General features: G+C 33.0%; 1 protein-coding gene across 1 annotated transcript; it reads left to right on the forward strand.

Moving 5' to 3' along the window:
* Positions 1 to 21,184: 21,184 nt before the first annotated feature.
* On the forward strand, positions 21,185 to 98,384 carry LOC126892300 (caspase-1-like). Its single transcript, XM_050661809.1, has 5 exons — positions 21,185 to 21,452; positions 53,596 to 53,846; positions 77,487 to 77,636; positions 83,439 to 83,591; positions 97,500 to 98,384. The coding sequence occupies exons 1-5, from the start codon at positions 21,307 to 21,309 to the stop codon at positions 97,736 to 97,738; spliced, it is 939 nt and encodes a 312-aa protein (XP_050517766.1). The 5' UTR covers positions 21,185 to 21,306; the 3' UTR covers positions 97,739 to 98,384.
* Positions 98,385 to 144,179: the final 45,795 nt, after the last annotated feature.

The following is a 144,179-nucleotide window of genomic DNA, read 5'->3' on the forward strand; positions in this document are numbered from 1 at the left end:
TGCGGTTTGGTGGTACCCATTGCATAATTATTTTAGGGAGTCTTGAGTTATCCATCCTCTGGACGTGTCCGTACCATATCAGCTGTTTTCTTTCTATGTCTGTTGTTAGAGAGCCGTCAACCCCCATTCGCTGTCTTATCTCATCATTACGTATTCTCTCTCTGCGTGACACTCCTACTGATCTTCTAAAAGCGTCCATTTCTACTGCCTCCAGTTTTCTTCTGTTGTTTTCGGTTATCCGCCAAGTTTCTGCTCCGTACAATAGACTGCTTTTAATAAGAGATTCGTAGATATTGTGTTTTCTTCTTTTTCCTATTTCATGATTCCACAGTACGCTGTTTAGACAACCTATTGTTTTTCTGGATTGTGTTATTCTTCTCTTTATTTCTTCATCATCTTTCCCCGTTGTGTCAAAAACGATTCCTAGATATGTGTAATGGTCGCAGGGCATGATGATTTCATTATTTTCTAATGTGATGTTCGATAGTTCGGTACCTATTGGCAGGTATTTTGTTTTTTCTGTATTAATTTCTAGTCCCCACTTTCTATATTCTTCTTGTAATTTCCTTGCCATGTACTCTAAATCATCTTTATCGTTTGCTATAACAACCTGGTCATCAGCAAACTGCAATGTATATAAGCAAATCTCTCCAAGGTCTACGCCCATGCCTCTGCATTTTCGTTTCCACTCTTTCAATGCTTTTGCAACATATATTTTAAATAAGGTCGGTGATACACAACACCCCTGACGTAGACCTTTATTAACCAGGAAGCTTTGCGATAATCTGTTTCCAGTTTTTATTTGTGATGTTGACCCTTCATACAAATTTCTTAAGGCTTTTATTAAGGTGACACTAATATTCGTCTGTCGTAACACGTTCCAGAGTTTGTTTACAGGAACTGTATCGTACGCCTTATGCAAGTCAATAAACATGAGGGCTTCTTGATTTGTGCTTAATTTTTTTTCTATTAGTTGTTTGAGGCAGAAGATATTATCAGTACAGCTTCTTCCTGTTCGAAAACCGGATTGTTCTTCTTCCTCTTGGTCTTTGTACTCCTTCTCAATGCGGTCTCTAATTATTCGTCCATACAAACGGCTGAATGTACTAGTCACTGATATCCCTCTATAGTTTTCACATTTAAGCTTATCTCCTTTCTTATGGATCGACGAAATATAAGCAATTTTCCACTCGTCGGGTATGGGAGAACCATTTATAAATTGATTTATGCACCAAGTGACGGTTTCAAACAATTTTTGTGATCCACATTTTATTAGTTCGGCTGGGATATCGCCTGGTCCTGGAGACCTACCGTTTTTCAGTTCTTTTATAGCTTTTATAATTTCTGTCACTTGTATTGTTATATCTTCTCCTTCAATGTTAACCTCTGTTGGTGATTGAGTTAAGTATTCGTCCCTATTTTCTGTCAGTAGTTCCCCATAGTACTTTTCCCATTTTTGTGTGGATATTAATTGAATGTTTGTGCTCTTCCTTTCGTTAGTTCTTATTTTATTGAGGAACTTCCATGTTTCTGTACATTTTCTGCCTCCCAGGTAGGTATTAATTTCCTGACACTTCTTATCCCACATTTCTCTTTTTGCTTTTACTGTTGTTCTTCTTGTTATTCTTTTGAGTTCCAGGTATTTATCTCTATCTTTTTGTTGTTTACTGCTCAGCCATCTGATATACGCTTGCTTTTTCTCTTCTACGAGTGCTTCTATTTCTTTGTTCCACCATAGTTTTTCACTTTTTCTTTGAGTGTTAAAGCCGAGTGCTTCTTCTGCAGCTTTTTTAACGCTAACGACTACGTTTCCATATACCTCCTCTACTGTTGATGTTTCAGTTATATTCATTAGTTTGCCATCCAGTCTTTGTTGATATAGTATTCTTGTACTCTCTTGGGTCAAACTATCCAAATTATAACTTCTTTTTTCCAAAGTTTCTTCTGGTTGGGGTTGACAATTTGTTTGATTATGTGTTATTTTATATCTAAATGGACAGGTTACTTTTGATTTTACGACATAATGATCTGAACCACATGTTATTCCTCTGTATGCTCTTGTGTCCTGTACTTGCATATTAGTATTTTGTTTTGTGATGATATAGTCTATAATTGATTTTAAATTTCTTGTAGTTTGGGTCCAGGTGTACTTGTGTACATCTCTATGTTTAAAAAATCCATTGGTTATTTTTAATTGATGGTTTTCACATATTTCAATTAGCCTCTCACCATTATCATTCTGGTTTATTTCTCCGTAGGGACCTACCACCTTATTATCTACTTTACGACCTACTCTACTGTTCAGGTCTCCCATAACTATCAATTCTCTTCTATTTCCAATTTTCGTAATTTCGTCGTTAACTTTAGCAAAGAACTCATCTTTGTTTGTGTAAGGTTCATCATCACTGATTGCATAAATCCCAAGTATCGTAATAGGTGTTTCTTTTATCGTTATGTTTACTCTTATTATATTTTCGTCTATTGCTTCAAAGTCAGTGATTTTATGTTTATGTTTTTTGTGTATTAGAACGGATACTCCTCTTTTCGCTCTCTCATGTTTTGAAACTCCGCTGAAGATGTGTACATAATTGTTTACTTTTTCTATACCTATCCCTTTCTTCTTTGTTTCGGTTAAGACAACTATATCCATATCTAGTTTTTTAATTTCTTCAGTTATTTCTTCCATCTTTCCGCTGATACTCTGCACATTCCAGGTGCCAATGTTCATAATCCTTTTCCGTCGCCGAAGTCGTTTATTATTTAATCCGTCCGAGATTCCGAGGCAATCTTTAGGCTTTTTGGTATTTTTCTAATTTTTACAAGTGACAGGGAACCGGCCTGACGTCTTAACCCCCTACCAGGAGGACCGGGTAATTTGTAATCAAGGTTTTCTTCCTTTAGATTGGTTGTCTTACAGGACTAAAGAGCCCAATCTGCTCCTTTTCTTTCGCCGTCGATGTTTCTTCGCCAACCAGAATCCACAACCGCCCATTTTAGATCCGATTCTGCAGTGGTATGCCGAAAAAACAGGCCTGCCACTTCCGCCATTGACGCCGAACCGAAGATCCTCTTCTACGCCGTCTCCGCCGTTGTGGTCTTCACCCGTATCCCTGGGCAGGGGTCCGCGTTATACCCCACAGAACTGGGTCCCTACCTGAACTTCGCCACCTGTTCACTCCGGCCTACTGAAGTGAGAGGTGCCCACCCCCGCGACATGGACGCGCCAGGTAGGAATTACCCATGTGAGTGTTAGAGAAGATGGCTCTAACTCTCCATGGGCCGAGTTAATGAACATGTGTGATCCCATGCTCAAAGGCAGAGGATTAAAATCTCTATTAAAAACAAAAGCTAAAATTGTTCTAGGATTTAAACGCACATTCCAACAGTAGGTATGTGTATAAAAGTTAGGCCCACGTTATTATTTACCTGATTGTTCGCACACTATTGACTGAATAAAACATCTTTATTATTATTACTTTCTCCTCAATTGAGGCTATCTTATCAATTTTATTATTTTTTAAACAAGAAATGATAAAATAAAAATTTTGACAGTTGAAATTGTCAATAACTTCACTGTGACCGAACGCAACCGATAAACATTATGGTAATGTGTGTGGCCTAACTTTGGCGTATTTCTGTGAAAAATTATTATAGGTGCGTTCGCAGGTACAGTTGACAAATTGTCGCCGACAATTTCTAACCTCACTTAATATAAATAATACCATTAATAGATAAATATACAAGGTATATTTACTTTTAATTAATATTAATAACTAATTATTAAATTATACTAGGTAATTATACCTTGTATATTTATCTATTAACGATATTATTTATATTATTTTAAAGTGCGCATGCGTGTTCTGACAATTTATCCAATTTTCTGACAATTTCAGGTACCCGCGAACGCAACTAATATTTTCACAAAATTTTGGAATATGTTTAATTCGTAGAACAATTTTCACAGTTGTTTTCAATACAGATTTTAATCCTCTAGAAATAGTTGATTATGTGTTTTGATATAAAATAATTAGGGAAGCAGGAATTCTACAGTTTAAAATTATACATTGAATATGGCCCGTTTTCCAATTATTCACCATTCGGTATAAATTTTAGACAGGTATTATTTTTATCATTTACAACAAAAAACCGTATCTAATAAATTTAATATCCAGAGAGACAGTTGAGTTAAATGAGTTGAGTTTTGAATGAAATATTTGCAATTAAACAACACTAAATTTTCTCTTTATTTTCCCCCTGTAACTTATTAAAATAAACATAGAAGTTTTCAGGGACTTTCGGCCCTCAGTAATAATGTAGTCTTTCATTCTGCGTTTAAATTTTTCAAAAATATTCATTATATTGCTCATAATTCGAAAAAAATGAATACATTATAAAACACATTGAACATTTTGACAGGCGACATTTTCCACCTATGTCCTTAATATTTCAGTAGTTTCGAATTTTATTGTAATACATAATATTTAAGTTCCACACTTGTTCACTGTTAAAGTTATTCATTTTGTATTAATTTCAAATTTTAATTTTTCCAATGTGTTTTATTGATTAGCAGCTCTAAAAGAGTTTTGTGTTTGTGCTACACTTTACGAGAAACCCTTCACACTTCTCGATTTTAAATTAAACGTAATAATTTAATGTCATGTCTAGAGTTATTATGTGTCATTCATGTCATATCTGTCATAAATTATAATAGAACACGAATTAATTTATGGGTACTTAATGAGATGATGGAACATTACAAAATTAATAAGAGAATTTTTTAGGATGCATGTTTAAATAAATGTGACTGACTAATCGAGAATGCTCGATGTTGTTTTAATTTTTAGTAAACATACTAAAAACTTGCGGTCTGTCGCACAGCCCTGCTTTTAGCTGGTTTGATATATTTTAGTTGAACTGGCAACGTTTCCTAGAAATAGGAATGACATATGTAACAAGACCAATTTACACAACTAGAAAAACACGATTTTCGGTTATAAGACTTGGACCAGTTTTTTTTTGACGCGAAGTGTACGTATCCATAAACTTATAAAAATAAAATAATCTATTCGTACCGCGTATGCACAAAAAGCTAGAAGGATCTGCAAATTCTGCAATCGCCTTCTGCATGTAGTCACGTCGGTTCGGTTCTATTCCTTGGCGCGATCGCGATGCGGAACCTTAAATAGGAACCGGTCCTATATCTGATTCTTACCTAGAGGTGGGCTAGAAGTATTTGCAATCATGTAACCGATCGTAATTTTTATCTGTGATTGTGATTTAACAGAGCAACAAACTAGTTGTATTCTAAACTCCTAATTAAAAATGTTCAAAAACATTCAACAGGTGTTATTATTTTGTCTAGGTCATGATTATAAAATGGTCTGTTAGAATGAGAAACAATGATTGTATTCAAAAAGTAGTTTTTGTAATGAAAATAATATTGCATTAATAAATAATTTGATGTTTTTTCATTGTCTTAATTGTTATTAGAAAATCTAACAAGAGCATAGGCGCCAAATTTCGGGCCAATACTTTCTCAATGCATTCATTTTTTTTTCGAATTTTAAGAAAATAATAAGTATTTTTGAAAAATATAAACGCGGAATGAAAGATTACATTATTATCGAGGGCCGAAAGTCCATTAGAATAAACAAAGTGTCATTTGAATGAGATATTTGAAATTAAAAATGACACTCAATTTTCTCTTCTTTTTACCGCTGTAACTTATTAAAATACACATTATAGAAGTTTTCAGGGACTTTCAGCACTCGGTAATTATGTAATTTTTTATTCTGCGTTTAAATTTTTCAAAAATACTTACTAGTTTTCTTATAATTCGAAAGAAATAAATGCATTTAAAAAGCATTGTCCAGAAATTTTGCTCCTACCCTCTTAAAAACGAAATAAAAAGTAAACTTTAAATACCTATAAACTAATAATTATTTTTTACAAATACTGATATAGTTACTATTTGTTACTATTAAATTAAAATTTCAGAATAGCAGCCTTTTAACCTTTTTATAATTAACTCGAGTTCTTCAATCAGAAATAATTAGACTAGCTTTGGAAATAGCCGTTCGCAAGGCACTGATGTTCCAATATGACACTAAGGCGTTCTTGAGCTACTTGTGCATAATAAGGAAAAATATATTTATTTTCTCTCCGCCATTTTAACGAATCTTCATTTCGCGGCAACCGATCGCATTCCCTAAATCTTTCTATTATTGCATTTATATTATTGCCCTGCTGTCGTAGTGCCTCGTGGCTGATCCTGCGATCCCATAATATCATCCGGATCTGCAGATGTTTTCTCATGTTCTAATGAAATTTGAGTCGTAAATCCTTTATCTTTTTGTCCCATTCCAAGTTTTTCTGCAATAAGAGCGATTCTATTTTCTGTGCTATTTCCGCATTTGTTGGATCCTTAAAAGGAATTAGTCGAAACCTTATTTTGCCAAGAAAAGTTGAAATCGACAGTTTATCAACAGTTTAATAAAATTCCACTCATACATTGTTGAACTAGTGTTTACGTACATATTTGTTATGCTTATAATAGCCTTAACAATTTCTTCTAGCTGAATAAATCTTTCCAACACATAAAATGTCGAATTACAACATGTGGAAACATCTTGCAGTAATTTGAGAGGATTCCCGTTTCTTGGCTTTTTTGAAAATCTAAAAGTTTAGCAGTTGCTTGTAGAACTCTTTTTAAAGTGGCTAATGGTATTTTTATTTTGGTTAAATTTTTAATGATTTTCTTATATCACTTTTGATAACAACATCTGAGGTAGAAGTCGAAACGTTAATAAAATCATTTTTTTAAGTTAAATTGTGGCTGATTTCCTCATCCTTTAAGCCATTGTTAACAATAAAGTTTATTTATTGTGTGTGCAAAGCATCCAAAATGTTTCATTTTCACATCATTTTGTGTACCATCTTTAACATTTTGTGCATTATAGGAAACAATAATGTATTAAAATTTTGTTTTCTAAGTTCTCTAAGTTTCATAATTATCTTACAAATATTGCATGATGCATTATTATCATCCACTTATATAAAAACGTTCCATAAACTACTAAATGTTTCTATTTTTGTTTGGCACTAATGGCATGGTATGCGTTCTAATAGCAAACCCAATTTTGTAATAGTGACCTTAACAAAATAATAACACGTGTAGAATTTTACGATGGTCCATAGTGGTAACACTTTTTATTAGGAGTTTAACATACGAATATTTCGTTGCTCTGTTAATTCACAATTGAATCGGTCATTGCGAAAACAATCTAAGACCATATTTTGGGTAAAATGACAACGCTTTTTAAAACGCCATTAAATTTACATATAAATATGTACATAAACATTTAAACTTTTTTTGCCTTTCAGAAAGATTCATTTCTAACCCATAATACTTATATAAAATATCCAACTATTAATGAAAATATTTTTACGTTTCCTTTAAAAGTTTACGCATTGTAAAGGCCGCGTCTCACCATCAAATAATTTGATCAAACAGTTTGAGCAAACTTGACGTACTTGAGGAAGTACGTCAAAGTGACGTCACAATTGCAGTTTTTTTGAAATTCTAAAAATCTTTGCTCTCACTATCAGTCTAGTTTGATCAAATTTTTTGTATTGAGTTGTCTAAAGGATCGTTTAAACACAGCGATAAATCAAACAACTTATCAAGGTCAATCGAGTTGTTGCAACTTATCATTGTGTGTAAACGGTGCATCGCACAACTTATCAAAGTTGGAGTTGGGTTGAAGGTGGTATCGCATTGAATCGCAGCGTCTAAACAGCGTTTCAACTTGTCATCACAACTAGTTGCTGTGACTTATCGTTGTGTTTAAACGACGCTTAACTTGTTTGTACTTTATTTAAAATTAAAATTTTTCATTATTATCCACAATGAACACTCAGGATGTGACGTCACTAACTGTCACTTTCTTGTCACTTTCAGTTTGCTCAAACCAGTTTGATCAAATTATTTGATGGTGGGACGCGGCCTTAACATGTATTGTTTTTACAATGACTGATTCAGTTACAGACAAAAATCACAATGAATAAAATATCACTGTATCGTAATTTAGCCCACTAAGCCCACCTCTAGACTCGTTCGGCTGATTTAGAACAGACTGAAATGGTAAATGTAGGCGGGCTTTTGCATTTGCGTAGCTTAGTTCAGAATCCAGCAGTCGACTGAAGTATTGGACTTGTATAATATAATAATTATTTGAAAATATTTTGTTGGCCAGCCGCCTAGAGCCGAAATACATGTATTGGCTATGATCTCTTTAAAATTCGCTGGACCTTGTATACAAATCAATGTAGCTACTACCTAATAATTATAATAACATTTAAAAAATATACGTCACTTATACAATTTGTGTTTTGTTTCTGGTTCACTGAACTAAATAAGTATTTTAAAGTTCATTAATAATTATTCTTCACAATAAATAATGTTCATATGGCTGCGGTGTGCAATGTATGTAGGTACTAGGTACCTACATATTTCGAAAATTTCTGAGAAATGGGAAAATTATTGATTTATAGATATTACAAAGAAAAGGTACCTAAAAACGTTTTTGAGCAAGTCATACTGCATGAAAGAATTTTATAAATAATAAAATTTTGCTATGTACCTAACCACTTTAAAAATTCAAATTGTAAGGCATGAATGACACAAACACTTTTTGAATATCTATATATATTTCGAATTTTGAGTCTATACCTAAATACTTGTTATTTAAATACTTTTTGACATTGGTATTTGTATTTATGATATGTATGTACTTTCCCAAATTTAATAAAATTTGTGATTTTTTATATTATCTAATCGTTGTTTTATTTAAGGCAAGCATAGCCACAGATCAATCTTTAATATAGTAGTAACTTTTCAGTAAGTACATCTAAAAAGGTAATACCATGTACTACCTATATAATTTAATTTATTCACGCCTTACAATGTGAATTTTTAAAATAGTATCATGGGTAATATAGCAAAATTTTATTATTTATAAAATTAAAAAACTCTAATATGAACTAAAACACTTCTATGTAATTGGTATATTTATTAAAATCTAAAAAATCCCAATGGATTGAGTAAAATATGTCCAATTCAGAACGTTTTCAGACCTATCGGTCCATCATCAGTGAATGTGCGTACTTGCTAAATAGCCCCAGAACCAAACAATGGTTGAATTTTTAATTCGATTTACATTATTTAAAAATAATATTAAACAGGCTAAACGCCGATGTTACAGGATATAACCTAAAGGCCCCGTCTCACCATCAAATAATTGACAGTTATTTGATCAAACTTGACAGTCAAACTTGACTAGTGACACAAACTATACATACTAAAGGCGGCTGCACAATTGACCGGGAACGGGAACAAGAACGGAAACGGGAACGAGAACGGAAACTGAAAGCATCAGCAGATCCACAATTAAATGGTAAACAGCTGTTTTGTGTCACTGTCACTTGTGCTATTAATTATTTTTCTTCTCAAAATAAATTTTGTGGAACGATCTTTTTCTAATTTTATTAAAAGAACATGTCTGTGAACTCTAAAAATATGGATTTATTTGATGACGAGCTTTTATAATATTTTCGTTTTTTATAATCTTGGAACTAATTTACACAATATGTGTGCAATCGCAAAGGTTTGTCAGCATAAAGATAAAAAGCATATCATTCAAATATTTATATTATTATTGTATCTAGTTACCATATAAGTACACGTACTATGATCTACATCAATCATACGGATGAGGACATTTTTCAAATAAAGAAATCAATCGTCGTTCGTCATTTATTTTAATGCAAAATGTATAAAAATTGTCAATAAAACTTGATCACACACTTCTAATAACAAATTTTTATTGGGCATTTGACAGTATGTTTAATACTGCCTTCTGATTGGTTCCGGGAATACAACGGGAACGAGAAAGTTGAAACATGGTCAACTTTCCCGTTCCCGGACAGCTTCTCGTTCTCGGTTATTGTGCATCTACAACATTAATTTACATAGAGGTTAACTTTTTTCCCGTTCCCGTTTCCGTTCTCGTTCCCGTTCCCGGGCAATTGTGCAGCCGCCTTAACTGTCACTTTGTGTCACTAACTGTCAAGTTTGATCAAATAACTGTCAATTATTTGATGGTGAGACGGGGCCTTAAGGGAACATGGTGAAACCCTACCAAAAACTCAATCAACCATCTTAGGCCAAAGTTGACTGTAAAGTCAAATTTGGCCATCTTAGGTCAAATTTGGCCTAAGATGGTTGATTGAGTTTTTGGTAGGGTTTCACCATGTTCCTTTAGGTTATATCCTGTAACATCGGCGTGTAGCCTGTTTAATATTATTTTTAAATAATGTAAATCGCAACCATTGTTTGGTTCTGGGGCTATTTAGCAAGTACGCACATTCACTGATGATGGACCGATAGGTCTGAAAACGTTCTGAATTGGACATATCTTACTCAATCCATTGGGATTTTTTAGATTTTAATAAATATACCAATTACATAGAAGCGTTTTACTTCATGTTAGAGTTTTTTAACTATATGGTATACAGCCAACCTAGGGAACTTCCCTTTTAATTTATAAAATTTTCTCATTCAGCATGTTGCTCGAAAACCATTTAGATACCTTTTCTTTGTAAAATCTATAAATTAATAATTTTCCCATTTCTATTTTATTGCAATTTCTATTTGTATGTATTAAAAAATATATTAATTTTTTAAATAACTCAAAAGGCCCATTTCGCCGATTTATATTTATATAGGCAACTCAAATTACACGCCGCTAAGCAATGAGTCAGGATTTAGACAGAATTGTTCGGGTCGGTGGTCTATCTATCTCTCTCTACTGGCGCTTAGCTTTCTCTCTCTAGCTTATGATGGCTGCCGCCTCTGTGTAACTGTCGTTCCATTACTCCCACCTCTTGGTAGATACGCTCACACTCGCACGACAGACAAAGCTAGACCACCGTGATACACCCATAGATATAACAGAATAGATTAGGCCAGTTCGAAAAATAGCGTAACGCGGAACAGTTCGGGTCGGTGGTCTATCTATCTCTCTCTACCGGCGCTTAGCTTTCTCTCTCTAGCATATGATGGCCGCCGCCTGTGTGTCACTGTCGTTCCGTTATTCCCACCTTTTGGTAGATACGCTCACACTCGCACGACAGACAAAGATAGCTAGACCACCGTACTTGATATCGGCGTTACACCCCGATGCATTGAGTGGCATATGACTAGCCTGATCTATTTTCTTTACATATCTCTGGATACACCCCGATGCATTGTTTGACCCAGCATATGCTTATATCCCTAGCCAGCTCTATTCTTGACATATCTCTGCGAGCATGTCAAGAAAAAAGTTGATATTTTCGGGCGCCGTCCAATTCACCTAAAACCTTGAACTTGTCAAACGTCACGCGCATGTCCTATACGCTCCAACTCGTATACAGTCACTTCATCGAGAGCCCCAACTCATACTTAACATTTCACATACTCTGGTGAAATTATTCGTTTTAGCTTCGTATTATTGACAGATGACAGCCTAGCTTGGAAAACAAATAATAAATAAATTTTTATTTTTAGTGTTTATTTATACATAATATTCATTCTACAACATAGAGAAATAAAAACAAGATTGTTTTTATTTCTTGTTTTCTTTCTTGTTTTTATTCCTTGTTTTATTTCTTGTTTTTATTCCTTGTCTTTATTTCTCTATGATTTTTGTAATAATCCAATATAATCCTAGGAAATAAAGGATAAATATGAAAGCAGCCTCTTTTATTAATTAGACTAGTTGATGATTGAAGTAAACAAAAGAAGCACAGCACCTAACCCGTTTTGCGATGCGTCTACTGAAACTACTGTCTCTATCATCCTTGATTGAAATATTGATATAGGTCAATCAAGGATATCATAAAATTGTAATACAGGTTTATTGGTTTATTAATTAGAACTTGTCTTAATTTTTCAAAAGAAATTTCATGTTCATTTTCCCAAATGAATTCATTTTTTTTTAAGTAATTGACGTAGTGGATATCGGATATGTTATGTCTGAGAAATTACCAATAAATTTACTTACATAAGTCAGCACAGTGACGGTTTAAGGTATCATGGGGCCCTAGGCGGCCATAAGAAGTAGGCCCCTTTATATCGACCATTTACTTAAAACAAATTTACAGATAGGTATTTGTTGTTTTGGGAAGTAGTTACTCCAAAAATAAATTACGACAATGTAAAAAGATCATTTTTCTTTTTTTTTTACATTTCGCAACAACTGCTCATTAATATTCAATATATGCCAAAGAAAAAAAGGGATATTGTGTCGATATGAGATTTTGCCCTGGGTATGAGTGCCACCCCTTCGGGGGCAAAAAAACATACATTCAAAATAATGGATAACTGATTAATTCTAAGTAACTTTTGTTCTATCGAGTTTTTTCACTAAATTAATACTTTTTGAGTTATTTGCGAGTGAATATGTTCATTTTTCAACATAAAAAAACACCTTTTTAGACAGTTTTTCGCAAATAACTCCAAAATTAAGTATTTTATCGAAAAAGTATTCTTAGAAAAAATATAGCCTATACAAAATTTAAAAAAATGGTGTATGTATGAAGTATGTAGACCCAGTATAAGCAGAACCGTAGCTAATGAAAAGTAGATTCTTATTCGACAAATTCCAGATCAAATATTTCAACGTAAATTACCAAAAAATGAAGCACTTTTCGGTGAAAAATCATCATATTTTTTTTATAGTGTTAAAAAAAGTTTTATTTTTGTTTTTTTTTAATAAAGTTTCAAGTATCAAAATTAAGTAAGTAAAGCTTAAAATAATGTTGATTTCCTTTTTTGACACAAAAATCTTGAAAATTTATGAAAATCTTGAAAAAACTTATAAGTATATTATGTATATATGATCTATAAGTTTCACCGGTTCACAGTGCTTATATTTTAAAACATTGGGATTTAAAGTAAAACAAATTTTTTGAAATTTTGAAAAATAAAATGTATTTTTTTTCAAAATAACTTTAAAGTTATTAGTGGTACCAAAAATCTTAAAGAGTAAAAAATATAGGTTTTGATTTTCTGAATATTTCAGATTTTTGCTTTTTTGGAAGATAAAAATTATTGGTTAAGATATGACTGTTCAAAATTTGCATACCCTGGGTACAGAATTTTTCATTTGTTAAAAATTAATAAATGAAAATAGTTTCTATCCTTGTGGGATCGGTACTCACCGGAGGGACCGCAAACGTTCGGATACAATTAGCGTCTGTTTGCAAGAACAATGACGACTTTGCTAAGTAACAAGACATTTACTCAACACACACACACTACTCACTACACTAGGTACCTGATTGGAAAAATCCACTGTACCATGCCAATGGCCATTAGTTGTCGAGGCATTAAGCTAAATAAAAAAAATTGCATACACTCGTGATTAGTGACTTGTTCAAGCCCTTTCTACTACAGCCCTTTTATAAATAAGCACTTTATACCGATGAAACTTACAGAGCATATAAACAATACACAAGTAAAGTAGCTTGTGAAGCGGTAAGGATTAATTTCATTTGGCATGCTAATTAGGGAGTTATTTTCACCAGTTTTTTTAACCCACAAAATGGGATAAACTTTATTCTGAGCGTATCTTGCTTACTTTTTATGATAGAAATTTTTTTAAACACAAGAATCATGCTTTTTTATAACATTTAAACAAGTTATGATGAGTTTCCCATGAAAAGTGCTTCATTTTTTGATTATTTCACGTTGAAATATTTGATTTGGAATTTGACGAATAAGAACCTACTTTTCATGAGCTACAACTCTGCTTCTACTGGGTCTACAGACTGCACACATACACCATTTTTTCAATTTTTTAAAAGCTATATTTTTGCTAAGAATATTTTTTCGATAAAATACTTACTTTTTGAGTTATTTGCGAAATACCGTCTAAAAACGTGTTATTTTTTGTTGAAAAATGAAGATATTCACTTGCAAATAACTCGAAATGTATTGACTTGATGAAAAAAACAGGATAGGCAAAAACCAAAGGATTTTTCAAAAAAAAACCAAAATTATCAGGATTTTTTGTTTAAACCAGGTTTATTTGGTTTAAACCAGGTTTATTTAGTTTAAACCAGGTTTATTTGATACAAAGTATCATAAGTCTAAATACTTTAAAAATGAATAAATTATTTTATAAAATAATAGTAATAAACAATAAAAAAATGATTAAGACAACTTTTATTTTTATTTACACACACAAAAAATTAAAATAACAAAAGAAACGCATTCAAACGTATCAAAACATATTCAAAATAGCTAAGTTCGAAAGTAAAAAATAGAATTTATTTATTTTAATTTTCTTCATTTGCGACAGCTGTATAAAAAAAACTTTAAATAAGAACACCAGTTTGGAGGTTCAGTAAAAAAACCAGGTTTTTTTCTTAAAAAAACCAGTTGATTTAAACCATGGTTAAACCAAGGTTTTAAGCATGTTGGTTTACCTACCAACCCTGGAAAAACTGTATTGAACAAAAGTTGATTAGAATTAGTTAGTTTATCCACTTCCGGACGTATTTTGACAATATATTTTTTCACCCCCGAGAAGGGGTGGACTCAACCGTAGAGCAAAAACACACATTGGCACAATATCACTTTTTTATTTGACATGTTAGCTATGCTTATACCAAATTTCATGTCAATCCAAGCTCTTGTTTCAAATCCAAAGATTCTTTCAAATCCGGAGGTTTTGCAATATTTTACCGTGAGTGAATGGACTATAAGGCCCATCAGTGGGTAGAAATTGAAAAACAAACGCAACATTTAAAATTTTTTTTTAAATAATTAAATATTAATTAACGCATTTGTGTGGGATGCGGGCCCCATCAAGTGCCCGGGCCCTTGGTTAATCCGGCAGTGAGTCAGCATACCTAACAGTCTCTGAACATCTTTTACAACCGATTCTAGAAATTAAATGTTACTGGATATGTTCAAATCATGATAAGCAGTTGAAACAGTCAAAACAAAAAGACACGCACTCATCAAAAAAGCATGTGAGATTAAACTTATATATTCTACATTTACTGAATCGTTCCAGGAATATTCAACTCAAACTAGTAAGAGTTGATTCTATTTTTCCTGCGATCTACTTTTACCAACAAGGGCTAGGAAGAGTCTACTTCAACTAGTAAAAGTTGAATTAAATTTTTCAAATCAACTCTTACTACTCGTTTTAGCTGACTTGAACCAGTGGTGTCACAGCAAAATTAGCAGGGTCGGAAGGCACTTTAAGTTTTTTACAAGTAAAATATTACTCTATGCTTTTTTAATACAAGTTACCTACATCTGCATATTTTAAAATGTATATATGTTTTCTATAATCCGTGTTTTATTTACAAAACCTAAATTCTCTATTTATTTTTTTTTCTTTTCTTAACCAGTGCCGGAACGGCGTTCCGGCACCATGACACCACCGACTTGAAGCAGAAATAGTCAACACTAACTGAGAATCAACTTGAACTGTAACATATAATATTTGTAAAAAATATGTAAAAATAAAAAATTAATATTACCTACTTGTTTCAAATGCATGTGCGCTTAGCGCTTGACATTGAAAACATCCTAAAAACTAGTTCAGCAAAAATCCACGGAAGGTCATCGTTGTGACTGACATCACAACTATAAGTACAACAAACATAGCGCTTTTCAGCGATTGTCATTTGTTTCGAGCTTCTCTCACATTTTGTATAATTCGAGTATATTAATATAGGGCTTTTCATTCACAGTCATTTGTTTCGAGCTTCTGTCATGTGTCACATAATATTAATATATCTATGCCATATGTTATTGGTATATAACAATGATACAAACCAAAGACGTATGACGTAGATATATTAATATTATGTGACACATGACAGAAGCTCGAAACAAATAACAATAGATGAAAAGCCCTATAATACACGGATTATACAACATATGATAGGAGCTCGAAACAAATGACAGTCAATGAAAAGCCCTATAGGGCTATAGGGCTTTTCATCGATTGTCAGTTGTTTCGAGCTTCCATCTTATGTTGTATAATCTGTGTATAATATTAATATACCCGGATTATACAACATATGACAGAAGCTCGAAACAAATGACTGTGAATGAAAAGCCCTATTGTAACAGTCTGAAGCCATTGTTGCTTCTTTTATTTTCTCCATGTATACCTATTGCTTTGCCTGTTTCCTCATTCTTTATTATTAGTCTAGCATTTAAATACCCTATTACTATGAATAGGTAATTGTTTACAATCTCCATTACATACCATTAATTTTAAGAAAATGTTTTTCTGATGAATTTTCATTAAGATTTATTTATATAAAGGATTCACCTCCATGTTATAAATATTACAATGGTATACATACCTATATTTTCAGGGTATAAAATTGCAATTGTATTTACATAAATCGCACTGTCTTTAGAATATGTATATTGTAGTACCTATAATCTATTATAATTAAAAATATTTATTGTGATTATTTACAAATTTAGATACAATTTGATCTAGATTTATTAGATTGTAAAAATGAATTGAATTATTGTAACTTAATTGATTACTGTCCATTTCAGAAGTTTCCAAACTACTGGCAATCTCCACTGCTCCCTCCAAGTCTAGATTCCTGGTGCCTGGTGCCCAATAGTCTTGCTTGTATTCTTTTGGAACATAATCCAAAAACAAATTGGTTCCTTATGGCAGACTTTAGATGTGCTTGAAAATTTCAATTTATATAGAAATTATTGCACTGATTCTCCTTCTACTTGCTGTCTGCATTTAAATCTGTAAGTTTCAGCAATTTCCAAAGGAACAGGATTGTAAAAATTGTTCATTTTTAACAACTTAGTCCTATATTTTATCTATCATCTGCTGGTTATACACATATTTTAGAAATATATACTCTACTTTTCCAAAAACTACTTTATATTTTATTTTTATGATCTATTTTTATTATATATCATTTTAATAGGTTAGGTAGGTACTTAAATCAAATCTTCTCTTTTTCTTACCATTTGTAATACAAACTTATCCAACAAACACAGTATAAAATACTGTTTATACTCTTATATTATATTTGTGGGATAATACATGTTCTATACTTTTTAATCGATATAATACATAGTTATAATAACGACATCATTAATTCAATTTTTAATTATATTATGTATAAATATTATTCTCAATATGTATGTGAGTTGGTGTGTATATGAATAGGGTTGTATCCAGTTGTATCCAACTTGGCGATTATGCGTTTTCGTGACTATTTCTGTGTTACCGACATTTCACAGTTTAGGCGAATTGGGGGCGACCCGATATTTTCAAGGTTCATAAATAGACAGGTTGCATGCAAGGTTCATAAATAGACAGGTTGTATGGTAACTTTCCACCAATCAGCATCAAGAATCTAATGGCGGGAGTGACGTCACCCAGAATGCTGCATTTAAATTCATTCACTTCACTCATTGAAATGAACTCGGAAAGTAGGAATGTATTGAAAATGTGTATATTTAAAAAAATATGTTTTGATTTTTAATGACTATTTATTTCATATATTCTTTAAAAAATGTGGTAGATACCTGTAAAGTTACAAAAATCATAGAATATAATTGCAATTAAATATATGCAGTAGAATAGCATTACTACTTAATTAAAGCAGAAGGAGATTCTTTCTTGTGTATATATGGGACTAAATCATTCAAATATCCTAGGTATATTAATAATGGGTTGAATACAATTTACTTTTTTAAATGATTTTGAGTAGGTATACAATAATTTTGAATTTCGGATAATGCATGTAGTACATTATTATAAATTCCTCCTAACATGTAAACCATGGTGAAAAAGAAATTCAACTAAAGATTTATGTATCAAAATTAGTAGTTTTCCCTTAAGTTTAACATAAGAGCATCTGATTATATACGTTAGGTACTGGATCATAATATCTAAAACTATTAAAACATTATGATTCCATTCAATAGGTACCTGTGAAGTTTTACATTAACAGTAAATTATAAAAAAATACAATTTCAGTGCAATAAAGGGAATTTTCCCCATTTTATATATTCATTTAGTTTATAATTGTTTATTCAAACGATCTTAAGATGGCTGCAATATTGGTTATAATTTTATATGAAACAATTACATATAATAGATCTATTATCTATAGAATTAATTAGATATATTGTTCAATAAGTCTAAGCAGATTGTAACCTACACATATGATGTAAACTTAATGTGAAGAACCGCAAGAGACATTACAGAGCTGTAATGTCTCTATACAAGAATGAAGAATGTCCTTTATTATACAATACAGCAGAAAGAAAATCCAGTAAGTAAGTAGGTACTTATACAACCACATTAAAATGTATCTTAACACTTGTAAAAGAGTTTTGGGTTTAAGTTATTATACTAAAAACACTTAATGATATCTATAGATACATTAAATCTAAGATATAAACACAAATTAAAACACTAACGATATTTAATAACAAAATATAGCCTCCAAACCAGGTATCCTATTATGTTTACAAACAATTCGTAAAATTGATCGTCTGGGTGACGTCACGATGACAATATTTCATTTGTCAATGTCAAAGTTACCATACAACCTATGGTATAGGGACCTTGGGTTGCATGGTAACTTTCCACCAATCAGCGTCGATAATCTAATGGCGGGAGTGACGTCACCCAGAATGCTGCATTCAAATTCATTCACTTCACTCATTGAAATGAACTCGGAAAGTAGGAATGTATTGAAAATATGTATATTTAAAAAGAAATACGTTTGGATTTTTAATGACTATTTATTTCATATATTCTTTAAAAAATGTGGTAGATACCTGTAGAGTTACAAAAATCATATAATATAATTGCAATTAAATATATTATGCAGTAGAATAGCATTACTACATACTTAATTAAAGCAGAAGTAGCTTCTTTCTTGTGTATATATGGGACTAAATCATTCAAATATCCTAGGTATATTGCATATTAATAATGGGTTGAATACAATTTACTTTTTTAAATGATTTTGAGTAGGTATATAATAATTTTGAATTGGGGATAATGCATCATCATCATCATCATCATTTGGCTCTACAACTCAATGTGAGTCTTGGCCGCGTTTACTATTTCCCTCCATTGTTGTCGGTCCTGAGCAGCTATTTCCCATTGCTGTACTCCCATTTTGCGTAGATCACTGGCTACTGCGTCCTTCCATCTCTTTCTTGGGCGACCAACTGACCTTTTTCCATCGGGCCTTTCCCAGAATGTGGTGTTCAGAAGTCTTTCGTCACTTGATCTTAGCACGTGACCCGCCCATCGTATTCTGTTTGCTTTAATGTAGCGTACTATGTTTTCATCTCCATATATTGTCTGGAGTTCATCATTGTGTCTTCTTCTCCATTCTCCTGTTGTCTCGTCTCTGCAAGGCCCATAGATAGTCCGCAGTATCTTTCTTTCAAGTACCAGTAATTTTGTCGTTTCCCGCTGATTCAGAGTCCATGTTTCGCTTCCATATGTTATTGTGGGACGAATTATTGTCTTATATATTCTTATTTTTGCTGGTCTTGAGAGTATTTTTGATTTAAGTAGGGTCATTAATGAGTAATATGCCCTGTTTCCTGCAATGATCCTGGCTGCTACGTCCTTTTCATATTTATTTTCAGATGTTATAATCGCTCCCAGGTACTTAAATTCTTTGACGACTTCAAAGTTGTATTCATTAATTGTTACGTTTTGTCTAACCCTTGGTCTTGGGTTCTTCGTAACCACCATGTACTTGGTCTTGTCCTCGTTGACCTTAAGACCAACTTCCTTGGCTCCGTTCTCGAATAGGGTGAAAACTTCTTTTGCATCTCTGGTGGATTGTGCAATTGTGTCCACGTCATCCGCAAAGGCTAATAGTATTTTTGATCCTTGGGCTGCAAATCCGTTTGTCAGTTGTGGCTGAGCTTTCCTTACTGCATGTTCCAGTGCGAAGTTAAACAGCAGGGGGGCGAGAGGGTCTCCTTGTCTAAGCCCGGTGTCAATGAGGAATTCCTCCGACGTGGTGCTGCCAATTCTGATTCGTGCGGAAGCGTTCTCCGTGCTAACCTGTGCTAATCGTACCAGCTTTCCAGGTACTCCCATTTCCACCATAGTCTGCCATAATGCCTCTCTGCTAACAGAGAGGATAATGCATGTAGTACATTATTATAAATTCCTCCTAACATGTAAACCATGGTGAAAAAGATATTCAACTAAAGATTTATGTATCAAAACTAGTATTTTTCCCTTAAGAGCATCTGATTACGTTAGGTACTGGATTATAATATCTAAAACTATTAAAACATTATGATTCCATTCAATGGGTACCTCTGAAGTTTTACATTAACAGTAAATTATAAAAAAATACAATTTCAGTGCAATAAAGGGAATTTTCCCCATTTTATATATTCATTTAGTTTATAATTGTTTATTCAAATTCAAACGATCTTCAGATGGATGCAATCCAGTAAGTAAGTAGGTACTTAACACAACCACATTAAAATGTATCTTAACACTTGTAAAAGAGTTTTGGGTTTAAGTTATTATACTAAAAACACTTAATGATATCTATAGATACATTATATCTCAAGATATAAACACAAATTAAAACACTAACGATATTTAATAACAAAATATAGCCTCCAAACCACGTATCCTATTGTTTACAAACAATTCGTAAAATTAATCGTCTGGGTGACGTCACGATGACAATATTTCATTTGTCAATGTCAAAGTTACCATACAACCTATGGTATATGGACCTTGGATATAGGGCTTTTCATCGATTGTCATTTGTTTCGAGCTTCTGTCAGATGTTGTATAATCTGTCTATAATATTATTATACACAGATATTATTAGGTTTGTTCGTAGAACGATCAGCAACCGTTGCCAACCGTCAGACGCAAGCGCGTTCGTAGTCTACGAACTCGAACTGTTAACTGCGCAGCGCTAACTGTTAACTGCGCATGCGTCTGATGGTTGGCAACGGTTGCTGATCGATTGGATCGTACTACGAACAAACCTTTACTAAATATGACAGAAGCTCGAAACAAATGACTGTGAATGAAAAGCCCTATTTTGACATCTTGATTTTGACTTTTGACGTTTTCCAACTGATAGAACTGATAACCGTAGTTTGTTTTGATAAGGTTTAAATTCCTTTGTTTAATTATTTTGAAATTTATATTCAATGCTATTATAGTGACGATGGAAGACGCTGGTACAGATCAAGTAGGTAATGGTTTGCGGAATATAGAAGTCGAAGACTCTTTTCAAGATGCTGAGGATGGCCAATGCCTCGGGCACATGGGGAATGGCAAATCTGATGAAAGAGATGCCCTGGGAAGAGCTGGGTAAGATTATTCTAAATAAATGTTTTAGTGTTCAGTGGCTCTCTAGTGTCCTTGTTTGAAGAATTTTATGAGGAGATAACATCCTGGTTTTAATTATCTTTGCTTATCTGTTGATTTAGTTTTAAATCTATACCGACTAGTTATATGTATACTTCTTCTAATGGCGCTACAACCCTTCGTGAGACTCGGCCTGCTTAACTATGTTCTTCCATTCTGCCCTGTCCGATACTTTCGTTCGCCACTGCCTGATGTTCATGCCTTTAATATCCCCCTCTAGGTTGTCTATCTATCTTTTACGGGCCTTCCTCTTGTTCTATTTCCTTGGGTCTTCCATCTCTGGATTACTTTCACAGCTCGATTATCTGGCATTCTTTCTAAGTGACCAAGAAAGTTTAGTCCTTGAGACTTTACAAATCTAACAATATCTGCGCTCTACATTAGTTCATCCAGCTCATGGTTCATTTTAATTCTCCATGAACCATCTCTACAATGTGTTGGTCCAAATATGTTCCATAGTATTTTGCGCTCAAATATTATCAGTTGATTTTCATTAGTGGTTGAGATGGTCCACGTTTCACATCCATATGTGGCCACTGGTCTAATTACTGTTTTGTAGATTCTAAGCTTAGACTCACGATTCAGTAACTTTTCATTAAGTCTTTGTATGCATAAAAACGCTTCTTACCGCATTGAAATAATTGATATTATTATTTCCCAAACCATAACAGTTACAAAAAGTGGTTCTTATAAACAAACTGGTTGATAATCAAGAAAAATTCAGTAAATATCATTAACCTTTAAGTACTTATTTATTACTATTAATTTTATCTTTTGGAAGTGGCTACTGTTACAACCAACGTTCTTTGCAATACAATTATTTCATACATTTAATTATGGCAATGAATTGTTTAAAATGTGACAAAGACATCAGTGACTCCAAGGATGCACTGGGTTGTGATAGATGTGAAAGGAGTTTACATCGAAAATGCACTGAACTCTCGGCTTCGGAACTGAGAGTCATGGAGCTAAAGAACAATCGTCAACTGAAGTATTTCTGTCAGCAATGTTTGGAGGGCATGGCAGCTGTACCTAAATTATACAAAATCATCAGCGAGTTACGCCTCGAGGTGAAACATCTTCAGGAAAATATTGAAGCCAAAAACACTTCTACACCACAATTAACTACTACACCATAAATTTCGAATAATGAATTTATAATTAATGAAATTCAAGAGCGTAATGCTAGAGCTAGGAACATTATGATCTTTAATTTGCCAGAATCCCCAAATGACACTGCAACTGTTCGTTCAATCATAAGTGAAGCCTCCAGTGATGAAATAAGTATTGTTAAGCTAACCAAATTTGGCAAGAAAAATAAAAATGGACATCGTTCTGTAAAGGTGGAGCTCTCAAGACCTCAGGATGCATTTGATGTGTTAAAAAATAAATATAATGTAGGCAGTGATAGACATATTTTCATAAGTGCTGACCTCACAGGTCTTCAACAAACCATCTTAAATAAGTTAAAAACTGAATTGGCAGAAAGGAAATCTAAAGGTGAGAAAGATCTAGTTATAATGTATATTAATGGTGAGCCTAAAATAACCAAATATAATCAGCAAAAAAACTCAAAATGATCATTCCACAAGTTCCCAATACACTGAAAATCTACTGTCATAATGTAGGAGGTTTAAGGACAAAATTATCCGATTTTTCTGCAGCAGTTAATTGTTCTTGCTTTGATATATTTGTCATTATTGAAAGTTGGTTGAACGATGATTTCCTAGATAAGGAACTTTATTTGGTTAATTATCAGATATTCAGATGTGATAGATCTAATCTTTCAAGTACTAAAAGTAGAGGTGGGGGGATTTTGATACTTATTCATAGAAAAATAAAAGCTTTTAGAATGAGCCACATAAACAATTCAGTAGAGCAGTTATTTATATCTTGTTCTGTTTCAAATTTTAATTTTATCATTGGTGGTGTGTATATTCCTCCTAACAGTCCAAATAATTGCTATCTATCACATGTTGAAAGGATTGAAGATTTGAGAATTCAGTATAATAAGTGCAGCTTTTGTATTTTTGGTGATTTTAACTTGCCCAACATAACTCCCGATTTAAATAATATATCACCATCTCAGATGAATGAAAACATTTCTAGTGTAGCACAATGTTATGCTTTTCTTGATTTTAAACAACATATTACTATTCCTAACTCTAATAATAAGTTTTTAGATCTACTATTTTCGAATGTGGATAGTATTCTAGTTTCATCTGCAATAGATCCTATTTTTTCTGAATCTACCCATCACAAACCATACTCCTTTGATTTACCTATATCGGACATTACAAATAATTTACTGTGCCAAGAATTTTACTATGATTTCAGAAACGCTGATTATATTAGCTTACAGAATTATTTGGGACCTATCAATTGGCACAAGTATTTAAATTTAAATGAAAAATACTGCAGTACACAATTTCTATCATATTCTGAGTATGGCATTAAATCTTTTTGTGCCCAAAAAGAAAAGTAAGGTAGGTATCAACTTTCCCAAAGTGGTTCAATGCTGAGTTGAGAAATTTAATCATCCAAAAGAAAATAGCTCACAAAAATTACAAGAATACTGGCAATCGCTGTTATTACATAGAATTTTCAAGGTTACGTACTCAATGTAATATTTTATCTAAATAATGTTTTGTGAATTACAAAAAAGACCTTGAAAATAATTTTAATACCGATCCCAGGTCATTTTGGAGATTTTTTAGCCGAAAAAATAATCTATATGATGTTCCTAATAATATGTATCTAGCTGATAAAAGAGCTGTGAGTGGTGATCAGATAAGTGAAGTTATTTATGACAGTTTGTCAAAACTTTCCAATAATGTAACAGCTGGACCGGATGGACTTCCCGATTTTTTCTTGAAAAACTGTGCTTACAGTCTAACTCAACCATTGTTTGTTCTAAATAACTTATCATTGAAATTAGGCATTCTTCCTGATAAATGGAAAACTAGCCATTTAATTCCAATTTTTAAATCTGGCGAAAGAGAAAATATAGAAAATTACAGAGGTATATCTAAACAATCGACCATTCCTAAACTACTTGATAAATTGATTTATAACCATATTAGTTTTACTTGTCAACAATTAATAAATAATTATCAACATGGCTTTATGCACAAGAAATCCACAACTACAAACTTACTATCTTATGAAACATCTATTATCAGAGATCTGTAAAGAAAATGTCAGGTAGATTGTGTATACACAGACTTTTCAAAAGCCTTTGATAGGATTGACCACTACTTACTGTTACATAAACTTAAGGCATATGGTTTCAGCGATCAGCTTTTAAAGTGGTTTGCTAAATTGCCCTGATTTATTAAAATTAATAATCTTTAATATTCCAAACCATGATCTGAGAAATAATAACTTGTTCCATGTACCTTATCATTCAACAAACTATGGTCTTAACTCACCAATAGATAGAACTTTGAGTCGCCTGAATGATTTGGACATCGATTTATTCTCTTCTTCCAGTAGAGTATTTAAAAACCAACTAAAATCAATTTTTCCGGTCAGCACTTATGTTTAATATTATATTTTCAGTAGATTTGTGTGTATGTTAAATTTAGTTTTATTGTAATGTACTTACTACAGTTTTATGATTAATTATTTATATGGGAAATAAGCCACAATTAAAATGAAAAAATAATTTTATTAACGTTTCGACGTTAAAATTTTTTTTTTTTTGTTTATTTAGTAATATTTAAAGGCGTCGAAACGTTAATAAAATTATTTTTTCATTTTAATTGTGGCTTATTTCCCATATAAATAATTAATCATAAAAATGCCACAAGGAAATAGCTTCAGAACAACATACAGTTTTATGATGTCACACTTTCATTTAATTCATTTAATTTTATTTTTTGTTTTTTTTTACTGTTTTACTGGACTTTACTACTACTACTTTTACTTCTACTTATTGTTTATATATGTATATTTTTTATGAAATTGGGGAAACCCATAAATAAATAAGAATCTGTGTTTGTATTTCTTGACTGGTGTTGTTGTTGTCATTTATTATTGAAATTATTGACGTAAGTTAAACCTTTTGCATTCTAAGATCAATTATTCAATGTAGTCAACATGAAACATAGGAATAATCACCACAGTCCATAAAATTCATTATTACGCTCACTCAGGTCATGTGATCTATGTTGGGAAGATCCATGTTGGGAATAAAACTACAAGACAGAAAATCAAACAAATGGATAAGAGAGAAAACAAAAGTAAAAAATGTAACTTTTTTTTTATTATCTCCCTTTATTGACAATCAGATATAAAACAAACATCTATAAGTCAATTTGTTGGTCTTACATTAAATTAAATTATTGTAAATGTGGTGACGTGGAGAGGTAAACATCCAGCAATGTTTCCTCAGTTACCTCTTAGGTCAGAGGGCCAGCTTCTTCTGAGTCTTCTATTGTGGACAGGTTGCAGTAGTGGATGAAGTAGTGGATTAGGATGGTCTTCTAGTTTGTTGTGGTGTTTTCTGTTGTTTTCTCGGATGACTTCGGTTACATATGGAATTTTTAGATCTGTGTGTAGAGTTTGGTTTGATACATACCATGGTGCATTAACTATTGCTCGAAGTATCTTGGATTGTGCTCTCTGGATAATCACAGTATTGGATTTGCTAGCACAGCCCCACAGTTCAATGCCATAAGTCCAGATTGGCTTTATCACTGCTTTATATATTAGCAATTTGTTTTCTATTGAAAGGTGGGATTTTCTTCCAATGAGCCAGTAAAGTTCTTTAGTTTTTAGGTCAAGTTGCATTCTTTTCTTTGTTATATGGTGTTTCCAGTTGAGTTTATTGTCAAAGTGTAGCCCTAGATATTTGACTTGATTACTTTGTGGTATTTTTATTTGATTGATGGTTACTGGTAGGCAGGTTCCAGTCCGGAGAGTGAATGTTATATGGGATGATTTTGTTTCGTTTACCTAAACTTCCACTTCTTCAGCCATATTTCAAGTGAGTTAAGATGCTCTTGGAGATTTTGTGTTGCTGCAATAGGATCGTCATGCTTGGCAAAAATAGCAGTGTCGTCTGCAAATGTCCCGATGGTTGTTTTATCATTTGTAGGCAAGTCATATGTATACAGTATGTAGAATAATGGCCCTAGTATGCTCCCTTGTGGTACGCCAGAGTGAATAGGCTTGTATTCCGAGACTTCTTCATTAACTTTTACTTTAAACTGCCGTTCGTGTAGGTAGGCTTTCAGTAGGTTGTAGTAACTTGCTGGGAGAATTCTTTTTATTTTGCATAACAAGCCTGGATGCCAGACTTTGTCAAAAGCCTGACTGATGTCTATAAAGGCTGCTGTGCAGTACTGCTGATTTTCAAGTGACTGGTTGATGGCGTTGACTATGCGATGGCATTGTTGTATCGTTGAATGGCTTTGTCGAAATCCGAACTGATGATCTGGGATCCAATTTTGTGGATTTATTTCTGCATTTATTCTGTTTAGGATAAGTCTTTCAAGCAACTTGGAGATTGTTGGTAATAAGCTGATAGGCCTATATGATGAGACATCTAGAGGGTTTTTGCCAGGCTTTGGTATCATAATTATTTGTCCAATTTTGAGTGCTGTGGGCCAGTAGTCACATCTAAGTATTGCATTGAATATGTGCAGTAGTTTAACTATGCCCTTTTTGGGTATTTCTTTTAACATTTTTGCGGTTATCAGATCTTCGCCTGGTGCCTTCTTTGGGTTTAGGGTGGCAATTACGTCTCTAATTTCTTTTGGAGTAAATAGTTTTATTCGGTCCTGTATCTGTAGTGGTTCTTCTAATATTTGGTTCGCTTCTGGTACTTGGTCGTCATTTAGTGGAGTAAAAACTTCTGCTAAATACTCGGCAAATAGGTCAGCCTTTTCTTTATCACTTTTTGCCCATGGTCCTGGTGGTGTTGGATTTTTACGTATTGGAGGTAATGCTGTTATTGGCTTTCTCTTACTTTTTATGGGCTTCCATATAGAGTTGTCTTGTCTTGATAGATTGGTGATGTAATTCGTAAATGAGTCATTTTTGACTTCTTGCAGCTTTGATTTTAATTTGTTGCTGATGCGATTGTATCTTGTTGTGCTGTCTGGTGTGTGTGTTCGTTGCCATGCAGATCTGGCCTTTCTTTTTTCAGCTACCAGTTTTTTTATTTCTAAAGGTATATTACTTATGTTTCTGTTGGGACTACTTTGTGGGGTAGCTGATTTAGCTGCATACTGTAGTATGTTTATAAATTTGTTATAGTCCTCTTCTATTTCTTCCGGTTTTTTCAGCCTCGTTGTTATTTCGATAGTATCGTGAATTATTTGTCGGTGTCCCAGTTTGTTTTATTGTTGTGCAGGTGGAGTTTTGGTTTTTTAGTGATAACTGTTGTACTTACCGTTGCTATTATTGGGCTATAGTCAGTAGTTAGGTCATAGCTTGGTGTTATATCTGTATAAGTTATACCAATACCGTTTGTTATGAAGAAGTCCAATAAATCTGGTTTTTTGTTGGGATCGGTCTGCCAGTATGTTGGTGTTCCCGTTGAGATAAATGAGTAATTCTTATTTTGCATAACGTGTGCCAGTTCTCTGCCTTTTGTTGTTATAAGTCGTGACCCCCACAAGGTATGCTTGCTGTTGTAATCTCCCCCAGCAATGAATTTTGGTCCTAAAGTTTGGAAAAATTCTTCATAGTGTTCTCGTTTTAGATTATGGCGAGGAGGGCAGTACACAGCTGTTACGTTGACATTCTATGGAAGTGCTTCAACGCTTACTGTCGTTGCTTGGATGTGTTCTTCTTTGTACTTCAGTAGTTCATTATGTTTAATATTTTCTTTGATGAGTATTGCTGTACCTCCGTGGGCTGTGCCGTCAGGATGCTCAGTATGATATAGTTTATATTTAGGTATGTTAAAATAAGTTCTGTTCGTAAAGTGCGTTTCACTAATTAAAAATATGTCAATTTTATTTATGTCTAGAAATATTTTCACTTCTGTATGGCTTGGAAGGCCGTTGGCATTCCATTGGGCTATTCGAAGAAACTTAGCCATTTATTTCATTGTGTTCATAAGCATGGTAAGCATGTTGAGGACCATGCTATTTTGTTGGATTAGTTGGTTGAATAGATTCTTGAATTCTTCCAAAAACTTGTTTAACACAGTGGTTGTATCTTCTGTTTGGTTGTGTTTAGTTACTTCAGCGTAGCTCAAGCCCTGGGGCAGTGGATTGGATAGTTGTTGTGTGTTTCTTGTGTATATATCATTTGTGTAGATTGCTGTTGGGTTTTGATGTTCTCCATTGTTTTTGTTGCTTCCTTTGGTAAGTTTCTTATAGTGATCACATCCCTTATAATTGGCTGGGTGGCCTCCGTTGCATAACGCACATATGGCTGACGTCTCCTTTGACTTTTTGCATGTGGTGGTATTGTGTGAGCCTCCGCATTTTACACAGACGAATGGTTTATTACAATATGATTTGGAATGTCTATATTGTTGGCATCTCATGCACTGTATTATATTGTTTTTTTGAGTTCGTGGAGGTTCTATGTGTACTACTCTGTTCTGTAGGCCTGTTATATTATAGACATCTTTATTGTTTTGCGCGGGTTCTAAATCTACAAAGAAGAGATTAAGTGGTTCTTTGGTTTTTTGTTGTTTTACATTAACTATGTTTCTCACTTTGTGCCCTAACTGAGATAGCTCACTTTTTATGTCATCAGTATTGGTTGAGTGATGTAAGTATTTGATCACGATTCTGTAGGCTCGTTCTTCTTTTAGTTGGTACGTGTGATGGTATATATTTTTTTCCTTGAACTCCTTAACCAATTTTCGGTATATTTCTGGTGTTTCACAATTTATTTTGACAACGTTGTTTATTAAACTTTTTGTCTGGTATTCTTCTTTTTTCGCTATTTACTCTAATTGCTTTGTCATCTCGTTGAAATCCTGTACTCAGAGAAAAATGGAAAGATCCATGTTGGGAATAAAACTACAAGACAGAAAATCAAACAAATGGATAAGAGAGAAAACAAAAGTAAAAAATGTAACTGAACATATAACAGGGTTAAAATGGAGATTTGCGGGCCACAATGCGAGACAGGGAGATAGAAGATGGAATGCTGAAATACAAAACTGGAGACCGTGGACAGGAAGAAGAGGAAGACCTCAGATGCGATGGAAAGACGATATTGTAAAAGCTGCAGGAACTAACTGGAAAAACGCAGCCAAGGACAGACGGAAATGGAAAGATTTGGGGAAGGTCATAGCCACCTTACTTTACAAGCCATGAAGAGAAAAAGGCAACGTCGCAATTGATGACGTCGGTAGTCTGACTTTCGGACTACCGCTTTCGAAACTACGATTTTAAAGTACAAATTCTGGTAAAATTTATAGTATTTTTTGAGTCGAACAAGAAAATATTATTAATTAGAAGTTTGTACAAAACAAAATTAAAAGTAATTCCTTGTAAGTAACGTTTATTATACAAACAAAAAACCAATACCAAGAATATAAATGGGATTCATGTTTTTCGAATCCTAAGAAAACTAATAAGTATTTTTCAAAAATTTAAACGCAGAATGAAAGATTACGTTAGGACCGAGGGCTGAAAGTCCCTGAAAACTTCTATGTTTATTTTAATAAGTTACAGGGGTGAAAAACTAAGAAAATTTAGTGTGATTTTTAGTTTCAAATATGTCATTCAAAAAAAAACTTTTTATTCATTCTAAGGGACTTTCGGCCCTCGGTAATAAAGTAATCTTTTATTCTGTGTTTAAATTTTTTAAAAATACTTATTAGTTTTCTCAGAATTCGAAAAAAATGATTACATTTAAAATACAGGCGTCAAAATTTTGCATTTTGTTCCTTTCCCCTTAAAGTTTGTCGCACTTATTTAGAAACACCCTGAATTGATAAAGAACAAATCTAGTTGTTAAACATAAGCGAATTAATCAAAAAAACAGAATGTTAACAAAACCGGAGACTAGATCAGTATTTTATAAATGCCCGGTACACCATAAAAATTTAACTGGTTAGCAACAATATTATTACAGCGGTATTGTTAAAGAATTAGGCTGTAACATATTAGAAGAATCACTTAAATCTGCCAACAGGTTTAGGAAATATAAGACATTAAAAATGACAACATTTTTAAGTGGACGGATTTCTATATGCACGCAAGTTTATATAAAAATATATTATATTGAACTAAAATCATCTTAATAACATACCTTTTAATGTTCTTTATAATTTGGAGCACGAAATATTGTAAAATATTTCAGTTTCTCTGTAAATACAGTGAAAATTATTTAAAAACAAATGAGAACTGTCAGAATTAATCGGTCTACCAATAGATGTTGCCAAGTTTCAACTTCATGGCTTGTTAAGTAAAGGTGGCTATGGGAAGGTCTATGTCCAAAGTTGGATAGAAATGGGCTAAAAGAAGAAGATCATGTGAGCTGTGTTAATTAGTTGTTGTTTCGACACACTTATAATACATGTGGACATTAAGAAAAATCAATGAAAAAGCATAAAAAAACATGACCATGTGAGAGCTGTTACTAAGATGCTATGAGCCTCAACCTTTGAAACCAGATCAGACTGTCAGATGTCAGAGAACTTATTTTTTCAGCTTTTCACTTTCTCTCATTTTTCTTTTGTACTATTTTCTGATTTATAATCAATTTTCACTTATACAGTGGAGTCCTGATATAACGAACCTCGATATAACGAATTTTTTTAAATCCCCTTCAAACCTCCTTAAAGGCTGTATGACACTATGCATTTTCTTGTATCATTTCTAATATCGTTTCTGATATCGTTTCTTGTATACATTTTCTTGTATCATTTCTTGTACGTACATTTGTGCCCTGTATGACACTATGCAAGTTCTTGTATCGAAAATTGTATGAAATTCGGCACGTGATTGGTCGAAATTTTGTTTATCACCCTGTGTCACGTTATGGTAGTACTGCATCTACAGCTACAGCTGATTTTAAGGATTTTATAAAATTTATAAACTTTTAATTAACATTTTAATGTTAACCAGAATTTTACGTTGACTGTTTGAGGTTGATTATTTGTGTTTTTATTTTGTTTTGATATTTGTTCTAAAATATTTGCATTAGAATTATCTTCAGTTTGATCGAATTTAGGAACTATTGTATTTTCGTCTATTAAAAAATTATGCACCATGAAACCTAAATTTATAGTTTGAACTTTACTAGGAGCTCAATATATGGTTATTAGTTAGAACAGTAGTCCATACCAAACGGTATATTAAGTATCAATAAAAGATTTATAAATAATACCTACAAAAACACATTCATCAATACATGATCCCATTTTCATTTCAGCCGCCATTATGAGTAAGTAATTATGACATTTTAGATGTTTTACCAGCAGGTTTTACGTTTTTGCTCTTTGCGCAGAAATTGGCGCAGGTCTTATACAAGAATCTGTGTCTGACTCAAATTCTTGTATCGTTTCTGATATCGTTTCTTGTGTCTGTGTATGACACTATGCATTTATTTGACATATCAGAAACGATATTAGAAATGATACAAGAAAATGTATAGTGTCATACAGCCTTAAGACTCAATGTAAAAAATACCCCTATATAATGAACTATTTTGATTTTAACCCTCAATATAACGAATTTTTATGATTTGCGGAGATAAATTAAAACCCCTGTATACTGAATATTGAGTGTAGCAAACCCCTATATAAAGCATGCAACCCCTGTATTACGCATTTCTCTGTTCCAAACCTCGGTTTAGCGTAGTTGAGTATAGATTAGTAACAACTCGCAGACAAGGGTGACCAAGTCCACACATGAAAACAATCAGACCTGCTTCCCGCCCCCCTCCCTTGGTGAAAGGTAAGCTACAGCTACAGGATGTCAAAGAAGCTGTTATTAAGCGGTTTAAACAGTGCCTGGATAAAAATGTACCCGTTGGAGGTCCCATGCTCCAAGAAAAGGCTCACCAGTTCGCCGAACAATTAGGGCACGCAGACTTTCGAGCCAGTAATGGCTGGTTGGATCGGTTCAAAAAGAGGCATGAAATTAGTTTGAAAAAAGTTTGTGGCGAAAGTGCTGCCATGGATGATGTAACTTGTGAAGATTGGAAAGCTAAATTGACAGACTTGATCCGTGGATACAATGCTGATGAGACAGGGCTTTTTGACTGGGTAAAGCGATGAGAAATTCTTTAGATAGAACCCCTATCTTCTTTAGATAGTTTGAATTCGGCTGTAAGAACCCCTTTTTAACGTATATTGGCCGCATCTAACCTCGATATAACGAGCCCCGTTATTGAAAAATTCCCGATATAACAAATTTTTTTCAGACACTTCAGATTTGTTATACAGAGGTTCTAGTATATTTACTTTTTGAAAACGATATCCAGGGTAGAAATTGAAACATCAAATCTGTTTAGGTAAAAATTTAATTAACTTACAAACAATTGAGGATAATTGCATATAAACACAATATTTACAAAATGATCTTCCATTTTTATTTTTATACTACAAATTATTTCTGAAAAAGGCCTAAAATGTTTATTTGGTTATTTAAGTTTTTCTGAAAGAAATACGGTACACCGAACATTCTGTGGTCTCCTTCCATGTTAAAAAGGATATAATCATCTACTTTTAAAAAAAGGGCAATTACCCTTAAGTGAAACCTATACCAAAAAATCAGTTACTTATTTGTTAATAATTGCCGCAGGATTTCTTCTTAATTTCCATTACAGTTAGGGAAAAATAATTTTTTTTAAAACATTTTTTAAAAAACTTGTCAACTTTGGGGCCCCACCCCCACTAAACGGTGGGTGATAGACATATGCTGTTGGGAAATAAATCGTAGAAAATATAGTCCTCTTCATATTTCTATAAAATAAATTTTTTGCAAAAGGTACAGGAAGGGCTAATTTCCGCAAACACCACAAATTACCCCCTTTAAAGAGGTGAAAAGGGGGGTTCCGGGACGAAATTTTTTAAGAAAAAGTTAGTCTTATAATGATATACCAGAAAAAAAAATCCGGACTTGTGTCCATTTTGCAAGGCTCAACCTCTGTTTCCTACACTATTATTAAAATAAACAGAAGAATTCAGGGACTGTTTTGCCCTCAGTAATAATGTAATCGTTCATTTTGTGTTTAAAATTTTCATTAAAACTAATTAGTTTTCTCAGGATTCGAAAAGAAATGAATGCATTTAAAAAAGCATTAGGCCGAAATTTTGCGCCTACGCTCTTAAAGATCTTTAATTTAGTAGATATTAAATGAAAGCTTTTTCCCTCAACTTTGTAGTAAAAAAATCTTAGAAATCTTTATAATTCATGTTTATAAAAACATGAATTACCGTGTCAGTTAAAAAAGTAAATTGTGAACAAAACTTGCCCATTTTTACCACGTTTTTATATACTTCACCTGTTCTTTGTCACTTTGTTCAGGAAATGTCTTGTTATTGGTTTTAAACATACTTTCGACTAGCTAGAGACAGTGGCGGCTTTTGGGGGTAGGCAGGATAGACCGGGCCTACCTAATAATTTTAACAGCTTTAAAATTGAAAAACATATATTCAAAAATTATGTTAATGCATGTAAATAACTGTTAAATGTACTAAATCACTCAATACATTAGCTTCCGTTAAAACAACTATGTTATATATTACCACAGAAAGCATTGAATCGTATCCAGGCATTTTAAATACTCATTAATAGGCCCGTTCGGAGCCGGCCGACCCCGCTCATATAAGATCTCCGTACAAAAAGCGTTTGAAGTTACAGTTGAGTCCGCGAATCTTTACCCGTGCGTCATCATTTAAAGCATACGAAATAAGTCGGAAATCTATTTCACGCAACAACAACTGACACAAAGTGGCTAGTGTTCCGATTACGTTTTTTATTATAAAATTTGATGTTATCAAATATACAGGGTGAGTGGGGAGGAATGTGCCAAACTTCAAGATTGTATAATATACGTAAAAATAATCAAAAATAACTCATATGCTGTTATTCGATTTTCATTTGATTCCGAGATATGGGGTGTTAAAATTTTTCTTGCAAACTGACAATTTATTTATTGCTCTAAAACCGGTTGAGGTGTGAAAATGAAATTTGGTGGGTTTTAAGACATAGTTGTTGCGCATGTTTTGACATGTAATTAAGAATTTTATATTTACCATTGGCGCGCATACGGATAATAGTCTGTATTTTTTAAAGATAAAAATGGTACACCACTGAAATATTTCAAATTAAAAATCTTTCTTGAATTCCTCGTTCAATTTTTGATAAAAAATCTATGTATCTTCGCTTTTTTCATGCAACACTTTGTTTTCATGCAAAAAATAAAACATCTTAACGCTTACAAAGTTTTTTTTTTCTTCCTTATTGGCTTTGGATTACTTGATCCATTCAGCCACGATAGATAATAAATTACTGTTTGCTACAATATTCCAAATATAATACATTGCATTACATAATACATTAGGTACATGTGCGCACATATAATACTTATGCACGCACATACATACATACATATGTAGAAGTGGAAACATTTAATTGACCAGTAGGTATACTCCTCATTCATGGCCCTATCCAACTTAAATTAATTTACAAATAATTAAATCGACAAAAAAAACTACATGCTAATACTAAATACTAATACTAAATGCTAATAAATATATGTTTTTTTTTACACAGCGATAAGGCTTCAACCCGGATCAACCCCGCGGAGGTTTACACCCTCTTTGTGTTTTTAATTTTTTTTTTCTCTTTTTTATTTTTTTTATAATTTATTATACTTTTTTTATTTATTTATTTATTATTTTTTTTAATAAGATTTAATTTTTTTATACATTTTTTTTGTATACATATTTTTTTGTATAATTTTTTTTTTTTTTTTTTTTTTTTTAATTTTTTCAGTATAAACTTTTATACAATTCTATTCTTATTACCTCCCTGCAAAATCTACTTAATGAACTTTCACAGGGAGACAATATTACATAATAAGGATAAACATAAAAAACAATAATTATTGCTAAACACATTCAACCGGACTCATTCAGTGTAAGTTAAATTTTCCTCTTAGTCCTTTTTAAAAACTCCCAGATGATTTGTTTAATTTTAGAATTTCTACGAGACAAATATAAAAGAGAAGCATTATTTTGTGGGAAAGGTATTTCTTCTTGAACCAGATTGTTCATCAAAAACTTAATTGCAACATCATTATGTTTGCATCCAAACAACCAATGATTAATATCGTCAACATATCCATTGCAATCGCAAAGATCTGATTCGGATAGGTTAAATCTATAGAGGTATGACTTGACAGTGGCATGATTAAAGAGACATCTAATAAACATGGCATATATATTTCTATTGGGATAACTTCTGATAGCAAAAGGCTCAGTAGGTAAACTAGGATGAATTTTGGTGTAGAGATTGTTGCTTCGATTGCAGAAAGCGTGCCACTCAATATCCCAATTTTGTTTCAAACTTTTCTTGCGAGTAGCTGTTAGATCGCTTCTATCTAGCCAAGTTATTTCCGATCCTTTTAAGATTGCCTCTTTAGCAAAAAAATCTGCTTTTATGTTACCGGAAATACCAATATGTCCTTTTACCCAGACGAAAGTTACAGAAGTCTGTTTTTCCAGTAGCTTTAGTTGGTTTTCTAAAATTTTGACGACAAGGCTATTTTTATATAAATGTTTACGTGTGTTTTCTAGAGCTAATAACGAAGATCTTGAATCTGACATAATTACAACTTGCTTGTTAGAAATTTTTTTGTTGGCAGCCCATTCTAGAGCTTGATAAATCGCGAACATTTCTGCAGAGTATATGGAACATTGTTTATCTAACTTGAACATCAAGGATTCTTGGTGATCCGGAATATATACAGCACATCCAACTCCCAATCTTGATTTTGAACCATCCGTGAAAATCCTGCATGGATTATCAAGCTTGGCTATATGTTGCTGAAAGTCAACTGGATTCTCACTGTCAAAATTTGGGAACCAAACATTAACATTGGCATAAGATATATTAAAACTCGATTTAAAGAAAGTTAATTCACCTGGACTGTTTAGGTGCTGAGAAACGTTCGAGTATGCTACTGCTAAAATAGGAGAATTCCTGTTGTGCCACCATTTGTCGACAAGATTAGAAACAGAGATGTCACATATTTTTTGTAGTAGTTCAGTTTGGTTGTAAGATTGGCATTTAAGAATAAATTTTTCAGCCAAAAATAGTCGTCTTAAATGTAAAGGAGGCTCCATGGATTCAGCTAAAAGATTCTCTATAGGCGTAGACTTGAGCGCACCTAGAACTAACCGCAGAGCCTTATATTGAATGCGATCTAGTTTTTTAAGGCGACTTTGTGGCAGATCCATATAGAATGCTTCCATAGTCGAGAATGGATCTGGTATATGCACGATAAAACATTAAATTAATTTTAGGGTCAGCACCCCATCGATAGCGATTAACTACTTTAAGAATATTTAAACTTTTCTCACATTTTATTAAGCACTTATTAATGTGTTCATCCCATGTTAACTTGGTGTCCAATGTAATACCAAGATAAGTGTAGTGCTTATGAACGGGTATACTTAGGTTGTTAATCATGATGCTGGTCATAACTGGTAAGCGATGTCGCGTAAAAAACACCACCGCTGATTTATTTGCAGTAAGGTCAAATCCTTGTTTAAAAAAATACTCTCTTGCATCACCCAGTACCATCTTAGTTGAATTAATACTTTGTTGGTACAACTTATTCACATTGTAAAAGCAGAAATCATCTGCATATTGTAATATACTGCATCTAATTCCTATACTGTGGAGATCTAGAGTGTATAGATTAAACAACAAGGGACTGAGGACTGATCCTTGTGGTAAACCTTGATGCACTACTCTTGGGCCAATCAATCTATCATTACATCTAATACATACCTGTCTATTAAGGAATAGGTTTACTAATACATAAGCACACAAAGGTGGAATACTTATGTGCTTCAGTTTTTCGAACAATAGATTTAAATTGACGTTGTCATAAGCCCCAGAAATATCAAGAAAAATGGCAGATAGATAATTATTATTTGAATATGATAATTGAATATCAATAGTTCCCTTGTTCCTACGAAAGCCATACTGAGACACTGGAAATATATTTTTGTTCTCACACCACCATTCTAATCTGCTTTTCATAACTCGTTCAAATGTTTTAAGCAAACAGGACATGAGAGAGATAGGCCTTAAGTCGGTACGCTGGTTTAGTTTGGGTATAGGAATAACCAGGCATTGTTTGAGGGCGTCACAATGATCTCCTTTAAGTAGAATATTGTTGTATATTTTGCACAAATAATATATAGCAATTGCAGGTAGGTTTAATAGCATACTATAGTTAATGCCGTCAATACCAGGGGCTGTATTTTTAGAACTCTTGATATTTGCTTTAAGTTCGTCAGCTGAAATGGGGGTTAGTAAAAAGTGGTCATTAGTAGAGATGCTCGGCATAAATAGTGGTAAATGGACATAATCCGGAGAGATTTTTGTAAAGAGCCTTTCTACCATACATTCATCATTAGCGGTGTCCTTTTTGTTACCTTGAATTTTGTTTACCCTTTTCCAAAGCTCTGAAGGTGAAGTTTGCCTAGTAAGTGAGGAACAAAACCGAGCCCAACTAGATTTAGCTTTTGAGCGGAAAGTTCGTTTACATATAGCTTCATTCTTCTTATATTCCATGAAGTTTGAAAGGGTGAGATTAGATTTATAAATTTTAAAGGAATTTTTTCTAGCGTTAGAAGCAGTGAGGCATTCATCATCCCACCATGGTGGCGATTTGAAAGATTTGACTGACGGTTTGATAATTTTGAAAGATTTGTTGGCTGCATCAGTAATAGAATCTACTAAAAAGAAAATCATTTCGTTTGTTTGGTTTTTATTTGGTTCGTGTCTAAAGGCACTTTCTACGTTGTTTCTAAAATTATCCCAGTTTGCATTAGACATCGACCATTTAGTCGAAGATATAAAAGTTCTATTTTCAATTTTCATATTCTGCACAGAAAGTCTAATTGGAAAATGATCTGATCCATAGGTATCTGGAAGAACAGTCCAGTCAAAGGATGGACATAAACTAGAGGATATAATAGTAAGATCTACAACAGATTTCATATTCCCTGGAGGAGTAGCTCTAGTAGCCGACCCGTCATTAACAACAATTAAATTAGGAAAGAAATCTAATTGCTTCTACTAGTATATTACCATCGACGCAACATGAATTTGATCCCCATAATCCATGATGTGCATTAAAATCTCCGGTAATAATACAATCATTGCTAATTTGAGAAAAAAGACTAACGTAATCTTATGATGGACGGTACACACTCAGGATAGTATACATTTTTTGGTAAATTTTAATATCTCCACCACAAACTTCTAAATTAGGATTGAAATTGTTAACAAATGAAATGGGATTATAAATAATGTTATTTGCTAAAATTATGGCAACTCCTCCATATCCTCTAATTCTACTTTTATTAACTACATTGAAATTATTGAAGCAAACAGTATCAGATGGTTTTGACCAAGTTTCTGATAAAAGACCTATGTCAAAACGTTCTTCAAACAGTAATTGCTGTAAAGAATATCGGTTCGCATTTAGCGAACGAATATTCCATTGAATAATTTTAATACTTTTGTCAGCCATTAAAATTATGTAAAAATATTACCTATAATTTATTTTCTAATTCAATTTCGTAATTTTTAAAATTAGTTTCTAACATTTGATGAAGAATTACAATAGTCAAGGATACTCTGTTTGATTAAATTTTTGAGTGAAGCACTGAGCTGGTATAAATATATCAAATTCATTACGGGGCTCATGGTTTCCAAATTGAAATACAGATCCCGAACAGAAACTGGTCGGGTATTCCCTACGCACAGGAGGAAAATTAGGAGTTGTATCAGTAGTCTTCCTTTTTTTGGGGGGGTTATCGTTAGGGGGGGCTATATTCAGATGATTATTATTTTTATAAGTAGTGGTGGAATTCGAGGGTTTAGGGGAGGAGCTTTTTAATGGAGGAAAGTCTGTGTCACAGGTCATTAAAGGTGCAAATTTATTTTTTTGGACTAAACTGGAATAACATGGATTTTCAAGAGCTTTTTCGGCTTCTTTAAATGAAATATTTAAGTTAGCCATAGCTTCTTTAGTCTTTTTTTGTTTTAAATATTCGGGACATTCTTTAAAAACTGACTCGTGGCTACTATTTTTACAATAAACGCAAAATGTAGTACATTTATCGGGACAATCAGTGTTACCTTCATTACCGCACTTCTTACATCTTTTTTTTGACTTGCATTGAGTCGTTGAATGGCCATAACGAAGACAGTTGAAACATTGCATAACAGGACTAACATATATTTCAACTGGACACCTAACTTTGTTGATGTAAATATATTGGGGAATTAATTTACCTTCAAAGCTAATAATAACCATTTGTCTAGGAACTCTTTCTGATACACCGTCACTTTGAACTATTCTAGTCATTCTATGAACTTTTTTTATTGGAATATTAGATTTAATAGTATTAAGTAGTGCACTCTCAGTTAGAGTAGTGTCCACTCCGCGAACGAGACCCTTTTTTTCCGTTAAATAATTTGGAATATATGCAATTAGGTTATTTTTTCCGAAAAAATCTTCAACTACTAATTTATTCGCAACAGCACCTGAATTGACTTGAATTTTAATGCGATTTTTACCTACACTAACAATTTCAATAATATGTTTATCATAACTAGATAGCGAAAGTAGTTTTTCTCCAAGTTTCATTGGATGCAAACGACTGATACTCAAATTTATGTGTTGAACAAATATAAAAAACGGACCAGTATCATTTAAACTAAATCGATTAGATGAATTAAATTCCTGACTTTTTTGAATAGTATTTGTTTTATTTGAAGTAGATGTCAAGTTTATGGTATCATTAGTACTTTTACTAGTATCATTTAAACATTCACTATGAGAATTATTCTGATTTAAATCATTTGTCTGCATAATTATATCGCTCTCATCTGTGAACCCAATATTTTCTACACCAGGATCTGGTGGATCCTTTCCATTTTTGCCCACGGACATCCCGGGGCACGAGCGACGTTCAAATATAAGTATATAAAAAAATTTCTACTTACAGTACAGTTGTCAAATAACAAAACTTAAAATATACGGAAAAACAAACAAAATCGGCTAAACACTCTGTAGAATCTCTTGAAACACACTTTAATACTTCACAATCGATTTGAGTTGAATGAAAAAAGACTTTAGAACTAACTAAATCTACAAATTTTCCGGAGGAACTCTTAAATTTGTCTAAACACTTTGACAGTTTTTTTGACGTTTGCTTACAAAGTTTTCGACGAAGTTTCTATATGAATGTGTAAAAACTTATTTCGAATACTTTGTAAGCGTTAAGATATTTTATTTTTGCATGAAAACGAAGCGTCGTATGAACAAACATAAAGATAGATTGTTTGTCAAAAATTGAACAGAGAATTCAAAAATAATTTTTAATTTGAAATATCTCAGTGGCGTACTATTTTTTTTCTTTAAAAAATTTTAGACTATTACCCGTAAGCGCGTCAATGGTGAATATAAAATTCTTAATTGTGTGTCAAAACATGCGCAACAACTATGTCTTAAAAAACACCAAATTTTATTTGCACACCTCAACCGGTTTTACAGCAATAAATAAAACGTCAGTTTGCAAGAAAAATTTAAACACTCCATATCTCGGAAACAAATGAAAATCCAATAACAACATATGAGTTATTTTTGATTATTTTTACGTATATTATACAGTCTTGAAGTTTGGCACATTCCTCCCCACTCACCCTGTATAGAATGTCAAATGTAAGTTTTGCTTCAAAATTTTTGTGCACAATTACAGCTACATTTGAAGTAGCTTAATAAATTCTTTTATTATTATTGATTAATAAATAAATAAACAATTTATAAAAAAATTCAATAACATATTTTATTTTTGTTATTTTATTCACTTTGACGGAAATCTAAACACAATCATTTCTTTACTGTGTGAATGACGTTAGCTTTGTATGTTTTAAATTATAATTGCCAAAATATACTTATTTACCTTAAAATTTCAAAGCCCAATATAAAATTAGTTGTGAAAACAACTGTTTGTGTAATACAAAGAAACTTCAAAACGCAAAAATTCGATAAAAACCGCAAAAAATTCAACTGACTGACAGCCACAAAAGTAAACAAAGCAGAAACGTCAAACAAACTGTGCTTAAAGTATGAAAACATACCGAATCGTCTTTTTTTGTACCTATCTCTTTTCAATGCACTGAGTCTAGATGGTTCATAAAAATAACATGTGTTTTTACTTAATAACAAACGGCAGCTGGTTTGTCATGAGTTTCATGCGTGGAAGAGAATGATGCTAGATAAAAAGTATGTGTTTTATCTCGCCAGGTATTAATGACTCACGGGTAAAGACTCGCGGACTCAACTGTAAGTCGCTTGCCGGACAACGATTTATATTGCTTGCTGTTTAGGCACCAGACGATCGGGCCTTCGCCGACCATCGTTGCGACTTGTAACGTAATTATCGAATTGTAATATAAATTTTCTTTTAAATTATGATAAAAAAATATGTAACTGTAACATAATCTATAATAATTGTAACATACTTTTAAACAAACGGAATTTATTTCTGGAATTGGGCGATAATAAAAGATTCACACAGAATATGGCGCTAAATTTCCACAAGAGCTTTGGACTCATTGATGGATACATATGAACTACTTTTTAATAAATCCTTATTAAAAACTGAACTGGAAATGATTTTTTCTGCTATTCATCGTGAAAATTTTCACGATAAGAGTTTGTTAGAACTAATTAAAAGTATGTTTGACAACGAAACCAATGAAATTGTTCCTGAAAGCTACAAGTTATTTTGTTTACTTGCTACAATACCTGCAACAAGCGCTTCAGTTGAAAGAACCTTCTCCACTTTACAGCGAATATAAAGTCATCTCTTCTCGGTGTCTCTTCGAAATACAATGACGCAAAATCGGCTTTCATCACTGTGTACTGATTATAGAAAGAGAGAGACAACAGGGGTAAACAAGAGCAATATAAGCAACAGAGAGAAAAAGAAAAGAACAGAAAAAGAGCGGCTGTGCGCGCGTGAGAACGGTTTGGAAAGACGTGCCACGCGCGTAAGCCGAGAGTGGTTTTAGTTGGTAGGCATTGTAACACGGATTCATCCGGGGGCACGGGGAACTGCGTTCGGATCTACTCCGTTTACTCTGAATCCAACACACGTCAGGTACGATTCATCTGGTACGGTCTTTAGAAGATTCCCACTCTCACACAAAAAAAAATATGTATTACACACACTGGCGGCTATTTTTTTGGGGGGTCATGGATCTTGAGGGTGATTACTTTTCTCTGATGCAAGGTCACTTTTAGTCTTACTACCAATAGGATAAGTGGGTTTTCAAATATTTGGGGGGTCATGACCCCGTGACTCCTCCCTCTGGATCCGCCACTGATTACACATAGCTATAATATGTAATTTGCTGGCTTGGCCTACCCAAAATTTTACCCCACCAGCCGCCACTGGCTAGAGATCTGAAATTTGCAATATTCAACAATATTTTGCAACTGACAATTGCAATATTCAACAGATTTTACATGGATGCATTGTTCAACGTCGAGACGTTAATCACTTAATACGAAGAATAGGTGAAGTGCAGTTTTATTGAAGGAATAGCAGAGGAATACCAAAGAAGACCTGGGGGGAGACAATAAGGCAGGACATGTTGGTAAAGGTGATTGACATTGATATGACCCAAGATAGAATTGTGTGGAGAAATGCAATTAGGGAAGCCGACCCCGCATAAGGATAAGGCAAAGAGAATGATGATGATATTTCCTTATAATTCCTTCCTATGTAATAACGATAATAACTTATAACTTCGATAATAATATCTGTGTAATAGTTTCCTTGTGAACCGCAGTTCTATGGCACAATAGGAAAACACTCTCTGCACAATGAAACAAGCGAGAATGGGGAGTTTTTGATAAATTTTGCCACCAGTAAAAACATGGTTATAAGTTCCACACGCTTCCCACATAAAGGCATACACAAAATGACATGGATTTCACCAGATGGAACCACAACCAATCAAATTGACCATGTGCTGATAGACAAAAGGGCAGCCAGTAGTATCTCCGATGTGAGAACACGACGAGGAGCATGCTGTGGATCAGACCATCTTTTAGTACAAACCAAATTTAGATGCAGAGTTAACAGGAAAAGAAACGAAAGACAACAAAGAACAAACAAACTGGACCTGGAAAAACTGAAGATTCAGGAATGTAAAGAGAAGTTCGTACAAGAAGTCGCAAATGAGTTAAGGACGCTAGAACTGCACTCCATAGAGGGCAAATGGACTAATATCAAAACAGCAGTACTGACAGCAGCAGCGTTCACCCTGGGAAACAAGAAAAAGGAGAGAAGAGCAGCATGGTTTGATGACGAGTGCAGACAAGCAATCGAGGAAAGAAATGAAGCACACAAAATGTACATAACAAGAAGAACCAGGGAAAGACGAACATTATTTGAAGTCGCAAGACGGAAAGCAGACAAGACATGTAGAAATAAAAAGAGAGCCTATGAAAATGGACAAATAGAAAAAATGGAAGAACATTTCAAAAACAACGAAATTAGAGGGGCTTACGAATACCTAAAAAAGATAAAAAGTGGGTATAAACCTCAAACAAGTCTATGTAAAGATGAAAGTGGGCAAATAATCAGTGACCAACAGGAAGTCACAGAAACCTGGAAGCATTATTTTCAGACACTACTTGGAACTCAAGTAGACATGGAAGATGAAATGGGTATGATCTACGTAGAAGAGAATGGAGTAGAAGTTCCAACCATAGAGGAAGTTTTCGAAGCCATTAAGGCCCAGAAAAACAATAAAGCTCCGGGAGTTGATGAAATACCAGCAGAACTATATAAGGTAGGTGGCGACCACCTAGCAAGTCACATCCACGCGCTCATCAGAGACGTATGGCAAGAAGAGAAAATACCCGACGACTGGAAGAAAAGTATAGTATGCCCGATCTATAAAAAAGGAGACAAATTCCAGTGCAAAAACTACCGTGGAATCTATCTACTATGTACAGCATATAAAGTCCTCACGTATATTATAAACCAGCGGCTCCAACCACTAGCAGAAAATATTATTGGAGAGTATCAGACGGGCTTCCGACGGGGAAGATCGACACTAGATCAAATATTCACAGTAAAACAGATCTTGAGCAAAGCATGGGAACACGATGTTGATGTTCACAACGTGCTTGTAGACTTCAAACAGGCATACGACTCAGTCAAAAGGAACAAACTATACTATATATTGGCTGAATTGGCAATACCACACAAGTTAATAAGACTCATTAAAGCCACAATGGATGAAACTCAGGCATGTGTACGAATACAAAACCACCGGACAGACTTTTTTAACATTTCGCAGGGACTAAAACAGGGAGATGCGCTGGCCCCAACATTGTTTAACCTGGCACTGGAGTATGCGGTTAGGCAAATGCAAACTGGACGAGGAAATCTACTGACCAACCGAACGGTTCAACTGGCCGCTTATGCTGATGATATTAATATTATGAGTAGAACATCAACAGGAGCACAGGAAACATATGCAGAGTTAAAAACACAAACAAAAATGATAGGTCTGGAAATTAACACAGAAAAAACAAAAATAATGACTCAGACGAGAAGAAATATAGTCCCAGAAAACATTATACATGAAGATGACATTGAAACGGTTGAAAAGTTTACATACCTGGGAGTAGAAATATATGCCGACGGATCAGAAGATGGAGAAATACGGAAGAGAATAACGCAGGCAAACAGAGCTTATTTTGCCCTCTCCCATATATTTCGGTCTAAAAGTGTCCACCGAAATACAAAGATCAAAATCTATAAAACCTTAATTCGACCAATAACATGCTATGCAGTGAAGCCTGGGTGCTGAAAGAAACATCCAAAAACAAACTCGACACATTCGAAAGGAAAGTACTTAGGAGAATACTAGGACCTGTGAGGGAAAACGGAATCTTCAGAAGTCGATACAACAACGAGCTTTATCAACTTTATAAGGAAACGCCCCTGTCAGACTTCATTAGATTACAAAGATTGCAATGGGCCGGACATGTGATAAGAATGGGAGAGGATAGGCTACCAAAACGAGCACTGAATGCTAGAATGCAAGGAAAGAGACCGGTTGGGAAGCCACGAAAGCGCTGGGAAGACACAGTAAACAGCGACGCACAAGCCCTTTTAGGAGTTCGTGTATGGAGAAGAGCAGCCACAGACAGGCAAGGGTGGAGGCAAAAAATAAAGGAGGCCAAGGCTCAATTTGGGCTGTAGTGCCGTAGAAGAAGAAGAATAGTTTCCTTGTAATAACGGGGTAAAAAAAGTAAAATATCTCCTGCGATAAAAACAAAATAACATAACCTAACTAACCTCTTCTGTCAGGCAATTCTCCAAATAAACAAATTCGACTCTGATACATTCACTGCACCTATGCGCAAGCGTAACCAAAAAATTCGGAGTTAAACCATCTAATGGCTATCTTTTAAAAACTTGGTCAACTTAAACGGGTTTAAACTCTAACCTAGTACTGAAAAACTGATTAACCATAAATATTTCGGTTACCGAAAAATAAATGGGTTAACCCAGCACTGAAAAACCGGCCCTAAGAGAGCACCACTGGGATAATTTATTAATATCTGATTGTAGTCCAAGAGTATCATTATGAGATCGTATTATTGTAAAGCACTTAAGGTAATCAGTGAAAAGGAGAGCTTTTGTATGGAAAAAACAAGTGGTAATATCATTAATGAATAAATTAAATAGTAGTGGTCCCATGTGTGAACCTTGGATAACACCTGAAGTTACAGGAAAAATGTTGTAATAACAGTGATTTACTCTAACCATTTGAGTTCTGTTTTCTAAACAACTGCATAACCACCTAATACTGTAAATAACATCAAGGACTTGGGGATAACACTGGATAATTCTCTTTGTTTCAATACTCACATCATCAATGTTATTCAAACATCTATGAAAATGTTGGGTTTTGCAAAAAGAACAACTTGTGATTTTACAAACGAATCCAGTATTAGAGTTCTTTACTTCTTCTTGGTCAGGTCTCACCTTGAGTATTGTTCTTCAGTGTGGTCCCCACACTACTGGGTCTACATTAGGAAACTTGAACAAATTGAAAATAGTTTCTTCCGTTACATTGCTTTTAAGCTTCATACCTCTCTATTCGTTAGGGATACACCGGTCACGGATTAATAAAGAAACAAACGAATCGGCAGGTCGATTGTAATATTTTAGGTATACCAGTAACATATGCGTAGACCTCGGGTGCGTAGAGGGCCAATATCTATTGAATTATTGAATTTTTAGTAATTTTTTGATTAAAATTTAATAAACAGGATAATTTAAGGAAAAATAATAAGATAAATAATAAAGTACAATGCACCCTTGTTAGAAATACCTTTCTTAGCAAAAACTTAATACTAACTTAGGAGTAAGATTATGCAAAACACCTGACTAGACATTTTCCCGAGCAGATGCGAAGAGACTTCCTTGACTAAAAGAACAATTAGGATTTACCCGCAAGTAATATTTTAAATACGAAAAAATATATAGATTAGTGCCGATTCGATATGCGGTCTACCATCCAATATGCGGTCTACCGCAGAGTAACTAATTCGTTATGTGGTCTATCACAGAGTAGTTATTTCGATATGCGGCCACCACTAAATAATGTTAATGCATTCAGTAAATTTTGCAACTACTCGTATATACAGTATGGTGCAAATGAAAGGAATAAATTCTTTATTTCGTAAACCGATGACATTAGGGAAAATCCCGAAACAGGTCGATTTTTGTTTTTAAATGATGATATTTTGAATGAAGTAAAAGACAGACGTACTCTCAATCATGTATTGTAACTTCCGACGACCGGTTTCGCTCTCTAAAGTATGCAGAGCATCTTCAGGTCAACGGTTATAAGTCACTAAATGATTCGGTTACAAGGAGGTGCTACCTCAGTATTCATTAACATGATATATCTGCTTAAGTTATGCTAACGGGATATGGTGGAATAGACGGAGAATGTTGCAAAGGTAAACAAGTTTATGGAATTTGGGAATTTTTGAGGGTGAAGAGATAGTTGGTGAAAGACAACCAACAAATCTATGCCTGTTATTTTGTTTGTGAAGTAGACTAAAGTGAATGTCATATATACAATTTTTTTAAAATGTGATGGTTTTAAAGATTTTTATTTCTATTTATTAAAAGATTTTTGTTTTTATTTATATTTATTAAAGATTTCTATTTATTAGTGTATGTGTTAGTGTAAGACTAACAACGTTTGGATCAAAACGGGTCGATATCTAATATGTATGTTAGATGTGGACGTGCAGCTGTAACCTAAATTGTTAAAGTCAATACTCCTTGATGTTTTAATGAGAGGAGTAGTGGTCGTAAAAAGGATGAAAAATCTGAAAGCTTAAAAATTGTAGCTAAAAGATTATATTAGCAGTCATATAGTAATAACAGTAATAAATATGAATTGATAGACAACAATGTAGGTACATGAAATTGAGATATAAATTAAAGGGTGAGAATTAGAGTAGAAAAGAAAAGAAAGGAAGGGATTAAAATTCAGTTGAAAGTAATTGATTGTAAATTGAAACTATGTTTTAATGATATAAGCAGTGGAATTGAAGCAGTATTGAAACAGATAAAAGAAAGGAATAGTAATAAAATATGTTTTGAGGGTATACCTACATTGTGTTTTAAAATCTGTCAATAAACCCATTCAACATATGATATTTTGGCATATATATCATACTAGTGTCGTCATCCATCTGGGCGTGATGACGTAATCGATGATTTTTTTAAATGAGAATAGGGGTCGAGTGCTAGCTCATTTGAAAGGTCATTAAATTCACTATTTAGTCATATAAACATTTACACAATTATTTGTACAGGGCGTGCAAAAAAAATTTTAATTAAATTATTTGACAAAAAAAGAAAAATGTATGTAGTTTATTTAATTCAAAATACATTTTACTGTTGCCCAGAAACAGAAAAAATGTTTATTTCAAAAATAAACGTTGCTTTTCGATTAAATTCAATGTTCAAGCCAGCTCCCGCCAGCCACCTGTTTTTTAGGAAGTTTGAACATTTAATTTTAGCGAAAAACAATGTTTATTTGTGATATAAACATTTTTTACTGATTTTTAACAGCAATAAAATGTATTTTGAATTAAATAAATTATATAAATTCTTCTTTTTTTGTCAAATAATTTAAATTAAAAAATTTTTTGGGCACCCTGTATAAACAATTATGTAAATGTTTATATTAATAAATAGAGAATTGAATGATCTTCCAAATGAGCTAGCACACAACCCCTATTCTCATTTAAAAAAATCATCGATTACTTCATCACGCCCATATGGATGACGTTACTAGTATGACATTTATGGCAAAATATAATAATTTAAAAATAAAAATCGACCTGTTTCAGGATTTTTCCTTAAAGTCGCCGGTTTACGAAATAACGAATTTATTCCTTTCATTTGCACCATACTGTATAGTATCAAAATAAAGCTAATTTTTTGACCTATTTTAATTAGGGTAACTGTCTTGGCATTTTACTTATTCAAGTGAAATTACTTAATTACCCAAATAGGTGCAAAATCAAATTAGAGAAAGTATGACAAACTAATGCAATTTTAATAGGTAATTTAACTAAATGGGTCGACAAACAAATCAGGAATGCTATAAGAAACTATAAGGACATTTGTTATCTTCCAGTTGAGGAATGTAGATAAGATTAAAGAATGGCTAACAAATGAACGCATATCTATTCCACAGCATATATTAAAGTCTGAGTTGTTACGTTTGGCAAAAGAACATGCAAAACCAAAAATCTTTGTGGTGGATCAGGTTATTGAAAGTTACGGGCATCAAGTTTTACGTCTTCCACCATACCACTGCCAGTTTAATCCCATAGAATATATATGGGGAATAGCAAAACAATATTACGACAACCATATTGGGCCTAATGGGTATACAGACGAAGCGGTTTGGGAAACTTGGCGAGAAGCACTTTCAATTGCAACTCCAGAAGTATGGCGGAACTGTATATACAAGTGCGAAAAATTAATTGAGGATTGGTGGATTCGTGAAAATAATTAACGAAATAAGCCCAATCATAATAACAATTAACGGTGACGACAGCGATGACGATGACAGCGATGGCGATGATAGTGTGAACAATAACGACTAAATCATTTTAGTAAAAAAAATTGGTACGTATATTGACTTAACAATATTTAGCATTTTACTTAAATATTTGATGTTTACATAATGCCCTGCTGTAGGATTTCCGGATCCTTTTCAAGGCGTGATCATTTTAGTAGGTGTGATTTGTTTGAAATCGAAACTATTTGTAGATATTGTAGGTACATACGTAATATTATAATATTGTTTTTAATAATTTTTATTTACGGGAAAAATACCCCATTATACATATAAACTATAAAATATACATAACTAACATAGAAAACATGCGATCTGATAAAAGAATAAAACAAGCTAAAATTAGTTTACAATGTCATATAAATGCTTTTTACACGCGTCAATTGACTTTAATTTAAAAACATCCAACGTCAATATATCACTTAAATTGATTGTGACTTTATAGAAAACCATTTTAGAGATTAAATTAAAACATCAACAATACAGCAACGTTTAGCCTTCTACCTTTTATAAGTTATAATTTGTTTTATTTTTATTATATTGATATTCATGCAACAATTAATATTAGGTATATTGATTTTTGGCTACGGATAATGAACTGTTATAAAGAATAATGAAATTATGTCGTTTAGGCTTCTGAGGCTATACAAACACCTAAAATTTAAAATTATTTGATTTATATAAGAACCCCCTCAAATAAAAAATTACTGCGCCCATGTGTAAATAGTCAAACTACAGCGGACCAGTAAATTCGTTCATTTCTTTCTTAATCCATGACCGGTGTAAGTCTAGCGAATAGACATTCAAGATTACATTGTATGGCAGCATCAACTGCAGGTCCCCTCTCTTGCAAGCCGGAGAAAACAAAGGAACCTTTTGCTATTATTCAAAATTTAAATGGTATATGCAGTTGTTCTCAACTACTTAATAAGATCGCACTGTTTGTACCACCTCGCCCCACTAGACAAGTGCGAACATTTTATGTTCATACCCAGAGTTTTGATTTTAGCAAACTCCCTTTACAATTTACAACTGTTTGGCAATTCCATCAGTCGTTTTAAAAGACATTTACAAGGGTTTAATAATTGAGTAAAAAGTGAAATTTAATAAAAAATTTTCTTCTTGGTAAAAGGTATATTAGTTTAAAAAGCCCTAAAGGGCTACAAACATATGAACAAAACGTTTTCGCTCTGTAACAAGAGCATCATCAGTGTTACAAGAACATGGTGAGCCAACCAAAAAATACAAAGGTCAAAGCCTTTCAAAAAACAGACAAAAGTCTTATATAAAAGAAAACATCGAAAAATCCAAAGGATGGATAAAATTCCTAAGGATACTGCCCTATGGCAACATATGACTCCCACACGTTGTAAGTGGGTCAAAAGGTAACTAGGTCATTCTGTTATAAGAGGTAGCAGGCAACTAATAGATGATTGAAGTCTCATCTATTAGTTGCCTGCCAATCGATTCATCTCTGAAAAGTAAATATGCATACCAATTTTCGTTTTTCTAAATAGAAGCGTGCTGGAGGTATTTAAGAAAAACTAATTTCATCACGCCATCTTCAAAGAGCTCTAGCTCCCTTAAAAAGCATTTTCGGACTTGGTGAATTGGGTTAAATTGTCTTAAAATCATCTGAGGAATCTCCTGTCTTCGTTTGTCGGTAGAGTTTCTGGACACCCTGTATACAGGGTGTAACAAAAATACAGGTCATAAATTTAATCACATATTCTGGGACCAAAAATAGTTCGATTGAACTTAACTTACCTTAGTACAAATGTGCACATAAAAAAAGTTACAGCCCTTTGAAGTTCTTCTTCTTAGGGTGCCTGTCCGTTCCGAACGTTGGCGATCATTCTGGCTATGATGACTTTGTTAGTTGCTATACGGAATAGTTGAGTTGAGGTCTTTCTATACCATGCTCTCAGGTTAGCAAGCCAGGATATTCTTCTTCGTCCTGGGGTCCTTTTTCCTTCAATTTTACCTTGTAAAATACACTGGAGTAGCTGGTATCTGCCTTGATTTCTCATTATATGCCCTAAGTACTGCAGCTTACGGCCCTTCACGATGTTGACTAAATCTGCGGTTGTGTTCATCCTCCGTAGTACTTCTTCACTGGTGACTTTGTCTGTCCATGGTATTTTCAGGATCCTTCTGTACAGCCATAGCTCAAAAGCTTGAAGTTTCGATAGAGTTTCCGCCTTCAAGGTCCACGTTTCTACTCCGTATAAAAGCACTGAGTACACGTAACATTTAAGGAGCCTTATCTTTGTTTTTAGAGTGATGTCATGGCTCTTGAACACAGAGCTCATAGTCAAGAATGCACTTTTTGCCTTTCCGATGCGACATTTAATCTCTTGAATCCTTTGAAGTTACAAAATAAAAATCGATTTTTTTCAATATATCAAAAAATATTTGAGATATTTCATTGAAAATGGACATGTAGTATCTTAAGAAAAAATTATAGTGAATTTTAGATACCCCATAAAAATTTTATGGGGGTTTTGTTCCTTTAAACCCCCCCAAACTTTTGTGTACGTTCCAATTTAATTATTATTGTAGTACCATTTTTTAAACACAATATTTAAAAACTTTTTTGCTTCTTAGTACTTTTTCGAAAAGTCAAGTTTTTATCTCGATATTTTGAATATTTGTCAAATCCACCACATATTTGTATATGGTTAAGTACGGTTATGGAGACTTAGTAATTATATGAAAATTTATTTATGATTTACATTTTTAGATATATTTTGAACCATATTAAAAAATAAGCCACATCTCGATAAAAGGTGCCTTATCGAAAAAATACAAAGAGGTAAAAAAGTTTAAAAAACACTGTTTAACTAATGGTATCGCAGTAATAGTTTAGTTGGAACGTACACAAACATTTAGGGGGTCTAAAGAAACAAAACCCCCATATAATTGTTACGTAAACATATTAAAAAAGAAGCCGCAATTCGATAAAAACTGCCTTATCAAAAAAATTCTAACAGCCAAAAAAGTTTTAAAAATATTGAATTTAACTAATGGTATCGCAATAATAATTTAATTGGAACGTACACAAAAGTTTGGGGGGGTTTAAGGGAACAAAACCTCCATAAAATTTTTATGGGGTGCACAAATTTCACTATAATTTTTCTTTAAGATGTTCCTGCCATAAGAATGCCACATGTCCATTTTCAATAAAAAAATCTCCAATAGTTTTCGATATATTCGAAAAAATCGATTTTCATTTTGTAAATTCAAAGGGCTGTAACTTTTTTTATGTGCATATTAGTACTAAAGTAAGTTAGGTTCATTGGAACTATTTTTGGTCCCAGAATGTGTGATTTAATTTATGACCTGTATTTTTGTTACACCCTGTATATTTCTCTATGTTTGTTTTTTTGATATTATATTATGTTATTGTTATTATCTGTACACTATTATATGTATTTATGTAATACTTTATATTCAATTAAAAAATGTAATTTATTTTTATAGAATTGTGCTTGCCCGTAAATAAATAAATAGATCCCTGACAAGTAGTTCCCGTACTATAAACTAGTCAATGTCTTTTATATCACACGATTCTTCAAGACACTTGTTTCACACCTGACCCGTTCTAATATGAATCAGGCTTAAAGATTGTAGTTTTAGCATTTACTCTGACTTTTTTGTATAACTTAAATATTTATAAAGGTACATTTTAGAAACTCTTCTGGAGAAAAATATGCAAGAATGCCAGTGCACAAATATTCTTCCCACTACAACATGGAACATCCTAAAAGAGGCTTGGCCCTCATTTTCAACCATGAAGTGTTCGAATGTGGTAATTTGAAGCCAAGAAATGGTACTAACGAAGACTGCAAAAACCTCAAAGAGTGCCTTATTGTTTTGGGATTTGATGTGCATGTTTTCAAGGATTTAAATTATAGGGATATTGAACAACACGTTCGTGAAAGTAAGTTTTTGAGGTTATACTTCTTTAGGCGCCATTGAGAGTGAATTTTTATTATCCTGGGCGCATGAGCACACCGACAGTCAGTATGTTGTTAGTTGCTAAATCTTTCAAGTTATGTAATGTACAGTCGGAAAAATGAAAGAATACCCATGAACGAACATATAAAACACGCTGTATTTTCCTGTCACCGTGTCACAAAGAAAATTGCCCAGCGCAAGTACATGTAATAATAATTATTACATGTACTTGCGCTGGCCAATTTTTTGTATGACACGGTGACAGGAAAATACAGCGTGTTTTATATGTTCGTTCATGGGTATTCTTTCATTTTTCCGACTGTATGTATCAACGCAAATAAGGTTTGAAAATAATATATTATTATAGTCTGGGCTGATTATCTGAGAATAGGCCATTTTTGGGAAAAGTTATTTACCAGCAATTTTATTGCTGGAATCGAATTATAAGATCCTATATATTAATAATATAGGTATGCAAAGTCCTCAGATAGTGTGCTACTTTTTTTTATAAACAAAATGGCGCCCGAAAATCGTGTTTTTTTCAATTATTGCTCTATAACTCCGAAGATTTTAATTTTACAACAAAAACACTCAAATAAAAATTCACCGTGATTAAATTCTGCATAGAGACGTGTTTTTTCCTATCTACTCCGATGAAAATTTTCCTCGGAAAATGCGGGTTTTTTTAACAAAATCTTTAATTTTCAAATAAAGTTTTAGATAAGTAATTATTTGCCAATAATTAAATAATTTGGTGACTTAAAAGCCTTCTTGGTTTAGATTTAGATCATAGTTCCAGAAGCTGATGAAAACTAAACGAATATTTTAGCAACAATTCAATTGTTAATTAATAATTTACAGTGACAATAATAACCAAAATAATTATGATACACCGATCAAACTTTGAAATCTTATAAAGATGAGATGCCTATTTAACATTTTGTCGACACAATATAAATTATTTGTTTTTTTGCATAATCTTTAAATGTTTAAAAAAAATAGTTGTGTGTGTGAGAGAGATCCTGGCATCAGACAAAATCTATTTGCCACAAAACATGTAAATTCTTAATTACATTAAATGATTTCATATTGTCTATTTCTAAACTATACCGCTATTTTTGAATTTCTGATAAAATTAATGATGGAATCTAGTACCGCTTTATCTGGGGAAGAAAGGAGAACTGTAATATTTAGTGGCAATGGACACTCGTGATGAATTAGTTCTTGATACAGAATTGAAGAAGATTGAGAGTTCAGAGTACATTCTAGAAATATATGATTTAGATCACCAATGGATACATTGTCACAACTACAGACAGGAGAGTTAAGTATTCCAATTTTATATAAGTGAGATGGAAAGCGAGCATGATTCAATTTTAAACGAGTCAATACTGACATTTGTGCTCTATTATAATTAAAGGTGAAATGAGGAATGCCTTTTGGAAGTGTAGGGTGAATTCTGAAATAAGGGTTTGTAGATTTATTTGCAATTCTTTTGTAATCAGTTTCCCATTTCCTTCTGATATTAGGTTGGAGAGCATTATTCAAATCTTTTAAATTAAATACTTTGTCCATATGGTGGCAACTGTGACTACTTTTTGCGGCTATATCCGCAATTTCATTACCTTCGACTCCGCAATGTCCTTTCGTCCAAATAAACGAAACAGTTACATTATTTTGTTTAAGATCCATAATTAATTTTTTAATGTTCAAAATTAAGGCATTTCGGAATTGGTTTATTGGGTGATCGCTAATAGCTTGTAATGCTGATTTTGAGTCTGAAATTATTGCCACATTCGTGCATGTTTGAGTTGCACACCATTTTAGTGCCTTTTCAATAGCAAAGGACTCGACGGTAAAAATGGAACAATAATTTGAGATTCTGTACTTTTCAATATGATTTATGTTTGAAACAAAAAATGCCGAACCTGTGTTTAGCTCCGTTGTTGACCCATCTGTATATATTTTAGTTAAGTTCGACCCGAGACCATTTACAATGGATTTTATCATGGCTTGGTTTAAGATATTACAATCTGAATACCGAGGGAATATGGTGATAGGTTTATCAATTATAGAATCGAAACTGTGTGCATACAATGGTATTTTATTAAGTTTAACAATATCATTTTGAAATAAGTTTGTATCAATAAATGCATCTGCCAAAAGAGGAGAGTTTTTCTTTTTCCAATAATGATTTGTCAAATTCTCAATTACAAGAAAGTTAATTTTTGCGATCAAATCACTGTTGTAACATCTATATTTTAATAGACTTTTATTTGCTAAAAACTGTCTTCGAAAACTAAGAGGAAGTTCTTGAGACTCTGCCAGAATGGCATGATTTGGTGAAGATGCCATTGCTCCCAAACATATTTTCAGAGCTCTATATTGTATTCGATCAAGGGTAAGTTGGTTCGTATTGGAGGTAGAACCATAGAGAGTACACCCATAATCCAAAATCGAGCGAATATAAGACTTGTAGAACATTAAGGAAATTTGTTGATCCGCGCCCCAGCTCTGTTTGGAGAGGAAGCGCAGAAGATTAATTCCCTTTTCACATCTTTGTTTGACATACTTAATGTGACTGGTCCATAGAAGTTTACTATCTATAATTATACCTAAATATTTATATTCTTTTACGATAGGAATAGTGTATTTACCTATAGAGAAATTATCGACTAACTGATATCTGTGCCTTGTGAAACACATCACAGCTGTCTTTTCTGGTGAAACACTAAAACCCATATCGTCGAACCAGTTTTGTAACCTGTCAAAAGTACGTCTTAAGTCTATCATGCAGCGATCGTAGGTATTATGGGTGACATAAATGCATAAATCGTCCGCGTATTGAATAATTTGTATGCCATCGCTCATCAAATCATGCAAGTCTGCAGTGTATAAGTTAAACAAAAGGGGACTTAAAATAGAGCCTTGCGGAAGCCCGTTGTAAAGTACTCTTGGACCATGTAAAACGTTATGACTATCTCGCAAAAATACTTTTCTATTAGCAAACAAATTTAAAATATTTATAGAGACTCTTTTATTGATGCCAAACGTTACCATTTTTGAATATAATATTTCCAAATCTACCACATCATAAGCCCCTTTAAGGTCCACAAAAAGACACAACATGTAATTATTTTTTGATAGACACAATTGAGCATCTGTAACTAAATGGGAGATTGCATCAATTGTGCCTATACCTCTACGAAATCCATACTGATTTTTTGGTAAAATTGATCTGTTTTCGACAAAATGTTCGAGTCTAAATTTTATAAGCCTTTCGAAAGTTTTTGTAATACACGATAACAATGAAATAGGTCGGTAGGACGAAGGTAAGTCAGGTGGTTTCTTAGGTTTCGCTAGAAGACACACAATTATATTTTTAAGACTATCTGAATACTTTTGTTTCAACCACCAATCATTAAAAATTTCTAAGAGAAGAAGTTTACCACTTTCAGGCAATTTATTTATTATCGTATAAGTAAACCCGTCAAGTCCAGGTGCAGTATTTTTTGATTTTTTTAAGGCTAATTCTAATTCCGAAAAGCTAAAATTTTTTGAGAAGGTGTCTGAGTCTTGATGGAAGTGAAATTGATTAATGTTGTCGTTAAAAATTGGACCTGCAGCAGATGAAGGAGCCAATGTATCAAGAACTTTTAGAATAAGGCTTTCGTCTAATTGTGGTTTTCTTTTTTGATGGTGTTTATTGCAAATAGATCTTACAGTGTTCCATATCTCAGTCAGAGGAGTGTTTTTATTTAATTTATTCAAAAACATTTTCCAACTGTTTTTTTGTTTAAGTTTGAACGTACGTTTGACATTAGCAGAAATGTCTTGATATTGTAGATAATTGATAAAATTACCTTGTTTTTTAAACTCGCTGAGAGCTTCTTTTCGTTTTGTAACAATCGCAGAACATTCCTCATCCCACCAATAAGGTCTTGGTACAGAAGGTGTGAAAGATTTCTTAATAGGCATAGATTTCGATGCTGCGACCGTGATTGCATTGAGGAAAAATTCGATTTTGTCTACCGAAGTTGAATTCCTATCTAAATTATTGAGCTTACTAATTTCTAATTCAAAAATATTTCCAAAAACAGACCAGTCAGCACGAGAGTCATTCCATTTTGTTGATGGGTTGATGACAAAGGAGGAGGGATTGATTTGAATTTCTATATTGATTGGGTAGTGATCTGAACCTAATGAATCTGAATCTACTGACCAAGCTATACGGTCGGCTAAAAGGGGAGATGTTAGAGTTAAGTCAACGGCTGAATGATTACTAGTTGGGGATATTCTTGTTGGTGTTCGGTCATTTAATGTAATTATTTCACAATAATCCATGGCCTCCACTAATATTCTACCATTTCTGTCGTCTGCAATTGGCCCCCACATACCGTGGTGAGCATTAAAATCTCCCAGAAAAATAGTTTTTGCAATATTAAACTGAAGGAATAGGTTGATCCAGTCATTTATTTCTATTCTAACATCTGATGATCTATAGATTGATACTAATGAGAGATTAATTTTGTTCAAAAAAACTGCGCATGCTTCTATACTGTCATCGAAATTATTATTAATTTCGGATTCTTGGTAATCTATTCCCTGTCTGATGAAAATACCTACGCCACCGTAACCATCTTCACGACATTTATTGATAAAGTTATATCCGTTAAGTCTAAAATGATGACCGGATGTGAGCCATATTTCTGATAGAACTATTATATCTGTATGGTAGTTGTTAATATGATGCATAAGACTGCCTTTGTTACTATAAATGGATCTACAATTCCATTGTAATATAGTTAGTTTTTCTGTAATATTTTTAGTAGCCATTTTCACTATCTGTGAGAATGGATTCTAAATTATCTTCATTATTATCGAATATTGTAATGATATTGTCCCTGATTTTATTTAATTCAAATTTTCCTTGATTATTAATTATATTTGTAATTAATGAATATATCTGTGAGATAAGTTTATCTCGACAAAACATGAAATTATTCTGTTGTGGAGCGGGTGTATATGGAGGAAGAGAAATTTGTCTTTTTTGATGGGAATTTTCTAAATCTGAATTACTAGTGCTTGGAATCTGAGAAGAAGTGTCAGTTCTTCGCCTTTTAATTGTTTTTGATTCTAATGCGGTTGAATTTGATTTTGGTTTATTTAAAGGAGCATAATAAATTGTTTTGTTTGCTGGTGCTAAATCGGGAAAATTTTCAAGATTATTTAATATATCAAACCTATTGTTGGTATTAATTTTGGCATAAGCTGGATTGTTAATCGATAATTCGGCATCCTTAAAACTTTTATTTTCGAAAGCCATTACTTTTTTTTATGTCGTGTTGTTTTTTGTACATTGGGCAATCTCTTGAAATTGAAGGATGATCAGAAGATTTACAGTGAACGCACATTTGCAACTCGGAATTACATTCAGCGGAAGAATGCTCATTTGCACATCGAGAACAACGAGATTTGCCTTTACATTGAACGATATTGTGTCCGTAACGTAAACATTTTCCACATTGGACAACTGGATGGATGTATGGTTCTACAGGGAAATTAACCATATTTATATTAATAAAGGACGGAATTTTATTACCTTTAAAATTTATTACTACCAATTGTCTATTGACAAATTCTTCTTGTTTGGTTTCAGGGTTTATAATTTTTCGTTTCATTCTTCGCACTTCCGCCACTGGAACTATAGAATTAATTGCTTTTTTCAAGTATTCTTCAGTAAAAAAGGTATCAACGCCACGTATTATGCCTCGTTTATGCGTGAAAAATTTTGGAATATAAGCAATCAACTTATTTTTTGTTAGTATTTCGTGATTAATTAATAAATTAGTGATGTTGTATGTTCTAAAAATTACCTTAACACGTTTTAAACCTACAGAATGAATATCAACAACATCATTTCTAAATTCAATTACTTGTTGTAAATAAAAGCCAATTCTGATAGGAAAAAGACGACCAAGATTCTTATCGGTATGTTCCAAAAATACCTGATACGGACCTGCATCCGTTGGTTGATATTTATTATCAAAGTCATATTTTTCGAAACCTGAGGATACTGTATCCATTGAAGAAACATTAATTTGATTATCATTATTAATTATTTGAATATTAGTATTTAAATTAACCGAGGGCGGACCAGGACCGCCCCCGTTACCTGACATTTTCTGTACAGCAAATCTGTCTTCAAAACTCTAGTTTTCCGCAAAGTACCACAAAACAGAAACTATTGATAAAACTCTGCACGTGGAAACAAGGCCGGAATGTACCAAAAAACTGCCAAAATTAATAATTCTTTGGGACGAACTCCAAAAAACGAACACGACTTTGACAGTTATTTTGACTGAATGAAAAAAATAGTTATAAACAAATTAACGTTTCTCAGAAAGTTTTTATTATATTGTAATTTTAAAAAATAGCTAAAATGCGCATTTCAAATATCTTGAAAATGAATGCTTTAAAACTTTTTTGCAATCATTTGCAAAAATGTTATGAAGCAGCAAAGTTTACAGCATTTACGATTACTACGGTGTTTATAGTTTTTTTAATTCTTTCAAAGCGTAGAAGTGAGTTTAAAGTACAAGCTAATTATTTACAAATAAATATCGATCTCAGTTTAATGGTTATATTTTAATTAAAGATTATAAAAATATTTTTTTGTAATTTACACGCGCGAAATTAGAATAATACAGTACTGTAGCTAAAATTTTCACCATGAAAGCTTTTATTTCACCAAGCTATATAATTATTGATAAATAATTACTGGCCCAAAAAATTTATTTGACAATTCGAGATTTTGTTGGGAAAACCCACATTTTCCGAGGAAAATTTTCGTCGGAGCAAATCGGAAAAAACATGCTTCTATGTAGAATTAAATTGGGGTGAATTTTTATTTGAGTGTTTTTGGTGTAAAGTTAAAATCTTCGGAGTTATAGAGCAATAATTGAAAAAAATACGATTTGTCGGCGCCATTTTGTTTATAAAAAAAGTAGCACACTATCTGCGGACTTTGCATACCTATATTAATAATACATAGGATCTTATAATTCGATTTCAGCAATAAAATTGCTGGTAAATAACCTTTCTTTGTACTTTACTAATTAGACCAGCGTATTATAACTATTTTTTTTCAAAATTTAAAGATTATGCAAAAAAAGAAAAATTTATATTTTGTCGATAAAATATTAAATAATAATATCTCATCTTTATAATATTTATAAGTTTGATCAACGTATCATGATTATTTTGGTTATTATTGCGATCGTAAATTGTTAATTAACAATTGAATTGTTGCTAAAATATTCGTTTAATTTTCACCGGCTTCTGGAATTACAATCTATACCAAGAAAGCTTTGATGTCACTAAGTTATTTAATTATTGATTAATAATTACTTACCTAAAACTTTATTTGAAAATTAGAGTTTTTGTTAGGAAAACCCGCATTTTCCGAGGAAAATTTTCGTCGGAGCAAATCGTGAAAAACATATCTCTATGCAGAATTTAATTGCGGTGAATTTTTATTTGGCTGTTTTTGTTGTAAAGTTAAAATCTTCGGAGTTATAGAGCAATAATTGAAAAAAATACGATTTGTCGGCGCCATTTTGTTTATAAAAAAAGTAGCACACTATCTGCGGACTTTGCATACCTATATTATTAATATATAGGATCTTATAATTCGATTCTAGCAATAAAATTGCTGGTAAATAACTTTTCCATGAATTTTGCTTATTAGCCCAGAGTATTAGTAAAATAAGAAAATCTACAGTTTCGTTTTGATTTAAATCTGCCTACCACCATCCTTCGATAGTACTATTTCTAGGTCTACCTGTTGTCAAGGAGGCTCTGATGAAGACAAATTTACACCAACACGACCGTAGTTTCTCGATATAAATTAAAACTATTTATATCACAGTATGGTTAGAATGCCCTCTAACGGGGAATAAGTGAAATAAATTTCGACTTGATTCAAGTTCTCTGTTTGACCCAGGTATGACAATACCAAAAGGCACCGTTAGGAAAATATTCCAATGTCTGTGTACTCTAATACAGAGTATGACATTAGTAAAATAAGAAAATTTACTGTTTCGTTTTGATTTAAATCTGTCTCCATCCTCCGTTACTACTATTTCTAGGTCTACATGTTGTCAAGGAGGCTCCTAGGCAAGCCGCACACCAACGAAACATGAAACGAAAAACATGAAACATAAAACACGTTTCATGAAAATTAAACACGGCTAAACAAATCTTGAAGTCCGCCTACCAATGAAACGAGTGTGATTCATGCTCATAACACATTTTTATTTTTGGAAAGTTTCATAAATGGTCGGACGTATATTTGTTTAGCAGTGTTTTATTTCCATGAAACGTGATTTACGTTTCATGTTTCTTTGATGTGCCTGCCTTAGGAAGACAAATTTACACCACCGCAAAGATTGAACACATTGTTTCAAATACAAGTCAATCCATGATTATTTACTCGCAAATGGATTGACTTGTATTTGAAACAATGTGTTCAATCTTTGCGACAAAACAATCGCGCGACTACAAATCGCAAGTGGAGTCCGGGGCTTAGGTTTTCTTAACATTTTCTTTTTTGATTAATTTGCTTTTGTTGGATAATAAAAAAAGTTAGGTACATTAACAATTAGCCATGTTCTTCATCAATACAGAATGTTTCTGAATAAGTGCGACAAACGTTAAGAGGTAATTCTGCATGAAAAAATAATGACCGTTTATTTTATGAATATATGTCCGCAAATGCTTCGTTTCCGAGATGCGGGATGTTGATTTTTTTCTTACAAACTGACGATTTATTTATTCCTCTAAAATCGGTTGAGATATGTAAATGAAATTTGGTAGGTTTTAAGGGTTTTTTTCGTCCGTGCATGCACCCCGGTCGCACTGCAGCTTTTCAGCTTATTGTGCTTTCTTCCATTTGTTCTTTCTTATGACACCCACTCCAATATAGTAGTGCCCTTCACTAGCCTGTAAAGGTCCATTGGGTTAGTGCCATATGCTTTCGGATTTGTTCTGCAGTCTCCATCAGGCTGTGGGTGAAAAATAGGTCGATTTCAGGATATAATTCAGGAATTTTTGAAACCCATCAGGTGTTGTAAAGTACCGTCCCAGGAATAACTTATACTAAAATGTAACCAAAAATATTGTGAGCTTCTTTTGTTATTGCGATTTTCATTTGTTAAATTTGCAATTTTTAAAGATTTTTAATTTTGCAGCTTAGGATATTGATTTTAGAGAAAAACTTTTTAATATAAAGTTGTAGTAAATTTAAAAACCTACAATTTGAGCTATAGCAAGTTTAATTTCGTTTATTGGTTATTGCAAAACAGCCTGCGAAAGGTCCAAAATGGCCGTTTTTACAATTGCATTATTTATTTTACAAATCATTTTTTTATATTTTTTAAAGCTTTAGAATGAAAATCTTTCAGTTCCAAACATAAAAAAGCTGTAAAGCCAGATTAACAAATTTCTTGCTTAGATATTATAAATTATTTATCCCAAGAGGTCAAATGTCGAAGGCTATAACTTTTTGAAAAAAATCGTAGAGAGTTGGTGAAACATCCAATCTCCTTCTATAGAGTTATATTTTCATATTCTGATGTAAATAAATGCGTAAAACATTTTTAAACCTCTAATTTTTGGGTTTGAAAATAAGGGGGCAAATTTCGTTATAAACATTTAGAGCTGAAGCGGCCCTGTACATCCTATGAGTTTTTAACTTACAGATTATTGTTGCTGAAGACGAAACGAAGATTTATAAACAAATAAAAAATTTCTACTACCAACTGAAGCCGAGATAATTTTTGGGTTTGAAAATAAGGGGGCAAATTTCGTTATAAACATTTAGAGCTGAAGCGGCCCTGTACATCCTATGAGTTTCTAACTTACAGATTAAAGTTGCTGAAGACGAAACGAAGATTTATAAAAAAAATAAAAATTTTATACAACCAACTGAAGCTGAGATAATTGTTTTTTTTTCTTAAATCGTAGTGCCTTTATTTATAACAATTAAGAAATTATTTTACAGTCATTGACTAAAGAAAGACTTATATTATCTTAAAATAAAAATTATTATAAAATATAATTACATTTAATTATTAAAAATTATTTTTAAAATCGGTGCTTTTGCGAGCGGCCGAATTTTGAAAATCGCCCGGCTCGCTTCAAATCCGCGCGCTCGGAAAATTTTTACGTAACTTGTATTAAATTTTGACAGAAAACAATTTAATAATATTACCATTATAATATGCAGTCTGTTTACCACTGTATTTGTTTTTCTTGATAAACTTATATGTGAAATCTCATTTCTGAAGAAATAATATTACAAAAATGATACATATAATATATGAAATATATAACGATATTTTTAATTTTTTCATTGTTATATAAATAATATAATAATAATAATAATGTTACTTCTTATTATACAATATAAAACTTTTTCTTCTTGTAGTGACTATCCGTTTTGGATGTTATTATTATTATATTTATATAACAATGAGATAATTAAAAATATAGTTATATATTTCATATATATGTATGATTGAATTTGTATCAGTTTGTATTAGAATACTTAATTCCTTATACGGCTTTTCGCTTTACGGCCAAGTTTCGTGGAACTTATCTAGGCCGTAAAGCGAGCTATGGGTGTATTCCAAATTATATCCAAATCTGAAGAGGGGTGGAAATTAGCTGTGTTGTGTTGATCTGAAGAGGGGTGGAAATTAGCTGTGTTGTGTTGATCTGAAGAGGGGTGGAAATTAGCTGTGTTGTGTTGATATGGAATGACCCAGTTTGTAAAGTGTTTCGGAGTTTTTTATTTTACAGATTTAAAGCAGTTTGTAAAGTGAAGCTTGTTTTTATAAGAATGTCTCATTTACATCAGAAATTATAATGGTGTCTATTTTTCGTGCCGGTGATTGTAATTAAAAAACTGACCCACTTATTAAACAAAGCAACTCGTGCATGGCATATTATCTTTTTCATATCAAATGATTTATCTTTTCTATTTGAAATATTTTATCTTTATTCGGAATAAAAATATATAATATATTGTTTCTGTCTCTAGTTGTAACAAATGAATCATAATAATAAATACATAGATATCAAATATTATGTTTTTGACTCAATTTCGAGACATATTGTTACAAAGAGATAAAATAATATTAAAGTGATAGGGAATTGATATTAAATACAATAAAATTAAATAGATCCTAATCGAATATTTTCCTGTTAGATGAATAACGATCAACAGATGGAAGTTTGAATAACACTATTAAGTAGCGTTTTAACAGTCCGGAAAAACCGGTTTTTTTTTTCAAAAAACCATCGGTTTTTTTTCGTTTTTTTTTTAGGGTCCGAAAAAAAGTGGAAATATTCAATAATGAATTTAATTACGAATTTAATTTTTAATGAAATGAGGTTGTTTTTGAAAGAGTGATGTATAAAATAAAAAATAAACAATAACAACATATACATATATTTTCTCAAATAATACAAAATAAAATTATCAATATTCGTATAAACAAAACAAATATAACGAAATATTTATTATTTTCATTAAAACAAAATAAAACCAATAATTAATTGCATTAACTAAAAAACAAAATAAAATACTGTTTCTAAATCAATACTTTTTAATCTGAATTTTCCTCTATATCAGAAATTGTACGTTCAAATTCTTCATCGTCAGAAGTCTTATTCCCTCCATGATCATTAATTATATATATATAGAGTGTCCCAAAAGTAGCGGAACGGTCGAATATTTCGCGAACTAAACATCGGATCGAAAAACTGAAAAATACATTTTTAATCATTTTCAAAAATCTATCCAATGATACCAAACACCAATCCCCACTACACCCCTTGAAGGTGGGGTGGGGGGTAACTTTAAAATCTCAAATGGAAACCCCTAGTTGTTCTTGCAAATTTGGATTAGTTACGTAAAAGTAGGCAAATTTTATTTAAGACATTTTTTCGAACTGTGGATAGATGGCGCTATAATTGGAAAAAACGATTTATCCTGATACCATTATTCAAGACATTTTTTCGAACTGTGGATAGATGGCGCTATAATTGGGAAAAACGATTTATCCTGATATCATAGGTAAATTATAGAAACGGTCTAATATCTCGAGAAATACACTTCTACATAAGAAACCAAAAAACAGGTTTTTAATATTTTTCGAAAACCTATCGACAAACACTAAACATGACCCTCCAACCCACCTTCTGGAGGTGGGGTGGGAGGTAACTTTAAAATCTTAAATAGCAACCCCCATTTTTTATTGCAGATTCGGATTCGTCATAAAAAATTAAGCAACATTTATTCGAAACATTTTTTAAAATTTCTGATAGATGGCGCTAATAAATCGTATTTTTCCAATTAAAGCGCCATCTATTAACAATTATAAAAAATGTTTCGAAAAAATGTTGCTTAATTTTTCATGACGGATCCGAATCTGTAATAAAAAGTGGGGCTGCTATTTAAGATTTTAAAGTTACCCCCACCCCACCTCCAGGGGGTGGGTTGGAGGGTCACGTTTGGTGTTATTCGAAAGGTTTTCGAAAAAGATTAAAAATCTGTTTTTTAGTATCTCATTTGGAGGTGTATTTCGTGAGATATTAGACCGTTTCTATAATTTACCTATGGTATCAGGATAAATCGTTTTTCCCAATTATAGCGCCATCTATCCACAGTTCGAAAAAATGTATTGGATAAAAGTTGCTTACTTTTACGTAACAAATTAAAATCTGCAAGTAAAACTGGGGATTTCCATTTGAGATTTTAAAGTTACCCCCCACCCCACCTCCAGGGGGTGTAGTGGGGGTTGGTGTTTGGTGTCATTGGATATATTTTTGAAAATGATTGAACACGTTTTTTTCAGTTTTTCGATCCGATGTTTAGTTCGCGAAATATTCGACCGTTCCACTACTTTTGGGACACCTTGTATATAGTAAGTCTTCACCTTCACCAAATTCCACTTCGAGTGATGTGGCTTTTATATTCATGTAGTATTCGCAATCTCCAGTGTCATTTTTTTTCTTTTTTCCTGCAACATTTTCATCCTAAATATAAATGTTACTGCGAATTGCAACAAGTTTTTCAACTCGCGGATTTATAAGTCTTTTCCTCTTTTTTGACTCTATAAGGCTGATTAGTGCAAATACCTTGCCACCACACTAATGGTTGGCAGTCTATTTTTCTGTAACTTCCCATAAAAGAGATCTTGAGAAAAATCCTGTTTTCGATTTATACATTAGTAACAATAATTACACGTGCTTGTAGCTTGAAATGAATTGCAATTTGCTGAAAAACTTCTATACAATTTAAACTCTCCTCGTCGGAAAGGCCTTCTCCCCTAAATCGGTGATCCACAAAATATGCAGCTTTATTGATGTCTTTGCAGCAAAAACTTATTCTCTTTTTAAGATGCCCATAAGGGTGGCGCTATAGCTGTGTTATAGAAATTGACAAAGATCTTGTATCACAGGAACATTAATTTAATTATATTGTATCTACAGTGATGAGCGCGCTAATAACAGACAAAATAGCTTAAAAGATGGAAAACCTAATACATTGCTTAACAAAAAGAGATGAAGCTAGTGGAGGTGGAAATGATCGTTATAAACGTATTAATTAACACTACATTACATAGTTTCCCACCTTTAGACGTCTGTTACAAGACTTTTATAAAATTCTGTCACAGTGACAGTTGTCATACTCCTCTGATAAGTCTAAAGGTGGGAAAACATGTAATGTAATGTTAATTCATACGTTTATAACGATAATTTCCACCTCCACTAGTTTCATCTCTTTTTGTTTCGCAATGTATTATGTTTTCCATCCTTTGAGCTATTTTGCCGATTATTAGCGCGCTCATCACTGTATATTAAAAATAAACACATTTAATTAATATTATTTTTATTATTGTTGATTAATTTGTACTTCATGATAACATTATACATACAGTCCGTATAGTCCAGAAAGCCACTGCGCATCCGCTAGGAAAAATATTCCGATTCGGATTTTTTGCACAATCTTACTCAAAAAAGTGCTCTTACCTTTTTACAAATTTGCATGTTGCCAGGACCAAAAGTGGGTCAAAAATTTTTTAAACGTTTTTTTTTTTGTTTTTTCCTAAAATTATTTTTTTGCATGGAACAAAGTTTTTTTTAGGTTTTTTTTATCATTAGTGCAGTCACTGAAGGTTTTCATCTCCGATTTCGTTGAACCTCCATCGATTTTCATGAAAATTGGTGAGTATTTAGAGGATACCTCAAGGAACAAAGGTGACATGATGCCAACTTGCGCTTTTACCCTGGAGGTGGATTCCCTAAGTATTCAGGCTTAAATAACGGGAAAACGATGCAATGTATAAAATATTCCTGCTAAACATTTGTCAAAGTATTTCGGAATACCTAACAAATGAGCTTCAGAACAAGGTAATAGCGTCAGAAGGCACTCGAGGGAGTGCCAACAGAAGTGAAAACTTCTTATAATATATAAATTACCAGCTCAATGCTTTTTCCCCATCCAAAAAGAAGTGCTATACCTATATCATATACGCGATGCGTATGCCCTATGCTGTTTATGTATACATACACATAATTTATATACGTACAGTATTTCTCATGATCATCTTTCAGTGCGTCACAGTTTTTCGATTTCTTTCTAACGCATTAAATTGTATGTGACAGAAAAAAAGGCACGTCGGTGATTACATTTCGTCGGTGACATTTTTATAACATTTATTCTAGTTGTCGATAGATGGCGCCATAATAAAAAAATAATTTTTTTTTAATTAGATAATAATATTACAAATATAATCTGTATAATTTATAAGACTACACAAATCAAAGAAAATACCATTTTATAAATGCAAGAAACACTTTTGATTTGTTTTTATTTCAAATTGAAAATAAAATGTGACAACTGTCAGATTTAACTAAAATGTCATGTTAGAATAAATGTCATAAATGTGTATTATCACGGACTTACCCTTTTTCCTATCATTTGTTACGCACTGAAAAATGATCATGAGAAATACTGTACACAATTTATTTCAGCGAAGTGATGGCGGTCGCAAATTCAATACTTTTTCCCCATCTAAGAAGTGCACAACGTCCCTAAAGAAATTTTCAATTTAAAAATTTATTTCGCCGAAGCGATGACTTTCGCTAATTTAATACTTTTTCCCCATCCAAAAAGTGCACAACCTCCCTCAAGAAGTTTTCACTTCAAATATTTATTTCGTCGAAGCGATGACGGTCCCTAATTCAATACTTTTTCCCCATCCAAAAAGTGCACAACGTCCCCAAAGAAATTTTCACTTCAAAAATTTATTTCGTCGAAGCGATGACGACCGCTACTTCATTAATTTTTGCCCCATCCAAAAAGTACACAACGTTCTCAAGAAGTTTTCACTTCAAAAATGTATTTCATGGAAGCGATGACCGGTGGCAAATTTAATACTTTTTTCCATCGAAAAAGTGCACAACGTCCCTAAAGAAGTTTCACTTCAAATATATATTTTGTCGAAGCGATGACAGTCGCTGATTTATTACTTTTTTCCAGCCAATAAGTGCACAATGCCCCTAAAGAAGTTTTCACTTTAAAAATTTATTTCGCCGAAGCGATGACGGTCGCTAATTTAATACTTTTTTCCATCCAAAAAGAGCACAACGTCGCTAAAGAAGTTTTCACTTCAAATGTTTATTTCGTCGAAGCGATGACGGTCGCTAATATATTACTTTTTCCCATCCAAAAAGTGCACAACGTCCCCAAAGAAATTTTCACTTCAAAAATTTATTTCGTCGAAGTGATGACGACCGCTAATTTATTAATTTTTGCCACATCCAAAAAGTACACAACGTTCTCAAGAAGTTTTCACTTCAAAAATGCATTTCATCGAAGCGATGACGGTGGCTAATTTAATACTTTTTTCCATCGAAAAAGTGCACAACGTCCCTAAAGAAATTTCACTTCAAATATTTATTTCGTCGAAGCGATGATGGTCGCTAATTTTATACTTTTTTCCAGCCAAAAAGTGCACAGTGCCCCTAAAGAAGTTTTCACTTTAAAAATTTATTTCGCCGAACTGATGACGGTCGCTAATTTAATACTTTTTTCCATCCAAAAAGAGCACAACGTCGCTAAAGAAGTTTTCACTTCAAATGTTTATTTCGCCGAAGCGATGACGGTCGCTAATTTAATACTTTTTCCCATCCAAAAAGTGCACAACGACCCTCAAGTTTTCACTTCAAAAATTTATTTCTTCGAAGCGATGACGGTCGCCAATTTAATACTTTTCCCATCCAAAAGGTGCGCAACGTCCCAAAGGCAAGCGTCCACAGACCCGCATCGTACGCAACGGATTTTAGTTTGCCTTGTACATAAACTTATGTAACCGCGTCCACTGATCCGCATCGTACGGATCGCATTATCGGCAATCATTGTAAGGCAAACTAAAATCCGTTGCGTACGATGGGTACGATGCGGGTCTGTGGACGCTTGGCTTAAAGAAGTTTTCACTTCAATACATATATGTACAAAATTTATTTCGCCGAAGAGATGACGGTCGCGAAATAAATCCTTTTTCCCCATCCTAAAATAGGTTTTACATTTATTTTAAATTTAAATATTTCTATACAATTTATCTATAGATACACATAATATAGATACGTACAAAATTTATTTCGCCGAAGAGATGACGGTCGCGATGACGGTCGCCAAATAAATCCTTTTTCCCCATCCAAAAATAGGTTCTACATTTATTTTAAATTGAAATACTTCTATACAATTTATATATACATACAAAAATATATAGCATAAGCGATGACGGTTGCGATGACGGTTGCGAATTCAATGCTTTTTTCCCTATCCAAAAATCGCACAACGTCCCTAAAGAAGTTTTCACTTCAAAAACAATAACATTTTTTGGAAAAATTTTTAAAAGATAAATTTTGAAAAAATTTTGGAGCATAAATTTTAACGCTATCAACCTGTTCGGGGGCTCATTTGATAGATATTTTTAGGTACTTTGACAAATTTTTAATAAGTTTATGTTATAAAATGCATCAATTTCCCGTTATTTTAGCTTGAATACTTAGAGTTTTTTACTCGCCGAAAAAAATATACATTCAATTACCTGTAACTCACTTTTAGTTAACATTAAAAGGTTTTTCTAGTAAGAGGTTTATTTCATTTTTTATTAGCTTCAATTTTGATAATAATAACTTTTTTGTAAAAACTTACACTTTTTGAGTTATTGATGAAAAATTGGTTAAAAACATGCAATTCCCAAGAAAAATTAAAATCTTTGATCTTTAATAACTCAAAAAGTTTTGATTTATTTTAATAACTTTATATGACAAATTTTGCTTGAAATTTGTCCCTCTATCGAATTATGTGGTTAATTTTAATAATATAATTTTCACCCCCGAGAAGGTGCGACATCCATCCCCAGAGTAAAAGCGCAAGTTGGCACCATGTCACCTTTGTTCCTTGGGATATGCTCTAACTACTCACCAATTTTCATGCAAATCGATGGAGGTTCAACGAAATCGGAGGTAATAGCTCATATCCACCTTCACCGACTCCACTACATTCCAAACAGAAAAGGTCTTTAGGGACTTTTCTCTAAAGTTGATAGTTTTTGACATATAAGCGATTAAAAATTGAAAAATTGCGAAATCGGCCATTTTTAACCCTCAAAAACTATGTGAAAACTGAAAATTTGAATGTTGCCAAGGTAGGTAGATATTCTTTAAACATCGATTGATGAAATCCCGAAGAGTTTTTTGCAATACAATATTCAAAACTCCTTTGTTTTTTAATTTGCTAATCAAGCGTGCGCGACACTATTTTCCACCGACAGTATGGTGCAAATGAAAGGAATAAATTCGTTATTTCGTAAACCGGCGACTTTAAGGAAAAATTTTTATTTTAACTTATGATATTGTGGCATATATGGTATACTAGTGACGTCATCCATCTGGGCGTGATGACGTAATCGATGATTTTTTTAAATGAGAATAGGGGTCGTGTGCTAGCTAATTTGAAAGGTTCTTCAATTCTCTATTCAGTAATATAAACATTTATAGAATTATTTATACAGGGTGTCCTTCTACTTCTTTTTTTGCCAAATAATTTAATTTAATAAAAATTTTTTGGACACCCTGTATAAATAATTATGTAAATGTTTACTTTACTGAATAGAGAATTGAAGAACCTTTCAAATGAGCTACCACACGACCCCTATTCTTATTTAAAAAAATCGATTACGTCTGACGTCACTAGTATACCATATATGCCACAATATCATAACTTAAAAATAAAAATCGACCTGTTTCGGGTTTTTTCCTTAAAGTCGCCGGTTTACGAAACAACGAATTTATTCCATAAAATTTGCACCATACTGTATTGGCGGTGTGCAAGTACTTGGAAGGGAATTGAGAAACGATCATGCGCGAATAGCGGAGAAATATTGCAACTTTCTTAAATAATTCATATTGTCAATTGAAATTGTCAAATTGACGTACATTTCATATCTACTGTCATTTAAGAAGAAAAATTATATGTTTCTCCACAATATTGATATGATATGCAATTATTATATTAAGGTAAATTTAATTAATTGTATTTTGCTTGCAGTACTGCATTTTAATAACTAATTTTATTTACTACATATTGTTTACGTTTTAATAACATAACCTGAATCTTATTTTTTCTTCTTATTATTTTTTTGGACTATGGCCTTGACAATTATACAGTAACAAGGACTAATATAATTGGCCAATATAATTAAAAGTGCGAATAAAGTTTCAGAGCGTAGAAATAGGTGTCGCTTTGCCGAACTTGCACGGTCCCAATACACATGCAACGGCGGAAAATAGTGTCGTGCACGCGTGATTAGAAATTAAAAAACAAAGGAGTTTTGAATACTGTATTGCAAAAAACTCTTCTGGATTTCATCAATCGATGTTTAAAGAATATCTACCTACCTTGGCAACATTCAAAGTTTTTCACATAGTTTTTGGAGGTTAAAAATGGCCGATTTCGCAATTTTTCAATTTTTAATCGCTTATTTGTAAAAACTATCAACTTTAAAGAAAAGTCACTAAAGACCTTTTCTGTTTGGAATGATCCAAAAAACCTAAAAAAAACTTTGTTCCATGAAAAAAAATAATTTTAGGAAAAAACAAAAAAAAACGTTTAAAAAATTTTTGACTCACTTTTGGTCCTGGCAACATGCAAATTTGTTAAAAGGGGTCCTTTTTGAATAAGAGTAAGGGGTGTTTGGTAAAGAATGGGCCATAACTTAACCTTAGATTCCTGAGGTTAAAATAGGTCGATTTAAGCTATTTTACCTTAGTACAAAAGTTAATAATAACCGAAATGCAGGGTGTCAAGGTTAAACTTTTATTTGATTTATTTTTGAATATTTCCTGACAGGCATGAGACAACAACACGTAATTTGGTAGGTGGTGCTGGTACTGTCCACCCTACTAAATTATGTTAAACAAACGTTTCTGGCTACTACCAGAGGCGTACGATGGGGGAACGTGAATGGTTGACCCTTCCCAAATTCTAAGCCACTGGCAGAATTGCTATTTTAGTGCAATTTTATATAATCTTCATTCGTAACGATAAAGCTATTAGTTTTCGAAATAATTGAAGCAGAAAACGGAGTTTAATACATTAATCAAAATAAGTGTGCCTTTTCATTTTTAACTTCAAATATCCTGAAAACTAATGACTTTATCGTTACAAATGAAGAGTATATTATTTGCATAGAAAGTATTGGAGAATCTAGAAATTATGGTAAAATAGCAGTTTCATCAGTGGCGTAGAATTTGGGAAGGTTCAACCATTCACTTTCCCCTGTCGTACGCCTCTGGTAGTAGCCAGAAACGATTATTTAACATAATTTAGTAAGATTTACAGTACCTACACTTTCTGCCACATATCATAAGGATATGTCAAATAGTTTTATAGTACCGGGCACACATAGTTCTTAAAGTTTTAAATAAATAATAAATTATTAAAAAAAGAATACTTTAAAATAATTCGACATGTCCATGTCATACTTGGCAGAAAGTGTAGGCACTGTACACCCTACTAAATTATGTTAAACAATCGTTTCTGGCTACTACCAGAGGCGTACGACAGGGGAAAGTGAATGGTTGACCCTTCCCGAATTCTACGCCACTGATGAAACTGCTATTTTTGCATAATTTTTAGATTCTCCAATACTTTCTATGCAAATAATATACTCCTCATTCGTAACGATAAAGTCATTAGTTTTCGAGATATTTGAAGTTAAAAATGAAAAGGCACACTTATTTTGATTAATGTATTATGCTCCTTCGTTTTTAGCTTTAAATATCTTGAAAACTAATGGCTTAATCGTTATAAATGAAGAGTATGTTATTTACATAGAAAGTATTGGAGAATCAAAAAATTGCACTAAAATAGCAATTCTGCCAGTGGCGTAGAATTTGGGAAGGGTCAACCATTCACGTTCCCCCGTCGTACGCCTCTGGTAGTAACCAGAAACGTTTGTTTAACATAATTTAGTAGGGTATACAGTACCAGCACCACTCACCAAATTTCGTGTTGTTGTCAAATGCCTGTCAAGAAATATTCAAAAATAAATTATAAATAAATTAAGCTATGGCCCAGTCTTTACCAAACACCCTGTATATTGTACGGACTGTAGGTATATTACATTAAATAAATAGCAAACATGAGTTTTTCAGATTCAAACAGGTTTTTTTTTAAAACCGGGCCTTTTCCGGTTTTTTTTCATCAATTAAAAAAACGGTATTTTAAAACACTACCATTAACCCTAGAACCACAAAGTTATTTATTTTTTACTTATACAATATGTAATTTTAGCGTTAGTTTCTTGTCGACCTGAAGATGCTGTAGAACTTGTAAACAGCGAAATCGGTCTTCCAACTCTTTACAATCAATTAAATAAAACCTTATTAATAGTAAAATGATCGTGAGTAGTGGGCTTCGTCTAGTCCGAATTGCGTTCCGTTTCTTGGGCCTTGTCGAATTGCGTCCCAAATATTTTGCTAAAGTCGACTTTTACATTACATGATTTATCATGTGATTTGTCATATGATTTGGTCATGGAGTGAAATTTACATGTTTACACTGTGTGATTTGTCATATGATTTTGCAGTGTTTATACGGCTCGTTTTGTCATAAGCATTGTCATGCAGCTTGTCATGGGAAAAATCATATGACAAATCACATGATAAATCATGTAGTGTAAAGTCGACTTTACCTGGCCACCGATAACGTCTAGTCCGAATTGCGTTTCATTTCTTAATTAGCCAACCCAATTGCGGTCAGAGGATAGCTTAATAAATATTAGGTAAGCAGGGAAATATAATAAACGTAATATCAACTAACAGTTTATTTTTATATAATATATTATATTAAAAAGCACCGAATTTATAACTAACACATTTAACGAAATTGTATCTTGAAATTTCACCCCTGTTATACTGGTTAATTTTCTGTTCGAGAAAAATATATTTGCTGGCTTTATCTACATTTCTAGAAATATTTTGTTTAACAGAATTTATTTTTATATAAGAATCGGTTTGAATGCGCTTTAATGTTTCAACAAACAAAAAAATATTAGGATGTGGAGACAAACAATAATTTTTAAATTTTTAATGAAATCCCTCACAAGAATTAGTTGTTCTATATTATATAGATGCGCTATTCTTTGCCCAAATTTGTGGAGGAAATGTGGAGTCCTCTTCGATATACGTTTCAACTAGATAGTTTGCAAATGCGTCAACTCGATGATCATCTGGTTTTTCAGGCATAAAATCTTCCACAAAACAATCTCCAACTTGGCTCGGAGGAAGATACATTAGGCCAAAAATATGCTTCAGCCATTTACCTATTTCTGAGTTCTCGTTCTTATACTCAGAACTCAACCCCACATTTTGTACTTTACGCCACCTGTAAGAAGATTATAGAATAAATTCTTTATTTCAGAAAGTACTTGCATTCAAGAAAAAGTTTGAAACAAGTCAAATTTTATAAAAAAAATACATCTTTAAAAAATAATGAGAATATTTAGGAGCCAATTTTTTGACAGAGGTTATAACATCTTTTTTTATATCAAAAAAGAAATTTTTTTGAAGATATTTTGCCTACAATTCTTGTTTTAACTTATATCAAATGCTGTTTTTTGTAAAAAAAAAATTGAAAAGATAAATATTTGAAAAAAGAAATTACAGTGAAGTTTGAAATAAACATATTGAAATGTTTAGTTTTACAGCAAAAAATATGATGACGTCATAACTCAAGTTTTTCTTAACAATCTACTATTTGTCAGTTACATTGCTATACGTATTACTTACCAAGCTTGAGCAAGATTAAATCGACAACCAACAACATTTGCTTCCGGAAAAACTTCTCGCACGCTGGAGTGGATACCTAATTCGTAATCAATCACTATTTTCGTTGATTGCATCCCAAATCTTGACATTTTTTCTTTAATAATTCGAATAATGATTTGTAAGTGAATTTTTGCTTATTAGGTAACAAAATGCAACCGGAACATAAGTGTCATTAATCAATGTATGTAATGTAAACATTTGAAAAAAAAATTTGTGCAATAATCGAATGTTCTATCCATAAATAAAGTGGAATTGTTACACATAAATGAAAGATTAGTCAGACATGAAAAAACAACAATATTAAACTGTTCATCATTAATCAACAAAAACTGTTCATTTTTGATAGTAAATATTTTCAATTTGTTTCAAAAATTCTTGAACATCCTTGGCTGATTTTGGCAATTTTGGAACCGTTTTCAATCGCGTGCGATTAATGTTCTTTTTTATGTATTGGACATCTTTTGTCGACAGAGAGGTAAGTATTTCGCTTTGCTTTTCGATTTCCTTGTGTAACAACTTCGCAGGTCGTTCCGCAATATCTTCTGTTTCTTTTCTTTTAAGAGAATTGTTAACTTTCTGGCGAATTAATACTTCTTCAGCAAGCTCATGATTGTGTTCACCACTAACTTTTGAAAACACATTATTTAATGTATATAGTTTTGCTTTACACTTTTTATTTGTACAAGACCACACAGTTTCACCAAACTTTTTTAATTCACGAAACTTTCTAAATTTGAATTTTTGAAAAACTGTAAGTGGTTTTCCCCGTTCACTTAACATCATTAAACCTATTAAGTTAACCTCCACTTTCTCTTATTTTTACTAAGAAACTAATTAGGTAAACCCTGTAAACCCAGGTAATACTGTGTAGGATTAAATTTTATTGTTAGAAACTGAACGCAATTGACCATACAAAACATATTAGCGATATTACCTGAAAATCCCTCAAAATTTTGGACGCAATTTGGATACCTCCGTGGGCTTATATCCCTAACATACATTGTTAAGAATAATAAATTTGTTAATTGTATAATTTCTTGAATCAGTTTGTACAGCAACTTTCTCGAAAAGAAAAATGATGTAATTATGCACTTGGTATCTTTGATATATTTTTAATACAAATAATAATTTTGATGTTGATTTTTTTTAGCTGCCCAAGCTGATCACAATAAGCATGATTGTCTACTAATTTCTGTCCTTTCCCATGGTGAAATGGGAATAATATATGCAAAAGATACACCATATAAGCCTGACAATCTATGGGCATCTTTTACTGCAGATCGGTGCCCCAGTCTTGCAGGTAAGATTTTTGAAGTTATTCTTCTTTAGGCGCGATTGAGAGTAAAATTTTTCATAAATCTGCGCGCATGCGCACACAGACACTATGTAGTTCGTTTCTAATCTTTCAAGATAGTATCTGTATCAGCGCAAATAAGTCATTAAAAGAATATATTAGTGTTTTTAGTAAATGTATTATTTATTATAATTTTTGTGTCTTTGAATTTCTCTTCTTCTGTAGTAAGATAATAAAATATGTAAGTACCTATAACATTTTTATCACGATACCACTCAATCTATTTGTCACCGTGTTATGTAATTATATCCGAAACTTACGTGTCAATTACAGGAGACTCGCTGGTCTAGTTGTTGAGCGTTCGGTCAGAGATCGAAAGGTCCCGGGTTCTAATCCTGGACGATTCATTTTTTTTTTATTTTTGTTGTTTTAATAAAAATTTTGTTGAAAGTGGTAGATAAGAAAGTTAGTTTAATATTTAAATAGAATACAAATAACCTGTTAAGTATATTTACTTCGTTAAAATTATATAATAGAAAAATAATTTCTTACGTGCGTACAAAGTACACACACATTCTTTTTTTTTTAAGTTATACTTCTTTACGATTGAGAGTGAAATTTTATTCTGGGCGCATGCGCACACAGACAGTATGTACTTCGTTGCTAATATTTCAAGTATGTATCAGCGCAAATTAGTCATTAAAAGAATATAATATTAGTGTTTTTAGTAAATGTATTATTTATTATAATTTTTGTGTCTTTGAATTTGTCTTCGTCGCGAGTAAGATAATAAAATATCTATTATAACATTTTTATACTTCACTTGATATACGAGACGTCACATAAACGGGGCTTGATAGCTTGGTTGGTAGAGCATTAGACCAGAGATGGAGAGGTCCCGCGTTCAAATCTCGGTTCATATTTTTTTTTATTTTTGGTATTGTTTTAATAAAAATTTTTTGAAAAGTGGTAGGTAAGAAAGTTAGTTTAATATTTAAATAAAATACAAATAAACTGTTAAGTATATTTATTTCGTTGAAATTATATAATAGAAGTATACCTTCTTACGTGCGTACAAAGTACACACACATTCTTTTTTAATTTGTGACAGAATTTCTTTTCTTTGTAGTTAAGTATTTCATCTCTGAGTCCACGGAAATTTTTTTCTTTCTCTCCATCCTTTTAACTTTCAGGTGTAAGTTGGCTCAGTATATTACTTTTCATTCATTTATTTTAATTTTATTTCTTCGTTTATGTCTTTCTGTCTTGGCCCTCCTTTTTTTGTGATATCCTTTCATAGTTTTCTTTTTATTCTTCTGGGTTGCATTCTCATCTGGTGTTCGTACTAGTCCAACTGACTCTTAGTTATTTTATCATCTCCTCAATTCTCCCATTTGTTAAATAAATATTCGAATAACGAACAAACCTGTCCTGGTTCAGTTTGATATTAGTGCTCTATGGTTGACAGCACTGCTCATAGTATGTCAGTGTCAACGGTTTTTGTTTTAATAAGAAAATGTCATCCATTCCTTTTTGATGTAGAATTATGTATCACGTTTATTAAGAGTTATTCAAATACAAATACATAAATATCAACATATTCTTTTCTTATTCTGTCCCATTATGTATCCAACTATCTTTCGTAGATGCTTCATTAGCCTATTATGATTTTTCTGAAGTGTTCAATTTGAAGAAGTTCAGAAGTTTCAATTGTATTATACAGGGTGTCCCGAAAAGATTGGTCATAAATAATTATACCACAGATTCTGGGGTCAAAATAGGTTGATTGAACCTCACTTACCTATCTACAATAGTGCACACAAAAAAAGTTACAGCCCTTTGAAGTTCAAAATGAAAATCAATTTTTTTTTCATATATCGAAAACTCTTAGAGATTTTTCATTGAAAATGGATATGTGGCATTCTTGTGGCAGCAGCATCTGAAATAAAAATTAAAGTGAAATTTATGTACCCCATAAAATTTTATGGGGGTTTTGTTCCCTTAAACCCCCCAAACTTTTGTGTATGTTCCAATTTAATTATTAGTGTGGCACCATTAGTTAAACACACTGTTTTTAAAACATTTTTGCCTCCTAGGACTTTTTCGATAAGCCAGTGTTTATCGAGATATTTTGAATATTTATCGAATCCGCCACATATTTGTATATGGTTAAGTACGATTATAGAGACCTGTTAATAATCTGAAACTGTATTTATAATTTATATTTTTAGGTATATTTTGAAAAAGAAGCCACATCTCGATAAAAGATGACTTATCAAAAAAATACTAAGAGGCAAAAAAGTTTTAAAAACACTGTGTTTAACTAATGTTACCACATTTTATTTTTTTATTTAGCGTATGGCTTAAGTACATCACAGAATATATTTAGATTTATGCATTATACAATTCATCACAAACAGATGTCCAATTTTTTTATATATTCGATTGACCCTTCGGTTGCCATTACAAAGTCTAGGAAACCGGTCAATTGCTTGACATGAACATTGCTCGAAATACAAATTGCTCGAAGAAAAAATAAAATTATATATCTAAAATATTTATTCAAAATAATACAAAATATAGACATAAGAAAGATTCTTGAATTAGGATAAATTATGTGATGTCGCATATATAATAGTATATTAATTTATGCTGAAAAAGTATTTATTACAAATCTAAACTATCTTTGAACTTTTAAAATAATAAGAAAAATAACGGTTTTGATTTTCTCTCATTATGATAATTAGGGATTATAATAATTTCCAGGTATTAGGGAAATATTAAAATCATTAAATACCCATTAACATGCTTACTTATTATCAATGTTTCTTTATTGGGTATGTATTGGATTTTTGTGGATATTTTGTGGATTATTGTGAATAAATATTTTAGATATATACTTCTCTTTTTCATTTTATTTTATTTTATTCGAGAAATTTGAATTTCGAGCAATTGATTTTCGAGCAATTGACCTAGAACCCAAAGTCTATAGGGTCGCCTGTGTATGCTCTGCGTGGGCAGTCTTGAACAATGTGACTGATCGTCTGTCTTGCAGCGCCGCAGTCACAAGAAGGCGAGGGGAGTTTAATCCATCTGTAGAGGGAGTCTGTAATCTTCACAAGATTCGAACAGTTTGTTCGAATTCGATTAAGGGCTGCCCAAATCTTACGGGGACGTTTAAATTCGCCAGGTTTCCTTATGATGTCCGGTAGACTATGGTAATGCGGATCTGTCCTACTTTCCCAATCTTCTCTCCATCGGGCATTTAAGTCAAAGTTGGATTGCTGCAGCACTTGAGCAGATTGTAGAGGGGGTAACCTGGATTGGAGACGGTTTCCAAGAATATCGAGAATGTCGTTGTGGACTAGAAGCTGGCGACTGCCCATTATTTTGTTATATTCTTTAACCAATGCATGTTCGCGGCGTAGGTTGGGTGGTGCTATATTACTAAGGGTAGGTAGCCACATTGTAGGGGGGAGCTTAATTGTGCCTGTTATCATACGCATAACACGGTTTAGTTGCGTGTCGACCAGGTGGGTATGCCTGCTATTTAGCCACACTGGAGCACAGTATTCTGCCACCGGATATATCAGCCCAAGAGCAGAGGATCTTAATGTTGATGCTGTGGACCCCCATGTAATGCCGCAGAATTTCTGTATCATATTGTTGCGTGTTTTCAATTTTGCTGCTGTTTTCGTCAGGTGCTCTCTGAATGTGAGCGTTCTGTCTAGAGTAACCCCAAGGTATTTCGGGTATTTATTGTGTTTTAACAGCTTGTTATTAAAATACACTCGCAATTTTCTGTTTGACTCGCAATTTTCTGTTTGCCAGCTTGTTGTTGAGATGAGAAGCTGATACTTCAGTTTTTGTAGTACTTGGCTGTAGTCTCCATTTCTTAAGGATGGATAAGTCATTTGTGAGAGTGATTTCTGTAGTTTCTAAAGATTGGTGGCTTATTGCAGGGGTCCAGTCGTCAGCATATCCAAACTCCCGAGATTCGGTTTCAGGCATGTCAGCAATATAGAGCCTGAAAAGTAAAGGGGCAAGGACAGAACCCTGTGTAAGACCATTGTTAAGTTTCATCTGTCTACTCGTCTCCTTTCCCATTATAACCTGGAAGGCTCTGTTTGTCAGCATGTTGTCAATGAGGTTAATTATCTTTCTGCAGGAGATAATACGAGCCAGTTTATATATTAATCCCTGTCTCGAAACAGTATCATATGCTGCTGTTAGATCTATAAATACTGTTGCTGTCTTTTGTTTCTTTTGAAAACTAGTTTCTATAAAAGTTGGTAATAACAGCACTTGGTCCGTACAGCTTCGATGAGGGCGGAAGCCAGCTTGTTCAATGGGGACAATTTCTAGTATCCTGTGACTAATTCTGTTGAGGAGAAGCTTTTCTAATAGTTTATATACCATGCTGAGTAGAGCTATGGGGGGGGGGGGGGTTGGCTTTCGTTTGATTTGCCTGGTTTCGGAATTGCAATTATCTTTGTTTGCTTAAGTGAGAAAGGAATGTTACCTGACTGAAGTATATCATTAAAGAACATTGCAAGCCACTGTTTCGTGTATGCACCACTGTGTATTAAGAACTCTGGATGGATACCATCAAACCCAGGTGCTTTACCTGATTTCATTTCTTTCAGCGCATGTGTAATTTCAGAAATAAGTATTCTTGCTGAATATTCGGAGTTCGTCCTGTTCATTTGTTTTAATGCCGGGGGACCTGGTTAGCTCCTCCAATTTTCCGCAACAAGGACCATACCTGCCGGCTTGATTTTTTGAAGTCAAGGTTTTCGACAGTCTGGTACTAATCAATAGTACCACAATAATAGTTTAATTGAAACGTACACAAACATTTGGGGGGTTTAAAGGAACAAAACTCCCATAAAATTTTTATGTAAATATATTAAAAAAGAAGCCGCATCTTGATAAAAACTCGCTTATCAAAAAAATACTAAGAGGCAAAAAAGTTTTAAAAACGTTGTGTTTAACTAATGGTACCACAATAATTAATTAATTGGAACGTACACAAAAGTTTGGGTGGTTTAAGGGATCAAAACCCTCATAAAATTTTTATGGGGTGGACAAATCTCACTAAAATTTTGTTTTAAGATGATTCTGTCATAAGAATGATACATGTCCATTTTTAATAAAAAATCTTTAATAGTTTTCGATATTTTGAAAAAAAATCGATTTTCATTTTGTAACTTCAAAGGGCTGTAACTTTTTTTTATGAGCACATTTGTACTTTGACTCCAGAATGTGTGGTATAATTTATGAGCAATCTTTTCGGGACACCCTGTATATTTTTTTTGTCAAACAATTTTTTTATCTAACTGCTGTCTTTGATTCTTGCAGCATGTCCCGTCCATTACCATTTTTGTCTTGTAATACGTTCGATAATGTCTTCTACTCCGGTTCGTCTAAAACTTTCCCGTTTCTTAGTCTATTTCTCAAGCTTACTCCAAGCATTGATCTTTCCATCTTTTCATTTTTTCCGATTGCAATTTGCTGAAAAACTTCTATACAATGGATGATGTTTTTGTGGGAGTTATGGTTTCTGCTCCGCATCTTTCCAGCGCATCCTTTCTGTTAAGGCTCCATCATATTATTCAGAGCACAATGTTGGTAGATACGCTGGGCTACACAGGATGTGACCAATTTATACAAAGTTGGAAGACAAGCAATTGGGCGGTATTTGGCTGTATCTTGGGTGTTATTTTGATATATTAGCGGTTATTAAGATTTAGCCATACGGCCCACACTCCTTGATCTAATATTATTATTATATTATATATTTTTTAGGAAAACCAAAAATATTTTTCTTGCAAGCTTGCCAAGGTGATAAATTAGATGGTGGGGTGAGTTTGTCGAGAACTGAAACCGATGGAGAAATTCACAATACATATAAAATCCCAGTTCAAGCTGACTTCCTTATAGTGTATTCAACAGTAAAAGGTAAGTTGTTAAGGTCGTAGGCGCAAAATTTCGCGTCAATGTGTTTTAAATGCATTCATTTTTTTCGAAACCTGATAAAACTAGTATTTTTGAAAAATTTAAACGCAGAATGAAGGATTACATTATTACCCAGGGCCGAAAGTACCCTAAAATAACCAAAAAGTTTCTTTTGAATGAGATATTTGAAATTAAAAATCACAATAAAGTTTCCCTTTTTTTTCACCCCTGTAACTTACTAAAAAAAAACATTATAGTAGTTTTCAGGGACTTTCGACCCTCGGTGTTAATGCAATATTTCATTCTGCGTTTAAGTTTTTCAAAAATACTTATTAAATTTCTCTGGTTTCAAAAAAAAATGAATGCATTTAAAACACATTGGCGCGAAATTTTGCCCCTACGCTCATAAAAATATGTCTTTGTTTATGTTTATAATTTCTTTGAAGAATTTTAAGTCTATTTATTATCTCTTTTCCTTATTTGGGTTATTTGTTACCATCAGTTAATTATTCCTTATTTTTCTTTATGTGGAGACATGATTCCAGTAAATTGTCGTTCCATCATTTTCGTTATCTCCCAACTGGTCGTCTTCCTAAGTGGTCATTCCGTTTACTCTTCTGTTTCTTACCCAGTTATTAAAGTTCTTCACCTTCGTGATATATCTATACGCATCTCCGTCGTACTTACTTCTAGCTCTGTCCCATAGAATGTATTACCATGAATTTTTGGAAGGGTTTTTCTGTGCAATGTTCTCCACCTTGCATATCCGTCTTATACCTGTACTTCTAGCTCAATCCCATAGTGTCAAGGGTTTTCATCTCTGCTGTTTCTAGCAATCTTTTTGTCCTCTCTGTAGCAGTCGTGTTTCTGTCGCGTATGTTAATATTAGTCTGATGACTGTTTGTCGATTCCGCCTTTACCCCTTTTATATTGTTACTAGTTCTTTACAATACTTTATTTAAACTCCAATACAATATTACAATACGTTAACAACTTGAACAAACTGACAACTTTAAATACTCAAAATCTCAAATACAACTGAACTGTAAAATGTTAAACACGTATGTTTATATAGATTTCTGACGTTCTGGACGTCACCAGACATTTCTGGGTTATTATATGACATCCAGAACATTCTCGTACGTGACTACTTCTTCTTTTACGTCAAGGGACTTTTTCAATGTAGGATCAATCTACGGAAGTGTCATAACAATATTCACCCCTACCCCCACCCCTTTGTCGGTCACGCAGCGTTCCGCCCCTAGAGATCTTACTTAGTTACGTCATGACCTACTTATTCCCAAATTTTGGTGCCCTCTCTCAATCACGAACGTCGCAAAAAAACCCTTATATTTTTTGTATTCACCCCTGCCCCACCCCTTTATCAGCCACGCACCGTGCCACCCCTGGAGATTTTACTTAGTTACGTCATGACCTACTTATTCCCAAATTTTGGTGCACTATCTCGATCATGAGCGTCACAAAAAAAATAATAAAAACGGCGACTTTGACCCCTTATACCTACCCTCGTTCCCCACCTCAGGTTTCAGGATTTTACGTCAGGATGAGCGTCACAAAAAAAATAATAAAAAACGCGACTTTGACCCCTTATAACTACCCTCGGCCCCCACTCTGGTTTCCGGCCGTTGGTGACAGTCACGTACACAACTAATTCAACATATTCCCGTATAGTTTTTCCATATTACTTATCACACGCACAAAATCCGCTTCTATCTCTCCGACTATATTATTTCTCGATATTGTGTCCTTCAGGTAACCTGCGGCTCTATTTACTTGATCCTCCACTTCTTCTTAGAGCTTTCCGGAGCTAGATAGGATGATGCCTAGATATTTAAACTCCATCACGTGTTCTAGTATCTGACCCTCCAGCTCTAATTTACATCTTATTAGATTGCTGTTATAACCATGTATCTTATATTTTTTTGAGAAAATTAACATGTTAAATTTTCGGGCAGTTATATTAAATTTGTGAATCATACGTTGTAAATCATCTTCACTTTAACAATATTAGTAATGCTGAACTTGACTGAAGTCAACGCGATAATTAACGGATAAGATGCTGGATAATTGATTACAACGTGTGAAGAGATATCGACTTTATTAGATCTAAGACACTAAAACTAAACAGCAAAAATATAGGATAAGTCCTTACATTTGAACTGTCGAAAGTTTTGATAAAACACGAAACGACACTTTGAATAGATATGCACGATAAGATGGGATTGTTTCGCCCAATGACTTTGCCGTGGTGTTTGAAGACGAACGCTTTTTCGAACCTTTTTTTGTGCGAATGTGCTTTGCCGACTGACTGTATGCGACTGCCCTTTTCATATGTGTATATATGGGTATAAAAACCACGTTGCCACGTCATAAAAAGGCGAAAATAAAGGAATAAGAGGGCATAAACAAATGCATCGTCTGCATAGCAGATTATTAAGTTGTGTTTCTCCCATTTGGCATCGTTTTTTTGCTCTTACTATTTTTATTATTTCATCCATGATCAGGTTGAAGAATAAAGGACTCAAGGAATCCCTCTCTTATCCCATTGCCAGCTTCAATTGGGTCAGTTGGTTCATCTTCTACTTTTACTTTTATTGTGTTGTTGTAGTACATATTTTCGATCGTTTTAATTACTCCTAGAGGTACCTCTGTTGAGTACAATAAATGGATAACGTCCTTTAATTTGACCCTGTCAAATGTCTTCTTATGTTCTTTGTCTGCTAATGTTATACTTTTATTCAGTTTGTTTATTATCACATCTGTTGTTAATTTTAATGTTGTGTTTAATAAATTAATTCCTCTTTAATTCTCCGGGTCCGATTTGTCTCCCTTTTTGAAGAGAAGTCTATTTAGGACATTTGATCTTGATTCTTGTGGTATTTTTTAATTCGGATTACTCGTTGTTTGGTCAGATTAGTTGAAGACATAGATATATAATACTCTAGATTGCGCCTTACGATCTTAAAATGGGTGACGGTTGCGACAGAGATAAATGAGCCTATTTGGTCGGTAGTCTCTTTCTAATTCAAGGGGAGTATCGACGACGTCACTATCCTACTCTGTCGTCGAGTATTTTAGATGGTTTGACAGTTCGAGCGGATGGCGACGAGAACTGGTCGTTTGTCTTCGGACGTGGATAATCCTGGTTCGAATCCCATACCAATCTTTACTTTTTTTATTTTTTATTTAATCAATATTGCGTTTATTAGATATTATTACATCTCTAAAGTAAATCTATGCAAAGAAATATATAACAAATAAGAAAAACTGTGTAGGTACCTATAGATTTTTAAAAATATAAAAGCCAATGTTATTTTTTTAATAAGTTAATTGTAGAATAGTATAAAGTAATTGTTAAAAATATTCGTAAAAAATTACCAATAATTAATATCAACATAATGTACCAAACTATTGTTACAATTTTTTAAAAAAGTGGAAGCAAAACAAACATTCACATCATTCGAATAAGGACGAATTTATATTAATAACGAATGACTTTTATTTTACTATGCAGTTCACAAATTATGTATTCCAATATTAACTTACTATACATACATTTATTATCTGCTAGATTTACTTAGGTCCATTTTTCAGATGTAAAAATATCTAATAAACGCAATATTGATTAAATAAAAATAAAAAAAGTAAAGTTGGTATGGGATTCGAACCACGATTCTCCACGTCCGAAGACCAAAGACCATTTCCCGTCACCACCCGCTCCAACTGTCAACACATATTACTCGATAAAGTGGGATTTTTTTTTTTTTTTATTTAATGGCATAGACATTAGTCATTCAGCCAGGTGCAATAAAAATATACAATCCTATCCCTAATACAAAATTAAACAGAAACAATATAGTAATACAATAAATAATACAATACAACAATAATACAATAATGGAACTCTGATAAAGTGATAAAACATTTATGACAAAAAAAAAAGATGCAAATCTGAACTTAAATCATAAAAAATATCATGCCAGCGTACAAATCTTATAGGACCGTGCGTGTATCTGACAAGAAAGCTATAATAATATTGTATATTTGTTGTGAGCCTGTAGCCAGCAAAGACTGTATATTGAATGGTGCATGCATATCAAGTTTAATTAAATTTTTATAGAGAGAGTTTGAATGCTGTTGAAACTTAGTACATTCAAAAAAGATATGATCAAGATCACCCTGCTTTCCGCAATGTTTGCAATTATTGTCTTCAATCACATTTATTTTATATAAATGACTTGGATAGCAAGCATGCCCAAAACGTAATCGATTTATAGTTGTTATATATTTACGTGGAGCTTTAAAACTCTTAAACCAGGTACTTTGTGGAATCACTGGTTGTAAAGTGGTGTATCTTGTGGGGTTTGTTAGCAATAAAGATTCCATTGATCTTTCCATATCGATAGTTGGTTTCTTTTAAAAATAGTAATAACATCTGATACACATAAAGAATATGACAATAAAGTGCCTGATGTTATACTGGATTTAGCTAAGTAGTCTACATACTCATTATCTTTGAGTCCAATATGTGCCTTAACCCAAATAAATTTTATATTGAAGCCAGAGTCTTCTAACTGCTTTAACATATCCTTTATTAGAAATATGTAAGGATTACTAAATGTTTTGGGCAAAAAAGTATTTTTGATATTCTGTAAAACTGATAGGCAGTCTGAAAGAATTAACGTTTTTTTAGTATAAGAGTTTTTAATATATTTCAACGCTTCGAGTATGGCCAATGATTCCGCAGAGAAAATTGAAAACTCATTGGGAAGTTTGTACTTGAATTCGAAACCTCCTGAGGGTAAAAAATAAGCACAGCCAGATCCTTCTCTTGATTTAGATGCATCTGTGTATATAACTGTTGCATCACTGTAGCAGTTCAAAATAGATTTCAGGATATTGTTGCTGATTATGTTGTTTTCGTTGTATGTGGGTATTATTACATCAGTTTTATGGAAGAGAGCAAAGTAGTCTAAGTTTTTGTCTACTGTGTTTAATTCATTTGAAAAAATAGGATTGTTCTGTAATGCAGTACATAAAGGCGGAGATGGTTTTTTAATCCAATACTTGTGAGTAAGATCTGATTCGTTAAGATGACATATACTGGAAAATAATTCGAAATTTGTAGTGTGTGCTTTAAGTACCCATTTTTCGCTTAGTAAATTTCTTCTAATCTCTAAAGGAGGCTCAGAAGCTTCAACATGTATTGGTTGTATAGGAGTAGATCTCATAGCACCTAAACAGATTCTCAAGGCAGAATTTTGGAAAATGTCAATTTTTCTTAAAAGGTTTTTGGAAGCAGAACCGTAGAGAGTAGCACCATAATCTATAATGGATCGTATATAAGCTCTATAAAACAATAAAGATGTTTCAACATCGCAGCCCCACCACACTCTAGTTGTCATTCTAAGGAAATTAATACCTTTGCTACATCTATCCAGCATATATTGTATGTGTGGTTTCCAAGTTAGTTTTTTGTCCAGAATGAGTCCCAGATATTTGACATTATTTTTAAATGTAAAAGATTGATCACTAAGTAATACATCTTGGTTTATAGGAAGATTGTGTCTTGTAAAGACAGATACTGCTGATTTGTTAATTGATAAATTTAAGCCGTTCTCTAAGAACCATGGAAAGAGGGAACTACAAACTGTACTTAGGTTTTGCATACCGTTTTCATATTTCTTGCTTTCCATATAGACACAAAAGTCGTCTGCATATTGTATGATTTTGAATGGGATGTTGTTTATTTGCATCTTATGTATATCAGAGGTGTACAGATTAAATAAAATTGGTGATAATACTGAGCCTTGTGGTATACCGTAATAATTATGTCGAGGTCCTATTAGTTTGTTAGTATGATCTCTGATGTAAATTACCCTATCTGTATAGAAACCGATTATTGTGTTAACGAAAGCAATTGGCATATGAAAAAAATTTACCATTTTATGTTTTAAGGTTGATAAACAAACTGAGTCATAAGCTCCTTCAATATCTAAGAATAGTGCTGCTAAGTAGTTATTTTTAGTTAAGTTATTCTGTACATCTACAACAAGTGTTGTTAAAGCGTCTAGAGTTCCAAAACCTCTTTTGTAACCAAACTGGTTTACTGGAAGTAAATTCTCTTTTTGTAACCACCAATCTAATCTAAATTTTATAAGCCTTTCTAAAGTTTTAAAAATACAAGACAGTAAGGATATTGGTCTATATGAACTTACGATGTTTGGGTCTTTTCCGGGTTTAAGGATAGGAACAACTAAGATGTCTTTGAAAGAATCAATAACTATATTTTTTTGGATGATATCATTGAAGACATTTAAAAGAAGTTTTTTAGCAACATCTGGTAGGTTGATTAACATGGGGTATTTTATATGATCGATACCAGGAGAAGTATTTATGCGGTTTTTAAGGGCAAAATCTAATTCAGTTTCAGTAAATGGTTTTAACAGGAAGTGATTATTTGAATGATGATTTTGTGTAGATCGTGTAGGTGAATTTTGAGCAAAAGGAGGACATACTTTATTAAAAAAGTCGTCCAATAGATTATCATTGAAGGGTTTTATACTAATAGATGCTTTTCGATTCATTTTGTTGGCCTGTGACCATATCTCCTTAGAGGAGGTATTTTTGCATAAATTAGAACACCATTTAATCCAACTAGCTTTGGCTTTTTGTTTCAACTGCTTTTTAGTATGAGCAGTAACTTTCTGACAATTAAGATAATTATCAAGGCTTGGTGAACGTTTATACAATGCTAATGCTTCTTTTCTGTCATTGATTATCAGATCGCATTCTGGGTCCCACCATGGTGGAGGCGATCGATTTTTAGATTTAAAAATTTTGTATTGAGGAATAGACCTAATTGCAGCATCATTAATGCAATCTATTAGAAAACTATAATTTTGATAAGTATTGAAAGAGTAGTTGGAAAACATGTTTTCAATTAAGGATGTATACAGGGACCAATTGGCTTTCTTGATATTCCATTTGCTTTTTGGATAAATTATTTCTTGTGAGGTGTTGGTTATTGAAAAATTCATAGTTATAGCAAAATGATTCGAGCCTAAGGTGTCAGATAAAACTGACCAAGTAAATTTACTGGCTATATTAGCTGTGCAGAGTGAAATGTCAATCATAGATTTTTGAGTACCATATCTAGGAAGATATGTAGGTTCTCCATTATTCAAAATTACAAGATCTAGGTCTTCGATACTGCTAACAATTTGGTTACCAACTGGATCATTACGCAGTGAGCCCCATAGTGAGTGATGAGCATTCATATCTCCGCCAATTAAAAAAGGTGATTTGATTTGTGAGAAGATATTTATCCAATCGTTTTTGGATGTACTAATATTTGGAGGTCTATATATAGATAAAAAAACTTAGTTCTATTGTGTTACATTTAACGATAGCACCGCAAACTAAAATTCCCTCATTAAAATTGTTTCTAATATTTATTTCACGAAATGGTATAGTTGTTTTAATTAAAATTGCAACACCTGCATACCCGTCATATCTATCTTGGCGAATTACATTATAACCTTTAAATGTATAATTTTGATTTGGTTTGAACCAGGTTTCACTTAATAATACAATATCAATATTTTCAGTTATTAAAAAATGAATTAAACTATTTTTATTCGAAACAACGGATCTACCGTTCCATTGCAAAATTTTTAATGATTTAAGTTCTGGGAACATGTTATTTATGAGTGATATCCTCTAAAATCGTTTTTATACCATGGTAAATACTATCTTGACTCATAGTTTTTATATCATCTACAGTTTGAATATTTGTAATCAAATTAAAAATATAATTGGAAATTAGTGTTTCCAATACTCTCTGATCTGATTTGTTTTGACAAATTGGGGGGTTTTAAAGTAGCAGGAAGGGGTTTGGAGGGCCCAAAATTAAAAGGGAACATGGGTGAATTGTTTTGTGATTGGTTTGGTGATATTTTTCGTTTTTTAGCTATATTATAGTGGCTTGAGGAGGGTTGGGATTGGGATGTATTATTTGAAATGTTTTGATTTTTATGTGTGGTAGTAGAAGGGGATGATTTTTTTGAAGATGTTGGGAGGGGAGGAAAACTGTCTTCGATATTGTCTAGTGTGGAATATCTATTCTGAATAAACAATCCCGAGAAGGACGATTCACAGTAATTTTTTGCCTCGATAAAGGAAATTTTTTGCTCAATCATCACGTTCTTTATCTTCTTTTGATGTTCGTATTTTGGACACTTCTTGGATATGGAAACATGATCTTTACTATCACAATGTATGCATTGAACATCATTATCTTGACATGTATGATCTTCATTTTTTATTTTTCCACATTTTATGCAATGTGCTTGTGGACTGCGACACTGCTTGGAAATATATCCAAATCTTAAGCAATTGTAACACTGTGTTACTTTGCCAATGTAGGTTTCAACAGGAAAAAATACACTATTTATTGAAATGTAGCTAGGAAGAATATTCCCTTCGAAGGTGACTATCATTGTCCTTTTGGGTACATAGTTAGTTTTTCCATCGGTGTCAACTTTTCTGTAAGTTCTTTTAAAGGCTATTATGGGGGAGGGAGATTTACTATTATCTAACAAATACTTTTCATCGTATTGAGTATCAATATCTCTTATTAGGCCTCTAATTTCTAGTAAATGGTTAGGGACATATGCTACTAAGTTTTGGTCTTTTAATTTTATATTTTTAACCAAATTATTTGCATCTACGATTGACCTTAACAAAACTTTAATTCTGTTTTTTCCAATGGCTTTTATTTCAATAATATTAGGAATGTTCAATTTTTTATGCAAGATGTCCGCAACAGTAAGTGGATGTAAACGGCCAATATCCTGATTGTTTGATTTTTCTATATATACATAAACGTTATTAAAATTGTACTTATCTGATGCAACGTTGAACAATTTTTTCTCTACAACTTTTTGCGGAGGTGGGATTTGTTGTGTCGGCACTTTAATAAAATCTCTGGTTTTATTTGTAATTTTCGCAGTAGAATCATCCAAATTTTCGATTAAACTTGATTCAATAATATCCATTTCACTATTCTCACTAGCACCTGAAAAGTTTTCACCTAATGGTGTCCCTGGGGAAAAAGCTTCCCCCATTGGGGGTCGCTTATAGCACTGTTTATCGCACTCAATTAATATCAGTTTTTAAATCACACCAAGGGTCCTTTTTTCTACTAATTAACTCGCTAAATAGTTAATTTTATTAAGAGCAGATTTTAATGGGCACTGTCAGTTTGACGTTTTTTGGATAAAGTGGGATATTCACGTCGTCGATATTCCCCTTGAATTAGAAAGAGACTACCGACCAAATAGGCTCATTTATCTCTGTCGCAACCGTCACCCATTTTAAGATCGCAGGACGCAATCTAGAGTATTATATATCTATGGTTGAAGACGGGCGCCATTTTGAAAGAAAGTGGAATCGGAAATTTTTAATCTTATAGGTCTCGTTGAAAATAATTTGAAACGAACTTTCAAATTAAGTATTAATAGTCATATTCATATTACTTCATTTAAAATCGCGCCCTTGCGCTGTATTTAATGGTTAGAACACTGAAACGTCATAGACCTCAGTTAAGGGAGGGGGGTATGGTTTAATATCAAGATTTCAAGCACATTTTTGTGAGTTTTTTTTTAAACTATGGTAGAACTGTTTTATTTGTAAATTAAATAAACAAATTCAGTACAATTCAAAGAATATTCAGAAAAAAAAATTCAAGACAAAATATTAAAAAATAAGTCAACGGTGGCAAATTTTTACAGACACCTCCAAAAAAAATTGATTTTCGGTGAACATCAGAACTAGTCATTGGATCATGCGAAACAAAAAAGTTAAAAAGATTTTAGTGGCTTACGAGTTATTCGAGGTAACGCTGTCGAGTTTTTTTAGTAATAACGATTTTTGAGTTTTTGGTATCACTCAGAAGTCAAAACAACGAATTTTTTTAAATAGGTAAAAATTAACATACAGTAGAACCCCGAAAATCCGAACTAATTGGGGGGACAGCTTGTTCGGATTCTGAAAAGTTCGGATTATCCGAAAGTTAGCCTAACTAGCAATTCAAAGCTCTCATTGTCATTTTGAGCTGCAAAACGTGTTCTCAAGAGCGTGAATAATATTTTAGGACTCAAGTTGACTACGAGAAAACCGAAGTAAATTTCAAAAAAAAAAAAAATACCAAGTTTCTTGTAAAAGGTATATATTAAAATACCCTAAATAAGGGTCACAATACAAAACGTTTTCGGATTAAGGAATCCATCATCAGTGTTTAAAAGCCAAAATTTGCATGCCTGAGCCACCAAAATGTATAAGGTAAAAACCCTTTAAATGTAAATAATAAAGATATTTTACATATTTATATAAAATTCATCGGATGTAATAGATAAACCTGGATGTTACCCAGGGCAACACAGGACTCTCCCCACGTGGTTGGAACTATTTTTGGAGAAAACCTCACATATTGGATTTCAATGGCCAACTATCTATTAGTTACATCCGATGAATTTTATATAAATATGTAAAATATCTTTATTATTTACATTTAAAGGGTTTTTACCTTATACATTTTGGTGGCTCAGGCATGCAAATTTTGGCTTTTAAACACTGATGATGGATTCCTTAATCCGAAAACGTTTTGTATTGTGACCCTTATTTAGGGTATTTTAATATATACCTTTTACAAGAAACTTGGTATTTTTGTGATTTATGGTATACAGCCAGCTACAGGAAGTTTATTTTCCTCGTGGATTTCGAAGTAAATTTATGTTTAACCTTTATAAGCACTACATATAAAGTACCTACGTATTTATTTTTTAACATTACAATTTTAATTTTGAATATTTTGTTGAGATATTTGGCACACATATTCGTAATAGTGTCACACAGTGATAAATATTTACAGCGACTAGAAAACCACCCAAATGTGTTAGCGCTAAATTTATTGGACAGTAGTCAACAAATTAGACGCATTTAGCAAAAAGTATAATTAGATTTACCATTCTTAAGTTAAGAAACACTAATTGTAAACGTAATTGTAATATTCATGTAGAGTAAATATTTATTGAATATTTCTCTTCCCGCCATTGTAAATTTCAACAAATGTGTTTATGGTCTGTTTTTTTTTACTGATTGCACAGTAAATAAATAATAAAAAAAATATTCGTAATATAGTAAATAAAGGCGGCACAAAACCCAATTTGAGAAATATGTTAGAATGTGGAAATTACTTTATATTTAAATAAAATATTACAAAATCGAGCCTGTACCGCCATTAAGAAGAACAAAAAATACACTTTCTTCAAATAAACTTTTTTATCCCATGCCTACATTTTGTGTCACATTGAAATTACTAAAATTGATTATAACAAGAAATCGAAAATATTATGACTAATAACTGATTAGGTAACAGAGAAATAGTCACGTGTCATTTTGACAAACCTACGTCGCGGCGGATATTATTCTTTGAATAGGGAACTTGCACATTTTTTTTATTAGATAATAATGTTCAGTTTTGTTTAAAAATGAGATTTCCAAAATTTCACGCTTCAAATACTCGTAATAACTTAGAAATACATATTTAAAGTCTTCTGCGGTAAAAAATAGTTCAAACGGCCCGTGACGTCACATAGTTTTGCATTAGTTTTGATTATGGTTATATTTCGCTGTGGCTAGGTACACGCTAACGTGTACGCAAATAAAAAAGTTAAGTAGACGCGAATTAAACTTCATCAAGCCAGTGACGTCATTATTTAGCTTGCTAAATATATATTTTGGTACATGCTATTTTGATATGTTTAGTGTATGTAGAAAAATATTTGTTAAGGGAAGGGAAGCAGAACTATTCATATGTTTCAAACTTAATTGTAATAAATCAATGTATATACATAAAAGTATATATTTAGGTTAGCAAAATAATTATATGTATTTAGTTGACATGACATGTAGGTACAAAATATTGTTAAAATAATTTTTATACGTAAGTGAATTATTACATATAGGTAATCATCTATTCTAAATGCAAAATATGCCACAATTTAACTAACAAAATTATTTTATTAACGTTTCAACGTCCAAATCGGATGTCATTGTCAAAATACAAAAATAAATCAGATTAAATAAATTATTAGAAAAAAATTTTTACTAAGCAACGACATTTTTGTTTAATTTAATATTATTTTGTATTTTGACAACGACATTCGGTTTAGACGTCGAAACGTTAATAAAATCAATTTTTTAGTTAAATTGTGGCTTAGTTCCCATTTAGAATAGTTGATTACAAAAATGCCACAAAATAGCTTCAGAACAAGTTAATTATTATTGTGAAAGCTTTAGGTCTTCCTTTTATTTTAATCTTGGACGGTAATACTATTTCATTTATAACTAAAAAAATATATATTAATTTATAGTCTCTTATCTTTTTCGTACTGTTTTAAAATGTTCTTAAACACATTAAAAGAACTAAATAATTGTCCACACTCCATAGTTAATTTAAAAACAAACACTAAACAAATAAACAATAAGAAATCACTGACACTCTAACTTTTCTATTTGCGTACACGTTAGCGTATACCTAGACACAACCTTATATTTAGGTATATTCTTCTTCTCCTTCTTTAGTTTATTGGCCTCCACCTACTTGGGTATTTGGCCAGCTCATCGTCGTGGAATAAGTCAAAAATTTTTATATTCTAATGACATTTATCGTATGTCATTGTAATAATATATACCAGTTTGGTAAAATTGGAGTTTTATACTGTTTTTGAAGGAAAGGAACGAAGGTTTACTATTGAAAATAAAACCATTTTGTAAAAGTGCAAATTTTCTATGAATAGTTCAAACGATTAAAAACACTTGTAACGTCAGATAAATGTATTTTCTACTGACGTTTATAACGTCTAATTTAAAATTCTGTTTACTTTATTGGAAAAATGTAAACGTAAAACCAAGTGACGTCACGACGCGTTTTGGGCCACCTGTTTTAATTTTAATTTTTAATCATCTTTATGGGCCAAACGAAAGACAAACAAAACTTTTTTATCTTTGATACATGTTTTAAATTATGTTCTGTTGTGATTTATAACATTTTTTTCGAATTTAAAAATTTATGCAAGTTCCCTATTGTACTTAATATGCTTATTTAATTTAAAAATAAAGTACAGTAGACTATCTCTATAACGAGAACTGAAATGGCGGCATAATAACCTCGTTATATGCGGATCTTGTTATATCAGACAACAATAATATTGAAATGTTTTGATGCCTCTTACGTCGTTTATTAGGGGTCGATGGTGAACAATGAGACCTCGCCATCGTAAATTGTAAATTTTATACAATATTCAATATCGGTCGATACACAGGAAGAAGTTTATTGCAGGCGGCGAAGCATTTTACAGCACTTGCCTCGATGATAACATAGATGTTAGGAATTTCTATATACAGGCAGCTGGGGTGTTTATTTATAGCCATTACTGCCCTAAAAACAGGTAAAAACATATTCTTCTGTTTAATTTTTCTTCGTTATAACCAAATATTCCTCGTTATATAGGGTTATAGTTCAATAGGAATTTCATGGGACACCTCATGTACCTCGTTATAAGCGAAACCTCGTAATATCCGTGTTCGTTATAACGAGAGTCCACTGTAGTTGTACCATAGTTTTAAAAAATCACAAAAATGTGCTTGAAATGCTGATTTCAAACCATACCGTCCCCTTAAGTTAGGATTAAATTGATAAAAATTTATTAATTTAAGTTTTATGACTCCTAAGAAAATATATTGGTGGAGGGGATACTTTAGACTCGCACTATATTTCTAACGTTGTACATTCATTTAACATTCATCTATATCATTTTCATTAAGGTTATTACTCATGGCGTAATACCACTAAAGGCTCCTGGTTCATCCAATCGCTGTGCGACGAACTGAAGAAGAGAGCTCTTGAGCTGGACCTCGTCACCATCCTGACCTTCGTCTCTCAACGTGTCGCCTTAGACTTCGAAAGCAACGTTCCAGACAACATGACCATGCACCGCCAAAAGCAGATACCCTGTGTGGTGAGCATGCTCACTAGATTGATCCAGTTTAACCTTAAGATTTAGGAATATTATTGCCAGCTTGTGGATAAGTTTTTTTCGGATATATACATTAAGTAATTCTGTAAAACTCAACAAAAAACATCGCCTTAGTTCATATTTTAAGTATATCTTCAAACTTTGAAGTTTTTCTTCATAGTCCATTCACTCACGGTAAGATATTGCCAAACCTCCGGATTTTAAAGAACCGCTTGAATTGGCGTGAAATTTGGTATACACATAGCTAACACGTCAAAGAAGAAAGTGATATTGTGTCGATCTGTGCTTTTTCCCTGGGGTATCACCTCCTTCTAGGGGGTCAAAACAAAGTAAGTCCTGGAGTGGATAGAGTGACTAATTCCACGCAATTTTTATTCTATAAAATTTTTTCACTAAATCAATACTTTTCTAGTTATTTGCGATTGAAAATATTTCTTTTTAAACAAAAAACCAAGTTTTTAGACGGTTTTTCACAAATAACACACAAAAGATAACTGTTATATCAAAAAAATAAGCAAACTTATTTTAAATAAATTTTAAGTAAGAACCAAAAATGAACTCAGCACAACTTAAAAAAGGTTTATTTTTGTTTTTTAAAAAGTATCTAGCATCAAAAGTAAGTAAGTTGGTACTCTCAAAATAAAGTTGGTGCCTTTTTTTGTGAAAAAAAAAATCGTGAAAATGAAAAAATCCAAAATATTTAGAAAAGCAAAGCTTATATTGTTTTACTCTTTAAAATTTTTGCTATCAATAATAATTTTTGAGTAATTTTGAAAAAGTCATTTTTTTAATAAAAAAAATTACTTCTAAACGAATTTTTTCAAAAATAACTTTGAACTGCTAAAATTTTATTTGGAATGCTAATTGGGGGGAGATTTTCACGATTTTTTGTACCAAAAAAAAAAGACCAACTATATTTTGAGCCTAACTTGTTTAGTTTTGATGCTAAAAACTTTTATAAAAAAAAAACAAAAATTAAGATTGTTTATACTTTTAAAAAGTTTTAATGAGGTACAAAAACCGTGTAAATACGTGATTTTTGTTGTTTACAAATTAACAATTTCACTCGCAAATAACTCTAAAAGTATTGGCTTAATGAAAAAACTCTATAGAACTATAGAACAAAAGTTGTTTAGAATTAGTCAGTTTATCCACTTCCAATCTTATTTTGAGTGTGTTTTTGCACACTCGGGAAGTGGCGGTACTCCCCCCTGCTCCGGGCAAAAGCACACATCGGCACAATATCACTTTTTTTCTTTGACCTGTTAGCTATGTGTATGCCAAATTTCATGTCAATCCAAACGGTTCTTTAAAATCCGGAGCAAAAACCGTGAATAAATGGACTATTAATGAATTGAGTTATTTCTTATTACTTGCCATACATGACCGTTTGGTGCTAGACATATTCATATAAAAAGTAAAAACGATAAATTTTATGATAAACGCCAGTGTCAACAAAATATGTGTAAAATAGTCATACATATTTAAGCCATACATATATGCTAAAAATATTTCCTAGAATTTTCCAAAAATGATGAGAAGTTAAGTTAGTTTGTACTTTCATGGTACAGGCCGTTTCTCCGTACAAATGGACCACTTTGAATATAACTAGTTTTTATTCGAAGAAAAAAATTACAAACACATGTCAAGTCGTTCCAGTGAAAACGTAGCCATGACATATATTTATATTTTTCCCTTATCTACTTAAAATACCTATACTTATTTTAATATAATTTAATTATATTTAGCGCTTCCGAAAAAAACTTTTCACAACCAATTAGTTTATTTTTGGAGTGAGGCTGTTTTTCCATTTAGATAATTGTAAACACTTTTGGGAAGTGTAAAATGTAAAAGAATTGATGCTATCATCCATTTTTTATTCAGAAAAGTATTCAGTATTTGAAATTTCAGGTTTTATAGTTTTTAAATCAATAAATAATTTACATAAAAATAAAATAACCATGCACCTAAAAGAAAAGTCAAACAATAAGAGTTGCACGTAATTATTCCCTTGTTGCCCTATTCTAAATTTGAAAAAATATAGAGGGAATAATCGGACTTTTTTGACACGCCGTAACGAGTTTATATGACGTCATTAATTCAGTGAGATTGGAAATAGTAACTGATGGTCATGATATTAGAGGTTAAATAAAATATCGTTTTTAAATTATAATCATTATTCATATAATATTGTTTTAATATACCTAATTCAATTAAAATATCCTACAATTTGAATCAAAATCAAATAGAGAAACTAAAGTAACAGAATTTAGTGTGTGGACAGTTTCATAGGACAGTTTTCATATGTTTTAACCAACTTCACATCTATAAACAAACATCTTACATAACCTTCTACAGGACATGGGTTGGGCATTTATAGTACAGATCTTTGTTTTACATTTTAAAAGACAAACATAAACAGTATAGCCGGTAGCTGCTGTGGTAAATAAATATATGTTTTTTTTATTTCTCAACAGCGCTTTCCTGCAAAACTTGACAGTAGCGAAAAAACTAATATATGGGGGAAAAGTGTTGAATTTGTTTGCCGTTAAATTGGTACCATTAAGTTATGATGTCATTAAATCTATGACGTACACTCCTAATTGTTTGAATTGGGGCATATAACATCATATTAAATAAACGCCGAGGATGAAAATCGTTTACTGATTTAGCGTAGGAAATTTTGCTATTTCCATAGCATTTTTAAAAAACACTCATTTAAGGATGACAACCCTGACGTCTTCTGTCAAAATATTTACATATACATATTTATATATCGTCGGCATACTGCAAAAACTGACCAAGTCAAAAATTACTATTTTCGAGAAATTAAAGTTTAACTTGAAAGTTGTTTATAAAATCGGATATTATAGTCTGTTTTTAAACCAAGAGGAGTCATTCAAATTTCCCGCGCCGTAAAGCTTGGTTGTAATTGGTCCAACCTCAGGCAAGTTTACTCCACTCTTATCAAATTTTGACACTAATGACATTTATAAAATTTTGACACTTTTGGCATTTTATAGGTTAATTAAGTTATATAAGTGATTTTTTGTATTTTCTGAGTTATTCCTTTAATTCCTAGATTTTTAGTCTGTTTTTATATAAAAAACAGTTATTTTTAGAACTCTTTAGCGACGTATTAGTATAATATAATATTTATGGATTACCGTGAAAGGTCGATATGATCAACCTAAAAAGAAGATGTATTTGGTGATATTTCTAGTGACTTTGTTGGGTGTGAATCTGTCTTTTTAGTTTACTTCTCTTGGTTTAAAAACAAAGCTTAGCTATTTATGACTGCAATTTTGATATCGTGTGTATTAGAAACTTTAGTTTTTAACCACGATATTTAAATATTGTGGACTTTGAACAATTAAAAAAAAATGTACTTGGTCACTTTCTGTTGGCGAAAAAAATTAGAAATTTGACTTGGTCAATATAAGCGACACCGTATTAGGAAATTATATTTATTAACTACGGTCTGTACATAGAAAAAAATTAAAATCTAATCAGTTTCTGTGTCGTCGCTTTCAGAAGAAGCTGGTTACGGTATGAAAACTTTTTTTGACTACTGGAATCGATTTATACCACTCATGGAACTCTTGCGGAATAATTTTATTTCTACGCAAGGAGGCTGTTTTTATTTTGCTCTGGTATAGACAAAAGTTTTTTGTATAACATTGGAATGTTCTTAGGAATAACAGCTGGTCTGACCTTGCCACATACTCAAGAGTAACGCATTTAATTTTAACCACGATATTTTGTTTCCATTTTAATCTTAGTCTCTGTTTTTTAAGAACATCTGTGCTTAAGATCGAAAAAGTCTGACCGTAATTCTTCAACTCTGTAGGCACCGCTCTTTTCGTTGCGTCTTGTAGAACGGACTAGCTTGAAAATATTCAACAGATCGTTCATTGTAAAAAATGGCAACATTTTCATTAACAGACTATATGGCACTGTGCATTGAGTTTACCGTTTACCTCCATGTACGAATGTCCTTTCTCCATAAAATTATGCTGCAAAATCTTAATGTGTGTGTTACAACAACATACAAATTAATGCGGCAATGAACGAATATAAAAATCTCTGATAAGTCAGAATATAAACTGATCTCTGTGATGCCTTTTGATCATGTGATTGCAGAGTTTTTATCCGCTTGATCAATGCTATTCCAATTTCAGAGCTTCCACGTTGACCATTAATCTCTGTCCAAGTATAACATTGCGCATTATTTGGAGGTGCCGCTTCATAGATTGTAAAGTTGTAAACACACAATTTAAAAGAATAGTATAGTTGTGACACATCTGAGGGTGGTATTTGCAATATACTTTATAAATATTACTGTTAAATTATAAAATATCGTACTCTTTTTAAAGTCTAAACAGTTCTGAATCATAAACTAACGATACGCAATAAACGGACAAGTGCAATCTGCTGACAGCCAAAAGTGACTAAGTTGACTTAGTCAGTTTGTCTTATGTACATAGTCAATATAGACGAGTTTTGTTTGACGGTTGTATTACGTTTAAACGACTTGGTCAATTTTTCTGGTAAAACTAACAACGTTTCTTAGTGACTTAGTTAACTCAAAACTGACAAAATTTGACTTGGTCAGTTTTTGCAGTATACCGACGATATGTATAGCCAAACTTCGAAGCTCCTTCGCTCGTAGGTTTGACTAGTCAACCTCAAGTCTTAGTCAAATTTTCGTCAAACCTAGGTGAGGTTAATTTGGTCACGGAAACGTCGAAACTTAATTTCATGAACTCGGGGTTTGACCAGTTAAACCCCGAGGATCAATGGAAGTTTTTTAAGGTTCTAGCAAAGCAAGAGCAAGGCACGTACACGGTGTAGTGAACTGTATAGTAAAACAATTGATGTAATGTGCACAAAGTTATAAAAGAAACATTATTCAAATGAATAGTTAACTAAATTCAAAATTTCAGCACTTAATAAGAAAGTTGCCACGTACTAGTATCATGAGTATCATTTTGCTTCTCACCAGACGAATTTATAGCGTTTTATGACTCTTCCTCCGTCTGCAGAACCTTTTTTTCGGGCAAAGCCCGAAACATATTATTTTTCTTCAGACGTTTGACTTTAGAAGTTAGAAACTTCTACACTACGCTTCGCGGTCACTTTGCAGTACAGACTATTATGAAGAATAGTGTTGGCTATTCTACGCCTCTACAGTACTTTACCTACATTTAGCTTATCAGCAGATTTCGAACATTTTTCACAACAATGAACATTTTTCAGAACAATGCTAACAACCATATTGTCATCGAGAGAGCTCAGTTGTCACAATTATCTCAATTTAATACAATGTTTGTATTTATGTATCTAAATATATACAATTTACTTTACCTATGTCCAGCTGAACGATTTACGTACTGTACATATTATGTATGTATGTATGTATGTCTATACGAACCTATCTACGTTATATGGTTCTTTTCATGAGGATTTTTCAGTACGTCACAAATGATAGAAAAAAAAGGTTATTCCGTGATAAATACACATTTATGACATTTATTCTAACATGACATTTTAAATAAATCTGACAGTTGTCAAATTTTATGTGCAATTGGGCATAAAAACAAATCAATTGTCTTTATTGCACTTATAAAATGGTATTTTCTTTGATTTGTATAGTCTTATAAATTGTACAGATTATATTCGTAGATATATTATATAATTAGTAAATAAATTTATTTCTATTATAGCGCAATCTATCGACAACTGGAATAATCACCGAACTAGAATAATTACCAAAGTAAGTGCCTTTTTTTCGGTCATATACAATTTCATGCGTTAGAAAGAAATCGAAAAACTGTGACGCACTGAAAAATACTCATGAGAAAAAGCATACATCTTAAGAATAACGTTAATTCGCCAAAACCAAATTATATTACGGACGGACTCCAAGTCCGTCTACATAAAACCGCCACACTGAGCTCAAAGTTTCCATAAGATTTACATAACCATATGTTTCTCATACTGTAAAGTGGCTGCGAAACACTATAAACACTAAAAACACTTCAAAGACCGAAAATGGAATTTATTTCGGGGTTTGTTTAAAGGTTTTGGTGAAAACTAGGATAAACTAGGTATACGGCGAAGAGACTGTATGTCGACCTTTTATTATGACATATACATATAAAGAGCCATATTTGTCAAAGGGTATAAATCAATGTGATTCTAGTGCATCAAAAGTTTAAATGGGGTTAAAACGAAAAAAAAATATTTTGTATGTAGCATTGATTCTTTTGCATAAAAAATGTGATAAATATATTTATGCACGGTATTGAAATGTACTTATTACATTGTAAAATCATATACATATCTTCTATTTTATTTCTGATCTCTTTTTGTAGTTTGTCATCCTGTAGATTATTTCTTTACTGAAATAGCTTCATTCCCCATATCATTTATTTACCATTATTGTTTACTACTTAGGTTTAAGTATCTTAGAATTATGAAATTTATTGTAGATTCGTTTGGTACCATTGAACAATTTTTTAAACTGTGTTTTTTTTACTGATGTGAATATACACATATTTTTCTATATTTCAATTTAAAAATGTTTTCTATAAAATATACGAAACCAATAAGATCCATTTTTTATTGCAGTTGTTATATTACGTAAGTATTTTAAAAGACTTCAGATTTTTGAGGTTATAAAAATCAGTGAATTTTTAAAAATAAGTTTAAATAGTACCAAATGTAGAGTAAAACGTATTTTATAAAACTTTTTCTTGCCTTTTGGCTTTTAGAACTGATACTATGTAGATAATGAACATACTATTGTAAAACATATACATTACAACTATTTTTCGCTTTATACAATAAAATAAAAATTTTAAAAAAGGCAATATTAGCATACTTATACTACCAATTTATCAATATATGAAAGACAATTTAAAACCTATATTAGACTGACTGACTAACAAAAGACTAAAATTGATAAGCTGGTTTCTGCAGCTATTTACTGACAGCAAATATGTACATTAAATATACATTGCTAGCTAAAAGCTTAGTCCCCCTCCTGTCTTTTGAACGTTTATACTATTATACTTATAATGTCGATATTGTTTTTCTTGATGACAGCATTGATGATGCCGTCTCGCAACTTGAGAATCTGTATCTAGCCACCCTCCAAGTTGGATTAAAAACCAACCATACAAACCACAAATCATGACAAATCTTGTGTTAAGGGAAAATATTTCAGTAAATGGCATGCATATTGAAGAAACCCCCTCTTATAAGTACTTAGGGCATGAGATATGCATAGGCAGAGATAATCAAAGGTGCCAACTAACCCAGGCAACCAAATAACGTTTACAAAACGTTGAAAAAACGTCATAATTATCACCAAACCACGTCACTTTATCACGTTTTTTCGACGTCGAAAGTTACGTGAATATGTCCCACCCTAACAGACGTCATTTTTATCACGTTTTAGATACGTGATATCAAAAACGTAGTTTTTATGTCGTTCTTTTAGATTATTTTTCATTTTATGGTTTTAAAAATACACAATAATAATTATTTGTATGAGCATTGTTCGTATTGCAATTTTTTGCAATTGCGATGGAGAAATAGATGGAGATGCATGCAGTAGAATTAGGGCTGGATGGATGAAGTGAAAGGAAGCGAGTGGTGAGCTGTGTGACAGGAAAATTCCAATGAAGTTGAAGGGAAAATTCTATAAAACAGCCATAAGACCGGCTATGATGTACGGAACTGAATGTTGGGCAGTGAAAAAAAAGAGGAACAACGAATGCATGTGGCGGAGATGAGGATGCTTAGATGGATGAGTGGAGTGACAAGAAAGGATAAAATTAAAAATGAGTATATTAGGGGAAGTCTAGGTGTGGCACCAATTGATGCCAAAATGAGAGAGCATAGGTTGAGATGGTTTGGTCATGTTCAACGTCGAGACGTTAATCATCCAATACGAAGAGTAGCTGAAGTGCAGATTCCTGGAAGGAGTAGGAGAGGAAGACCAAAGAAGACGTGGGGGGGAGGGGAGACGATTAGGTAGGACAAGTTGGTAAAGGGGATTAATATGGATATGACCCAGGGTAGAATTGTGTGGAGAAATGCAATTAGGGAAGCCGACCCCGCATAGGGATAAGGCAAAGAGAATGGTGTTGGTATTGCAATTTTTCATTTAACTGTTTTAAATTTAGCTTATAGGCTAAAAGTAAAACCAAATGGAAGACTTTATAACATGCATAGAATTACAATCAAATTACAATACCAGCAATGCAACATTATAAAATTTTTCCTTTTTATATGAATAGGTATACTTACTGTGTCAAAATTGAAACAACATATAAACTAATAAATAATTTATTAACAAATTATCCAGCATATCTTAATTTAATGTAACGCTGTAAATTAAATCAAAAAGAATCGTGAACAACAAACAACACATAATAATTAGTTCATTAACAGAAAATAAACACCAAAACAGTAAAAGTCTTATTATTTTACCACACAAAGCACGTAAACAATAAATGAAGTTTGGAGTCAATAGTCAATGTCATATCAATATACAACACATTATAAGCATTAACTCTAAAAGCTCCTCCCGTTTTTGTGACGTCAGACTTGGGCTGTCTAAAATGATAACGTGTTTTTAAACGTATTTTAACGTCATTAATCTTACATATTTAAAATCACCTACAAAAGACGTTTATACGACGTAATGTTCAAACACGTGTATTCAACCAAAAACTGACGTTTCCTCGACGTTATTGACGTCACTTGGTTGCCTGGGAAGCTACCGTATAGGACTCACTTGGGTGGTATTCGGCAAGCTGAGCTATGTTTTTAAGTCAGAACTGCCTATGTAAAAAGAAAAGTTTTTGATCAGTGCGTGTTGCAACTACTTACATATGATGCAGAAACAGTAACCAAGAAAGTAAGAACTAAAATTTGTGTTACCCAAAGAGCCATGGAACGCTCGATGTTACGCATTTCTCGTAAGAATCGGACGAAGAACAGAAGTTATAGATGCCAGAGAAAGAATTATGACCCTTAAGTGGAACTAGGCGGGACACAAAGCTAGAATGTCGGAAACAGATGAATGATAATAAGAAAATCCAATCCGCTAAGGAAAGATCCTAGAGAGAATTCTGTGAAAACATTGAAAGTGTTCCTGAAAGCGCCAGGGTTAACAGAATCCTCAAAAGAGATAACATTAACAAACCCAAGTCAATGAAATTGCCCAATGGGAAGTATACGGACACAGAGAAGGAGGCTGTAGAGCATCTTTTAAGTGTTCACTTTCCAGGGTCGACGCAATTGACTGGTAATAACAATCATCAAGCAAACAATAGCCCAACCAAAAGGGACTGGCTTACCTCTGACGAGATCTTTGGTTCTTACAAAGTCAGATGGGCTATTGAAACTTTTGAACCTTATAAAACTGCGGGACCGGATGGTATATTTCCTAAGCTCCAGGAGGATCTGGAAATAATCATGGGTCCCTGATCACAATATTTAGAGCTAACCATGCTCTGGGATACATTCCCAAAGCTTGGAGAAGGGCAAGGGTGGCGTTTATTCCCAAATCAGGAAAAACAGATTACACCTTAGCAAAATCCTACAGGCCTATGTCTGACCTCATTCATGTTAAAAACCATGGAAAAAATATTGAATGAACACATCAAGAAAAACAATTTAAACGAAAATCCACTGCACCAACGGCAATGGGCGTATCAGGCAGGGAAATCAGGTGAAGCCTAGTGTCAACAATCTAGTGTCGGAACTCAAAAGGAGTCTGCATCAGAAAGAAGTCGCCCTTGCTGCATTTTTAGATATAGAAGGTGCATTTGATAATACCTCAATCGAGTCTATACAAAGCGCACTGGTGAGGAAGAAAATCAACGACACAACATGCAAGTGGATTATTCAGAGCAGAATAATATCTACAGATACGCATGAAGATACCATAAATCTGAGGGCAACTAAGGGATGCCCTCAAGGCGGGGTATTGTCACCGTCATTATGGAACATAGTTGTCGATGATCTGATTCATGGGCTAAGTGTCCAAGGAATCTGGATCCAGGGCTTCGCAGATGATATCGTAATAGTAACTAGGGGAAAATTTCCCAGCACTGTTGCGTATCAGATGCGATATGCCCTTCACTACATAGAGAACTGGTGTCTGAAAGAGAACCTCTCCGTGAACCCTTCTAAAACTAAACTGGTAGCGTTTACAAACAAGAGGAAGCTTACTGGACTGAGTGAGCTGTAATTATTTGGAGAGGTACTGGAAATAACCAATGAGGTTAAGTATCTAGGGGTAACCCTGGATTCGAAACTCAATTGGAATATTCATATTACCAATATAACCAATAGGGCTAAGCGACTCTTCTGGAACTGCAGACGAGCTGTAGGTAAAACCTGGGGATTGAAACCAAAGGTGATATGTTGGTTGTACACATCAGTGATATGACCGACAGTCAATTATGGGTCAGCACTCTCACCACACTACAAAGACGAGCGCTTCTAAATATAACAGGAGCCTTGAATAGTACAGGAACGGCTTCATTAGAGGCTATCACAGGTCTCCCTCCGCTGGAATTATATATTTCGGCGGTAGCCTTTATGACCATCCTGAGACTCAAAGCAAACAATACTTGGAGGCCAGATTATGTATTGAATAGCCACACAAACATTACTGGGACTACACTTGAGGAATCCATCTTTATGATGAACTCAGATATGATGATACCAGAACTAATCTTCACCGAGAAGATTAACACAATTATACCATCTAGAGAACAAAAAGTCCCAAATATTAATGGGGACTTAATATGGTTCACTGATGGATCTAAAACTGCCCATGGTACTGGATCAGGAGTCTTTGGGCAAACATGTAACTATAATAAATCTTACAGCCTAGGTCAACATACAACGGTGTTCCAGGCTGAAGTTTTTGCTTTGGTGGCCTGCATTGATGAAGACCCCAAAGCTAAGAGAATCAACATTTACACAGATAGCCAATCGGCTATTCTGGCTGTAAAGAACCCTCTCACCAAGTCAAAACTGGTGAGAAACTGCAAAGATCTCCTCAATAACCTGGCAAGAGACAATAAAGTGTCTTTAATATGGGTGCCGGGTCATGAAGGGGTGCATGGGAACGAACGAGCAGATATGTTAGCGCAACAAGGCTCGAGAGAAACTTTTGAAGACCCAGAACCTTTCTGTGGCATCACTAAAGATGCTATGAAAAACGAGGTTCAGAAATGGCTGATAAAGAATCATCAAAATAAATGGAGAACCACTCAAGGACAAATTCAGACTAAAAAAATAATCAAGAATATTGATAAAAAACTCTCGAACAGTTTGTTGAACCTCAATAAACGAGTGATCAAAACGGTCACTGAAATGGTGACTGGACATTGCCGTTTAATAAATCATCTATACAAACTAGGTATGGTGAATGAACCGTGGTGCAGAAAGTGCGAAATGGAAGAAGAAACTGCCATACACATACTATGCCATGGCAGTGTGCTAGGTGATTTAAGGCAGGACTTCACTGGTCAAATGAGGTTTGAACCAGAAGAGATCCTAAAACTACCAATAAGAAAACTGTTGGCCTTCGTTGAGGCCACAGGACTTATTAAAGTTTAAGGAGAAGAGTTAAGAAGAAGATGAACACAGCGAATAATACATTGAGACTAAGACAAGAAGCATATCGAAGTAGAGGTTGTCCGCTAACAAGATGGTCTGATGACATAAAACGGATCGACAAAAATTGGATGCAAACAGCTAACAAATACATCGAAAAGATTGAGAGACAGACCTATATCCAGCAGTGGATAGATCCGGGTTTTATGATGATGATGAAGTGAAATTTGGAGCGAGAAAATAAACATAGATGACGTTACAGCACCAGTGTGCCCGATAATTTTAAATGGGACCATATGGCAAGTGATATCTCATAAAGGTGTTGAACATACCTATTGAATCAATTTTGTTTGGGGTTACGTTGACTTTGATGAATAAATTAAATAAATACTAAAAATTTGAGTTTCGCTTTTAATCAATAAAGAATTTAAGAACCAGTTCTTATATTAAGATCCGGTTGTTCGAACGCTAATCAAGAAGTTGATTATAATCGATCAGTTTATTGTAATCAATTTTCTTGATGTGAATCAAATCGATACATCAAAATACATGTAAAACACTAATTATTCATAGATTGTAGGTAAAGTAATAATTAAAATATAGCCGCAGCTGTTACATTATTAAAAATTGCTTATTATTCTTTTTCTCATGATCATCTTTCAGTGCGTCACAGTTTTTCGATTTCTTTCTAACGCATTAAATTGCATGTGACAGAAAAAAAGCACATCGGTGATTACATTTCGTCAGTGACATTTTTATAACATTTATTTCTAGTTATTCTAGTTGTCGATAGATGGCGCCATAATAAAAAAATAATTTTTTTTTAATTAGATAATAATATTACAAATATAATCTGTATAATTTATAAGACTATACAAATCAAAGAAAATACCATTTTATAAATGCAAGAAACACATTTGATTTGTTTTTATTCCAAATTGAAAATAAAATGTGACAACTGTCAGATTTAGCTAAAATGTCATGTTAAAATAAATGTCATAAATGTATATTATCACGGACTTAAGTCGGATTTATAGTTTGACGTAGCGTAGACGTAACGTAGACGCACTGGAAAAGATCAACACCGAATTTTGTGTACTCCTGTTTATAAATGAACGCAAGCGCCTGACGGAACATAAGAGAAACGTAACATAACGGAAGAGATGACCAACTTTCATCTTTTACAGTGCGTTTCTTACGTCTGGCCAATCAAAATTAAGAATTTTGTTCTGTCACCCAAAGTGGACACGCCCTCATCAATTTTGTAAAGATAAAGTTGTTTATCAACATATTCGAATTTTGTTAATTATTTGAATACAATGGATGTTAAGTTATTAATTTAATAAAAATATATCATAGAGTCATTTCAATATTTCAGATAAATATGAGTTGTTTATTAGCCTAATTCGGGGTTATATACACATATTATACGATAGGTAAATCCAATAAACATTTTAAAGATAAGAAATGAAACAAAATAGTTGGAAATCCCACGGCATGCGGCACCAAGGAGCATATCTTCGTTTATTTCCTAATCCATGTAACACACAAAACAGATAAATATTATAATAATAATAAATAGTAGTATAAGTAGTGTGACCAACTAGCCCGAAAAATCCGGTACATGGCCCGAATTACGTAGTCGTGTCCCGGCGTCCCGGACAAGGCTTCCGGGCCATCCGAATTTTCAACGTTTTGGAACTTCTATTTTGAGACTTTGAATATACGTTATTCATCTAGGAATTTACATCAAATTGAATTGGTGGGACGAAAAGAAGTCGACAATTTCTAGAGCTAGAGTGTAATACTAATACCACATACAACACGAATGCATTTTATATCGTGGTATTATAGTTCTACGAAATCTCAAACTGTGGACTTTTTCAAGTTTCTGTATTGTAAATATCGTCTTCTGAAAAGACGATTAAAAAATATGAATATGTAATAATGATAATATTTTATATTAACCTAAAATAAGGTTCCATTTACATGGAAAAAACATCAGCTAATTTTCTAATTTTTCCTTTTTTGAGAACGATTTCCGGATTGGAAGTCGAAACGTCAAAAAATAACAAAAATGTAATAGTCATTACAACCCTTCCCATTAAAAAATTTTTGTCAACATATATGTGTTAAATAATCAATAAGAGGATGATATTAAAGTTCTATATTAAAAAAAAATGGCCCGATTTTCATTGATAAGTCCCGGATTTCAGGTATTTTTTTCAGCCTTGTCCCGAATTCGACCGAATTGGAGTTGGTCACGCTAAAAAGTTGGATTTATAGTTTGACGTAGCGTAGACGTAGACGCAACGGAGACGCACTGGAAAAGATCAACACCGAATTTTGTGTACTCGTGTTTATAGATGAACGCAAGCGCCTGACGGAACGTAAGAGAAACGTAACGTAACATAAGAGATGACCAACTTTCATCTTTTACAGTGCGTTTCTTCCGTCTGGCCAATCATAAGGCAGAATTTTGTTCTGTCACTCAAAGTGGACCCGCCCCGCCCCCTCATTCCGTGTGTTGTGTAAAAAGTTGATTGTCAACATATTCGAATTTTGTTAATTATTTGTTAATACAATGGATGTTAAGTTATTAATTTAATAAAAATATATCATAGAGTCATTTCAATATTTCAGATAAATATGAGTTGTTATTAGCCTAATTCGTGGTTATCCACACATATTATACGATAGGTAAATCCAATAAACATTTAAAGACCAGGAAATGGAACAAAATAGTTGGAAATCCCACGGCATGCGGCACCAAAGAGCATACTTTCGTTTATTTCCTAATCCATGTAACACACAAAACAGATAAATATTATAATAAATAATAGTATAAGTATAAATAAATAAACACAAAGTTTGTTTACTGTTCGTATAATTTATAGGCTATGTTCTATGTTGTTGAATTAGAATTAAATCATTTGTTTACTCTTTCTACTCATGCGCAAAAATTCCGCTACGTCGATCTATAAATTGACATAATATTTTCTTCCGTCTCCAGTCCGTTTCTTACGTCTATGTTGCGTCTACGTCTACGCTACGTCAAACTATAAATCCAACTTAAAAATAAACACAAAGTTTGTTTATTACTGTTCGCATAATTTATAGGCTATGTTGTTGAATTAGAATTAAGTCATTGTTTACTCTTTCTACTCATTCAAAATTCCGCTACGTCGAACTATAAATTGACATAATATTTTCTTACGTTTCCAGTCCGTTTCTTACGTCTCCGTTGCGTCTACGTCTACGCTACGTCAAACTATAAATCCAACTTTTTACCCTTTTTCCTATCATTTGTTACGCATTGAAAAATGATCATGAAAAGGACAATATTATTATTGATTTGTAAGTAAAAACAAGAAATTAACATCAGAAAGAGTTTAATTATGGTTTATTTTAGATTAAAGCCAAAATAATAAAATAAATCAGTCAGCATAACCTCAAAATGTGACATCTGTCAGAAGTACGCTTAATCAAATATAATTGTAATTAAATATTTGATAATGATCAGTGGATTCCATTTTTGATAGCGTTCGAACAACTAGCCCTATGTGTTCAAAATGTGTTCCGTCTACTTCCTGACAGTAATGCATCCTATTGCTAAGCTCTTGTCGTAGTCGTTCAAATATGTCGGGTGAGTTAACCTACTTTCTTCAGAAAAAACGTAATAGTGAGGCCCGGTGACCTTGCAGGCTATTTTATCCAACCTCGTCGTCCTATTCGTCTACCACGATATTCCTCATCTGGTAATACTATATATTATTTATCTATGGATATTCCTCATCTGCTCGTCTTACTGCATCATAATAGTGTGCAGGAACACACCATCTTGTTAAAAAGTTATTTCCAAGTTGCCGAATTCATCTGGACTATCTTTCAGAATTTCAAGCATTAACGGCCTAATTGCATTTTTTAACATCTACAGATATACTTCACCGGTTAAGTTAGCATTGGGAAAAACAGGCCCAACTATGTGATTTTCCAAAATACCTCTCCAAACATTGACTTTTTCCGTAAATTGAGTATGTTTTTCAAGAAAGACCTTAGAATTTGTGTCACTCTAAAGGCTGTATGACACTATGCATTTTCTTGTATCATTTCTAATATCGTTTCTGATACCGTATACCGGGGTTATTCCGGACGATTTTTTCAGTTTTTTAGCTATATTTTGACGACTGTTGAAACTACGACGACTGAAATTTTGATAGGTCTCTATACAAGCTTTAAATTTTATAGAAGAAAGTTTACCCTCCTCTCTTGGGGGAGGGGTTTTTTTAATTTTAAAGGGCTGTCCAGAATAACCCCATAAAGCGGGGATATTCTAGACACTATGGAAATAACGCTACTATTAAAGTTAATTCTCTTACAGGGCTTCTCTGGACAAATAATTTTTTTTATATATATATATTTTTATAAACGAAACATATTTTTTCAAATAAAAAACAGTGTTTATTTCAGAAAAAATACATAAGTATCCTAATAATAATAATACAAACATTGGTAACTAAGTCAAAAACAGTATTTAAACAATGTTTAAAACTAATAGGAACTTGGGGTTACCTAACGTGTAAAAAATAATACTTTAATACCTAATACAAAACTTGCTAAAAAACTAAAAAAGAAATTATTGCCAATTAAAGGCTGATAAATCGTCGTCAGGAAAATTATAAAACAGTCTTTTTCCTGTTCCAGTTGTTTTCGGTTTTCTCAGTTTTTTTTTAATCACATCATCTCCAACATTATCTTTATCTTCTTCTGAGGATTTAATAAAAGAGTCAGATTTAGTGGATTTTTTTAGGAACTCCACCTCATAAGGGGTATCATAGGTGTCCCAAAAGCCAACAATTTTTCCAATAAAATGACACGGAATACTCTTTCTTGTGTATTCAACAACCACCCAGTCATTTACGGAAAAATTTTTCGGCTCTATGTTTTCTTTAAAATTTATTAATGGAATTTCGTCGTCGCTGCTGTCTGATACATGCTGCTCTGGTCTATTTTGATATTGTGAAAAAGTTGGTAGATCACTGCCAAAACTCTCCGGACTTTCGCCACCTTCATCGGGTTTGAATGAACTGTCCGATTCTTCATCAGTGGATGGTGGCATCATAACTTTTGCTTTTTTGGCTGGGTTTTTTGGTTTAGCGAATTTTTTTCGTTTTTGAACTTTTGAAGATACCGGCGTAATGTCTTCAGCTGATACGCTTTTGCCAGGTTCTACGGCGATTTTTTTCTCCTCTGTTTTTGCTGGTCCTGTGAAGCGGAATCGTAGCGCATTTCTTTGAGCATATCTACGACAGCTTCCGAAATTATACGAGCTGGCGAACCAGTCTCGTTTTGCTCAGGAGGTAATCATTCCTTTGGTTCGGATGGATTAAAAGGAAAGAGGCCAGTCTTGCGAAAACCAGAAATTAGATTTTGCGAGGCCGATTGATTTTCGTCTAGTTTATTCCTAAGTTGTTTTAGTAGCTTAGGAAATACATCTTTAGACAAAGATGCCATTTTTCGCCCCTCTGTTTTTTTCCAGTGCGTAAGTATTTGCCTCCAATATTTTTTAAGAGGGGCGTAAAATGCCACATCCAGAGGCTGCATCAGGTGGGTGGAGTTGCTGGGCAGACATACAAAAGCAATATCCATTTCTTGACACTTCTTCAGCACCTTTGATGAGAAATGCGATGACAAATTGTCCCCAACTTTAATCTGTAAGAAATAAGACGCAGTTTTAAAAAAATTAAAAAAATAAAGCAACAAGCATACAGATATTTTTTCCTTCCTTTTTTCTAAAAAATGGAACAACAATTGTAAAGAACCAGTCCTCGAAGCAGGCGGCATCGAACCACCCACTCTTCGAACGGTTGTATCGTGCTCCAACCGGACCTCCCTGTGTCCAACTGTCCCACATATGGTTTGCCTTATAAACCGTGTATTCTGGTAGAAGCTGTCCATCTGCGGTCCCAGCGAACATTAAACTAATTGCAGTTTTTGTCGAATTTACTACCCGTTCCGGGTACTTGCAGCCTCTTTTAAAAATAAATTTTTTCGCACCAGGATTATCAGTTAAATTGGTCTCATCATAGTTGAGAATTAGGGAAGGATCTATGCCCGTAAACACATCTTTAGCATTATTAAAAAATACATCCAAGTTTTCCCTATTCACTTTTGCTCGTTTTGTGGATATATTTGCTGACAGGCGGTTGGAGATTCTGCCTCTGTGCCGTTTTAAAAAGTTTGAACCCCAATCGGGGCCAGGAGTGTTGTTTGTGAATCTGCGTTCGACGCGCCCCATTTTATCCAGGAATGACTTAACCAGCAGGCGTAAGTCTAACAGATCAAAAACCCCAGGCGGATAATGTGTTCAAATGATCAATGATCAGGGTTTCTTCCTCCATTGTCAAAGCGCATGGCCTTCCTGCTACACTAAACGTATTCTTGTTAGAAGCTCTTAAATAGAGAGTAGATCGAGGAACTTTATATCTTGTTGCTGCCTCTCTGTAAGTTAAATTCCCACACTGAATCTCTCTTAGGGCGTCCTGCATGTTTGTTTCGGTGTAGCTATTATACGGCGTATAGTTTTGGCCGTTGCGACTGTGATGAAGAGTCTTTTTGTACTCTCGAACCATTTTTCCACTGAAAAATTAAAAAAAAACTTTTAGTAAGGGGCTATTCTGGACTACGGGGCAATTCTGGACAGTCAAAAAATGCCTGTCCAGAATGGCCCCGGTTGACAAATATACTTATAACTTTTTTTTGGCTAGAACAAAAAACACAACCTCAAGGGTCAATAATAACAAGCCATGTAACATTTTGTTAAGGTGAAAACATTACCATTACTTACTTGGAAATGAGTGCAGCACAGAAAGCTTGACCGCTATATTTTTTTAACGGTTTTTCCACGAAATTTTGTTTGCGCGCCAAAAGGTGAAAATGCCCAGCGCGGACCTTCCAACAGTTATCAACCAACTGGCTGAATTTCTCGCGAAAAGTTGTGAAAATCACGCCACCCGCAAGTGCAGGCTTTCGGCGCGGTTGCCACGTTTACCTGAGAAAACGCGTTGTCCAGAATTACCCCGCATGTCCGGATTAACCCCGTTATACGGTATGTCAAAAAAATGTATAGTGTCATACACAGATACAAGAAACGATACAAGAATTTGTGTCAGGCACAGATTCTTGTACAATAACTGCGCCAATTTCTGCGCAAAGAGCAAAAACGTAAAACCTGCTGGTAAAACTTCTAAATGTCATAATGGCGGCTGAAAATGAGATCATATGATTTAATGTCTTGATGAATTTATTTGTGTTTTGTAGGTATTATTTATAAATATTTTATTGATACTTAATATACCGTTTGGTATGGACTACTGTTCTACTAATAACCAATATTTAGAATAACTTTGGGTTTCATATTGCATAATTTTTTAATAGAGGAAAATACAATAGTTCCAATTTGGATCAAACTGAAGATAATTATAATGCAAATATTTTAGCACAAATATCAAAACAAAATAAAAAACACAAATAATCAATGTTGTTCTGAAGCTATTTCCTTGTGGCATTTTTATAATTACGTATTTTTTATGGGAAATAAGCCACAATTTTACTAAAAAATGAATTTATTAACGTTTCGAAGCCCAAATCGGGTTTCGTTGTCAAAATACAAAAATCAATAGTATTTTGTATTTTGACAACGAAACCCGATTTGGGCTTCGAAACGTTAATAAATTCATTTTTTAGTAAAATTGTGGCTTATTTCCCATAAAAAATACGTAACAAATAATCAACAGTCAACGTAAAAATTCTAGTTATTATAACATTAAAATATTTGTTTTTAAAAGTTTATAAATTTTATAAAATCCTTAAAATCAGCTGTAGACGCAGTACTACCATACCAATCCCACATAACAATGATGTTCGCATCATGTTCTAAGCATATCCTACCAACATTCGTCGAAGTATATCCTTTTTAGTATATGCGTAGTACAAGCATAGCATGTACCATAAAAAACATTCTAAATTTCATGTTCTTTGCATGTGCTTCAAAGAATATTCTTGCACCGAATATACTAAGCACATTCGTGTACGTAGTATCTCGGAATGTTCGTAAAAGTTTATTCTTAGAATATACCTTAATCGAATATTCTTAGTATATGCGTAAGTATATGCAAAAGTATATGCTTAACACATACTTGTATATACTTTTAAAATATCTTAAAAATAATATACTGTATGTACCTATAGGAAGAAGAATAATGTTAGCCTATAGATTATCGACTTCGCGTTAAGAATAATTAATAAAATTTAGGTATTTTGGTAGGAACTATACTGAACTATCTAATTCAGTTTTTTAAACCGTTTTAATTGTATGGTAAAAAAGTTTAAAACTTAATTCTATTGAAGAAAAATGAGAAATTCTCGTTTCGTTTTCAATTGCAATGAATATACATACCATTTTGATTTGAGTTTATATCATAAGTATTTTTACCTATAATTTTCAGGAATCCGGAAACGGCCGTTCATTGTCATTGTGACCCTTGCATTGCATATTTTATACCTGCACAAGGGAAGGGGGTAGGTAACAAAAGGGCATAATATGAAAATAGTTTTCAGTACAGTTCTACAGTTAGGTTAGGCTGGGTTAGGCATTTATGTCTACGCTGTTAGGACGAATAAGCGAAGGCGAAGTATTTCTAGCTACAAGGACTTATTTTTAAGAACATAAAAAGCAGCTTGAAAATAATAAATTCATTTTGGTACTTCAATATTTCCTAAATACCTAGTAAGTAAAAGTATGTATAATGTATATACATACCTATAAATTTTAGTAATTTACATATAGTCCTGTCGCCAGGGGGGGTACAACGGCCTCGTTAATTCAGATGGACTTACTCAAGGTTTTTTTTATGTATTTTGACCCGTAGAACACGAATTTTTTGGGTAACAGTTGATCCGGATGTCGATAAGATTGTTATAGACCAAGAACTTGAGGAATCAAATAACAGCGATTTTTGGCAAAACAAAACAATATTTTGTATTTTTTGGGCCATTTTAAGTAAAAAATATTTCTACAAGTTTTTTCGTAGGATGCACAGTTTTCGAGATAAACGCGGTTGAACTTTAAAAAAATCGAAAAACTGCAATTTTTGAACCCGAATAACTTTTGATTAAAAAATAAAATAGCAAGTCTGCTTACCGCATTTGAAAGTTTAAGTCAAATTATATCGGTTTTGATTATTTGCATTGGTAAAAATTTATTTTTTTATTGTTTAACAAAGCTATAAACACGTAGGGTTTCCCGTGCTTTTACATGCGTTTTAACGCATGTAACGTAGAAATAGTCTTGATTGCACTAGTACCTATTCTACCTACTCGTTCGATTTTAAATGAGAAATCATAGAAACATCACTCACGCACTAGTTGTTTGTAGCTTTGTTTAACAATAATACAATAAATTTTTAGCAATGCAAATAATCAAAACCGACATAATTTGACTTGAACTTTCAAAGGCGCTTAGCAGAATTGCTATTTTATTTTTTAATCAAAAGTTATTCGGGTTTAAAAATTGCAGTTTTTCGATTTTTTGAAAGTTCAACTGCGTTTATCTCGAAAACTCTGCATCCTACTAAAAAACTTGTAGAAATATTTTTTGCTTAAAATGACCCAAAAAATACAAAATATTGTTTTGTTTTGCCAAAAATCGCTGTTATTTGATTCCTCAAGTTCTTGGTCTATAACAATCTTATCGACATCCGGATCAACTGTTACCCAAAAAATTCGTTTTCTACGGGTCAAAATACATAAAAAAAACTTGGGTAAGTCCATCTGAATTAACGAGGCCGTTGTACCCCCCCTGGCGACAGGACTATAATAATACATATTATATATATTTGGCTATTATATAATATATAAGCAGCATTTTTATTTTGATGTGCACATAATAACTAAATATATTACTTATATTTTATATACATATAGGCTACTTACCCATATAATATTTATTATACATAGGTACCTATATAACTAACTAAAGTTTATATATTTTATACTTACTTTTTACGTAATATTGTAGAATGTAATAACTACATTCTCATATGCAATTAGAATATGTAAATATAATGTATTAGTAGAACCTAGGATGAGATTGGGTGATGTTGAAAACATACTTCTGAGAAATATAGCACATCCTTGGAATATTCTTCCCATATACTAAAAGTATGTGCGATAGTACATTCTAAGTATATACATAGAAGGTATATAGCACCTCCTTGGAATATTCTTTCCATATACTAAAAATATGTGCGATAGTACATTCTAAGTATATAAGTAGAAGGTATATAGCACTTCCTTGGAATATTCTTCCCATATACTAAAAATATGTGCGATAGTACATTCTAAGTATATAAGTAGAAGGTATATAGCACTTCCTTGGAATATTCTTCCCATATACTAAAAATATGTGCGATAGTATATTCTAAGTATATAAATAGAAGGTTTATAGCATCTCCTTAGAACCTTCTAAAAAGTATGTTCTTGGTATATACTGAAAAGAAGTGCGGTAGTACATTCTAAGTATATACATAGAACGTTTAAGTACTGTAATGTAGTATATACTCAGTATATGCTCTGCACATTCGCAATGGTAATTACGCATATTCTAAGTATATACTTTTTCTGAAAAGTATGTTCTATGAATCTACTAAGAACATGAAATTGTTATGTGGGATGTAACGTGACAGGGTGACAAACAAAATTTCGACCAATCACGTGCCGAATTTCATACAGTTTTCGATACAAGAACTTGCATAGTGTCATACAGGGCACAAATGTACGTACAAGAAATGATACAAGAAAATGTATACAAGAAACGATATTAGAAATGATACAAGAAAATGCATAGTGTCATATAGCCTTAATACCTCACATTGTGTGTGAACAGTTCCATTGAGTGAAAAGTACTTTCGTCACAAAAACAAATTGTTTTTATACAGGGTGATTGATTAGTGGAGTAAAGCTCAATAGATTCGCTATAGTATAATAGATAGCAATAAAAGTTAATAACAAAAATTGTAGCCAACTTTGAGCTTCACATTACAAAATTAGTTAGAATGTTACAGGTTGTCCGAGAACACAGTGGCAGACCAAACTTATATTTTTTTAAATGGAACACCCTATATTTTATTTTATATTCGAAATACTGTTAATTTCTCCATCACAAAAATATAAAGGTTTGTTATGTTATACAGGGTATTTACAAAGTTATAACCAATTTTGTATGAAAATCGTAACAAGTTCAACTCCCTGTATAAATAAAAATAAGCACAACAGCAATGGTTTATTAATGCCATATTTTTTTATTTATTGTCACAATTTTCAAGAATTATTGACATTGCTAATTTTCTTAATAAATACAGGGTGTGTCAAAACGCAAGTACATTATTTTCTCAGTAATGTTAAATGGAACACCCTGTTTGATATCATTATTGAAAAGTAACATTACCGTACTTTAATTTTTATATAACATTCCCTATGTCCAAATTTATTAGTTTTCGAGATATTTTCATTTTTCAGAGCAAATTATTTTAGGTGTCTAAATTTATCTAAGTTTTAAGTAAGCTATGACTGAATTGACAATTGACGGTTACTGATTATCAATCCGGTAATCAATGTAACAATGTAGCAAATAAAAAATAATTTATTAGTAATACATTTTACAAAAAAAAAACCACACATGCAACATTTTTGAAACAATTAAAAACTACTTTTATGTAAATGTAACAAATAAAGAAAGAAAATTAGTAATAAATTTTATAAAAAAAACACACAAACACAAAATACAACATTTTGTGATGACAATTAAACACTACTTTTGTATGTAAATGTAACAATGTAACAAATAAAGAACGAAAAATAATTTATCAGTAATATATTTTGCAAAAAAGAACCTGTTTGAAAAAATTAGTAGCTACTTTTAATGAAATATTTTTAATATTTGATTACATAAGGTGTTCAAAATTACCTCTTAACACATGCATTTATGCACGCCTAAAAACGATCATTGAATGAGTTACTTACTCTACGAAGCATTTGTAAATTGCACATCGAAATACACTTCGTATTCTATTTTTCATCTCATCCCCTGTTGTTGGAGGTATTTTATAAATTTCATTATTAACGTAACCCCAAAAAAATCAGTCCAGTTTATTAAATTCTGGTAAAAATTTACTCTTTTGTTGAGTACTAAGGAATCTTTCTTGTTGGAACTTTTACCACGCTGAGCAGATGGGTTGTGAATTATTTAAAATTCTCTTATCTTAATTTCCTCGGCATCCTGTATGATTTATAATTTTTGAAAATCTCTGGAGGTTGTAACCAAAGAAAGTATTCCACCTGTTGTCAATCTGGTGGTATGGGAACGATATTTATTGTCGTTTTCTGTGCTACTTCGATTGATAACTTACTTTGTTTTTCGGTAGATGGCTCTAGTTCATCCACGGCATTTCGTTCTTTGCAATTCGGAAAGGCCCAAAGTATGATGCCTGGGGAAATCGGAGAGAAGAGGATATTGGACTACTGATGAGGAGGAAAAAATCTCCGAAACCGGTATAGACTCTTCCTGCACTCTCCGATTTAACCAATTGCAGCTGCTGCATTTTCGTGTTGCAAAGAAATTGAAAATGTTTATACATTGAAAAATACGTGTTCAATATTTTTCAAAAATCGATCGAATGATACCAAACACGACCCCCACGGAGGGGACAATTTTAATATAGGAACCTCCCGATATTTCGCAAAATTAACATCAGATCGAAAACCTGAAAAATACGTGTTCACTATTTTTCAAAAATCTATCGAATGACACCAAACACGACTTCCCACGGAGGTGGGATGGGCGGTTACTTTAAACTTAAAATTTTTTATTGCAGATTCGGATTCCTTACATAAAAATAAGTAACTTTTATTCGAGACATTTTTTCGAACTTTGGATAGATGGCGCTATAATTGAAAAAAAAACGGTTTTTGGGAAATGGAAAACTTAACTTTTTTTGGTTTTAGAACTTAATCTTTGCAGCCGTTAGCATTCAAGACTCTCATACTAATATTTCAAACGAGATATTATTTTCTCTCTCAAAATTGACTATTATAAGAATATAACCGTACAATATATACGAGGGAGGAGAGGACTTTTAGCTAGCACTGTATAATTACATAAAATTGCCTCGATAACGCACTGATAAGAGTGTTAACTTACTGACTGTAAAAACTAGAGGTTGCTGTTTGGATTCCTACCAAGGGCGGGAAATTAAAACAAAAAAGGAAATTCTTACCTTTGTTATATCGGTACTTACCAGAGCTAAAGAAGCCAAGTTTATGTGCACCGATAAGACTGTTTATACTTATGTAAATTTTTAAAATACACTTCTCCAAGAAATTAACGCACCACCTTAAAAATTGGTTATTTTAATGTATGTTGTCCGGTTTCAATGATTTTTTAATATGTCATAGCCTTATCACGTTGAACGCCGCGCGAATCATATACGATTCACGCTTATTTTACTTACAAGGCCGCGCGAATCCACTTGCTTCGCAGGGACTGTTATACTGTATGGACCACGGCTAAGTCAGCCCAAAGGGCCGTAATATTACATACATTACGGCGTTTAACGTGTTATTCTTTAAAAATATCGCTGTAATAATATTGTTGCTAGACAGGTAAATTGTCGAGTGTACCAATCAAACTGTGATTTTTTTTCTCAAAGTTTGCGTCACGATCTGGAATATTCTAGTATTTATAAGATACTGAAGGCTCATGTTTTTTTAACATTCTGTTTTTTAATTCATTCGCTTATGTTGGAAAATAAAAAAGTTAGGCACTTTAACAACTAGCCATGTTTTTCGTCAATACAGGGTGTTTCTAAATAAGTACGATAAACTTTAACCCGCGAATAGTTGCGCCGCACAGTGGTTCCAAATGCTGAAAACATGGTCATGAGGCGAAGAAAAACATCCCTATCTAGGGATTTTCATGTTTACAGTTGTTTTCTCATACTATCGTAAAGTCGTAATACGCAGTTATAACCCTAATAGCACACGACGTCCTTTGGACGTCCAAAATAGGTCCATTTTTGGTCCTTACGTCCATGGACTATAAACGGACGTCCTTTGGACGTCCCATGTTGGACGTCCTTCGGAAGGAATAAATATGGACGTCCGACGTTGGACGTCCTTCGGACGGAATAAATATGGACGTCCGACGTTGAACGTCCTTTGGACGTCCATACTGGACGAAATACGGACGTTTTATGAACGCTTATATATTATATTGGACACATTATACCAATTAACGGGATCAAATAGCAAAATAATTCAATAAAATATTAACTTAGGCGTTAACTTTACGTTAATGAAATACAGTCAAACCTGTCAGTAACGGCCACTAAAATGAAAGAACTATTGGCCGATATAGAAAGGTGGCCGTTATTGCCAGTTTTTGTAGTCTAGATATACAGTAAAACTTGTGTTACTGGCCACCTGTACTAACGGCCAGTTTAAAAATTCCCCAAACCAATTATATCTAGACTACAAAAACTGGCAATACCGGTCACCTTTCTATATCGGCCAATAGCTTTTTCATTTTTAGTGGCCGTTACTGACAAGTTTTACTGTAATTGGTTTGGGGAATTTTTAAACTGGCCGTTAGTACAGGTGGCCGGTGTTTGCAGGGGGCCGGTAACACAGGTTTTACTGTAGTTTAAATCGAAAAGATTAAATCTTAATTCAAAATTGTATATACAATTATTACAATTATAAACTATAGTTTAATATCCAAAACATGTTTTTGATTTTATGTAATGTAATGAAAATCTTATTTGTAAATTATTGGTTACAATGTTTAACAATAGGAAATATTCAAGAATAAATAAAATAAAAGTTTAATCCAAACAACACAAAACATTCCAGGAATGTAGGTACTACCGTTCTATTCCGTGAACATCTATCTGATTAAATTATGGGTGGAAAGTTACCACAAGATATTCTATGTACAATGTCTTCCTGGAGGGGTAAAATTTTCCATTACAACATTTTAAGAGAGGCCATTTACTGTTCAATTTGCGTTCATTTTCAAATTTGCCGCGCGAATATCTATGTAGCGTCGCGTGGTCATTGGTCATCACATTTCATATAATTTCATTTTCATAAGATAGTGATATGGAGATATCACTGTCCTAAGATAACCGATAACCTAAAACTAAAAATTTAGTAAAAATTTTGATTGGAAAAAAATGCATCGATAAGGGGGTGTGGGAAATGGAAATTAGTGGCTTTTTTGCTGTACTGTGTGCTAGTTTTTGCTCTGGGCTTTGGCTGGATCTCTTGTTTAAACAATTTTGTAAGTATTATAAAATCCGTTTTCAATTTTCTTTATTCTTTATGAAACGAATCATTTATGCATGCATATTATTACCTGTAAATAGTATCTATTTCTTTTGATTTTTAATTGTAAAGAATAGAAAAATTACCGTTCATTTTAATTTTTTTTAGAATCAGCTGAAAGTGGTCTACAAAAAAAACCAAGAAGGAAATGTATAGCCTTGTGGCTATGAAAGGCAAAAGAGAGATATAAAAAGTGTATTGGCTAGTTGGAAGAAAGTCCACATTGTCCATGCATAATAAGTTATTACTTTATCAACAAATATCAAGAAGATAGCAGGAAGTCACGAGCAATTGAACAACTTCATAAGTTCAAGAATATCGAGGAAATCCAGCTCCTCGATACTACTGGGCAAACTAGAAGATTAAAGAGGACAAAGCCTTTTGAACTAGTTTGAGTGATAGGTGATAGTGAAAAACGGAGCATAGTGCTTGTGTGCTGTGCCTGTGTATGTTAGAATAGTGCATGATCTTGTTAGATTAGATAAGAGACGCTATGGGGTAAGCTCTTCATTTTAAGAAACAGTAGTCATTTAGGTTAAATTAAAATTGCTCCTTGGTCAGTTATGACCAGATTGTTTTTTTATGTTTGGCAAAAAGGACTTAAGTCAGAATTGCACATTGATAATGTTTTGATTATTTCTGGACCAGAAAAAAACTGTTGTAGATGTAAACTGTATGTACAGTAGAATCTACTACAGTACTGTAGAAATCATCAAAACATTATCGATGTGCAATTCTGACTTAAGCCCTTTTTCCCAAACATCAGAGAATTGTAATGTACAATAATTCTCCTATCTGCTTTTTCATGAATTTTGTAGGAGACGAAAAACCATTTTTAGGATCATCTGCTTTCACATGTAAATTTTGACATGTTTTGTAGTAAATAGATAGTTGAATTTACTACAAAACATGTCAAAAAATATATGAAAACAGGAGGTGACTATAAAAAAAGTTTTTAGTCTCTCTTACAAGACTCATGAAAAAACAAATCGGAGGTATGTCACATCTGTGACTATATCCAGGGAATGTCTAAAAAATATACTTTGATGTCCCAAGAACCAAATATAACCTACAGTCCATCTAATTTACTTACTGTTGCACGTCATTATCTACGCCAGAGATCTAAGTTGACATAGTTGCCAAAGTATAAACAGATCCTGAATCCATTTTAAATCAAATATATCACATAATTATTGTAAACGTGGATTATACAACAAAACAAATTAATATTCAATGTAAATAAGTAAAAACTTAAGAAATAGAGAACAAGAATTAAGTTATAATCTTTTAAGATTTGCAGTGCAAGCGTTTTTGCACTGCATTGTTAATAATTAAAAAACGGCTCCGAACTCTTGGCAAAAAGCCGGTAGGTTTCTTTGTATAAGTATGTCTACAATAACAACTAAAAAAGTTGTCAGATACCTCGATGATTATTCCAAGTCGTTATAAAATTAGGTGAAATTTATATTTTTATAGTAGAGGATCTTTTTATAGTAAAGTAAATAATAAAGACAGTAAATATAATAAATAAAACAGATACTTATAGTAAAGAATATAAACAAATATGAAGTGTCATCACCACAACTGTCAAATAAATGTTACCAATTTATTCTAAAATGTCACCTTCGTTCGATTACAGTTACAGTGTGATCCGAACAGATCTGCTTCATAAAAACGCTTTATAATCCATTTATACAAATTAAATGAAACATATTATTGTGTATTTCTTTAGGTTAACATTAATAGAAATCTTCAAATATTATTTCTACGCGTATATAATAAAATATGTCTAGAGTCTGTATTTCCAGTGTACTCAGCAAAGTGATTCTAAAAAAGAACACACCTACCGCCTAAATATGTCGTGTTGGTATCATGCGACCTCACAGACTACGACACGGATGACGCACAACAGTTAGTAAATTAGACGAAGTATGTAGATATATACAGGGTGTAACAAAAATACAGGTCATAAATTTAATCACATATTCTGGGACCAAAAATAGTTTGATTGGACCTAACTTACCTTAGTACAAATGTGCACACAAGAAAAGTTGCAGCCCTTTGGCTGCAACTATCTTACGAAAAAACTATAGTAAAATTTGGACACCCCATAAAGTTTTATGGGGGTTTTGTTCCTTTAAACCCCCCCAAACTTTTGTGCACGTTTCAATTTAATTATTATTGTAGTACCATTTAAACACAACGTTTTAAAAACTTTTTTGCCTCTTATTGCTTTTTCGAAAAGTCAATTTTTATCGAAATATTTTGAATATTTGTCAAATCCACCACATATTTGTATATGGTTAAGTACGATTATGGAGACTTGGTAATAATATGCAGACTTATTTATGCTTTACATTTTTAGGTATATTTTGAACCATATTAAAAAAGAAGCCAGATCTCGATAAAATGTGCCTTATCGAAAAAATACAAAGAGGCAAAAAAGTTTTAAAAACATTCTGTTTAACTAATGGTACCTCAGTAATAGTTTAATTGGAACGTACACAAACATTTGGGGGGTTTAAAGGAACAAAACCCCCATAAAATTTTTATGTAGACATGTTAAAAAAGAAGTCGCAACTCGATAAAAACTGCCTTATCTGAAAAATACTAAGAAACAAAAATATTGAATTTAACTAATGGTACCTACCACAATAATAAAATTGAATTGGAACGTACACAAAAGTTTGGGAGGATCTAAGGGATCAAAACCCCCATAAAATTTTTATGGGGTGCACAAATTTCACCATAATTTTTGTTTAAGATATTCCTGCCATAATACTGCCACATGTCCATTTTCAATAAAAAATCGCTAATAGTTTTCGATATAATCGAAAAAATCGATTTTCATTTTGTAATTTCAAAGGGCTGTAACTTTTTTTATGTGCATATTTGTACTAAGGTAAGTTAGGTTCATTCGAACTATTTTTGGTCCCAGAATATGTGATTTAATTTATGACCTGTATTTTTGTTACACCCTGTATATACAGCCGATTACGCACCACCTTAAAAATTGGGCATTTTTGATGTCTCGAATTTCCTAAACCTGTTGTTGCATCTAAGTGATTTTTTTATAATATTCTAGCCTAGGCCCTAGGCTATAGGTTAAGTACCTCCTTATGCTTGTCATGCACGGGGAGCTATACTGTAATATATATTATATCACATCGCTCTCTATAGTAATGAGTGAGCCTGTACATACGGAACCATTTGTTTCCTGTCTGCAGGCTCACTCATTACTATAGAGAGCGATATGATATAATGTACATATATTACAGCATAGCTCCCTGTGCGTGACAAGCTTAAGGAGGTAACCTATAGCCTAGGCTATAATATTATAAAAAAATCACTTAGATGAAACAACAGGTTTAGGAAATACGAGACATCAAAAATACCCCATATTTAAGGTGGTGCGTTAATTTCTTGGAGAAGTGTATTGTAATTTAATGTAAATAATGTAATATCCAATAATTGTAATTTAATATAAGATGTAATATAAGTTCCTTAAAAAATATATTTTTTATTTCCCACGACATTAGATGGATGTTCGGCAGCAAGACATTGGACCAAACTGGGACGTCCTATGAAGGCCCAATTGACGTCCACCGAACGTCCCTTCGGATGTTAAGTGGACCTCCATTGGACGTTTGGCAACGTGGCATTTGGACCAAAATTGGACGTCCTGTTAATGTCCAATTCACGTCCCCTAGGACGTCCGGTTAAGGTCCAATTTACTTCCGATTAAGGTCCAATTTACGTCCGATTAAGGTCCCATTTACGTCCGATTAAGGTCCAATTTACGTCCTATTAAGGTCCAATTTACGTCCGATTAAGGTTCAATTTACGTCCGATTAAGGTCCAATTTACGTCCGATTAAGGTCCCATTTACGTCCGATTAAGGTCCAATTTACGTCCTATTAAGGTCCAATTTACGTCCGGTTAAGGTCCAATTTACGTCCGATTAAGTCCCATTTACGTCCCATTAAGGTCCAATTTACGTCCTATTAAGGTCCAATTTACGTCCGATTAAGGTCCAATTTACGTCCGATTAAGGTCCAATTTATGTCCTATTAAGGTCCAATTTACGTCTGATTAAGGTCCAATTTACGTCCGATTAAGGTCCAATTTACGTCCCCTAGGACGTCCGATCAAGGTCCAAATTACGTCCGATTAAGGTCCAATATACGTCCCCTCGGACCTTAGATGGACGTTCGGTAGCGCGACATTTGGACCAAAATAGGACGTATAAAGGACGGACGTCCCTAAAGTCCGTGAAGGACGTCCATTGGACGTCCTTGTGCTATTAGGGAAGGATCAGACTGGATGTATTGTGGTTCACAGCTCAGGAACAAGTGAGCCATGTCCGAGGTTATTTTGGGCGGCGGAGAAAGTCTAAAAGAACGCGTATATTGAAAACGCTGTAAAACGTTTTGTGGTTATCAATTTTATCGCTATAAAGTAGATTCTTCTTTTTTAAGTATGTAGTAATGTTAGATGTAAGTTAACTTAAGTTTTAGTAACAATAAATGCCTTAAATTTGTTACTACATAAATAGTGAAAATATACTTGAAATGATCAAAATTTTGTAAAGATACATTCAAAAAGTACAAAATTCTGCATAATTCTGCGACTAATGTTTATTAGTCTTAAAATATATTGTAAGAAGATACAGAATCACTTTGGTTTAGCTGCCTATAACTGCCTATGCATTGCTGGCAGTTGTTTGAATACAAAAGTGGAAAATGACGCATATTACATGATTCTGGCGATTGTGGAGTATTTATGGGCGGTTGTACATAAGTAATAGGTTCTGAATATTGTACTTCATAATCAAAATGTATTGGTAATCAGCAATTTTAAAAAACCCTTATAATATAAATTTTTAAACACATATGCATTTAAAATGAAATCTTAGAAATTATTTCGGCTATATTGGATCCGCCATTTTGTTTTAATAAAAAGTAATGTTAGATTTGTAATCAACGACCTTAAATTACCAAATTTGACAAAAAAAATTGCGTTTTGATTGATACTTTCAATTTCTTTCCGCCATGTTGGATCAGCCATTTTGTTTTTCAGAAAAAATAATGTCAGATTCGTAATCAGCGATGCCAAAAACCCCTAAGAACGAAAGTAATTCCAAAATGTATAAACAATATACGCTTATAAAGGTCCATAACCACGTTTTTGGCATTTGGAACCACTATGCGCCGTTAGATAGAATCTCACATTTTATTCTTTTTCGCGATAACTTGATGAAAAATTTGGCAATTTTGAAAAAATTTCGTAAGTGCCTCGAGGAAGGGTGTAGTAATGCGTAGGAATTTTTTTTATTTTTTTCTTCTTTTTGTGGAATTTATGGCTTTGGGGAGAGCCAATTAGCTTTAATAATTGTTAGAAATAATATTTCTAACATAACAAGTAATTAGAAATACTATAAAATAAAAATTTATTGTAAATTCGTATTTTGAGATAGAGTCTAACACGCGACTATTCGTTAGACTATTCGTTAGAACGCGAATGTTACAGAAGTGAGCGCGACTACTCCCGGGTTAAGGGATAATTTTGCATGAAAAATAATTATAGTTTGCTTTATAAACGTATTTCCGCAAATGATTCGTTTCCGAGATAGGGGGTATTGAAATTTTTTCTTACAAACTGACGAATTATTTATTGCTCTAAAACCAGTTGAGATATGCAAATGAAATTTGGTTGATTTTGCATTTTTTGCCATACAATTAAGAATTTTGTTCATCATTTGCGCACATTAGGGTCATATTGCCTGTATGCGCGCCGCAATGGTGAATATTAAATTTGAAAAATGCGCAATAACTACCTCTTAAAACTCACCAAATTTCATTTGCATATCTTAACTAATTTTTGGAGCAATAAATAAATCATCGGTTTGTAAGAAAAAATTTTAACACCTCCTCTATCTCGGAAACGAATCATTTGCGGACATACGTTTATAAAGCAAACTGTCATTATTTTTTATGCAGAATTACCCCTTAAAGTATGCCATACTTATTTAAAAACACCCTGTATTGACGAAAAACAAGGCTAGTTGTTAAAGGACCTAACTTTTTTATTATCCAACATAAGCGAATGAATCAAAAAACAGAATCTTAAGAAAACATGAGGGTGTAGGCGCTATAGTTGGGTTTTAATTTCAGTATCTTATAAATGCTAGAATATTCCACAGGGTGTTCCGAACTTTCAGAAAAAAACACAGTATGATTGGTACACCCGGTATATGACAATTTGCCTGTCTAGCAATAATATTATTACAGCGATATTGTTAAAGAATAAAGCTATAACATATTTAAAAACCACTTAAATCGGACCAGTTTAGAAAATTCGAGAGATCAAAATGACCCATTTTTAAGGTGGTAAATACTCGAATAAAATAGAAAATATTTTTGACTCTTAAAGTAAAAGAAAACACTGCCAGCTAGTGCCTAATTGTTGTAACGTTTAAGTAAATAATTATTTTTAGAAAGTGCCTGTTTCAAACAATGCTATTACTATTATTAGAATGAAAAAACATAAAGGTCAAGAAATAGAAAATGAATAGGAAGAAACCTTAAAATGTACTTTAGAGCATTCAATACTTACAATGAGCATTCAATACTTACAATTGAAAAAGACTGATATGTTTTTGTACAAATGTATGACAAATGAATGAATGTAAATGAAAAATGGAAAATGAATGGAAAAGAAAAGTATTTATAAAGTGTGTACAAAATTTATTTCATAGCTGAGCGCTTTCGGCTTACAAAGCCATCTTCAGAGCTCTGGCCAAAAACCATAAAGTAGCACTACTAAAGAGGAATCACATTTTTTATTGAAAAAAATCTCCGAAGTTAAAAAAAACAAATGTAAAATGTAATTTTCATTACAATCAATTTTGGTTTAATTCCATATATGTAAATATGTATATACACCGTGCTTAGGCGTCAACGCCCTTTGGTATGGATCTATGGAGGAGCATCACCAAGCCGCCATCCCTTATCCCTTGCCGTAACGCTCCTCCATAGGCCGATCAGACGCTAGTTTATTCCAAGTATTTAGACCAAGTCGTAGATTCTATTGAATTTTAGACTACGGCGTAAGCCTTTTATTAATTTCAAATGACCTAGCTTTTTATGTACAATTTCCTACAAATTTATATGTTTTCTGGTTTATAGGACCTGTCGATAATATATTTTATTACTTACTTTATTATGGGCACCAATTCTACCTTCCGCCAAACATTTACCGATCATAAAGTAGGTACTTTTTCATTTGTGTAAATATTCTTATTGCTCATCCACCACCCACTTCGTTGTCTGTTTAGATTTTTAGAAACAGTTAGAAGTCATAACCGCTTGTATATTATGTAATAACCGCTTTATAATATGTATTAACACCGTAAAGAACAGAAAATTGGCTTAATTCGGCCACATTATGCGTAATGAAAAATACCGACTGCTACAGTTGATTCTACAAGGCAAGATTGAGGGCAGGAGAGGCCCTGGACGTAGACGTATATCCTGGCTGGCCAATCTTAGGAAGTGGACTGGTCTAACGTCAACTGATCTATTTCGAGCTGCCGTAAATAGAATAAGATGGGTCAATGTGGTCGCCAACATCTCCAGAAGGTAGGCACCTTTACAAGAAAGAAGAATATGTATTATAAGAAGTTTTCTGGAGGGCAAAACCAATCTCAATTTTTTATTTATTGTATTTTAGAGCAACTAAACTTAACAAGTGACTAATATTTTATGTAACAAAAAATAATAGTCTCAGATTAAAATGAGGCTGGAACCAGCGATCGCAAATCCACTTATCGTCGATCGACTGCGCCTCGGCTAACTGGACCGTCAAGTCAAGACCGACTAACCCGGAACTAGAATCTAGACCGACTAATCCCATATAAATACAATATTTAAACCTTTCATTACTGATTTCATTGTAGCGAAATAAAACGGTTTAAAATGACTTTAATGATATTCGACAGACATACATTAGATAGAGACCTAACAAAGCGATTACTGAGGAAACTATTCAAAGGAATAAAAATAAACCCAGAAAAATTGGAAGATCTCCAGATTTAAAGTACGGAGCGTGATTTTTAAGTAAGTACCGGTTTGATTTGAGTTTTAAAGGAGCCCAAGTAAGTTTTTTGCACCAATTTTATTTTTACATGACCATTTTTATCTACTTTTCCACATAGATAATAGGTTTGTTGGTAGTACTATCAGCAACCGTTGCCAACCATCAGGCGCGTGCGCGTTTGTAGTCTAGGAACGCCAACAGGGAACTTGCATAAAATTTTAAATTCGAAAAAAATGTTATAGATCACAACAGAACATAATTTAAAACATGTATGAAAGATAAAAAAGTTTTGTTTGGCTTTCGTTTGGCTCCTAAAGACTATTCAAATTATACCAGCCAGCCCAAAACGGGTCGTGACGTCATCGGGCTATATGTTTACATTCTGCAAAAACAAAGTAAACACAATTGTATATAATTTTAAATTAGACATTATAAACGTCAGTAGAAAATACAGTTATGTGACGTTACAAGTGTTTTTGGTCGTTTGAGCTATTCATAGAAAAATTGTACTTTTACAAAATGGTTCTATTTTCCATAGTAAATCTTCTTTCATTTTAAAATTTTCATATTTTAAAATACAGAAGACTTTAAATTTGTACTTCTAAGTTATTATCAGTTTTTGAAGCGTGAAATTTTGGAAATCTCATTTTTCTACAAAACTGTTAATATGTAATTGTAATGTATCAGCGCTAGCTATTAAGCTGACACGTGCTCGAGACGTTACAACTTTAAATAAAAGCCGGATATGAACGGACTATTTTTATTGTATAGTTGAAGTAACATACAAGAGATCGAATACAGGTTACAATTGTCTTATATACTGTTAGAGTAGTGGGATGGTTACTGCTGTCAACAATGGGCAGTGACACCGCGCGAAATACGAATAACTTAAAACCTAGTATATCACATCATTCCTCCCCTTAAAAAAATATGCAAATATTTCATACTTTAACATACCATAAAAAAAAAATTATTACCTACTTAATTCTTTAATAAGAGTGAAATGAAATTTTTATAATGTTACACTTTATATTAATTTCAGAGTCTGTAAATACAAAAAAAATATATGCCTATCCTTCATCTATAAAAATTTTCTTTTATCCTATAACTTTATCAGCCTAATATAATACATAACTAGGTACCTTTTTTTAACAAAAACAAAGTATATAACCATCAAGAATTTTTAACAAGTTTCAGCAATCATTTATTTTTATTACGTTTAGAGCGTCTTAAAATTGGCGTGTTTTGATTGTCGTGTTCATTAAAGTTATTTTCTGAGGAAGGCTGTGAAATTTGAGGAATGTCTTTAGCAACATTTTCAGCAAGGTTTTCTTTTAATTGAACGTTTTGACATTCGTCAGATTTATTGCCTTCTTGAACGTCGTTAGCTGAAATGTTTGATTTTATTGGAATGTGTGGTACTTTGTTACTAACAACTTCAAACTTTTTGATTTGATTGGTGTGCCTTTTCCAAGTTTTTTGCAAATCGATCACTTCAACTAAGTAAGTTCGCTTACCTAAAATTTTTACAATTTTTCCCTTAATATAACAAGGACAATTAACATTTCTATAATCTTTGACTAAAACTGTTTCTCCTATTTTAAAATTAATATTATTTTTACCACCTTTATATTCTACCTGCTTATTTTGTACGTTTTCGACCCTTCTGCGTATTTCAACAGTGTTTAAGCCTTTATTTGTAATTGTGTGTTCTGATGGCAAAAGAGTTGAAAACCTATTTCTTAACTGTCTACCGAACATGAGTATCGCTGGGCTAACACCAGTAGAAACATGCGGTGCATTAAGGCCCCGTCTCACCATCAAATAATTGACAGTTATTTGATCAAACTTGACAGTCAAACTTGACTAGTGACACAAACTATACATACTAACTGTCACTTTGTGTCACTAACTGTCAAGTTTGATCAAATAACTGTCAATTATTTGATGGTGAGACGGGGCCTTTACGGTAGTCAAACAAAAATCTAACTAATGCCAAATGAATATCTCCATTGTTACGAGATTCAAGATCTTTTTTAATCGCGTTTTTAACAGTTTTTACAGAATTTTATACGTTTTTTCTTCTGGTTTTTCAGGACTTACCAGGTCGAAAATAAGCTGATATGCGCCCTCGTCTAAAGCGTTTAATAAAATAGCTCTCATCTTCTCTGCTTCCGTATTGACTTTGATACCGTTTGCTGCGAAATAGTTTCCTAGCCGCGCTTTGAAAATTGACCAGTTTGAACTCTTCAAACAGAACTCGCGTAATTGACCACATGCCGATTCAGCCATTTTTACACTTTTTCACTATTTTTTACACGTTTTTCACTACGTATTTTTTACACGTTTGGGCTTAAGTAAGAGTTTATCCTCGTCGCCAATGTAATGTATCAGCGCTAGCTATTAAGCTGACACGTGCTCGAGACGTTACAACTTTAAATAAAAGCCTGATATGAACGGACTATTTTTATTGTATAGTTGAAGTAACATACAAGAGGTCGAATACAGGTTACAATTGTCTTATATACTGTTACAGAGTAGTGGGATGGTCACTGCTGCCAACAATGGGCAGTGACACCGCGCGAAATACGAATAACTTAAAACCTAGTATATCACAGTAATAAAAAAAATTGTGCAAGTTCCCTACTGTTAACTACACATGCGTCTGATGGTTTGCAACGGTTGCTGATCGTACTACGAACAAACCTTATATCTATCAATACTAGTAGTGCGGGATCCAAATCCAAAACGACCTTCACCCATCTGAAACATTTTTTTTATTAAATTTAATACATAGACAAATACAACTTGATTGCCTATCACAATATGGTCATAGCTATCCTTAAAGGGGGCGTAGGGTTTGAAATCAACATTTCAAGCAAATTTTTGTGATTTTTTTTTTGAAATTATGGTAGAATTATTTTATTTTTAAATTAATAAGCATACTCAGTACAATTAATTGAATATTTAAAAAAAAATCAAGGAAAATATTGAAAAATAAGTCAATGGTGGCAAATTTTTAAAGACACCTCAAAAATCAATGGATTTTGCGGTGGACATCAGAACTCATCATTGGATCATGTGAAACAAAAAGTTCAAAAATATTTTATTAGCTTATGAAGTTTTCGAGGTAACGCTGTCGAGTTTTTTTTTTTGTTTTAACGATTTTTGATTTTTTGGTATTATTTAGATGCCAAAACAACGATTTTTTTTGCAAAAAATGGTGAAAATTGACATATATTTCAACAAAAAATATCATGCCAACGTTATCCCAGGAAATGTCTAAAGAAAATATATACAAAACTTCAGGTGGATGGTCTTCTTCTTCTTCTTCTTCGCGCGACTAGGATTACTCCTGTTTGTCTGACTCTTATTCGGTTTCAGTTGTTGTTGACTGTGCATTGTCTTTCCACCTTTTCGGCGGCCTTCCAACGGGTCTTCTGCTATACGGCTTGTTGTTTTTACAGATGTTCGCTAATCTATCTGGTTCCATTCGATTTACATGTTCGTTCCAGTTTTTCTTTCTTGTTTTTATCCACCTGTTAATATTTTGAATTTTGCAACGTTCTCGTATACTTCTGTTGCTTTGTCTGTCTCTTAATGATATGCCCGCTATTGATCTTAATACTTTCATTTCGATATTGTTGATTTGTTGTTTCGTCTTTCTTGTATCGGTCCTTGTCTCCGCTGCATATGTTAGGATAGGTCTTACTGTTGTCTTATATACTTTTATTTTGCTTTCCGTGGTCAGATATTTGTTTCTCCATATGGTTTCTCGGAGGCAACCACTTACTCTTGCCGCTTTTGTTGCTTGTGTTGTGGTCTCTGTTCTTATATTCCTGTCACTAGTGATCTCTACTCCTAGGTAATTGAATTTCATTACTTGTTCTACAATTTTGCCGTCTATTTCTAACTTGCATCTACGCGGCTCTTTACTTATCACTATACATTTAGTTTTTTCTACCGATATTCTCATATTAAATTTATTTGCTGTGAGATTGAAAGTGTGGAGCTGCCTTTGTAGGTCATGTTATCAGCAATTAGTACTGCATCATCGGCATAGCATAGTATCGTGATTTTATGCGCTCCCATGTGGTATCCATGTCGTTTTCTGACTTCGTGAATTATTTGATTCATCATCATATTGAATAACAATGGGCTGAGCGAGTCTCCTTGGCGGATTCCTCCTTTTAGTTCTATGCGTTCTGTTTCTCCTGTTGACATTATAACTCTGGTCTTGTTGTTCTTGTTAATTTCCTTAATTAGCCTTATTATCTGGTGGTCTATTTGTTCAACTTGTAATAAATTTAAGATATCATTTCGCCTCACCCTGTCAAAAGCACTTTTTAAATCTACAAAGCACATGTATGCTGGTTTTCCATATTTAATAGACTTTTCTACTATTTGCCTGATAATAAAAATTGCATCTATTGTGCTGCGGTTCTTCCGGAAGCCTTGCTGTTCATCTGCCATATTCGCTTTTTCCTCGATTTTATCTTTTATGACTGCCGTCAACAATTTTAATGTGCTGTTCATCAGACTAATGCCTCTATAATTTTCAGGATTTTTCGAGTCTCCCTTTTTGAGTATCGGTAGCAGGAGACTTTCCTTCCATTCCGCTGGTACTACTCCGATATTTATTATATCGACAAATAATTTTAGGAGCCATTTGAGTAGTGTTCTTCCTCCATATTTTAGCAGTTCATTATTTATCTTATCAGGACCAGGTGCTTTTCTATTTTTTAATTTTTTTTTATTCGTTATGGTAAAGTAGTTTTTGAGTTACAATGTCCACCGTCTTTGAAAAAAGCAGTAGCATTTGTAATGATTGCGTATATATCGAACGCGCACCGCCGGCACGTTTTGAAAATCCAACAGTATGCGCGTTCGCTCTACATCTCACCATGGAACAACTAAGAGAGAAAGAGGGGGTCAGTCAACGGTATAAAAGCAGGCCAGCTTGCGACGTTAGGTTCTAGGCTCCCTGGCTAACTAGTGTACTGAACTGGTAAGCCAATCTGGGCTGCGACGGATTAAGTTGGAGCCTGCCGGGGTGAAGGAACTCTGTATTAAAGAGATGCTTCGTTCGTAATTTAACAAAATGAATGGTTGCTTCCATCTCCGACCTGGAGTCGTAATGGTACCTGCGATCTTGATGTTCAGATATTAACATAGGGGCTGGTTCTTTTGTTTTATAAAGGCGATTTGACACTGAGTCTTTAAACAATTTAAACTTGAGCAAAAAGTACAAAATGATAGAAATACAGAAAATATCGAGTCACAAAGAGTTTCACTTACCGTTTAGTAGTCGTAGGTACTTCCATCCAGATTTCTGAGGGCCCTCAACTGCATTTATCACCAACAATTGCGTACACCAAGTTCCTATACGAAAACCTTACAAGATAGGGTAAACACCTGCAAACTAACTTAGCTTAGCCGTGGGTTGACTAGCAACTGACTTCTCTTACCTTTTTCACAAACACAAGGCTTCAGTTTTTGTACTAATTAAGCAAACCTCTCTTTATATCGCGATAGAAAGCAACAACGAAAATAAAAATGGGAGTTTGGACTGGTTGTCTTCCTCGTGTAAATAAGTTAATTAATGAAAATCCAACGGTGTCGGAAAGTTGGTCGAGAACACTTTGTCGACGGAAAATTAGTCGACAACATTTGGTCGACAAACAGTTGGTCGAATGCACAATTCATCGAATGTACAATTCGTCGACGAACATTTGATCGAATGGATTTTTCGTCGACAAAGACCCAATGGGAATAATACATGGCGGAAACACGCCAATATATAAAATTAGTTTCTTGTACCATATCAAAAAAAGAATGTGTGTGTGTACTTTGTACGCACGTAAGAAGTTATACTTCTATTATATGATTTAAACGAAATTAAGATACTTTTTATTTATATTTTGTTTAAATATTAAACTTATTTATACTTACTACTTCTCAAACATTTTTATTAGAACAGTGCCAAAAATTAAAATAATAAAAGAATAAAACACACACAAACACATTAAACAAGCCACAAATGATGTCTGAACATTAATTGTCGAAAATTTTTTTAACTAAATACGTATTTTCTGAAAATACAATTATATAATAAATATACTTAGGGGAAAGGCGGGCAAAACGGGGTACCTGCCTAAAACGGGGTACCCCTTTTTTTTTCAATATCACTCGCTCCATCTATACGACGTTAATGAAATTATATTATAGACGCCTGTTTACGCTTCCTGTCATAAAGCAGATATAATTAACTGATAGTTGATTGTTGTGAAGAGTACATGTGCGTTTTTGGTTAACCAAGTTATAATATCGGCCGAAAATAATCCATCGTTAGTATTACTAAAACAATTTATTATTTAATATCATTACTTCCAACTAACAGTGAATGTGCTCTAGAGTATTCGTTTGTCATTATGTTAAAAAATAAATACTATAAAACTTTTAATAATTTAAACAGGACATAATCTCAAAATCTGCTCTTTGGGCAAAATGGGGTACCAATAAGTAGGGTAAAATGGGGTGTCCTTTTAAACATACCTATTGGTAGTCTTTACCCTTTTACCATACCAAGTAAGATAGCCGATGATCAAACCAAATCACAGACGAGTAAGAAATCGCAATTGAATAAAACTAAAAAAGTAGAGTCAGATTCAGAAGGCGCAGATAGGGACACTGACTGGTTCTGCGGAAACTTTTATTCAAGTTCCACAGAAGGATGGATAAGCTGATCCAGTTGCCTTAAATGGGCTAAAAATTCAAGTGCAGGTGTAGAAGATGAGGATGATGAAGTAGTACTTGTATGCGAATTTTGTCAATAGACTTTTCTTGGTTTTAATTTGGTACCCCATTTTACCCTATACGACGGGCATAATGGGGCAATTTACATTAGTTTATGTTTTTCCATATAATAAAAAAAACTTTTACTTTTTTAAATTCAAGTTATATTAATAAATAGTTACTACTATAAGAATGATATTTGTCTTATTTTAAGACCTTAAAAGTTACAGATTTTTTCTAAATCCCAATTTAAACCTTATAAGTACCCCATTTTGCCCGCCTTTCTCCTACAATCATAAAATGTATTAAAAAAAAACAAAAAAGAAAGTTTCTATTGGGACTCGAACCAGCGCTGATAAGCGCGGTTGGTATTGGAATTCATTCGCCTTCAACGCTTAGCCACAGACACTATGTGTCATTATTTACGAAGATCGACTAACTAAACGGATTAAACTTGTGATATTTTGATATTTTGAAAATTGATCAAATTATTTTAATTTAGAATTGAAAAAATACAACAAAACATAGAGTAAGAAAACAATATATTAGGTGAATATTGATAGAAATTTTGATGGTAATCAAATTATATAAATAAAAGTATTACATACTATGTATTTTGGCAGATCAAATAGGTAGGTTTATACACATGATACATTAACAATTATTACGTACCTGTTGCTTTTAAAAACTATTTAAAAGTCACTACAATATTATAAACTTTTTTGTTTCTGTCCTCACAACAATAAAACTAATATATTATACATTTGTTTACCTTTACCTTTACCTCCAAACCACAGCTGTCCTACAGCTGCCATATCGGATAATTTTTGACATGTCAATGGAACATCCAATCAGAACAAAGTTATAATGCGCATGCGCCGGGCTGATAGGTTTTAACATATAAAAATTCACCCTCTATCGCCGGTAAAGAAGTATAACTTCAAAAATTGTTTTATAGATTGCCAGTCCTAAGCCTTGGATAAAGTGTGAAGGGAAGTTTATTCTCACGATTTCTTTACTTTTTCATTGATATTGACTGATTTTTGCAGTCGAAAACATTGTACGGAAATACCTCGATTCCCTAACAATTTGTTTACCTCAGCATCTCGCATATTTCGTCTTGTCCGCAAGTGCCCCAAATTTGACTTGTCTGGAAATGCTCCGTTCCAAGTGCGCCGACACCAAAAATAAGAACGGTATAACAAATCTAATTAAAATATCGGTTTATATTTGCTGTCAACTTTCCCACCGCAGCCAATTTTTTCATTAAATTTAAAAATAATTAAGATTTAGAAAAAAAAATTAACAAAGCCCCAAAAAAAATAAATTCAGATATGTATGTATAATACAATATTCCAGTTAACAAAATAAAAACCAATAATCAGTCGTTTGTCACCATTAATCCCTTTATCCTAAAGATAAATAACAGTTTGTCGACGAAAAATCCATTCGATCAAATGTTCGTTGACGAATTGTACATTCGATGAATTGGGCATTCGACCAACTGTTTGTCGACCAAATGTTGTCGACTAATTTTCCGTCGACGAAGTGTTCTCGACCAACTTTCCTAGACCCAAAATCCAACAGGGGTATGGTTTGAAAATTTTGAACATTTTGATTTTTTTTATTATTTTGAATAAAAGTGCAAAATTTCAAGAATACTCTCTGAAAACTTCCGATTACTTAAAGCAAAATTACCAGAAATACAGCATGTTGAATATTCCTACCTTCGACTCACTTTGCAGCAGGTTCGCGACATCGCGCTTGAGCGTAGTGAGCAACTGTCAACCATTCTCTTTTGTAGATTACTCCGCTATACAAAAATATATTCCGGTGTGTTTCAAAAATACTTTAAAGGCGTTTTTTTCAAAACTGCTTTTTTCAAAAGCGATGGACATTGTAACTCAGAAACTACTGGTAGTCTGGGCTGATTATCGGAGAATAGGCCAATTTTGGGAAAAGTTATTTACCAGCAATTTTATTGCTGGAATCGAATTATAAGATCCTATATATTAATAAAATAGGTATGCAAAGTCCTCAGATAGTGTGCTACTTTTTTTATAAACAAAATGGCGCCCGAAAATCGTGTTTTTTCAATTATTGCTCTATAACTCCGAAGATTTTAATTTTACAACAAAAACACTCAAATAAAAATTCACCGTGATTAAATTCTGCATAGAAACGTGTTTTTCCCGATCTGCTCGGAAAATGCGGGTTTTCCCAACAAAATCTCTAATTTTCAAATAATGTTTTAGATAAGTAATTATCTACCAATAATTAAATAATTTGGTGACTTAAAAGCCTTCTTGGATTATATTATAGTTCCAGAAGCTGATGAAAATTAAACGAATATTTTAGCAACAATTCAATTGTTAATTAATAATTTACGGACGCAATAATAACCAAAATAATTATGATACACTGATCAAACTTTGAAATCTTATCAAGATGAGATGCCTATTTAACATTTTGTCGACAAAATATAAATTTTTTATTTTTTTGCATAATCTTTAAATGTTAAAAAAAATAGTTATAAACAAATTAACGTTTATCAGAAAGTTTTTATTATATTCTAATTTTAAAAAATAGTTAAGATGCGTATTTCAAATATCTTGAAAATGAATGTTTTAAAACTTTTTTACAACCATTTGCAACAAAGTTATGAAACAGCAAAGTAAACATATGATTACTGCGTTGTTTATATTTTTTTTAATTCTTTAAAAGCGTAAAAGTGAGTTTAAAGTACAAGCTAATTACTTACAAAAAATATCAATTATAAGTTTAATCGTTATATTTTAATTAAAGATTATAAATATATTTTTTTGTAATTTACACGCGCGAAAGTAGAATCATACAGTACTGTAGCTAAAATTTTTACTCGGAGCGACGACCGGCCGCGCGAGACGTACACTTTTATAAAGTATTGTATGCTGCATGTCAGTCGCTTCGAGTGAACATTTTAGCTCCGACTCTGTATCAGGCCTACTTTTGCGCTAAAAATTACAAAAAAAAGTATTTTTAATCTTTGATTAAAATATACCCATTGCACTAATTTTTGACATTATTTGTGAGTAATTATGTTGAATACCCAGTAAAAATAAGCAACGGCAAATCTAGGGGATTTTTGTTATTGTATGATGTAGTTGGAAACAATGTTATATAAGTGTCAGATGTCAACTGTAAGCAAAAATAAGTGTCAAAGAAAAATAAATGTTGATTTTGATGTTTAAGTTATTTGTAGAATTATTGAGTTTTCTTTTAAAATAAAACTGACTAGAAGTACTTCGGTGTTTAATTAACATCCACGCAATTCTGCAAAACATCAGGTTATGGCCCAGATCACTTGTTTCGTGAGTATTTCGCCAGTAAAAAAGTCAGTGTTGAAGAGCCTGTGTCGGTAGTTTGCCGCGGCCAACGAAAATAAAAAAAAGAAAAGCTGAAAAAAAGGTGAAAAAGAAGCTCGAGTATATATACATAAAAAAAGAAAAACATAAATCCGAAAAATGGAAAATTCATCGGCTGCGTTGAAACTTAGTGGTGGTGACAACTGGGTAGCCTGGAAATTTCAAACAAGGGTAGTGCTAAAAAGCCGTGGTTATTATGACATAGTAATAGGAAAGTCTGTGAGACCGAGCACTACTGGAGATGACCAAAAGAAATGGGATGCTAGTGATTCAAAAGCACAAGAATTTATAGTAACCAGAATAGAGCAAGGCCCTATGACACACATTTTATCCTGTGAGACCTCGAAAGATATGTGGACAAAGTTGAAGTCTGTCTACGACAAAGAGTCAGAGGTGAGCATTCATTTAATGCAACAAAAGTTTTTTCTCTTGGAGTTTTCATCAGGTAAAAATGTTGCCTCATTCATATCACAGCTTGAAGAGATAAAAAATAAGCTAAAGCAAGCTGGTGAAGAGCTGTCCGATAAAATGATCATGACAAAAATACTTATGGCATTGCCAGAGGAATATAAGCATTTTCGATCCGCATGGGAATCCGTACCATCTGATAAACAAACCCTAGATGAACTTACATCAAGACTACTTATCGAAGAAGAAAGAAGTAAGTCAGCACAGGGCAGCACAGCATTGGCGATGAAAAGTGATACAAGCAGAGAATTTAAAGGGCAAAAGAAAACCAGATTAAAGTGCCATTTTTGTGGCAGAGGTGGCCATATTGCGAAAAATTGCTTTTTCAAGAAGAAAGAGAGAGATAATAATAGCCAGAAAGACATAAAAGTATGCAGTCAATGTAAAAGACGAGGACACAACTTACAAGAGTGTTGGTTTAATAAAAATAAAAATGAAAAACAACAGACAAGCAGAGAAGAAAATAAAATTGACAGTAATGCATTCATGGTATATACTGGGAGTAAGAAAAATAAAAATGAATGGTGCTTGGACACAGGAGCTAGCGAACATATGTGCTGGAATCAAGATCTGTTTGAAGAATTGATAGAGATAAGCTATAAAAAACAAGTAAA

Source organism: Diabrotica virgifera, chromosome 9 (assembly GCF_917563875.1).
Source record: "Diabrotica virgifera virgifera chromosome 9, PGI_DIABVI_V3a".
Taxonomy (NCBI): Eukaryota; Metazoa; Arthropoda; class Insecta; order Coleoptera; family Chrysomelidae; genus Diabrotica; species Diabrotica virgifera.

Bases quoted from the DNA above. Each gene is read 5' to 3' on its own strand.
- LOC126892300 (XM_050661809.1), top strand. From the start codon at position 21,307: ATGGAAGACGCTGGTACAGATCAAGTAGGTAATGGTTTGCGGAATATA. The intron at 21,453-53,595 runs GTAAGATTATTC...GGTACATTTTAG, and splicing joins GATGCCCTGGGAAGAGCTGG to AAACTCTTCTGGAGAAAAAT. The intron at 53,847-77,486 runs GTAAGTTTTTGA...GATTTTTTTTAG, and splicing joins TGAACAACACGTTCGTGAAA to CTGCCCAAGCTGATCACAAT.